Here is a 144,179-nt window from a genome sequence, read left to right on the forward strand (position 1 = left end):
TTTCTAGATAAATATGGTAAAATTTTAATTTTTTGCATTTTTGACCCTCAGTTTCGCAAATTTACCAAAAATCTTAACATTTATGGGAAATCTTATTTTTGCACAATCAAACCAATCTTCATGCAACGAACAAAGTTCCATTGAATAAAACTACAAAGGTAAGTTCATCATCAATCCAAAAAACTCGTAATAACAACACCACAATGAAATAAAGTGTACGAAAACTACACTGTACTTCTCCTTTAATGAGTAAGAATTACGTAAGTACAAATGTTAAGCCATATAACATATTATACATCCGATAAATATATAAAACACAAACAGTTCTTAGAAAATAAGCAAAAATAAATATCACATTAAATAAATTCAGGCACAAACGAATTTAAGTAATTGTTTTTCTCAATACTGTTCGAACGTACACCTTGGAATAATTGAATAAATTTTATTGTTGATGTCGTTTGTTTGTTTTTTTTTTTAAAACATAAACCGTGGTGGGTCTAGATAAAGGTACAAATAGCAATGGATTTTTTTTTCACCGATGTGCATCACTTAGTCTACGTAGTAAAACCTAATTTAAAACATTCAATACTTTGGAGCTTGGTTACAAAAAAAAAAAAAAAAGAAAAGAAAGAAAACTCACAAGTTTACATACACATAAAATTGACCATAATATTTAGCGTTGTGCTATCAAAGCTTCTATTTTCAAACACGATGTTCTAACATACAGACTAGTTAAACTTTTAATAAACTTATTCGTAAAATACATAACTTATAACGTACTAAAACTCAAACAGATCATAAATAATGATAAAATGAACAGAAAAAAAAGAACGTATAACGAAAACATTTTAAAACAATGCTACCGCAAAATTCATCAAGTTTTTCGCGGAGGTGGCGGAGGAGCTAGAAACGGAGGAGGACTCATGTTATTATAATTTACAGGAGTGAATTTTCGTTCTTTCGCTGGCATATTTTCGTATATTTGTTTCGGAATGTTATCAGGTGGTCTGAAACAATCACAAGATGACATTAATACCGATCTCATCACGAATGAGTTGAGTTTCTGTATGTACAGTTAGTTGAATATGAAACAAACCTGGGGAAAAATACTTCGGTAGGGGATTTCGTATTTTTATCACGAGCCGACGATGGTATATTTATTCCCATCGATGGCAATGATAAAGCTGAACTGGATAAAGTTAAATTAACCGATCGTTCGCCGCAATCGTTCGCTGTACTTAGAGGTGATAATACTTCATTACTGTATCGTATATTCGTATACTCTCTGCCTAACTGTTTACTTTCCTGTAGAATTTAAATGAGCAGTGATTAGAAACATTTTTCAGAAATATGATTAAAAATGATAAATCATTAGATAAACTCACTAGATCAGCTTGCATTCGTTGAGATACTGTTTGAATATATTGTTGAACAGCTAAATACACAAATTGGTATTGGGCTTCGGTCTGCACCATACCGGATCTTTGGCAACGAACCATTTGAATAGTTTTTTGAATATCTATCTCACAATTTAAACCTGAATAGGAAAATAAAAATATTGGATTATTTTAATAAATTTCAATTTCAAACAAACTCGTATTTTATGAATCAGTTTGCCTCATTTCGATATTGGATTTTCAGATTTGGCTTAAAAATAAAATACATGTTATCTGAAAGATATTCAAAAATGCTAGTAAAAATTTTGAAAATTGAAAACTGAAACATTTTGCAAAATCTCGACTCTCAATAAACCTTGAGATCAGAGAAGAGTTGAAAAATAATTTTTAGAAATCAGATAAAATACTTAAAACTGACCAGAAAAAGATTTAAAATCATCAGAAATTCATGCAATAAAATTGAACGATATGTAGTAAAAAAAGCAAAAAGCATCATTGAAACACCTTAAAATCATACAAAAAAATTTAAGAATGACAAAAAATGACGTTAAATAGCAGAAAAAATTCACAAAAATTACATCAAGTGTAACATAAAATAACAAAATTGGCATTAAAATTACTACAAACCAAACAAGGATGACATTTCGGTATAATTGAGAAAAATTGAGGAAAAGTTGTATAAAAAATCGTGATTTTTTTAAATAACATGAAAACAATTGAAAGTGACTGACAGTTTTTGTAAAATTGAAAAATTAGAGCAAAGTATCACAAAAGTACCTGAAAATAGGCTGATGATCCGAGAAAGTTGTTGAAAATTTGCCTTTTTATCAAAAATGTATTGGTAAAAAAAATAGCTGAACTTTTGTAAAATTACATAAAGCAGATGAATAACGTAAGAATCAGCATAAAAACTTATCAAAAATTGACAAAATTCCAGTTACATTGAAAAAAATTTACCAAAATCTACACAAAACAACTTTGAAAAATGTGTACATTTTTTTTTTCAATTTAAATCGACAAAAAAGAGACCTAAAATTGCAAAATTCAAGCAAAATCAGGCAAAAACTGCTTAAAATAAATCAAAAACTATAATGAAAGTCGTGAAAAAAATTGATTAATATGGAATAAAGTTAAAAACTATATTAAATACCATGAAAAAATTTGTAAATGAAAACCGAAAGAGAAATAACAGAAAATCGCCAAGAATTGATAAAACTTGGGCAAAATTGTGCAAACATTCACAAAGCATTGAAAAAATAATTCCAAAAATTTGAATCTAAAATTTTGTATAAAGTAAGCTTCAAAAAACTAGTCAAATTTTTTCAAAAAAATTGCAGAAAAGGCATAAGTGAAAAACATTGGAAATTGCCCAAAAGAGATTTAAATTTTTTAGAAAATTTAGCGAAAGTTGCAAAAAAAACATTGATAAAAGTTCATAAAATATCATAGAAATTAGAAATGATTGAAAATTACTAAAATTTTGCGCAAAACTGCAAAATTCTAGCAATATTATGCAAAAAAGACGTAAAAAAGACATCAAAAAAGTTGCAAAAAATAACGAAAAATTGATCAAAATGAAATCAAAATGCAATAAATTTTAAAATTGAAAAGTTGAGCGAAAACTGCAAAAAAAAAACCATTGAAAATTATAAAAATTGCAAAAATTTTTCAAACGACTAAAAGTTGAAGTAAAATTGCAAAATTTCAACAAAATCTCGCTAGAAAATTCCTGAAATAACATCAAAATTGAATAAATTTCGCAAATATTACATAAAAATTAATATTAAAAATTGAGTCAAAGCAAATGATCAAAAATCACAAAAAAATAATGAAAAATTTGAAAAAATTTCGATAAAAATTGGCTAAAAATTGCATGAAACGCCCTCAAAAATTATTCAAAGGACATAAAAAGTTGTGAAAAGGGCATAAAAATCATTGAAAATTACTAAAAATTGATGAAATTTGCATAAAATTGAACAAAAGTTGAACAAAACATCGTTAAAAATTGTTAAAATTGTATAAAAATACTTATGTAATTGACAACCACTAAAAATTTATAAAAAAATCTTGGGAGTTGGAGCACAAAGAATCACTTTGATAGAAATAATTTTCTCTCCAGTTAACATCGTTTTTAAAAACCATTGCAAATATAAACAAAACCGCAATAAGAGATATGATACTCATCCTAGCTAAGGTCGTTTTCAAAAACTATACTTACATTAATTAATATGTAACTAGGTATAATGAGACAAATCATTCTTGACGATCGATCAAAAATTTTTTCGAGCTGACCAGTCTTTTTGTGTTTTTCCAGTCCTCATTTTTGAAAAAAAAAGAGAGCTTCAGGGGGCACCAAATGGTAGAATTTTTTTTTCCAATTAAAAAAATACATTATTCGAACTTGACAATTCGAACTGACAAATTGAAGAAAATCGACACGCCAAAATCATATTTTCATTATTTTTTTTATTTAATTTTTTTTTTTTTAATTGAAGGGGGCTATTGGGGTTTTGATTCCAGCTCAACGCCTTCAAATTAATACATAATCAATTCGCTACCTCATTTTTATTTTTTCAAACTTTCATTAAAATTTTGGGGCACTTTTTGAAATACTCATTGATTTTTATTCAAGTAATTGCACATTCTTCAAAAATTGAGCATTTTGCAAAAAAATTAATCACAACTTTGGAAAGTTTAAATTTTAAAAAAAAATCGAGCTTAGAAAAAACGCAGCTTTTCTCGCTTTTAAGAACAGATACCTAAACTATTCTGAATAAAATCGAGAAATCCAGAATATCGAAATTGAACCAAACTGATAAATAAATGACCCTTCTAGGCTTCTAATAATTTCGTAAGCAGCTTACCGTATTTTTTGATTTGATTAATAATCATATCGATCACAATGAAGGTTCCAGTGCGGCCGATGCCGGCACTACAATGGACTATTATCGGGCCCACTTTATCTATCTCGTCGTGACGTTTATTCACGTCATGCAGAAAATTTAAAACACACCCAGGATCCGATGGAACGCCATGATCGGGCCAAGCCTGTGGAAAAAATGTCGTAATTAATCGCAGTTTCGCATTTTTTTTTTCGTCGTGAATACGAATACAATAAAAATACATCACGATGCATGATTTCATTTTTTTTTTCAGCAAAAATTCAAACATTCCGAATACCTACTTATGAGCCAAAAATATTCTACGGCATTGTTTTAAACAATATGTAATAATATATTTGTACATAGTTTTAAAACCATTGTTCACGACATTTACCTGGAAATGATAATGGAATATTTTTCGTTCTTCGCCATCGCAAGTGATCGTAAACTCGCGTAAGGTGTAATCGGTATTTACAACTTCGGAAATGCTACGTACGGTAACTTTACCATGTTCAGCTGATTCGCCAACTTCAGGCCAATATCGTTCGCATTTCGACTATACATGAAACGAAAATTGATTTTTATCATTAGGTATAAATAACGGTTTATTAAAAAGACACAGAGAGACTGTGTAGTGTGTATTCGTGAACTTCTCAAGTTACCTTTCCTCGTTCTACTTCTTTCGTAGTCATGACTATGATTCTGGAATTCTCTTGCCAAACCATATTCCAAAAATCTTTTCTAGTTGAAGGAAGACAGCCTTGGGTAGCGATATACAGACGTTCTTTGCCTTCTGTACCAGCTTTGATATCTTCTTCTCCCTGGAAAAATTGCCACAGTTGGTAGATTGTCGTTTGATTTAAATTTCATTACATTTATAGTATGTGATGTCTGGGTCATGACGACTGATAGATTAAATATGTACGTACTTTAATTAAATTAGCGTTTATGTAATCTGATCCTGGTTCGTTGGGGTCGGCGTCTTTTAATTTAATTCTCGTGTGATCGACTGAAATGAAAAATATTTATATTAATAAATAAAAGATAACGTTCAACAGAGGTTTTTAACGGAAAATCAATAATAACTAATAAGATTATAACTTTTTTTTCGAGTTGAAGGTAAAAAATGCTGACAATTGACATATGTAGGTAGGTATATTCAGAGTGTTCGGGAAATTTTTCCAGGTTTTTAATATAAAATTTTTTTCAAAAATATGTGAAAAAATGCTAGAAAATGTCAAAATTTAATAAAATTTTGAAATTAGGTACATCGAAACGCAGAAAAACTTCATTTTTTCTTATACAGGGTGTCCAACAAAGTCCCCAAAACAAAAAAAAAATGTTGCAAAACATTCATAACACCTTATCAAAATTTCTGCGGAATCTAGAACATGGTGTTTTTCAAATTTACACCCTTCATTCGTTCAACCCCACTAAAAAAATGCAGTCTCAACATTTGGAAGCCCTCTCTTCTGATCTGCTTTCGACATTTCGAAGTATTTTTCAAAATATTTATCCCCCCCTTCGTTCACAAAATGTATATTTGACATACATCTTTACATTAAAAAAAACAAAAAACAAGTTGTCTCATGAGCAGGACAAAAGCAAGACTTTCAGCAGAATATTTGTTCAAATTGCTCAAGCTTTTCAGTCAAGATGAGCTGACAAATGAAAAAAAAACTATCAAATTTCTAAAAAAAAAAAAAAAAAAAAAAAATGAATGAAAAATTTTAAATTATTGTTTGGAAGTAAAAAAGCAGAACTTTCGGTGGAACATTTTTCCAAACTGCTCAATTTTTCAAGGAGATGGGGGTGGGACGGCTCGAAATTTTTTTCAGACCAAAAAATACTTTTTGAGAACTAAAAAATGAAAAAGATGAGGATTTCAAAGTTTCGAAGAAAATGAAGGGAACATTTTCGCAGTTTGATTTAAAAATGGAAAAAAGCAAGACAGGCAATTCTGATAAAAACAACAACAGTTTAAAAGCAGGATTTTCAGCAGAATGCATTTTTCCAAAAATGTCAAGTCTGTTTAACGAGTTTATTCACATTTGAGCCAATTTTGAGAGTGACACCTCAAAAGTGGCTTTTTGATCAGCTTTTTTCAAAATTAAAAAATCCAAAAAATCAAAAGTTTCCCGTTTGTGTGGAAATTTTTGAAATTCACGCGAATCGCTGTATTTTGTACAATACTAACCCCCCAAATCAAAATTTTACAATTTCCAGCCATTCTGGAGCCTCCAGCGCGATTTTGCAATTTCTCCAGAATCTTGAATTTGCTCCAGAAGGCGTGAATATGCAGTTGGGCAGCTAAAAATCGAGTTGTGTATTATACTCGACCTGTTTAACGAGTTTATCTACATTTGAGCCGATTTTGAGAGTGACACCTCAAGAGTGGTTTTTTGACCAGCTTTTTTCAGAATTAAAAATCCAAAAACTCAAAAGATAACCATTTGTGAGGAAATTTTTGAAATTTGTGCGAATCGCTGAATTTCTTCAAGCACTAACCCCCGGAGCGCAAATTCTACCATTTCCAGCCGTTTTGGAGCGAGAGTGACACCTCAAAAAACCACTCTTGAGGTGTCACTCTCAAAATCGGCTCAAATGTGGATAAACTCGTTAAACAGGTCGAGTAATGAGTATAATACACAATTCGATTTTTAGCTGCCCAACTTCATATTCACGCCTTCTGGAGCAAATTCAGAATTCTGGAGAAATAGAAAATCGCGCTGGAGGCTCCAGAATGGCTGGAAATTGTAAAATTTTGATTTGGGGGGTTAGTAACGGACAAAATACAGCGATTCGCGCAAATTTCGAAAATTTCCTCACAAACTGTCATCTTTTGATTTTTTAATTTTGAAAAAGCTGGTCAAGAAACCACTCTTGAGGTGTCACTCCCAAAATCGGCTCAAATGTAGATAAACTCGTTAAACAGGTCGAGTAATGAGTATAATACACAATTCGATTTTTAGCTTCCCAACTGCATATTCACGCCTTCTGGAGCAAATTCAAAATTCTGGAGAAATTGAAAAATCGCGCTGGAGGCTCCAGAATGGCTGGAAATTGTAAAATTTGGATTTGGGTAATTAATATCAGTTTTAGGACTTATTTTGACCATTTTTACTAATCAAGTACGTACTTTTAAAAAAAAGCATAAATTGCCAAAAACAGTCAATTTTGAATTTTCAAAAATTCTCCAAAAATCGAAAAATGAACTTGGGCAGCTAAAAAATTGGTTTTAGGGATTTTAGACTATGCTCTTTCCAAAAATCGCGGTCCCGTTCAAATCGGAGTGTGACACCTCAAGAGGTTGCCTTGAGACCAAAAAAAAAAAAAAAAAAAAAAAAAAAACAGTTTGAATGCAGGATTTTCAACAGAACGCATTTTTCAAAAATTTCATTGTCTGAGGAGAGTTGAAAAATTTGAAAAAAAAATCGAAATTGACAAAAATGAATGGACAATTTTGAATTCAAATATTGCAAAAGAAATGGAAAAAAATCATTACTTTTTCGCAATTTTGGCAAAAAGCAAGACAAGCAGAACTGTCAAGACACCTTGATTCATGATTCACAAACTTTTCTTTGGGGAAAAAATTTGCTTCATGAACACATTCTTATTTCTATAGAATAACTTGAAATGGCACACTGCGATATTGTGGCCTTGAAAACCCAAAACCAAAATCTTTTTGGGCAAAATTTCATTTTTGGATTCTTTTTTGTTTTCAACAATTTTTAAAAATAATAGGATAAATAATTTCAAATTCCTGGATAGAAATTGAAAATTTACTGGAGGTATAAAAACTGTCCAAAAGTGTGTTATTTCAAATTTTTCAAGTTGAGAAGGTCGAATACAATAATTTTAATCATTCATTCTCATCAATTTTTTTTTCTTTCCAAAAATCCATTTCCAAGTTGAATCAGTTATCATCTTCAATTCTCATTTTTTTGATCTATTTTTGAAATGTTCGACCATTTTTACATATTTTCAAATTTAAAAATTATTGCACATAAAAATAATAAAAGAATAAAAATTGATAAAAATAGGCAGTACTTGGAACGAAATTTTTGAAGATATGTGTATCAAGGCAATTTTTTTAAATCAGATTTTCAAAAATAAAAAAAATAAATAAAAATAAAATGATCAACTGATTAACTTGAAACGAATTATTTTTTCAAGTCACAGAATGAATTTTCAACTTGAAAAATATTTTCAAAAAAAAAAAATATCAACAAATTCAAAAAATTTTAAAAATAAACGAAAAAATACTCACAAGGTAAAATATTCTTATATCTGTTCTTATTCCTATTTTCAGGTTTTTGACCCTCTTTGCGGGCATATAAATGCTTGCTTTCTTGCTCTTGCAACGTCTCGAATTCTTCCCAAAATCCAGCCTTTCCGGACGTCTGACCACCATTATCTTTCTGCAGATAACAAAAACAAAAAAAAAATTATGAAAATTTCCATCAACACTATTCAAATCACATCAGAGAAACGTAAACATACCGCATGCAAATAAAACGCGGTACACCTTTTAATATAATTATACATAACGATATACGTTACAGTAGGTAATACGAGTCGATGAGATACGCGAAACCTTTTTCATACATTTCAGATATACGTTTAAACCATTCGAATAAATCATTCGAAAAAAATACACGCAGACCGAACACACAGAAGACGAATAATAAAAAAGAAATTCAAATCAGAGGTACGTATAAATGGTTTACATACATCGGTGGATGGCAAAACGCATTAAAGAAAATCCATTTCGATATTAATTAAGTACCTCTGACTGAGAGAACGGTAACGACGCGTTAATGAAAAGTAAAACGCGAACAAATCAAAGGAAAAAACTAACATAAAAAATAGGTATAAAGGAAACCAGGTACATAATATAATGAAAATCTTCTTGAGATAATTCTCATGATATTAAACAGTGTTTTAAAGTTCAAACTGTGATAATTTTCAATCAGAGGTAACGTTTTGGACCATTTCCAAATCAATTTCAGACAGAGAGGCTGATTTCAGCATCTTAAACACGGAGGCCATGTTTTTCACAGGTTTTACCTAATTTCAGGCAATTTTCAACCAATTTCACAGAAACGTATCAAACAAGAGGTGGTATCTAGCGGTAATTTGAATCAGGGCTTTTTATACCGACCTTGTCAACTATTTCCAGAAGTGTTTCGATTCAAAATCGAATTTTTTACCAACAAATAAATTCCATTATCGAGCTCGAAAGACCATTAATTTAAAAACGAGATGTTTCGACTCACTTGTAATTGTTTAACTCGAAAGTCGATACCGAAAGCATTAATTCTGGTAGCGTGGAAAGGTTGCTTCAGATGAACCACTGTTCCGCTCGTCTCGACCATTGGATTCTGTCTGTAATATTCGATTAATTCGGTTAAACTGTCGAATTTTTCGCCTCCTCCGACGTCGTATTTATTATCCTGAAAAAAAAACGAGAATAAAAATTAATCACTCGAAGTATAACTTTTCGATATTACGAATGACAAAACTTACTAAGGAGCGTATTTTCACATGGGTAACTCTATCATCAGTGCGGACGGACAACACAAAATCACCCGGTTTACTCTGCGATTCTCGTACTAAGAAACTACCATTTTTACCCTTTTCTAAAATCAATTTTTCTGCTTCTTTACCAGATAAATGACCGTGAAACCATCTACGTCAAACAAGAAGAAAAAAAGAAAAAAATAATTATTATAAGCTCGTTAATAATAAACGATAATTTTTTCATAAGAATACATATAGGTAGGTATTCTAAGTAGGCATAACTAGTTACACCTATAATGACGCGAGTTGAACAAATCGTAGTTTATTTCAATGTACCTATCCATTTCTATAAATCAACTCTATCACAATATAATCTTTTCTTTGAGGAATTTTTATAGCTTATAACGTAAGAATACAAATCTGCCGATAAAATGAACCAGCATTGTTCCAAAATACCCAAAGCATCGTTAATTAATCGACGTTTAAATTACAGAATAGTAAACATGTATCGTCGAATCGAGTACTACGACGAAAAAAAAAAAATACCAAAATAAACCTTCCTAACGAGTTGACGACCTTCCTTCCCTCGAGACTTAAATAGAAAAATTAATTAGCTAGGAATAAATGAAAAAAAAAATCGAAATTCGCGTAAACGACTAACTCGAACAAAGATACATACGAAAACAATAATATATGTCGTATAATAGAATAATTTAACGTGTTTTTGAAAAATGTAATAACGTACGTATAATTGTGTGTACATGTCGTATTCATCTACCTATCCCCGTAACGATTCGTGAAATATTAAAGAGACATATATGACGGAAAAAATACACGTATTTTTCATCGTACCGAGTTAAGGTAGGTAGAGGTACGTTCGCGTCATTCGTATGGGATGGTTAGAACTTACCTACATGGGTTAGAAGAGAGACCAGATGGACGAATAAAGCTAAAGTTTTGATGAAAATTCAAGGTTAATTAATATAATGATCGTTATTAAATATAGAAAAATTTTTGGACATGGTTGCTAACGAAATGAAATGAAAAAAATAACCACTTAGCATGCGATATCAATCGGAGAGATTTTAATTTGGAATTTTACAATAGGTAGTCGGGTAATTTTTACGCACGTATTTGTAGCATAGGTACGTAAATATGAAGGTATTTGACTGACTGAATAATGATTCGAATAATGAATGAATTAATAAGTCAAACAAAATAATGTTAATGGTGTTTTGAAAAAGACAAGTGTACGTACAAAATTGCGTACGGTGTTGAAATTTTGGGAGTGAGATACTTGAATGAAAAAAAATTTGAACAGTGGTTCCCTTGAACGAAAAAGCTCTTTGAATTACGGTTGTGTTTGCGAAATTAAACAAGAAATTTAATCGAATCACTCCTGATGAAATTTTTTCATGATATCAATAAGAAATCACAAATATAGAACGACCAGCAAGAAACTAGGCAATTTTTATTCCTGGGTATTCAAATTCTTCTTTTCAACAAAAAAATTGATGCTTTTTCCTTGCAGAGGAGGCTTTACCTCCATTTATTCAGTATTTTGAGACTTTACCTCCATTTTTTTCAGTATTTTGATCATTAACTCATTTTTGGGCGTTTAGATTTGATTTTGGTGCTATAAACCGTTATCATTCAGAATGAGATTTGGAACCACTAAAAACTTACATTTCAACACCGATAAAACATTTTTTAAGCTTTTGGACCTCAGATTCTCCTTCTACCCCCCTCTCAGTCTTTTCTTCGGGGGAACTTGATTTTTGTTCTAGAGTCATACCTACGATTATCAGAACGAGAATCAACATCTCATTTCGATACCTATATTGCAGTTTTTAATATTTTGGGTTTCAAGGCTCCAGGACGACTCAATTTCAGGACTCTTAATCAATTTTTCTTCCCCCCCCCCCCCCCCAAAAAAAAAAAATCAACTTCGGTAACCAGCAAATTCCGAAAATGTACCAAAAAACTTACAAAACGTGAGCAAAATAACTTAAAAACAAAAAAAATTTACAAAAAAAAAATATTTTCAACTGAATTTAATTAAACAAAAAATACGAAACAAAAACATTTCGATTAAAATTTAGTAAAATAATGAAACTCGATCAAAACTTTAGCAAGATTATTTCGACGATTATTAGTGCAACAAAGTGATCTCTTGTTGTAATTTTTTTTTTTCAAAAAAGTTTGGACCATTATAAATTTTTTGGCAAAAAAGCGAGGATTTTTACCAATTTTGGCAAAACAGCGAGAATTTTTGGCGATTTCTGGAAAAAATGAGATTTTTGGGCGACTTTTGACCAAAAGCAGCACTTTCTTGCAATTTTTGAGGAAAAAACAGGACTTCCTTGATAAATTTCTTGTGAAAAAAAAATAAAAAAAAAGGAGACGTTTATGTAGTTTTTATCATAAAAGTGATTTTTTGCCCAAAAAACGATAATTTTTCGCAGGAAGCGAGATAGTACGGCATATGAGAATTGAAATATCTGTAGCACCCCCTCCCTTCCATCGATGATCCTCAGAGACACATTTTTTCTTAAAGTGAACATCCTAAGGAAAATTTTAAAGTAAACTTGCCAAAAAAAGAGGACATTACCAACAAAACGGCGGCTATTTTGATTAAAAAATCAGCCGAAATCGCAAAGATTTTTCAAAATTTTAGGAGCTGAAAATCTTTTTTAGATTTTTGGTGAATTTTTGAAAATCAAATTTGGGTCAAAAATGAGAAAAAAAATCAAAATTTCACCAAACTGACCTAGCAACCTGAAATTTGAAATACATCCTGTTTTCTATCTGCAAAATCCATTAGAAACAGTTTTGAACCATTTCGAGCAGTTCTGGAGCCACCAACAGATTTTCGAAACTTGAAATTTCCACAAAATTTTACCAAAAGGTGGTGGAAACCAAAATTTACTCTGCATTCTAATTTCAACACATTCCTGGGCTGAGTCGATTTCAGGTGGTTTCAAGTCGTTTTGAAGCCTCCAGCTCTTTTTTGGAAATTCCTGGAGCCTCCAGCAGATTTTTGAAACTCGAAATTTCCACAAAATTTTACCAAATAATTTTGGAAAATCGAAATTTACTCTGTACTCTAATTTCAACACGCTTTTAGGTCGATTGCAGGTAGTTTCAAGTCATTTTGAAGCCTCCAGCGTTTTTTTTTAAATTCCTGGAGTCTCCAACAGATTTTCGAAACTTGAAATTTCTACAAAATTTTGCCAAAATGATGTTGGAGAGCCGAAATTTACTTCGCACTTTAAATTTAACACGCTATTAATTCGACTGCCATGTGATTTCAAGTCTTCCTGGAGCCTCCAGCCTTTTTTTTGAAAATTCCTAAAGCCTCCAGCAGATTTTTGAAACTTGAAATTTTCACAAAATTTTACCAAATTAAACAAAAATGACGAGGTACATAAATTTTTAATAGGTATAAAATTACCAGTCTTTATTCAAAAATAAACAATTTTTTTGTAACTTTTTCGAAAAATTTCTGCATTTTTTCAAAACTTTTTTGCTCATTTTTTCCTCAATTTTAATTGAATTTGTACTTTTTTTTCTGCTTTCATTTGAAATCAGCGCCTTCAAAAGCCAATAATTCGATACCCATGTGCTATGCTTTAAATTCTTCAAAATTTTAAGCTCAATAAGCTCTGCTTGAGACGAAAAAGGAGCTTAGTTTTTATTTTGGAATTAAACAGATGTCTAAATCGGAATCAGTGTCTTCGAAAACCTATAAATCAATCATAATATGTAGGTATATCTAACTTCTTTGATGGTTTGAAATTTTTTCAATTTTTGTCTCCTTTTTATTTTTGAAGAAATTCGAAAAACAGGGTGTTCAACAAAACTACCAGACAAAACAAAAAATCATAAGTTTTTCACGGCCTATTTTCACATTGAATCCTCCCCTCCCCTCCCCTCCAAAAAAAATTTAACAACTTGAAACAGCGAGAAATTTTTTAAAAATTTGTGGGCAAGTAGGTATTTTAGTTTTTTTTATTTTTTTGAACAAATTTTTGATTTTTTCATTTTATTTTTATTTTATGGGCTTTTAAAATTTTTTTCAAAAGTGTTTCGAGCAAAATTCATGACTTTTTCATGACCGTTAGACACCCTGAAAAAATGTACTCGATTTTCTCATGTTTCCCCTTTGTTTTAGTTCATCTTTTTCTCACACCATCATTCGCAATCTGCTCCTACAACGTAATAATACCCACTTGAACGAATCTCAACCCATAAATAATTACCTCATTCGATACATATTTCAATCGCCATCCTCTGTCAATTCATCAAAAACCATTGTTATGCTAACTATCATTTTTTTTTAGCCCACCACACAAGGAAGTCAAAACAAACGAAAAGAATTACATACAAAACAAGTGTAGTTGTATAGTACACACGTCTATGGGTACTTTTCAGTCATCTATATCACTTGCTGCATACTTAATATAGAAAAATACCCTCGGGTCGAAACAAATAAACACATTACTTACTCGTACAACAAACAAGCAAACTCCTATAGAACGTATACAGTATAGATGAAATATATCATACAACAGAGCCCGATCAGACAGTATTGAAGTTGAACCCACACATACGTACATATACAAATAGGTAGGTTTAAAATAAGGTTCAATTTAAAATATCATTGTAGTATAACGAAATAGCACACAGTGTATGAGTAAGTACTGTATATTTTTCAAGACGCCTAAATCGATTTAAATCATCACAACATGATCGACTTCGAGTAGATATAGGACCATATAGGTAGAGGTACATAAGAAATCAAGATATTCGAGGCATTAAGTAGGTAGATTGGTATAGGTAGTTAGGTACACGACACGACGACGACTATAGAGATTGGTGTAAGTATAGAAGCCCTTCGCAACGAGATACCAAAAACAGACTATAGATATGTACGGTCAATGCTTTGAATAAAATTTCGAAACATCACGATTCGTTAAATAGCAAAATAAACGTGTAGATTGCCATAGTCAGCTCAGCTCTCTATAAGGTTTAACAAAATTCCACCAACTTCCTCGTGATCTAATAATACCATATACACATAAGAACACCTCGTTCTATACTCGTATACTATTGGTACCTAATACCATTTAACTTGAGGCTACACAGCCATGTTGAACTTATAGAAAACACTTGTTGCCCTTATAACAATTTGTATGACTCGTACAAGGTACTTTACCTATCGAAAAAAAAACAATTATTAGAATATTGTTTTAAGTACGAATGTGTTCGTCGTTGACGAAATTTCCTTCCTGCAAAAAAAAAAAAATATACGATAGAGACGTGGCTAGGTGACAAACTGGCACAGGCATAAGACATTTTGGTATCGTGAAGAAGAAAAAAAAATACAATGACGACACCAATTTACACACACGAGGTTTGATTTCGTCACTTCCTCAGCCAAATGTTAATACTACTAACGAGCCCAAGTCACTTTTGCTTTCAACATCCTACGTGTTCGCATTCTTGTTCGACAACTCTTCGTGTGTCTTCTATGTACATAGTCTTCTAGATGGGTAAAAAATTTAATGAAAAATTCCATACGTCTTCGATACTTGGAGATACACACGATAATAGATTTTTTTTCCAACAAATCATTCACTAAAATCCATAGTACCGATTCTCGAGTACACACCTACTATTTTCACGCATCATTCAAGGCTACAGACGATAAATATTCTTCACGAAGGTTGTACTACAGCATCTTTTTACGCCATTTTCATCTTCGCGACTTGTTATTATCAGTGTAGGAAAAAATCATCAGAATGATAGAGGAGATGAGAGGACACATGAGGTATGAATTGGTGGAAATCAAGCCAATAGTTGTAGGTAATTACACCGGCCCAGGAAATAGACCAACACTCACACCTACCTATACTCGTACCACTCAATACATATGCAAGTCCCAATATATGTATTTTTTGTGTAAATCATCAATACAATAGAAATTATCGAATCGTGACTTCCTTACGGTTTGTCAAGGATTATTGGTCGACAAGTTACCAAAACAATGCTAACAAAACATACTTTAGGACACCTTGGTGAATTTTTTCAAATTATTTACACGTATCGCGTTTCAAATTCTACACACACACGTTCGAATTCCGTCTATCAATTATAAGAGAATAGGTATTTATTTTTTACACTTTTCTAAAATATCTACTTAACAAGCACTTGTTACTTCATATATGTATAGCTCTAGGTGACTTACATCACGTACCTATGTGCACATTTATCCAGATGAAAAACCTCCTGGACGAAAAAATTATCGCATTTGGGTAAAAATTTACCACCGAAGAAACTCGACAGTGAATTTTTTTTCATAAAATTTCGAGCGAAAAAAAAACGACTAACAGCAACGTACGAAATGGCCGGTTTTTAGAAAAAGCTACGATGCACTTTGAACAGCAGCGAAGAAAAATTCTCAACTGAGCGAATAAGGTTCAAGGTGAATATACCACAGAGAGAATATCGATTCGATGAAGTAAGTATTTGAGTAAACATTTTCGCAGACCAAACACGGAACAGATTTTGCGCTATGATAATTTTCCTACTTATATGTACGTTTTAAGGTTCGCAGTTTGCGGCCAGATGATTGGTCAATTTTGTGCACAATTACCGGCGCAGCGTATAGGTCTAGGACTCTAGGTACCTACCTACAATTTTAAATTTTAAAACGTGAAGCTACTTTTATGGTTTACATAGTACATGCGTGATGAAGGAAGTTATTTACTCGAATATGGGTTTATTTCGATCAATTTTCTTCACGAAATGATTGATGAGGAAGTCATTAGAGGAAAAAAGGTTGAAATGTTGCCCATTTTGTGAAACTGATGGGAAAACAGTGATTGAATAAACTCGTGCTTGACATTAAATTCGAAGAGCTGCGAAAATAAAAAATACCTACTTGAAAGATGTTTGGGAAATGAAGCTTTCAAGCTATAATTTTTTCATTTTTCGAATCTACGTAATATTGGACAAAAAAAAATCTTCATTCCAAAATTGCCAATTTTTTCATACAAAATTGATTTAAAGAGGGGGTTCTCCAAAACCCTACATCGTTCCTTCAATATTTTTACAGGTAGGCAAGATGGTCGAACTTTTTTATTTGTTTTTTTTTACACCAAATTTTTAAACAAATCGTGCAGATGAATCAATCATGAGACCCTGTTCATCGAATATCGAGTGTATTAGGATGTATTAAAATCGTAATTCAAAAGAAGTTTTATAAGGAGGAAGGGGGGAGTAAAAAAATACGAAATCATCATCATCATAAAAGAAAACCGTTTTCAAAGATGATTTCTGAGCATTATAGAGACCTTTCATTGTCGAAAATATATTTTAAAAATTTCAAAGGTTGAAAAGTGCTCTTTTAGACCTTTTTTAAAATAAAAAAATCATGACTTGAAAGATCCTCGAGGAAAATTCTCGAATCTCGATTTCATCTCCTCTTCTCTATTAAATTTCTAAATTTTATACTCGACCAGAGGACCGTCTGGAGGTAGGTACTTCCTATCCAACATAAGATTTCGGCATTGCTTGAACCCAAAAGTCTGATTTGAGGAGAATAAAAGATAGAAATATTATGAAAAAAATGAAAAAAAATACACTTGATATCAAGTTTTAAATACCTATCAAAAATTAAATCCATAGATTATTATTAAAAAAAAAAAAAACAAAAACAAGATTACAATATTTTTTACCAAAAAATTGGAAACATTTTTCCGATTAAAAAAAGGTGAATAATTTAAGTGGCAAGATGAAAGAAAAAAAAAAGAAAAAGCAATTAGGTAATTTAGTAATGTAAAAAACTCAACAAAATTCAAAACAGTGGTTTCTGCATCAAAGGCTCCTTTGAAAGGAAAATTTTAAATCACGAATACATACTTTTTTCCAGGATCTGACAAAATTTCAAAATTTCAAAATCAGAACTTTAGAAGTACTTTTTGCTGCACTTTTTTGATGCTTTATAACTTTTTTTTGGTGGGAGGTAAGGAGGGGGGGAGATATCAACAAACTTTGAACTTGGCCAACTTTTTGTAACACATTTCTCAAAATGCTTCATGACTTATTTTTTTTTTGGGGGGGGGGGGGGGGGTGTCAACATTTTACATGTCATTTTTTCGATTTTCCAATGTCTTTGCACAACCCAAGATTTTTACGGAAGAGGCGGGGAACGGAGGGGACGAAAAAATCTATTTGACCATTTTAATTTTTTAAATACTGGCAGGGCGTTTTGCAAACACTTCAGAGTTTTTTTTAGAGAAGGAGGAGGAGGAGGCGAGGAGTCAACATTTTACAAGTCAATTTTTTCATTTTTCGATTTTCCAACGTCTTTGGACATTTTATCCTTTTTTTGTAGGGGAGGGGGGGAGGTGAATGACGTTGACAAGACTATTACCATTCCAAATATTTCAATACTTGTTTTTTTCTAAATTTTCAACTTTTTATTCTGAATGTTTTTGATGAAATTTTCATCACTGACGCACATTTTGGACATACTTCTAGCCAAAAAATAATATATCTGTGTCAGAAAATTGAAAAAACAGCATCAATATTTTGCTGAAATTTCGTAAATTTTATAAAAGCACGAATAAAATTAATAATAATATCAAAAATAAAAGTTCTGAAAAAATTAAGCAATAATGTGCTAAAAATCAAAAACGAAAAGGAAGTCGTAAAAACACGAAAAAATTATAATGTAAGTATTTCGAATGGAAAAATTATTGAACAGGTATTATAATTCAGAAATCATTGAAAATCCCAAAAAACAACATATGTATCACTTGATAAATTGATGTTCCATTCTGCACTCAGTGCCTTTTCTATACATTTTTTTGGAGAAGAGAGGAGATGAGCGGAGAGGAGAGGGGTACGCTCACATACAGCCGAAAGTCACGAATTCGTTCTTTTTTTTACCCTGTACCTCTCTTCTTCCACAATATAAAAAACCTTCAATCAAGTTGCAATGAGTTGTTTTAACTTTTTTTTAATTCGGAGGAGGGTTTTAGAAGAACTCGAAGGCATTTAAATAGACAAGCCCAACTTTCAAAACCTCCAACACTACTTCAATTTTAAAATCATATTTGGGTTAGAAATGATTAAAAACGACTTCCAGGCCTCTGAAAGTAGGTCATAAGAGGCTCAGAAAACTTCAAAAATCTACACTCGGTGGTCCCAAAAAATTTTTGTACTTACAGTTCATTAAAATTCTTCATCTTTTTTTACTTTCCTGGGGAATGAAAGATTATTTTTGTTAATTTTAAGTCTAAACATGACTCAAAAAGAAAAAAAAACATGAAGAATACGTAGGTATTGTATAGACAATAACCTTTTAATTGAATTTCGAAGGCACCGATTTCGCCCTTCATAAGAATTGGAGGTCTGAAATTTTCAGCAGGTCCATTTTAGCTCAATTGATAACCATTGAAACTTTTGATTTTCAAACTTGAAAAAAAAAAAAACTGAAAAACTAATCAACATGTTTTAGAGAAAAATCAGGGTAATTTTTTTCCTTTTTTACAGATTTTATCACTTTTTTGTCAGTTAAAATTCATTTGTTCTCATTTTTTAATCATTTTCGTTAAATTTTCATTTTTCAATTGGACGAACTTTTCTCGTGTCTCGTAGTTCCTTCATTAAAAAAAAATGACGAAGCTTACTACAATTTTTTGCAAAAATTGAAACAAAAAATTGGTTGGATTTTAGATTTAAATTCAAATTTTTCAAAACTAAAAATTCGGAAAATTTTGAGGATTTTTCAACCAAATTAAAGTAAAAGGTTCAAATTCCAAATATTTTTAAAAATTAGATCTCGAATACGATGACTGATGACAGTGATGACACTTTATTTGTCCGTGATATCGACACGAATAACTCCATGACAGGGAAAAAAGGGGAGGTAAGCAGATGTGAGGGGGAGGGGGGTTAAAACTACAAAAGTTCATCTGAAACGTCTCATCTGTAAAAAAAACCACATTTTCCATCTTATAAAAATTTTCTCGTATAATTTTTTATTGCAGAAATTGCTAGGTAGATAACCTTTGAATTTGTACATATGAAACTCGATAAAAAAAAAATATACTGCTATTAAAAATTTCGTTCGAATTACGCCATCGGCGCAGCCTTTGTAATAAAACACATTTTGCCGCATCGTTATTGGAACAATGTGGCAATCCGAGGAAAAAATCAAACGAGTTTTCCATCGTTAACGAGCATTTTTTTTTCTCATTGTGAATCCTGAATCGCGACGAGTACGCGGTTATATTTGATATTCATGAAATGGGGAAAAAATTATCTCAATAGAGGCTCGTCAAAGTCGAACTTGTGAATAAAACATCATACGTATGTACATTATATTATACGGGTAGGTACTCGAGTATAGTATAGGTATATACCGAAGCAGTGGTTCGTATCAAGGATTATTTTGCCCCGAAAGCGATACATCATTTTTATGACTCGTTTGAAAAATCTCGCAAGTGTGGCGAATTTCTTCTCTTCATCTCGACAAAAATTACTTATGGGGTTTTTCTTTATAAATTACTTACGAGTTGCGAAACGTGCTTGGTCTGTCAAAAATCACGAATAGGGAACGCTATACGGTCATAAATTACAGTTTCTTTTCTACAATATTCCTTCTGCAACTCACGTATTTGTTCAGTTCTGAGAAAATTAACGTCGAAATATTAATTTTTTTTCCTAATCGGATAATATTTCGGTTTATTATAGAGTTTCCGTGCGTCAGCATCCTTCTATTTTTTTTTTTTACTTTCGGTGGATTTATTTTTAAAATAGAATTTACTTCACGAGACTTAGTAATAAGAGTCACACCTACGCGAGTTCAAAAAGTATTAAACGATAAGAAAAAAAAAAAACTTAAAATTTTTATTTTCGAGATTGCCGATTGGTGAAAATTTAAAGAATGGAACGTAATACGTTTAGCTTTTCCTATTATGCTTATAATGTATTTTTGTGTCTTTATCTTTTTTCCTCACGTAGCTATATAGAAAATATTCATTTTCTGGTTTACGACGGACTCGACGTTTACGTTTATTTATTAAGTAATTTTACATCGTCCTTGAAAGTTTCATTTGTATAGATAAATTTCTTTCTTACTTGGTTGAATTTTTCATTTTTGAAAGAAAATTTTATTATGTTATTTTACGGATTTTAATGTTTTTCTTGATTTTTTTCAGTTTTAAAATATTTGGCACGGTTTTCAAAACCCAAATTGGATTTGAAATACTGATAATTTTGCAGAGAAAAGTAACCACTCGTATATTTATAGCGAATTCGAGTTATCAGCATTATGGGACAACATCAAAACTTATGACCAAAATGTAACTATTACCCTGTTATCAGTTTTAAAAATTCATATCGCAGGAAATTACCTCATTTTCAACATTTTTAATGGTCATTTTTTCCGCTATTAGATAAGAAATAAGTACGTTATTTATGGATTGTTTTCCTCGAATTTTCATTTCGAAAAGCACAGTAAAACGGAATGAGAGAGGGAATGGCCAAAGAGTGAAAATTGTTTACTGACAAAGAAACCAAGTTGAAATGTTCGTTTTACAGTTAGATTTAAACCAACTTCGGATTTTTGGAAATTACGTCCCCGCCCCCCTCCAACCAATGACCAAGTTTCAGTGGCCCAAATCAATTTTTCAATTTAATCAATTTTTAAAAGATGTCAATTTTCAAAATTTATAAAAAAATCTTGAAATTCCTTTTCGAATCAATTTCAAAATAAAATTCTGCTCAGAATTTTAGTATTTCCAAAGGCATTCGGTGGGAAAGTTGGGCAAACATGAACATTTCTCAAAGTTTGAAAAAAAAACATCTTTTTGGATGTTGAGTAAATTTTATGAACCACTAACATCTGAATTGAATTCTACTCTCACCAGTCACCAATCCAGTTTCATAAAATGAAGATTTCGAACATTTTTTGACCAGGGGTCTTGAAAATTTTTCCACCTAATGTCCAGTAATTTTAAAATTTCAAGATTTTTTTGATCTTGAGTCACAAGATTTTTTGATCCCAGAATTTTCCTCCTCAAATTGTTTTGATCTTAAGGCCTTGAGGTTCTTCAATTCCAATATTTCAATGCCTCAGATTTCAACATTTTTCCATCCAATGTCCAGTAATTTTAAAATTTCAAAAATTTTTTGATCTTGAGTCACAAGATTTTTTGATCCCAGAATTTTCCTCCTCAAATTGTTTTGATCTTAAGGCCTTGAGGTTCTTCAATTCCAATATTTCAATGCCTCAGATTTCAACATTTTTCCATCCAATGTCCAGTAATTTTAAAATTTCAAAAATTTTTTGATCTTGAGTCACAAGATTTTTTGATCACAGAATCCCCCCTTGTTTTGATCTTAAAGCCTTGGGGTTCTTCAATTACAATATTTCAATGCCTCAGATTTCAAAATTTTTCCATCCAATGTCCAGAAATTTTAAGATTTTAAGATTTTTTTGATCTTGAGCCACAAGATTTTTTGATTTCACAATTTTTCTCTTCAAATTTTTTGATCTTGAGGCCCGGAGATTTTTCACTGTATTAGATTTCAAAATTTTATGTTTTTTTGCAAGTCTCAAGAATTTGAGGTTTCTTTCAATCTTAAGCTTTCAAGATGTTTCGATATCAAAGTTTTTGGCTCAAGATTTTATTGTATCAGGATTTCAAGATTTTCATGCCTCAAAATTTCCAAGTTTTTTTGACCCCGAGATTCAAAATTGCATTATTTTAAGGATTTTCCTTAAAATTGTCTGATGTTACGAACAATTTTCTATTTTGAGCTTTCAAAATTTTTGATCTCGAATTTTTCTATAAAATAGATTTGCCTGTCTCTCAAGATTTCAAGATTTTTCTCTAGAGATATTTTCTACTTTGAGCTTTTGATATTTTTGATCTCAAAATTGTTTCTTAATATAGGTTTGTCTGTCATATTGTTAGAAGATTTCTCGATCTTTAAATTGTTTTCTTGAAATTTTTTGGATTTCAGATTTGACAATCTCAAGATTTTAAAATTTCAAGATATTTCTTCGATCATAAGCTTCCAAAATTTTTTGATCCCAGAATTTTTGTCTGAAGAGTGAAGATTTTTGATCTCAAGATTTTTTTATCTTGAAATTCAACTGTCTAAAGATTTTAAGATTTTCAAGTCCCAAGATTTCTAGATTTTTTCGACCTCCAATCATCAGAATTTCGTTATCTTGAGATGTTTTCCTTAAAATTGTTCTTCTTAAAATATTTTCTATTTGAGCTTTCAAGATTTTTGACCTCAGAATTTTTCTTTTGAATAGATTTTTCTGTATCAAGGTTTCAAGATATTTTTTCGATCTCACGCTTTCAAAATTTTTTGATCTTAGAGCTTTTTGATCTCAAGATTTTTTCATCTTTAAATTTTACTGTCTCAAGATTTCTAAATTTTTTTGACCTCCTGCAATTTTCAGAATTTCACCATCTTGAGATTTTTTTCCCTCAAAATTGTTCCTCTTGAAATATTTTCCATTTGAGATTTAAAGGTTTTTGATTTCAGAATTTTTCTTTTAAACAGATTTGTCAGTCTCAAGGTTTCAATATATTTGATCTCGAGATTCTAAGATTTCAAGATATTTTTTCGATCTTACGTTTTCAAGATTTTTCGATCTTGGAGTTTTTTGATTTCAAGATTTTCGGATCCCAAGATTTTTGATTTCAAGATTTTGAGATTTTCGTGTCCCGAGATTTCCACATTTTTTCGACCTCAAACTTTCATTATTTTTTTTATCTTGATATTTTTTCCTCAAAACTGTTTAATCCAAGATTATTTTTTCAAAAACTTCTATTTTGAGCGTCTTTTGATTTCAAGACCTCTTTTTAATTTTCCCAAAATTTCATGATTTTTCTCTTCTTTAGAGCAACTGAAAAGTGGGGAGGTTAAATCCCTACAAATTTTGAAAATTAATACCCCTTGAAAATTTTTGAACATTTTAGAACAGCGCCATATTTCTAGCTCAGAAAGCAAAAAATACATGAAAATCGCCCCTCAGAAAATAATGTTGACCCAATTTTCTAAGTCTTGAAATAAAAACTAGCTTTCACACTGAGCTCAAAACCCAAATCCTTGTCCTTGAAATCCAAAAAAAAAAGAAAAGAAAAGATTTCCCTTCAAAGAAACCTACGATAAAGTCAATGTAATTGAGCATCTTGAATCCTTCATCATAGATGAAAATCCTCATTACAGGACACGAAGTGCTTTCTTTTCTCACAATATTCTACCAAGTACCCACCAATTGCTCCGCGAGGGCACAGGTTGTTGTCGCTAGAGGTAGTCTCTAGGTAGTAGCTCGGATCATCAAGAGGAGCCAGTCCCCCAGGACAGATGAGAAGGCGAAGACAACACCAGGGGTATTCTGCGCGTCCACGTCGTGCGGAGTGGTAACATGTTGCTGTTCGATGGACTCGGAATCGATAAACATGGCTAAAGCAGAATTCTCCAGTTGGTGGAACGACGGGGAGGAGTGGCAAGTCGAAGGCCAAGCCTCTACATAAATCCGGATTACAAACAAGAATGCATAAGAGCTGCAGAACACCAACAACTCACTCGTTCCAGCCCCAGGGAAGCGCAAGAGCTTCAGAGTGAGTAGGCGAATACCAGCGCCTAAAAACTGGCAAATTCGGCTAAGGGAGTAAACCCCAACAGAAAATCATGGTGGAAGGCAACGGGAAACCAACACCATTATATTTCCCTAGAATTATATGGACATCAATTTAGCAATGGCCCTAAGTCTCCGTCAGGCTGATCCTCATCCACCAAGGCAGCCGGATAGGGTGCTAAGAATACGCGGAGTTAAAACAAGGCGGAACAACATCAACGTCGCAACCTGGAATGTACGAACTTTGTATAAAATTGGACAACTTGCTAGTGTAATTAAAGAAGCCAGGAGATTGCAAATCGACGTGTTAGGAGTAAGTGAGACCCGATGGACTGGAAACGGTAGATACCGGGTAGATGAGAATTATGAAATGATCTTCGCTGGGAAAGACACACACGAACAAGGTGTGGGTATATTAATACATACCAGAATCAGCGATAAAATCAGTGCCATAATTCCAAAATCAGAGAGGATACTACTCGTGAGATTGGAGGTCAAGCCAAAACCAATGGTGATAATTCAAGTTTATGCGCCAACAGCGGAAAGCAGTACAGCAGAAATCAACAACTTCTACAACGACCTAGAAGAAGTGATGAGATGCTCGAAAAACAATGATGTTGTGTTTTTGATGGGAGACTTCAATGCCAAAGTTGGGAAGGATCATGGCAGCCAAGTTGCAGGGAGATACACACTTGGAGAGCAGAATGAAAGAGGTGAAATGCTCGTAGAGTTTGCTGAAAGACACGATCTAGTAATATGCAATACCTGGTTCAAGCAGCATGAAAGAAGATTATACACTTGGGTCAGTCCTGGAGATCGAGTCAGAAACCAGATAGACTATATACTTGTAAAAAGAAGATTCAGGAACACAGTGAAGAACTGTCACACATATCCTGGTGCTGACTGCAACTCTGACCACAAACTACTGGCTGCAAAATGCCAGCTAGTCTTGAAGAGCCAGAAGAAGAGCAAAGAACGATACCAACAACTTGACATTGCAAAAATCAAATCAAAAGAAGTTCAAAAGAAATTCCAAGAAGAACTGGAAAAGCAAAAGGAAGACAGGTTGGAAGAAGAACAAGGTATCGAGGAAAAGTGGCAAACATGGAAGCGAAAGGTTAAAACAGCAGCAGAAAAGTCTATTCCATTCAAAGGAAGAAGAAAACACAAACCATGGATGACTCAAGAGATACTGGATCTGATGGAAGAACGAAGACAAGCAAACAGACCAAGTAATGAATACACAGTGATAAATAATCAGATCATGGGAATGTGCAGAATGGCCAAAAACAAGTGGTATGAGGAGAAGTGTCAAGAAATAGAAGATCTGGAGAAAAGGCACAACTCTAGAGAAATGCATACCAAAGTGAAGCAGATGATGGCCACCCACAAGAAAAGGAGAAGTGGAATAGCATATATGCGAGGAAAAGACGGAAAGTACTGTGTTACCAATCAAGAAACTGAAGAGGTCTGGATCAGCTATATACAAGAACTGTATGGAGATGATACACGTCCGGCTCAATTTGCAGTTTCATCCACAGAAGAGGCACCACAAATTGAAATGTGGGAGCTGAGGAATGCTGTGAAGCGAGCCAGAAACCACAAAGCAGTGGGAGAAGATCTCATACCAGCAGACTTGATCAAACATTTAACACCAGAGTATGAAAAGGAGCTGCTGAAGATAATAAACAAAATATACGATGAAGGCACTCTGCCTAAGGACTTCAAAGCAGTAAATTTTGTACCAATACCAAAAAAGAACAACTCGCAAAAATGCTCTGAATATAGAACCATCGCACTGATGAGCCACGCACTGAAGCTACTACTCTCCATCATAAATGCCAGAATTGAAAAGAAGATAGATGAAAATCTAAGTGAAACACAATATGGCTTTGTAGCAAAAAAAGGGACGAGAGATGCAATTGCCCTGCTGAAAGTGATCATTCAAAGAGCACTGAATGCAAATAGGGAAATCATTGCTTGCTTCGTCGATTATGAAAAAGCATTTGATCGTGTCAACCATGAGAAGATGTTGGAGATCCTGGAAAAATACAATATCGATAACAAAGACCTGCAAATAATCAAGAACCTGTACTGGGAGCAAAGCGCTAACATCAAGATTGGAACTGAGTACTCGGAGAACGGATGTGGAATAAAGAGAGGTGTGAGGCAAGGATGCCCCCTCTCACCCAGGTTGTTCAACGTGTACGCAGAAGAAATAATGAGAGAAGCGCGAATCGAACGAATGGGATTCAAGATCAATGGCAAGAGAATAAATGAAATAAGTTATGCAGACGACAAAGTGATCCTTGCTGAGACAGAGGCGCAGATGCAGAAAATGATCAACCAAATCAACAGTGCTGGATTAAAATATGGAATGAAAATAAATGCAGGCAAGACCAAGGTGATGAGATTTACGAAAGGAGATGATAAAGAGGTCAAAATCAACATCCGATCACAAGAAATTGAAAATGTAAAGCAATTCAGGTACCTTGGAGCACTGATAAACAACGATGCTAGAGATCATAAAGAAATCAAATCACGGATTGGAATGGCAAAGACTGCTTTCAACAACCTTGCCAATGTGCTGGGAAATCGAACGATGAGTATTGATCTGAGGAAGAGAATTATGCGATGCTACGTATGGACCGTTCTGAAGTATTCCTGCGAAACATGGACCATGAGTGCAGAATGGGAGAAGAAAGTATCCGCTTTTGAGATGTGGTGCTATCGAAGGCTACTACGGATCTCATGGAAGGACTTCGTTACCAACAAGGAAGTACTAGCAAGAATAGGAGAGGAGCGGAAAGTCGTAGTTGAAGACATCAAAAACAGAAAGCTAAAGTATTTAGCTCATAAAATACGAGAAAACGGTATTTTCATGCTAGCGGTACAGGGGAAAATCCAAGGAAGATCGACGAGAGGGAGGAAACGATCGGAACTGTTAACAACAAACTCACCGGCCAACTCCCCCTGCAAGACCCTGAAAGAAACAATTAGATACGCTAGATACCGGCTAATATAGATGGACATATACGCTATCTCCTGTAAAGGAGCGCGACTACGACGACGACCCACCAATTATTCATCTCTACCTCTATCAATAATAGCAATTTTTTGACAGTTCCAAGTCTCAATCCATACTTAAAAGATGTACCTAAATACTTATTCTATTTCTTTTACCATTAAACACAACGTTTTATCCAGCCTATTAACACAGCCAATGCCCCAAATCAGCACCGCAACAGCCAGCCATCCAGCTATATACTCGTAACTCTGCGCTCGCTGGAACAATTCGTGCGAAAATGATCCACGCATCAGAAATTTTCAAATCTTATCACGCTCTAATCTCTTAACAATCTCTTCGTGTCAACTGAACTGCGTCAAAGCGTAATGAAAAAACATCGCCGATGATTTTTCGCCAAACGACTTCCGCTGTCTGTTTCCTACTTTAGCATCCATCCAAAAAGTCCGCACTTATCTTTGCGATGGAACATAATACTTATAAAGGTAAAGCCGAGCCAAAGTACCAAGACCTACGTTATCTTAACGAGTTCTCTGCTGAATTATCAACCAAGAGGAAAACAAATCCGGTAAATTTATTCGTAACGGTACGGTTAATCGTTGCACGAGCCCTACATCTTATGCATAAAGAGAAGTATATACCTATACCTTACAGTCTCAGTGACCGATATTTTATTTATCATTATTGTATATGTACTTCAAAACGAATATGTAGGCGGTGCCGCATCCAGTCAATTTTGCTTTCGAAATTGAATGATAACATAAGTTGACACCGATTAAGATTTCATTTTCAATTTTTCTTTTTCGTTCTCTTGTTTCTCTTTCGCTGCGACGACGATGATGGTGCTCCAAATTTACAGGGAAAAGAAATAATACGAGTATCATACGATGATGTACTTAAGGTGTCCCATATCAGCACTTAGCAATCCGACATTCTTTTTAAATATTTATCACGTTTAAAATCCAATTTTACGCTTTCCAATAAAACATCATCGTCGTATCGTAACTGCATTGATATTTCAATAATGCCGCGTATGTCATGTCACCTCTTCATCGCGAAAATATTCAAGAATTTTCTTCCTCTTGTTACCTTCTTCTTCAGTGAGTAGGTACTTCGTTGCAGAAAAATCATATTAAAACAGGAAGTACGATGAGAACACAGATGACATAGAATGCGTCAAAAAAATACACCAACCGAATACCAAACTCGACATAACTTGGGAGTACTCGAGGAGGGTCAATTAGCATCGAGCATTATAAATACGAGGTCCAAAAGTTACAATTTTCGTGATTCGAGGTATCTGGATTCAACATGCATGACCAAGACCAATGACCACTAATAACGATTGCTGTGATATGCCCCCTCTTTTGAATCTCTTTCCCTCCTTTCAAGAGATTTGAAGATATAGAATTCACGAAATCGAATTGCAGGGACAAGGAATTGAGCAGATCTGTTTAAATTTCGATTCTGGTCAATATTTGAAATTTTCAACAAAAAATAATAAATGAAAAAAAAAAAAAAAAAACAGAAAAATTTGATATAATTATTAAAATGAAAAAATTGGAGTATTTTTCAGATTCTAAGAAAATAATTTCAGATATTAAAAAAAAAACAAAAAAAATACATAAAAAATCAAAAAATTACAGGAAAAAAAATATAAAAAAATTATTGCATATTTGACAAAATAATTATCATCATTTTGAAACACCAGAATTTGAGTTTATTTCTATAATTGTACAAAAAAAAAAAAAAAAAATGAAAAAACCTGCCAAAAATTTTTTAAAAAACTTGAAAAAGAATAGAAAAATTCCACAAAAATTTTTTAAAAAATCTAAAAAAAAGTGCCAATAAAACGACTATTTAATGCTTTGATTTTCAAACACAACAAACAGTACGACGACATGATTTTGAAAAAAAAAACAACTCTACCTATTTACAACGAACCACTTCCAAATTAGTGACTGTCACAGACAACTTTTTGTAAGTACTCGTAACTTTCCATTACGAAACTATAAAATTGTGTTTTTTTTTTCATCGTCGTCGTAACATAACATTATTCGTAACTCGTTACATTTTATTTTTTCGCTTCATCCAATCTATCCTATAAAGCTGCAAGAAAAATAAATACCCCAAAAATATGCGAAAAATACGAAAAAAATTAATTAAAAAATACCTGAAAAATCGGAAAAAAGTCCTGAGCCCGATCTATGGTACCTAGAGAGCTGATTTTTTTTTTAATCGACAGCTTAACGTCTCTAGAATATAGGAAAAATACGCGGGGGCAAAAATTTTGTAATTAAAGGGCCCAAATTTTGAGTTTAAATGGGTTGTTTTTGCCGTTTTTTCGATTATTCTCAAATATATCAAGAACGAAAAAGGCTAGAAGGGTGGTTAATACCTCATTTTAAAGAGCATTACATCCTGAACATTTCCCTCGATTACATTACCCCTCTGGGGTTTTTAGTTTTTGAGCTATTTTGAATTCAAATTTCGAATTTCAGTTACACAATTTTGAATTAAATTATCTCGAAAACTAAAAACGCTAGATGGGTACTGTCAACGAGGGAAATGTTCGAAATTTCATGCTCTGTAAAATGGTGAAAACAGATTAGAAAAAAGTTGCTCAGATCGTGCAATTTTGATCGTTTTTTATGGAATCTTGAAACAAAAAACCGTTAAGACGATGCGTGTACTTATACACCCACACAAGCATACACACAACCACCACAATGCATCGCGATTTTCGTTGTTATTCCAGACAGGATCACGCGACATGCGCGCGCATACAAACCTCCCACTCCTCCAACAACGGAATTCTTACAATACGAGAAGATTTATGCAAATCGATCAAGCTTGAAATTGTCAATAGAAACAGTTATTATAATATTTATAATATTGCTATTTCCTAATGTTATAATGTAAATCCATTTATCTTTGGTGCTTTGCTTTCGTGTCTATCATCTATCATTTTAATCAAAGTTTTAATCGAAGCATCAGTACTTATGTACTTATGTACCAAATTATGTATTATTGACATACCTACCCTTAAACGGTGCAAAATCCAAAATTGCTTAGAATGCCATAAAAGACGTTCAAAAATTTAAAAAAAAAAAACGAGTTAAAATATCAAAATTTATGAAAATGACTTGAAAATGAAAATGAAGAAATATTGTAAAAATTTTAAGTAGGTACCAAAAATTTCAAAAATGGTTGCTTGAAAATTCATCAAAAGTATTGGAGGTTGAAAAAAATTGTTCAAAGTGCTGAAAGTCATTGAAAGTGGTATGAAAATGAATGAAATGAAATGATTCATCCAAAATGATGTTTCAAATCCTAAAAATTGTTTACAATATCACGAAAACGGCTGAAAATTTTATTGCGAAAAATTACATAAAATCAAATAGAATGTACCAAAAATTGTGTTGAAAATTCAGAAATTCTTTTAAAACATTAATTATTGGAAAGTGATGATTTTGTATTCACTGGCTGTATTTTACAAACAGTTGGTTGGTAGGTTGCTTTCGTTCACGCTGTTGTCCCATTCCAAAATAACCAAAAGTCTTTTTGTTTTTTTCAAATGAGCGATTATTTTTGACATTGCAACTATGTATCAACGTGATAGAATTTTGAATGAAGTGCACATTATGTATAGTTTTTAAGGAAAGGTACTTGGGATCAAACCTCTTCTGAGAGTGAGCGAAGGGGGGTTTGGGGGCGCAGCCCCCAAGAGCGAGTTCCGAGGGCGAAGCCCGAGGAACGAGTATGGGGGTTGGGCCGCGAAGCGGCCAGGGGGCGTAGCCCCCTAGTAGTCTATACCTACTATACTCGTATAGACTTCGTCATTAATGCGTTCATTCATAAAAACAACAACAAAACCGAATAAGGTTAGAACAAGTTCTACCATATTTTATTTTCAACACATAGTTGTCCACGGTGAAAAAAAAAATCACCAATACCATCCAACTTGACAGCTGCTAGTATTTTTATTAGGAAATGAAGGGTTTACCAAAATTCGACGGAAATTGTAGGTTTAGTAGGAAGGTGAATTTGATACGTCGTTTTGATCAAATTAGTCGTTAAAATAAGATCTGCGTAGATCAAATCACATGCATGAGAATTGTTTAACGATGCGTGAACAAATTCAGGTTCAAGGAGATATACGAGTACGTGTGTTATTTCCTTTCTGAAATGTGTTAGACAATGAATTTTTCTTCGAGATGAAAATTACGAGAGCAAGCAGGTTATCCGGGAAAAAATTCGCTATAAATAACTATACTCAAGTTAGGTATATCAAGTTCATTCATCAAGTCATTAATTGTTGATTTGTTTTTTTAGCTAAAATGTTGAACGAAAGATGAAAATAAGTTATCAGATTGGAATATAGAGGAATGAAAAAAAAAGTTATAATTATTCAAAGTGAAAAAAACAACGATTGATCAATTTTTACCACATCGTCGTGACGTTTTTTACTTTTTCGAATTACATAATCAATTTACACCTTAGTTATAGCAGGGTGTCCACTCATTTCTGGAAATGAATTTCCCTAACTTTTCCAGGTTTTCCAGACCAATTTTTCCATTTTTCTCAATTTTCTAGGCTCACTCCATACTTTAATTAAAGAAGTTTTTTTTTGGGGGGGGGGCAATTTTTTTTCATAAGCTTCTCTTCGAACTGGATACTTCTTCGGATACAAAAAAACAGCTCAACTTTGATTATTAACTTTTCTAATTAAAAATAAATAAAACATGCATCAAGTTTGGCCAATTGATAAAATACATACGTATTCATATAGGTAACTTATGATTTTTTTTTTTTTTTTTTTTTTGAATGCAAAGAGTGTTCATTTTTTTATTTTTTAAATTTTAATATTGAAATGGATGTTTTTTTGAAGGAAGTTTACTCTTGAAAAAGAAAAGAGAACAGGTTCGAGCGAAGCGAGGGCGGAAGCTTCTGAGAATTTGAGTTTCGAGAGGCATAAAAACGAGGTTTTTTTATGTGAGGAGGAGTAGCTTTCTTTTGACTTTTAAAATTTTAGAATATTTGAATTATGTTTTTTTTTTTTTTTGAAGGAAGTTGATTTTGAAAAAGAAAACAGAACAGGCCCAAGCGAGGGTGAAAGCTCTTGTAAATTTGTATGTATTTTGAGATGCTTAAAAACAATGTTTTCTTCGTGAGGAGTTCATTTTTTGGCATAAAAACTTGATTTTTATAATCTAGACATTTTCATGTTGCCTCTGAAAAAGAAAAGAAAACAAGCCCGAGCGAAGCGAGGGCAAAAGCTTTTGAAAATTTGCGTTTCGAGAAGTAAAAAACAATGTTTTCCTCACATCACAGGTCCTTATTCAAAATTTTCAATTGATCGTTTTTTCAAAATTCCAGGGATTTTGCGTGAAAATTACGAAATTCCCTGACTTCTCCCTGACTTTTCCAGACCGACCAAATTCCCTGACTTTTCCAGGTTTTCCAGGTTTTCCAGACCTGTGGACACCCTGTATAGGTACACCATACGCACGTGAACAGGTAATAGACGCCAGTTGAAAGCACATACCTACATGAATACAAATTTGCAAATACAAAGTGATGTGATTGAAGAGCGATACCGAGAAAAAAAATCATAAAAATCAGGTTTTAGCAGTTTTTTTAGAAAACTGATTCATACAGAAAAAAAAGAATGAACGAATATAAAATGAAACACCGTAGGAAGTAATCTAGAAGATCGCTGAAAAGATATAACTTTTTTTTGGCAATAATCACAATTTTTGGAGCCGAGATCGATAATTTCGGAGAAAACGTGCCCACCGGATTATTCTCAGCATGAACAGTTCTCAATTTCGAAAAGTGAAACATCCTTTTTAGGAGGAATTTTGTTAATTCTGAAAGAAGGGAGGTAGATATAATAGATAAAAAAAAAGGGCTTAGATAATGTAGATTTTATAGCTTCGAAGAATAGAATCATCAGAGAAGCAAAAAGTCCATTAGAAATAAATTTTCGAGGAAATGATAGAGCATAAATGAATTTTCTTCTTTCCAGGAATTACTAAGAAATTTTTAATTGTGCAATTCAAATCTTGCAAATTAGTTTTCAAGAAAAAATTACCATGAAGTATGAAAAAAAATTTTATATTGATTGGTCAACATTTAATTATGTACTTTCCAAACACGTTTTTATTCCATAAAAAATACCTACAATTTAAAAAAAATAAGCATCATTTTGGAAATTTCATCATCGTAATTTTGTGCTTTTTGAAGCCAAAAATTACACATAAATTCAAACAGAAAATTAAATTTTAATGGTGTTGGGAGGGGGAGGGGGAGTGAAGAAGAAAGATGAGGTTTGAGCTATATACAGTGGGAAGGAGAGGGTGGAATCGAAAAAGAACCCCAAAAATCATTCAAAATGTTTTTCAAAGGTGCATCCAATAAAATGCATTTTCAAAAAAGTAAAATTTTCAAGATTTTTTTGAAAGTTCATCCCTAAAAAACTACTTCCCTTTGAAATTTGAGTTTTTTCTCTCATTTTTCACTTCAAGGAATGAATTAGAAACAACAATAATTTTCTTTATGAATTCTGAGAGAAAACGCAGACTTTTTTGAGCTAAACGCAGGATTTTTTCAATATCATCTCATCAATTCTTTAACGTGTAAGTACTTTCAGCAGCAATAAATCCTATTTACAGGGTGTCCACTCATTTCTGGAAATAATTTTCCCTGATATTATTTCTAGACCAATTTTTTCATTTTTCCAGACCTTTTTTTTTCAAAATAAAAACACCGTTTTTTAAAAATTACCCCTCCTTTGCATTGAAAAAAATCACGTTTTTCAATATGTTCGGTTCCAAGCCCGAACTAAACGAAATTACCCGAGCAATGCGAGAAAAATTTTTTCCAAAATAAATGTACAATAGAACACTATTAGAATCATTAAAAGATTCCCTGACTTTTCCAGGTTTTCTAGGATTTCCAGAAGTGTGGACACCCTGTCCTAAAATTTCTATAAATGTAGACAAATTTCGATTACTACAGCTGGAGTTTTTAAATTTTATTTTTTATGAATCATAAAATGAAACAATTAATTTTTTTCAAGTGTTAAATGAAAAGTGATCTTTTGATCCAGTTGCAGAATTTTTCTCTAAAATTGTTTTATTTTTCAGCTCCTTTTACAAATTAATTTTTTATGAATTCAAAAAATGAAAATGCTTCTTGAGCCAAACTCAATTTTTTTCAATTGCAGAACTTTTTCAGCAATTTTGGCGGCAAATTTTCAAATTTTCATTATATTTAGCTTTAGAAACTATAGTCTGATTTCTCTTCAATTTTTTCACCAAAATTAATGCATCAGGAAAAAAAAACATTTTTTAAATGAATTTTGAAAAAGAAAATGCAGACCTTCGAGCAAAATCCCAACTTTTCAGATACTCGGACTATTCTATTATCAGTCCAATTTCATTATTAATTGACCGAACTTATTCTGCAATTGACACTAAAAGTACAAATTTCCACGATACTTCACTTTTCTTCACTTTTTTACTTCAAATGATGAATCAGGAAATACGAGTAAAACATAAATTTTTCATAAATTTTGAAACAAAAAATACAGACCTTTCAAAGCAACCAAAACTTGTCAAATTTCATTTCCAGCTCAATTTTATCAATTGCAGATCTCATTTCAGAATTTTTGGCGCCAAATATTAAAAATTCCGCAATTTTAAATTTCGAGTACTGCAACTTGATTTTTTTATTTATTTTTCACCATGTTATTGGGTATACAAGAACCAAGAAATCTATTCTTTTCGAATTCACAGAAATGAAGCATTTTGTGAGCCAAATACAGGACTTTTCTTCAGTCTTTATTCTATTTTTAGCTCTGTTTTTCCAAATACCGAACTTTTCCAGCACAAGACCTACGATAACCCGGCCTCTGCTAACAAAATCTATATCAGAAGCCATTAAGATCAAAAATACCTTCTACAAAATAATAGGGCAACACAAGCTCAAATCACACATAAACATTCTATGAAATCACGCAACATAAATCATCAACACGCGAGTTTCAATACTCCAACGATCACTTACGTAACTGCATTATCATCACTATCAACAATGCAAAAAACCGTAAAAACGAATCATCTCGTATTTGTAAGAAATATATAGAAGAAATTGGCCAAATAAAGAGGAAGAAATGTCGACCACAATTGAAGGATATAGTGAATCACAATCGCAATACCTTTAGGATTAACAATACCTAATAATGAGTCAATTTTAATCTCCCAAATACTCATCCGATTTCGATACCCAAAATATTCCGAATCTCAGCCCCGAAATCACCTACACACGCAATCGAGTAAAAAAATATACACTATACGAACCTCAATCGCCTTTTTTTGAAAAAATTGTAATACATTTCGCAGTATTTTTTCAGCACGATGATTCCATCCAGTTCTACCATGAGTTAAGACTCCAGTATCAATCACACCACCAAGAATAAAAACAACAACAAAGTCGAAGGCGCGAACACTCGAACGAACACTTCGAGGGATGAAATTTTTAGTCAAAAAAAGGTTCGATCACATTGAATGAAAAATTGTACACAAATTCGCGTATCGGGCTGACCAGCGCGTAAAAATGCAGAGCAGAGCACAGAACACGCACACGCGGGATAGTTGAAAATCGTGCACGATATCACACGATAAACTAAAGTCGAACCGGTAACCACAAACAACGTAGGGCAAACCACTATCAAATGGAATGCAGAAGTCGACTTCGACTTCGCGTATACGTATAGAGAACGCGATACCCCAGCGTGTTGCCCACCGTGACCAAGAATGGCCTTCCCGTCTACTTTCCGTCCGGTGCCGAAGCCGTGTACGCGACGACTATACGCTGATCACACACCGCAGCTCAGAGCTCAGCAGCCGAGCTCTTCAAGATACGTATACGAGGACATTATGAAAACGACGATTGTTGTGGTCATCATTTACCTGGCTGGTGTAACATCCACGGATGCCAGATGCAATGCAATGATACTCTTTGCATTTCATTTTCGTCCCAGTCCCAGTCCCAGCACCTCTCGGCTCGGCCAAATCCAATCAATTTTCACACGCGTACCTCTCTCCTCCACTCTATCTGTCTCCAGTTTATACACAGCTAGGTGCAGTGTATCTATCTCTATCCACCGGTACCATCATCTACTTCCCGTGTTCTGCGCAAATTCCACTTTCGCATGTTGCACATTCATCTTCATATAGGCGCACCTACGCCCGTGTGTATTCTTCTTCCTCCATCCAACTTCCAAGAGTAATACCTCGTGCATCTTGTTCAAAATTTTTAAATGGTTTCCGTAGCTGCGTATATGTACAATTTGTAATTTGTATACAGGTTCGCCTATGTAATGTACTGTAGATATATACTTATTTCATAAAACGCGCTCATGACGTCAACAAATATGATCTCAGAAAGGCTATGTCGGACATTTGTGAAATCAACCGTAAGTACATGGGCGGTGATGACGTCTCTTTTACTCAGAATGTCCTATCTTCATAGAGTAAATGAGGTTTCCGAAATACAAGGGATGAAATGCGAAAATCTTCGAATTGGAAATTCTGTAATTTGAAAGGACTGTTCCCTCATGAGAGAATTGAAACGAATTTGCGAGAAGAAAGGGACAGATGATGGAAAACTGAACAGTAATCGAGAGAGCATCCAGAAGAATTGAATTCCCGATAAATTTGACGAACTTTGCTAAATCTCATTCGAAACAATAAACTTCAATCAGTCAACCTTATGAAACATATTGAAAAGAACATATCAAAAAGTCTTCGTAACCGAATTTTCAGAAGGTGAAAGTTACATATCAGACGAAATTTGAAAAAATCATTGAAAAGGCTGTAGAATGTTCGGAAAATGTGAAAAATGGAATTCAGGAGTCAATACTGGATAAGGATCGAGTTTTTCGCTGATTTTTAATTGAAAAAAAAACGAAATTTTCAACTTTTTGGAACGTTAAACGTTTACTAGTTCAATCTTTTTTGGAAGTCAGAAGTGATCTGAGGGATACAATTGAAGCATACGTTTCCAAAACGCACTAAGTCCAAAAAAATATTGATAAGAAATTCATGGTACTTAGTACAATTTGGAAACGAAGAAATGGCCCAAATTAGCTGATTTTTTGATATGCTGTAGCCAAGACCCTTGGGCACAACATATCAAAAAATCAGCCATTTTGGGCCGCAACTTTATGCTAGATGATGGCCTTGCAATCTCAGAATCTTTGAAAATGGACTTAGTACGTTTTGGAAACGTATGCTTCAATTTCAATATTTCTCTACCCCGAAGGCCGAAATCATCAATTCATCATAATGCAACAAATGAAAATTTCCTCAGTTTTTTTTTGGAAAATAAAAACCTCAAAAAACCGGTATGAAAGTTTACAAAATGGAAAACATTATCTAAAAATTACAAGTTGAATTATGAATGATAAAAAAAACGCACATTTTGAAAAATTGAAAAAATAAAAAATTTATTTCATTTTTTTTTGGGGGGGGGGGGAGGAATATTTTTTAAAAATCGAAAAACTCTTTAAAAATCACCTTCAAAGTTCTTAATTACGCAATACAGGAAATTTTTAAAAAAAACAAAAAAAAACTTGAAAGAAGGAGAGTGCGAACAGTTTTAATACAATTTTAAAACAACATGTAATTACAAACACCAAAAAAAAAAATCAAAGTCACGCAAAATATGCCGAAATTTTAGGTAAAATTCATTGTTTCCAAAACACAGGAGTTCCAGAAAAAATTCAACATTTTCAGCACAAATAAAACTTGGAACTTGAGCTTCAACCTCCGCCCCCCCCCAATTCTTTATTCTTCAAAATATTTATTTTTATGGGGTGGAGGATGAGGTGAATAGTGGAGCAATATTTTTAAATATCGAAAAACTCTATCAAAATCACCTTCAAAATTCTCAATCGTGCAACAGGAAATTTAAAAAAAAATCAAAATATTGAAAAGAAGGAAAGTACGAACAGTTTTAATACAATTTTGAAACAAATCAAAGTTTTGCAAAATACGTCGAAATTTTAGCTAAAATTCATTGTTTTCAAAACACAGGAATTCCAAAAAAGCAACATTTTCAGTACAATGAAAAACTTGAAACTTGAGCTTCACATCCCCCCCACCCAAAAATGTATTATTCTTCAAAATGTTTTTTAAAATTTTTTTCAACTTTTCATTATTTTTAGAAAACAGAACTTGTATTGCATGCGAGCATTACCCAAAACATAATCTCAAAATTCGAATACTTTCCTATTTTGATAGAAATTTCAAAATGAGCTTACAGCTCGTACCGATTTATAATACAGTGGAGTCTCGATAACTCGAAGCTGAAGGGAGAAGGAGTTGACTTCGAGTTATCGGAGTTCGAGTTATAGAGGTTAATTTTTGGTATACCTACTTCGAGTTAGCGAAGTTTTGAATTAGATGAGTGTTTTTTTTACCAGAATGAAATGGAAACACGTATTATACCTATGTATGAGTATAGTATGGGACGAGATTGTACAATAGGTACCATTGAAGATAACGGATTTGTGAATGTGAGAGAGTTTTGTATCAATGAGATTCGAATTTACAGGTGTTTTCAACTAGAAATTCGAGTTATAGAGGCAAAACGTTGGCAACGTTCAACTTACAGAGGCTTTTACTTGTCTTTTTCAAAAATTTTACTTCGAGTTATCGGAGTTTTTGGACTTTTTACTTCGAGGTAAAGAAGTTAATTTTACATTGAGTCTTATGGAGAGTTGAAGGGAAACAGACTTTGCTTCGAGTTATCGGTGTTTTCGAGTTAACGGAGTTTGAGTTATCGAGACTCCACTGTAATTAAGGAGGTACCTATCCCAAGGGACAGCAAATTTTTTGAATTCGATAAAGCTGATATAAGTTGAATGATCATTCAAAAATACATTAGGTACCAATCAAAATTTCAGGTGCTAAAGCGTTTTGTGATTTTTGATGAATTTTTAAGACTCTTTGGGCCAAAAAATGTGGGGAAAAAATCAAATTTTCGTCAAATTGACTTAGAAAGCTGAAGTTTGATATGTACTCTGTTGTTGACCCCCCCCACCCTCATTCTTCCTCCATCAACTGACAACTGTTTCAAACCGTTTTGAGCTGGCAATTCTGGAGCCTCCAAAAGATATTTGAAAGTGGAAAATGTTCACAAAATTTTATCCAATGAAGTTGGAAAGCTAGAATTCACTTCAAATACTCCAATTTCAACATTCTAAGTGACCCGGAGATGGTGTTGAGCCGTTCTAGAACCTCCAGAAATTTTTTTGAAATTTCTGTTTTCGAAAAAAAAAACAACGCAAATCTGTTCAATAAGAAAATCACGAAAAATGACAGCTGAAGTGATGAAAAATAAAAGGAGTTTCAAGAAAAATGCCCCAAAAAAAAGGATTTCGAAAAATGAAAAGTTTTCAGTTCTGGTCGAAGAACAACTTCTGAAATTTTTCATTGCGCTGAAAATGTTGAAAATTTTTTGGAGCATTTCCCAAATTTACGAAATAGCTGTTTGACTATATTTATAATTCGAATCTTAGAAATTGAAATTATATATGTAGTTTCTCCTCACATTTTGAGGATTTCAGGAAAAGGAGGGGATGGTATGATTGCTGTATTTAGCCGTCAAACATCTTTTTCAGCAGAGCTTTTGCTTATGTAATTTTTTTTTAAATTCTGGAATTCTAAAAAAAAGAAGTTCCTCATTTTTCCAAAAACTTTTGAGTGAATTTCTTTATGTATAGCACTTTGGCGATGCGGTTCTTAATAAAAATACTTAAATTTCCTTTGTCTTCAATGGTCAATGGATCTATGTTTAAATTTTTTCAAAAATTCATCTGAATTGAAAATGATTGATAACTCGATTTGAGTTTTATTTGTATATTTTTTTGACAAATCCGTTTCATCGATCAGAATTTTCTCAAAATCACATGATTCACAAGAAGTATCTTTAAATCTGAAATCACGAGATCACGATAAGGTTTTCTTCCCATAAAAACTAAGCAGACTTCCACACGAATAAATGGAAAAAGCTCGTCGAAAAATTTCACTTCAGAACTTCAGATTTTCGGCAGACAAAATTTCATCTTATTTATGTAGGTACTTGACGAATGTTTAAAAATTCAGCTACACATTACGAACGCTGGAATAAGTTTTTCCTCGAAGGGAAAAACCTCTTAATTCGCGGATATATTTTTAGCTAATAGCTAATTAATGCCATTTTTCAAGCATAAGAAAAATAAACGTTCTTTCCTTATTCGTATAATTATGCACTTTGTTTAAACCGAATAAGAACTCAATTACCGAAACAATTGGCTGTAAATAATATCCACATAGAATCGCGAAATTACTTTAAAAAGATACTCTTTTCACGAAATTCATCGTTGATTATTTTATTTCAGGATGATTCAAATTTTCTCAAGAATTATTTGACAATTACATACTTAGAATGTCCCAAAATTACAACGAATTTGCTTAGATAGCATAAGACTTAATCATCGTCATTATCAAATACCAGCAATTGGAATTCAACACTAATTTCATGTATAGTATGAAATATTATCAAGTCCAAAAACCTCAAAATTGAAGGAAGTAGGAGGGAAAGATCTGAAAAAAAATTTAATCATGATTTTTATCACACACGTTATGATATTTTAATGAGACTATCATTTCGAAAAAATTCAAAAATTATGGCAAATTTTTTGCTAATAGCATCGAGTGTCTTTCTATTATTGAAATTTGTTTAGGATGATTTTGCTGAAATTTCACATATTCATACATTGTGTATAATATGTTGCCTAATTTAAAATGTACAAAATTATGAAAAACTCAGCACAATATGTAATTTTCAAGACCACTAAAAAACAAAAGCGAAAAAAATATAATTTGACCCAGTTACATATTTTCCAAACATACAAAACACAACAGACAATAATGTCTCAATTCATAATCTTCCATCGAGAAAACACTACAATAAAATTAAATTAATGGCATCTTCTTCGAAGAATGACATCTCGATACCACTTCGGTATAGACATTCAAAGAGCACCTATATTAATACTCTTATTTTCTCTTTTATTCGCTTTTTATCTCGTAAGCAAAACGTTTACACGAAAATTACAAATTAGTCACGGCAATTTTTAACACATATCAAAAGTGATATCGGAATCAATTAGGAATATGATTAACGAACTCTGTTGTAAAAATTTACACTTTAATAAATCAATATGACGGATAAATTTTTTGTAAAATATTACTTCCATTAGCTGAAATGAAATGAAATAAAATGAAACCAAGCCTCTCGACAACGATAAACGTGACACGTGCGATCTGCGATCTTTTGGAAAATCAGATTAAAATCTAGCGTAGGTATAAAAATTTCTCTTCATTTTCTTTTCTTTCATTTTTACATATAAATTGATCGGCGTTTGTAACACGATGAGTCGTTTTCTTTTCCCCTTCTCTTTTTCAATCAGAGTCGAATGATTTTTTTTTTGGAAAACTCTTTCGAAGACCGTGAAATGACGACAAAAAATACATAAGTTACTTGGAAATCTATATTTTATCGATACACCCAATATGTAAATAAACTAACAGGTAGGTACTATAGATACATGTATTTACATCAGGTGCTCGATGACGTCATACTAATACGTTCATACAGTGTAAAAATGATTCTACAAGGGCTTCCAGGAACCACATATAAAGTACCTGTCGCATAAACTGGCAGAATATCCGCCGGAATTTGGAATCGCAACATATACGAGGTGTACGAGAGTACGAGTAGGAATACCTACGATATTCGGTCATAGATGACCTTTTGCTTTTCGCTGTACTTTCAATGCCATCAATTACGTGCTTAACCAATTGATTAAATATATTAAACACGGGCACGTGAGGTAGACTAAGTACACATACACATAACACTCGCATTAATATGAAACGTAATCGATGATTTATTACACTAGGTGATTTGATATTTTTTTCTTTGCAAGAGAGGTATTCCAACTGGTAGAAAAATTTTTGAACTGGACACAGCTAGATCGAAAGGGCATGCAAAAATATACCACCAGCCAAAATTTGGTCAAGTGGGTCACTAACAAGCACCAACCTGGAGCATTCGCGCTAAAATTAATTTAGACCGATTCTAGGGCGTTTTTTTGGAAAACTGGAATTTCTAAAATTCTGCTGGAGCCTCCAAAACGGTTCAGAACCACTTTCAGTCGACTCAGCACGCTGCAATTAGGGTACAGTGTGAATTTTAGCTTTATATCATCGTTTTGTGAAATTTAATGGAAATTTCGAATTCCAAAAATTTGCTGGAGGCTCCAGAAATGCTCAAAATGGCTGGAAAGCGTTTCCAATCGATTCGGCTGGTCTTCATGAAGGTATACACCAAATTTCAGCTTTCTAAGTTAATTTGATAAAATTTTGATTTTTTCCCATTTTTAGCCCTTTGATTTTCAAAAATTCACCAAAGGTCGGAAAATGCACTTGAGCTAATGAAATTTTGGCTGATGGTATATATTTGCATGCCCTTTCGATCTAGCCAGTTGGGATACCTCTCTTGTTAAGTTGTTAGACCATAAGATGATCTTTGCCAGAGATAATATCGAATATTGGCCTGTGTCAATGACATTTTGCATCGCGTCACAATCCGAATAGACTACAAGATGCACCGATTTTGTTTTACATGAATAAACAAGGGTAATTACACGTGCTGTTATATACCAGTACATCTCCACAGTTGAATGATCCATAACTTAAAAAGGTTGAAGGACTTGATCAATCCGTAAGAATTGTCTTCAAGAATGTGACCTGATTAGTTTTGTAACGTTATCTGAGGTCAAAATATAACTCGCCGCGTTCTCTATGCTACGTAAGATACTACGATAGATACAAAGTTACCTATACCAGCCTATTACCTTAGCTACAGATACCATGTGCCTCTATTTTATACCAGTAGATATATCGAGTAAGAGGAATATAATGCAGTTATGTAATTGTCGACGGACGCCGGTCGTTTCGTAAAGATATCATTACACGGTACCAATTAGTATTTAAATGCGAGTACAAAAGCATATAAGAATGAAAATTATTACACCGAGCTGAAATTAGCATCGTTTTAGAGCGCTGCCCTGATCGAAATCGTGCACCGAGCATCGAAATTCTATAAGGACGAAATGTGGTCGGTGCAGAGCCCGGTACGTTCCCTTTATACGACTACATCGGTTATAGTTAATACTAGGTTTCGACTCCGTTTACGTCTGGTATATCTTTCTATGCATTTATGGATAGAGTTGAGTGTACGAGGGAAGATGTAGAATTTAATCGTCATCGTAAGGAATATCAAATAAAAAGAATGTAGGTACTCCAAAATCCCTATTAACAATGAGATGATCGTTTTACTCGGTGTGTTTTAAAAACTGATGAATAAGGAAGAGGAAGATCAACGTCTCAATGTTCGGAAGAAATTCAATGTGAGATTCAAAAATTGGGTTATTTTTAAAACGAAAAAAATCACAATGTTATCTCATGAAATGAAGGCCAATTTCATCACATTTTATGAATATTTTTCGTGATCTTCAATCATTTAAATGTACATTAGTAAATGTTGGACACCATTTATGAAGCTTTCAAAAACTTGGAAAAAACTGATCAATTCCCAACATTGGGTTCTGTAAACTTGTGGTAACTTTCAGTAAATGAGTAATTTTTGAAAAATCGGTAACTTTTTGGTAAATTACAGGTAATTTTTTGGTAAATTATGGGTAATTTTTCAGCAAATTACAGGTAATTTTTTGATAAATAACAAGTAATTTTTTGTAAATTGAAGAAGTTTTTTGGTAAATTACAGGTAATTTTTGGTAAATTACGGGTAGTTTTTTGGTAAATTACAGGTAATTTTTTGGTAAATTACAGGTAATTTTTGGGTAAATTACAGGTAATTTTTTGGTAATTTACTGGTAATTTTTTGGTAAATTACTGGTAATTTTTTGGTAAATTAGGGTAGTTTTTTGGTAAATTACGGGTAGTTTTTTGGTAAATTACAGGTAGTTTTTTGGTAAATTACAAGTAATTTTTTGGTAAATTACAAGTAATTTTTTAGCAAATTGCAGTTTTTTATCTGGTAAATTGCAGGTAAATTTTTGGTAAACTACAGGTACTTTTTTGGTATATTACGGGTAATTTTTTGGTAAATTACGGGTAGTTTTTGGTAAATTACGGGTGTTTTTTTGGTAAATTACAGGTAATTTTTTGGTAAATTACAAGTAATTTTTTAGCAAATTACAGTTTTTCATCTGGTAAATTGCAGGTAAATTTTTGGTAATTTACTGGTAATTTTTTGGGAAATTACAAGTTTTTTTTCAAGATCAATTACAAGTAATTTTTTGTAAATTAAAGAAGTTTTTTTTGGTAAATTACAGGTAATTTTTGGTAAATCATAGGTAATTTTTCAGCAAATTACAGTTTTTAGTCAGGTATAAATTGCAGGTAATTTTTTGGTAAATAACAAGTAATTTTTCAGTAAATTACAAGTTTTTTTTTCAAGATAAATTACAAGTAATTTTTTGTTAATTAAAGAAATTTTTTGGTAAATTACAGGTAGTTTTTTGGTAAATTACAAGTAATTTTTTAGCAAATTACAGTTTTTTATCTGGTTATTTACTGGTAATTTTTTGGTAAATTGCAGGTAATTTTTTAGCAAATTACAGTTTTTTATTTGGTATGTGAATTGCAGGTAATTTTTTGGTAATTTACAAGTAAGTAGTTATTTGGTAAATAACAAACAATTTTTGGTAAATTAGAGGAAATTTTTTTGGTAAATTACAGGTAATATCTTCATAAATTTCAGGTAATTGTTGGGAAAATTAAAACTGTTTGACATAACGCTAAAAGTACTTCAAGTCAAAATGATGAAAATTTTGTATAATTTGCAAAAAGTTGGAAATATTGAAGTAAAAATTTCCATAAAGCATTAAAAAAATGAAAAATAAAGTATATACTCGTATTATTATGTATCTAACAATTTGTAAACAAATAATCTTCAAGATACCAAAAAATAACCACACAATTTCTTCAAATCACGAGAAAATGGGTAAATTCAACTGACAAATGTTTGAAGCTCTGAAATTTGAGGATATAATTCCATAAAATAAACATATTATTATAACCCATCAAACCAAAAAAATAGAAAAATACAAAAATGTATCAAAACTTATGAAAAATGTTGTAAAATTTCCTTCAAGAGTTGATGGAATAATTGAAGTGAAAATTTATACTATAATTAATAAATATTGCACACGAATTGGCAAGCTTTTAAAATAAGTTGCAAAAAATTTCTGAAAATGATTGAAGCTTGACAAAAAAAATGCCAAACTTTTATTTAAAAACAAAAAAAAATTCGATAAAATAAAATACAAAATTGTGTAAAGTGACGCTAAAATCTTCAAAATTTGCGAAAAAATGATTCAATTTTCACAAAAAAATATCGCTAAAACTGATAAAAAATATAAACAGCAGCTTGATAAAATTTTGAAAAAAATTGTTAAAAAGTCAAAAAGTGGTGAAATAGGTAATTCCAAAGTTGACAAAAAATGGTCATAATTTAAAAAAAAAACAGCAGGAATATCATTGAATAAAATGGGAAAATTTTGATAAATTTACAAAAAATTGACCAAATCTACTTGGAAAATCATTCAAAACGTAGCAAAAATTGATCAAAATGTTGACAAAATTTTTGAAAATTAACAGAAGTTTAGAAAAATTGACGTAAGAGTCATTGAAAGTGATTTCTAAATTGGCATTAAAATGTGTAAAACTTGAGAAAATTTCATTAAAATTGCATAAAATTATGTAAAATGATCTATTCACGAAAAAATTAGTTTGATTTTTATGAACATAATGTACAAAAAATGAATTTGTGTTCATGAAAAATTAATACGAGATATCTATCAATTTTTTCTATCCAATGCTAGAGAGAAATTTTCAATTCAAATGCTTTTCTCTTGAAGAACTTGATTTTTTTTTCAAAACAACCTCGTGTGGTGGCGATTTCTCAAAACAAACTTTAATTTCAATCCAAGGTACAGGGTTGTAAAATGACTCAAAATATTCAATCTCGGAAGAGTCAATTCATCAGACGATTACTCAATAAAACAAAACCACACTCATTGTGTACTTTAGGCTTCGATCAGCACAGTAGAAAAAACTCGACGAGTTTCAAACATGGTCATAGGGCATAAGGACAAAGCATGAATCATTTAAAATATTCTTAATGACGCTATTGTATATAGCCATAGCCGGTGAAATGCCTCGATGATACGATGATAGGTTTATGTACAGATTATATTAGGCTTACGATGGAAAAAAAAATGTTCGGAGCCAATGTCATTTCACCCCGAAACGTTCCAAGACAAATATATGCCTATTGATATGCCTTAAGCCTATACAGAGATACAGTAAAGTGCTAAACAGCGTGACTAAACAATCGTCGACCGGTATTTTTATAGACTATAGAATTACAATTGGTTTTTGATACGAGTTGTTAAAAAGTTCGAATGACTTTACAAAACTATTATAAACCTTCATTCGAGTACATTAACGTATTCAATTTTTAAAACTAAAAATTTCGATGAAAACAAATTTAATCTTTATTTATACTTCAAATTATTATTCAAGCAACTGAAATTCTGTTTCAATCGAACATAGATAAAAATATACTTATAAGTAGGTACATTTGAAGTTCAACAAACTCATAATCGCATCCCTTAAACTCATTACTTATTCGTGCGAAGCCTCGAAAGTTCATTCGTAACAAAACCCGCCTATCGTCGTAGCTCCTATTCCTAGTATTTCAAGCTCAAGGATGACGAATCCATTGAAAAACGTCCAACACGCGTATCAAAAATGCCCATCTGAATTTTTATTCGAAATTTTCTACCATATATTCGTGAATCGCCCTTGATATTTTTTTTTCTTTTTCAAACAAGTAACATTGATTCGTCTTTCAGGCTTCGAAAAACCTTGAGACAGGACAAAGACGACGACGCGGTTTATGGATTCGCTCGTATTTATTTTCTTAATTTTTTTTCCATTATCGTATATGTGTATTGAGATAAACGTACTAGTGTACGTGTGCGTGTAAGTGTCTCATTATGAAAAATTACAACGACCGGTGCGGCGTACGCGCGAACAGCGTGACAAAATGTCAACAATATCGCGGCTAAAACGTCGATTTGAAACGGACAACGAATCCGATGATGACCATTAAATCCGACGACCGACGATGTAGGTATGTTTTTCTAAAGCATAGAACTGCGGCGCAAAATTTTTAAGACTTGGTGAATCTGACGATTGTTTTCGATCGCATTAACACTCCTTTGGTAATACTCACACCTTCGAAGTTAAACGAGTGTATTTATGTAGGTATTTAGAATGGTATAGATAAATTTAATACATTCGGTGACGTAAATGCGCATCGCTGACTAAGAACAACTAACCCATCAATGTAGACGACTCGAGTAGCTACATTTGTAAGTCGTGGGATTACTAAATTTATAGATTTTTTTTCTAAAGACGCAGTCGTCGTTGATTTATACGTAGGAGAGACTTGAGGTTCAGTACGGACCAAAATTTCAGGATGTTTTGATTTTTGTCGATTTTTTTCAGGTATTGACTCAAATTAAAGATACTGGAGAGCGGTTGGAATGAGCCAGAGTGCAAAAATAATACCATATTCGTGTTCAGCAGCTTTGAGAACATACTATTCGATATGCCACAATGTTTTTTCAAAATTTTCAGGTTTTGACCTCAATAAATGAGGTGGTGGGGGGCATAGAAGAAGTCAGATCGAAAACATAAGGTCATATTCGTGTTCAGCACCTTCAAAAACATACCATTCGATATGTCACAACAATTTTTCAAAATTTTCAGGTTTTGGTGCAAATAGCATGGGACGTTGGAGGGATCGGATCGAAAAAATAAGGCCATATTCGTGTTCAGCGCCCTCAAAAACATACTATTCGACATGTCACAACAATTTTTCAAAATTTTCAGGTTTTGACCTCAGTAAATGAGGTGGTGGGAGGCATAGAAGAAGTCAGATCGAAAAAATAAGACCATATTCAGGTTCAGCGCCCTCAAAAACATACCATTCGATATCTCACAACGATTTTTCAAAATTTTCAGGTTTTGACCTCAATAAATGGGTCGGTGGGGGGCATAGAAGAAGTCAGATCAAAAAAATAAGGTTATATTCGTGTTCAGCACCCTCAAAAACATACTATTCGATATGTCACACCAATTTTTCAAAATTTTCAGGTTTTGGTCCAAATAGCATGGGGCGCGGGGCGCGGCATTGGAGGGGTCAGATCGAGAAAATAACGTCATTTTCGTCTCCATCAGTTTCAAAAACATATTATTCGACATATCGCACGACTGATAATTTTTTCAAAGCTGTTTCTTAAAATAGGAGGGGGGATTGAGGGCTTGTTACGCATATTTTGGAATCAATTTTTGAAGTTGAACATTCAGAAAAAAACTAATTTTCAATTTCTTGAATTTTACAACATACCTATATTTAAAATCTACATTCAATGACCTTACAAAAAGTTCTGAACTTGAACCCAGAAAATTGCTCGCAAACAGAAATACGTAGTTCACAATCAAAGCACCTTCCTCTCTCCAATCCTCACTTGCTTCCTCTATTCTCTGCTAATGCCAGAAAAACTCAGCCAACCCTACCAAATGGACAATAAATGACCAAATAATAAATTTCATTTGACTTTATAAAGCCTCTTTTCTTCATGTATGTACCATAATCAGGCGATAAGTTGAACAAATGCCTTCCAGCCCTACCCTCCTTATGGTCGTTTAAATTCTTAAAATACGACTAGAAATGAGCCAAGAGCAGAGTTATAAGCGCGGAGAACATACTCGACACTGGTACTCGTATGTATCTTCGAACGATGCGACTTATTCACGATGCTATTTTTATTGATTCAACATTCCGCAACATCTCCGCACCTACAACAACGATCACCTTAAATCCTCATAAGTCACCGTGGATTTCGCAGAAATTCTTGTAATCTACATGATACCTACTACATACAACGAACTGGACATTTTTTTTCTTTTGCTTTTTAACCTTTAATATGGTATAAAATAAACAATTCTATCAGGTATTTCTCCAGACACACCCCCACGTTTTCGACGGTCTACGTCAACCGTGACCTTTATTGGGTTTTATTTCCGGTCCATCTCTGGAGTTTAACAAGAGACGATGTGGGGAAAGAGAAAGAGAGAAGAGAGAGAGATGATACGGAGAATTGCAAAAAGTAGACTTGTATAGTATAAATATACGATCGTACATATGTTTTACATATAAATCTATTCGGTCATATTTATTTCACAATTGAAAATATGTACATAACTGATGTCACGATCGGATATGGTGTTTGGATTTGGATGGTGTGGTGTGCGGTGGGACCAATGAATCACATAGTACTCGTAATATGAGGATGTGGTATGAGTATGACCAATTCTAATTCTAATCTACCATACATAATGATTAATGAGCACATATGTGTACTAATATGGATATGTGTTTGCAATATGTACAAATATGTAAATTCACGAAAAAATAACTTTAGATTGGTGGATCTGTCACCAAGAAGTCAACAGATAAGAAAATATGAATCTGCTATGTTTTGGTAGCTTTTGGTGAATCTGTCACCGAAAAGTCACCAAGATTCCCTAAAAATCAGAAAGATTCACCGAAAGTCACCAAGTTCAGAATCGATTAAAAATGATTACAGCTTGGTGAATCTGTCACCGAGATTAACCAAACGTCACCAAAATTCACCGAAAGTCACCAGACAGTCAAATATGAATTTTCTAGGTTTTGGTGACTTTTTGGTGACAGATCCTCCAAAACTCACCAGAATTCACCAAAAGTCACCAAGATCAAAATCGATTACAAATGATCATCTGCTTGGTGAATCTGTCACCAAGAAGTCACCAGATAAGAAAATATGAATCTGCTATGTTTAGGTGACTTTTTAGTGACAGATTCGCCAAAAGTCACCAAGATTCACCAAAAGTCACCAAGATTCACTAAAAGTCACCAAGATCAAAATCGATCACAAATTATCACTGCTAGTCACCAGATAGGCAAATATGAATTTTCCATGTTTTGGTGACTTCTTGGTGACAGATCCATCAAATTCACCAGGATTCACCAAAAGTCACCAAGTTCAAAATCGATCAAAAATTATCATTGTTAGGTGAATCTGTCACCAAGAAGTCACCAGATAGGCAAATATGAAATTTTTATATTATGGTGACTTTCTGGTGACACATTCACCAAAACTCACCGTGATTCACCAAAAGTCACCAAGTTCAAAATCGATCAAAAATTATCATTGCTAGGTGAATCTCTCACTAAGAAGTCACCAGATAGGCAAATATGAAATTTCTATATTTTGGTGACTTTCTGGTGACAAATTCACCAAAACTCACCATGAGTCACTAAAAGCCACAACAATCAAAATCGATCACAAATCATCACTGTTTGGTGAATCTGCCACCAAGAAGTCACCAGATGAATTTGCTATGTTTTGTTGAATTTTTGGTGACAGATTCTCCAAAACTCGCCAGAATTCACCAAAAGTCACCAAGATCACCGAAAGTCATCGAGATTCACCGAAAGTCATCAATATCAAAATCGATCACAAATGATCACTGCTTAGTGAATCTGTCATAAAGAAGTCATCAGATATGCAAATATGAATTTTCCATTCTTTTCGAATGTTTCAACGAAGGGTAGAGGTGGAAGAGGGGTGAAAATTAATTTAAATCTTTATCTTCTACTCGTATTTTCAAAGAAAACTAAACTAAAAATTTCAAAAAAAAATAAATAAATAAAATTTCAACATTTTTATGGTTCATACTTAATTTTGTCGAAAAAAAAATACCCAACAGTTGTAACCACAAAAGTTCAAAAAAGTAGCCAAAAAGTAACCAAAAAAGTTACAAGACGTCAGCAAAACATTTTAATGTAAGAAAAAAAAATTAGCTAATGAAACAAGATTTGGTAATTTCTGACAAAAAAGTCAGGAGAAACTAGCAAGATTTTGGCAATTTTTCCAAAAAATGGGAGCTTTTTTGGGTCATTTTTGGAAATTGTTGGTAAAAAAACAAGACTTTAAAAATAATTTTTTGGAAAAAAATCGTGGACTTTTTTTTTGGAAAAAAACGATAATTTTCAGTAAGTACCTACGAGTAATTTTTGGCAAAAAAAAAAACAGACTTGGCAATTTTTGACAAGAATTAACACTTATTCATTTTCTTAATATTATTAACGTTTTTAATTTTTTTCTTGAACAAGTAAGACCAAAATTTGGAAAAATTCAATTTTTAAATTAAAAAAAAAAAAAAAATTAGGTAACTTTATTACTTGACCAAAATTTTGAAAAATTAACCAAAATTTACTTTTAGCAACTTAAAGCAGGACTTTTCATAATCTCAGTAGAAAAAACTTTTTTTTTTACATTTTGAACACAGAATGATTTGTATTTGTAATTTTTGTAAAAAAGGATTCTGTTTGATGTCGTTTTTCGAAAAATCAAGACAAAATCAGAATAGTAAAAAAAATAAACAAAGACGACAAAAGTGAGCAAAAATAGGATAATTAAATTAAAGCTGTTGAACATTGTTTCAGAAGCATATAGGCTCATTTTCATACTTTTTCCTCCATTTATACAATTTTAATTGAGCTGTTTTAGAAAACTCAAACCTCTGTAGGATTTAAAATTTTTCAAATTGGCAACTGAAAATTTTATGAGTTATCCTACCAATCTCATGCGGGTGGGGGGGGGGAGAATTTATTCAAATCTAAGAATTTGTGATTTCTTTCAAAACTGCCTATAATTCAACGACTTTAAACTTGAAACTGATTAAATGTGAGCTTTTTAAAATGACGTTAGAAAGCAGATTCAAAATCAGCAAATGAAATTTGAAAACTAAAATTTAAAGTTGAAAGTTCAACTTTCCAAAATCGGAAATAAAAGTTTAAAGCTATCATTTAAAAATTTCAAAAATACCAATTACAGTGTTAGGGTTCCTTTTACCTCTTTTTTTTTTTTTTTTTTTTGCAAGAGACCAGAAACCAACTTTTTTTGAGACAACTGAGTTCAAATAATATGTATATCCATATTATATTTTTTGGGTTCAAAGTCTTTAACTTTTCAATGACTTACTATAGATCCTCAATTTTAAACAAAATTTCAAAAATTATGAAAAAATGGTGGGACATGTTGAAGAATATTCACCGGGGGGGGGGGGGGGTTAATAGCTCCTCCTTTGAAAAATGGAAGCTTCTGGTGGGACACTGACACTGAGTCATAGACTGGACCATCGAAAAGGATTCTAAAAAAAAAATTTGGGCGAATTCAAAGGGCTCTACTTGATGTGAAATTAGCCAAATGGAAAAAATTTTCGTATAACAAAAATATCACGAATTTTCGTTTTATTTTCTGTGAAAAGCGTAAGTAAGGAGAAAAATGTTACGCTATCGCCACAGGTGATAGGTAGGTGTAGGTGCAAAGAATATTCACCGGGGGGGGGGTTAATAGCTCCTCCTTTGAAAAATGGAAGCTTCTGGTGGGACACTGACACTGAGTCATAGACTGGACCATCGAAAAGGATTCTAAAAAAAAAATTTGGGCGAATTCAAAGGGCTCTACTTGATGTGAAATTAGCCAAATGGAAAAAATTTTCGTATAACAAAAATATCACGAATTTTCGTTTTATTTTCTGTGAAAAGCGTAAGTAAGGAGAAAAATGTTACGCTATCGCCACAGGTGATAGGTAGGTGTAGGTGCATGAGACAACATTTTTTTTCGAACATATGCTCTATTCGTGAGATGAAAAACGTCATCTCGTATACGAGAAGATATATATGAATAGAAGAATTTCGCACTGCACGTGCTTAAGGTCACCGTACGTGTCAGAACGATGCAAATTTCACGTTTGTTTTGTATATGTGCTCGAGTAGGCGTTGCCAATGGTTTCGGTCAGTCATCTTTTCGTATGGATATACACTATACAGATTATTCAGATGTAGAAAAAATTTCATTCAAAGCAAAGGTTGACGAATGATGAACTATGCAGTTTATATGAGTTGTTGTATTCGTTTCGTATCTCATAAAATACTGGGAGGTATGATTGATGAGTGTCGTTTGAGAAAAATACTTCTACCTATAATAGACCTGCCTACCAAATACATCTCTTTAATACCTATCAAATTCCTATAGGTATGTTTCAGCCTAGGTTCAGACCCCTCGAGGGGAATACTACGGTAAAATTTTACATCATTTGTACGAGTTTTGACGTTTGTATATAACAAATTAATCGCTATAGTGGTACGCAGCGTCCGCATTCGCGACTTTGGTATTGTTTTATATAGTGAAAACGGTCATCGTCCTGAAATTTTCTCATCGTTGTTTTTGAAATCGTTGTTATCTGGTTTTCGCTCGAATGCTCGAATTATTCTTACTCGTTGAACGAGCTAAAATTAATAACTCGTTAGCGACTAGGCAGCCGGGGCCGAATCGTAATTCGAATCGGACGTTAACGTGGAAAATTATACGCGAAATGACGACTGTCGAGCTTCCAAATCATTGTCAAGATCAGCCATGAGGTCAGCACTTTATAGTACCTAGACCTATCTACCCTACCACCATCGAATCGTATGCTCGACGTATCTCTATCTATACACAGAATACATTTCGGTCTCCGGTGACTCGAAACTTGACCTTTTTTTACCTTCCTTTGCGACCGCAATACACGTCTCGTCGCGCGAAAACACTTCACGAGTAATTTAATCGAATAATTACTTTTTTTTTATTTTTAACACGCGGGTTTTTTACAATGCTGAAATTCAGAGTACATGGTGGTATATGGGTAACGGTTATACTTGTGGAGTAGTAGGTAATTAAACGAACAATTTCCAAATAATTAATATTCGCTAGCGTAGGATGGTCCATTGAATGTTTTCAAATACTCGTGTAATAATCAACAAACGAATAACCAGTCGAGAAAAACTTTCGCTTTTTATGTAATCGATACAAAATATACCGATTGTCGTACCAGTAAACTTTAATGATATCGGAATCGGAAGCAATAAATTTATTAACCGTTACTCGTTATTGTTTTACGTATCTACTCAGTCCACGGGTCTCGAGTCTCGTGTCGTTTACACAAAGTATTGCCTATATGTTGTATTATAACCTAGCTTCAGCTTTAAGGGAACGAGAGACAGAAAATGCCCGCAAGTTTCTCCTCGTAAATGTAAGAAAAAGTTTTCAAATTTGTATTCAGGGGATTCGATGAAAAAAGGGTCATGGGGCGATTGACATGAGGACTGTAGAATGAAATTTATTAGGAAAAATAAAGTTTAAAAAGGGAAAAAAAGGGAATAAAGCCATCAAAAAATCATTTCAATTCAATTTTTGAAAAATTTCCCACTTCAGAGCACGTTCCCAGAAGATTTTTTTTTTTAAAAAAAAGGGCCTTTTCAAGAGACCCAAAGCCACAAGTCCCAGTCCAAATCTCCAGCACACAAATCACTCTCGCCCGAGTAAATTCAGCAAACAACACAGGTAATAATTTTTTTACGTGTTAGGAAGAAAAAAAAATAATAATAAAATCGCCAGGTAACCTTGAAATGTAAATACCTGTTCTCGGAACTTGCGGAGGCGCGCGCGCGGCTCGCGTCGTAATTCATTGTTTAAAATACTACGCAGCGTTTCGTTTCGATGTGTATTTATAAAATGTCACCGCAACCCTTCCGCTCCCTCAACCTCAGAGGGCGACGCGACGGATCACGTATATATCTCTGTACTTTTCACATCAACATCGGGCTAAAATTTCAGCTGACACTTACCTCTCGGTGGTCGGATCGCCGCAATTTAGTGGAAATTTCAGTTCGATTATTTCGCCATTTTTCTCCCTCAGTTGTCCTTGGTTTTCCATGTAATATTGGACCAGCTCCGACAACGTGGCGAATTTTTCCCCTCCAAAGAGATCGTAAAATTCACCCGAATTCTGTATTCTGATATGTGTAACTGCGCCATTTCTCCTGTAAATAAAAATCAGCCATTATTGCCATGATGATGATGATGTCATCTTTGTTTTTTATTTACTTCGAAAGTACGAGTAGGTTTTTTTTCAGCAAATTGCGATGCTATAAGCGGCTGAAGTGGATGTGGAATTACGCCATCGGATGAGATTTGTTGCTCTTTCTAAACACTGCAGCCAAAACTCATTCGTACATAAAGTGCCTCGAGAAAGAATGAATGAATCACATATCAACAACTTTGCATGATTGTAGCGATTTCCTCGAACTAGGTATACCGCAGTACTTCAATAAAAATAAAAATTTCTTAGATTTTCGCCCGCCACGTTTTAACTTTTCCAGCGAATACATTTTTTTTCCAGAAACTGTTGAATAAAGTAATAAAATGTTTACGAAAAAAAGGCATCCCATTAAAACATTACTTACGTCGTCATTAAAAGATAAATCAATTCAATCAAGATAGAGGCCCACATCACCTATTTATGCAAAATTTGATGCGGTGCCAGATTTCAGATGACCAATGTCTTAAAAGAAGAATTCGATAGAAATAGACCAGCTGATGATAAGATATTGATAGATTATAAATTCGAGTTTATATTCATAATCAGAAAAGGGTTATTGGGGGGGGGGGATTTCATTCTTAGAAATATTCGAAAATCTTACAAGACACAATTAAGCTAAAATGTAAAATATGTACTTGAGAAAAGTTGAGCATATTTTGAAGTTTTAATCATGTTCATAGTTTCCAAAAATACGTAGGTATGTAGTATTTAACACCAATTTTCATAATTTTTTGAAATTGACGTGCTAAAGGTGCACAAAGGAATCGTATTCAAAAAATAAGTCTACATTTGTCCCCAACGCCCTTGAAATTCGAACAATCATTTAAAATGTTTTGGTTATTCGATAAATTTTGACTGAAAAATTGGTTGGCAAGAGTGTGGGGGTGTCAGAGGACTAAGATCGAAAAAATTTGCCGAATTATTCGAATTAAAATGTTCAATCTTACCTTCAATTTTTTCAAAATTTTGATTAAAAGAATAGGAGGGGGGCTTGTAATCTTCGGAGGGATTGACCGTTGAAATCCTATCTTGAAAATATAAGTACATAGTTGGTTGTAAAAAAAAGTAAAGAGGGATTTTCACTGCAATTTTTTGAAATTTTCAATAGGTAATAAAATCTTTCAAATTTATTCTTTTTACCTCAAAAGTTCAATTTTGTTCTATTTAAATTTCAATTACCATTTTTGAGTTTCCCATTCACTTTTTAAAAAAATTTCAAATAGATTTGCTCCGAGTCCAGACAGTCTTCAGATACATATAATGAGCAATTAAAATTCGACAATTTCGTAAAAAAATCGCAAATAATTTTCAAAAAATGAAGTTTTGTCGACAAATTTTGGTATTGGGAATATTTATCAAAATACCAATTGATTTAAATTTGCGGTTGTCGAATTTTGAAAAAAAAAAATAGAAAAACTCCAAGAATAAAAATGGACGAATTTTCAATCCAGGATATTTTTTCAGATATGAAGACTTAAGGAAAAGGATTGAAGCCTCCTTGAGTGCCCCTTAACTAATATTTCATGAAATTTTACAATTTGGGGTGGGAAGGGCGCAACGTCAAAATTCCAAGTCAGACTTTTTTGGGTCAAAATTCTTTTACTTTCAAAGAGAACGAGAAAAAACGAAAACAAAAAATGAAAATTTTGAAAGAATACAAGATTTGAAAAAAATGAAAGTTTGATAGAAAAATGAGGAAAATACAAAAAATTTCTTTGAAATTGTTACCGAAAAAACCTGAATTTTTTGAACTAATGAAACAGGAAGAAGTAGTTTCTTTTTTTCTTGGGCGGGGGGAGCTTCTTTTAAGAATTTTTTTTTTGGAACTTCAACTTTGGTTATCTTAGATGAGAAATTTGTACATATTTCAAAAAAAAGAAAATACAAGTTTTTTGAAAAAATAAAAATGAAGTTGTAGAGCATACTTTTATGCCTGGAATTTTTAAATTTATGAAGAGTGCGATTTATTATTTTTTTTGGGGGGGCTGGGCTGGGAGAGGGCTTTGTTTTTTGAGATATTCCCAGCAAAATATGTAATTTGTAAATTTTTTCATCATGAAAACTGATTTTTGAAAAAAAGAAAGGGTCCTACAAAAATTAAGAGATACAAAATTGTAGACCCTTTAGTTTTCCATTGGAAGACTTTAACTGGTTTCTCACAAAAAAACCTCTTGAAGTGTCCCCTCCTAGATTTGAACTAGCCTGCGATTTTTGGAAAGAGCCCGAGGGTCTGAAATCCCCATAATCAAAATTTCAGCTGCCGAAATTCATTTTTTGATTGCTGAAGAATTTTTGAAAATTCAAAATTTAACCATTTTCGGCGATTTAATTTTTAAAAAAAAACTGTTTATATACATACCTGCTCATTAAAAATTTAGAAAATTAATTTATAATTTTTAAATCAACAGGTAATCAACTCCCCGAATCAAATTCCACATTTTTGGAGTATTCTGGAGCCTCCAGCGCAATTTTCGATTTTTCCAGAATTTTTGAATTTTTCTAGAAGGCGTGGAAATTGATTTTTGCAGCTAAAAATCGAGTCGTAGCCTATATTCTCGATCTGTTGAATGAATTTATCCACATTGAGCAGATTTCCAGGCAGATACCTCAAGTGTGTTTTTTGAAGGGAAAAAATTCCAAAAATTGAAAATGTTTTGTTCGTTTTAAGGAAATGTACCTAGGTACTTTGTCATCTTTTTTTATTAAATTTTTTTTATTCGAACGCAATTATTTTTATTCAATGTTAATTCCGCGTCCTATGAAATATTATCGGCGGGTTTTCAACCTTAAAAATTTTGTTCATTTTTATCGATCAATTTGGATCAATGAACTCGTGTGGACTTTTTTGCTTATTTATTATGCTCACAACTGCGATCATGTAAAAGTCAATAAAGTTATTATTGCATGTCTTTAAAAAAATTAAATAGTTGAAAAACGATTAAAATTTGTATCAGTTGGTAAGTAAATTTTTGACATTTTTACCAATGAATGAATCTTGTCTGAAACCAACCCCCCCTTCCCAAAATCACATTTCGCCATTTAGAGTCCTTCTGAAATCCTCTAACTCGATTTTCGACTTCCCCAGAATTTCTAAATTTGCCCAAGAGGGGCGAAACTCAATGTGAGCTGATAAAAATCGAGTTTTGGTTCATTCCCAACGTGTTCAACGAATTTATCTACATTTGAGCTGATTTCCAGGTAGACGCTGGAGTGTGTTTTTCGAGGAAAATTAGGAACCTTGACTTAAAGCTCTGAAGAAATCGAAAAACACGCTGAAGTTTCCAGAATGGCTCGAAATGGTGAAATTCGATTCGGGAAAATAATTACTTGAATTATCAATTTCAGGACTAATTTTCATCATTTTTACTGAATCAATACGTCATCTTTTAAAGCATAAGTCACCGAAAATAGTCAATTTTTGGGTTTTAAGGAATACCCAAAATCGAAAAATAAATTTAGGGGGCTGAAATTTTGGTTATGATGGTTCTAGACCATGCTTTTTCCAAAACTTGCGGTCTCGTTCAAATCGAAGACAAGCACCTTGAAGAGCCTTTCTTTTTATTTAGATATTTTGAACTGAAGTGAGAAATTTTAATTAAAAATAAGCCACCCTGTATACTTATTTTTTTCGAAAATTTACAAAAATGAAAATCTAATGCATTAAATTTTAGTATTCAACGAAATTCAGCTCACGTTTCACACCTGCCAGCTTTCAAACAACAAACACACGCCTTTTAATCAAAATAAAATCACATCCAAATTTTTTTGGCGTACCTACACTCTTAATCAATCTAACTCGCCAACACAAAAACTCCGTACAAAACAGAATTATCAACCATAGCTAATTTTCGAATATTTACGAACAAGAGTTAAAACTGATAATAATCTTACGACAATATTATTCAACCATCACCCTTGTAAGTATTTCAAATTCCAATTACTGTCAATAGACGTAACTCATATCGAACTCCGAGATCGACAATTTTGTCTGATTTAAGCATCAGCAAACGAAGAGAACACATCTCATCAACGGGTTAAGGATAACATCTATAGAATTACTTTATTTAGATCTATCCATCACATACATAGGCTTTCTGATATCAAACCTACGGAGCCTATTTACTATATGGCACCTTTCAAGGTAACCTTTACTACTCGTATATATGCGCATTATTAAACTCGATGTTGGTGTTTCCAAATCAAAATGTCCAAACTTACCTCACGGAAAGCGTAAAGTCGCCTGGACTGTTGAGAGAAGGTCTGGCTAGAAAAGATCCGTCGAAGCCTTGCTCCATCAGCATCTCTTCCGCCCCTAATCCGGAGATATTCGGATGAAACCATCTATAACAATAGGAAAAAAAATGAAAGAATTTAGAATCGTGTAAGTACATTATAATGAGAAGAATATGCGTGGTACAGTTGGCACGATTCCAATCGAGATTTTCTCTAAGAGTACACTATTATACTTCCTCAGTACCACAGTGCGTTTACTTTCGCTATTATTTAACATTTCTCAGAGTACATAGGTATAGGTATCCGTAGCTCTACAATTCGAAAAAAGAACCTAAACAACGATATTTTTCCTTACAAGGTAAACAGCAACCATTTTGAAGACAATCTTAAGCTAACATCGATACATAAAAATCGTTAATGTATCTCTCAAATACAAATACTATACAACTGGCTAGAACACAAGGTGATCCTCGCTGTCTTTATATAGTAATCCGTCCGCGAACGGAACATTCTCTCCATACCGGATTTATTTAAACGCTTCCGACATATCATCTATACGAGACATCACGGTCGCAAATGAAGAAAAAAAAACCCTATACTCTCGCGTGTGTATTTCATAACACAACACAAGAGAAAGAGACAATATTCTTTAGTAGCTAGCTATACTTATGGTTCTCTAGAGCTTGTGTACACACAATACGAGTAATTAATCGATTTAAGATAGCGTACATAGGTAGAGGTACCTACTTTTTATAAGCTAAAACACGAGTTAGTAGAAATCCGTTGTTCTTTTTTTTTTCATTTTGTTCACTTAATAGGGGGCGTGTTCAAGGATGCCGACATAAATACATCATTAAATATCGAACGCAGATAGAAATTAGAGTAATTTATGGTCGTCGTCATAAATCACATTGTTCTCATTTGCACAATCGCGTTAATCGAGAACAAAATGTATAAGTTTGGATGGCGACGAGACTCCCATTCCATCCCATATTCTATGTACGAGATACTGCGGCGAGTCGAGATCTTCGATTTTTCCACCACGATTTAGGTGCCATAGAATGGAACTATATAGTCGGTATATTTAGAACGTCCCGACTTAATTAGCGGGTACGATATAGTTAATTAGTCCAGAGAAGTAAATGGGTGAACAAAAATGTCCTCGAACGGATGAATTTGCCAAAAAGGAGACACTCTAATCAAATATGCTGTAGGTAATGGGCTTTTAATGGAATCGTTTCCCAAGATGAAAAAATTTGGCTGATTTCCTTCATCTCTCTTCACCTACTGCACTCAAGGCGAGAAAAAATTCATGCTCTCAATCAGAAAAAAAAATAGTGAAAACCTTCGGATTTATATAAGTAACTTGTAACTTGCTGGAAACATTTTTTTTTATTGATTTGTTTAACATCACATACGACACCTAGTTTAAATCATTAAGTGACCTGACAATCTCATGACATATTAATCACAACGTGATAATGATCGTTTCATAACTCTTTCCCTGTTTAGAAATACTCGTACGAGTAGAAAGGATCTCAATGCTGTGAGAAAATATAGATCCAACTTGTGAATAAGTATGGCATTTTTTCTCAGCTTTTTATGAAGAAAATTCCAACAGCATGAAAATCATCGAAAGGATAACAAAAAATTGCAAAAAATCCCATACAGGCTTAGGTACGTTTTTGGATTTCAAAACGATAAAAATCGACATTGAAAATTTTGAAAAATCAATTAATTTTATGCTTGATAATTTCTGTCTATAATTTGTTTCACATAAAATCTGCTATCTTCAATAAATCACCTTCCATAAATTTCTTTAATACAGCAATCAGGTCTCTAAAAGACGGCGCCTAAAATTTGACATCTGTCAATAAATTACACTCGATAATCCGCATCTCTTCATCTTTTCCCAAATACTTGAGTCAAACTATCATTAAATCATCAGACGAGACGATAGCAATCATTAATAGGTCTCAATCAAAATCATGAGATTCTAGAAAAAAGTCATAAAAAATTGGATGATACATTTTATATTATGTATTATTTTTTCCAATGGGTACTCAAATGTCCAATTACAATATACTTTAATTTAATGATTCACTAGAATTTCTTTGTTCCCTCCGCCTCCCCCCTGTTATAATAAATCTCTAGCTCAAACATACTTATATCCATCGTATGGTTTAAAAAGTCGTGATTCATCAAAAAATTATAAACTGCGACCAAATTTTTTCAACATTGAACGATAATAAGTTTTCCCTTATAATAAACCTTTTCAAAATATTGAACACAGGGTGTTACAAAGGTAATTGATCTCTTTGCAACCAGTTAGTATAAGCAGCCCATGTCGAGCACATGTATGTATGTACATTTGCCTACCTTTTTGAATAAAGGGACTAACTTATGAGCATATCATATTTTTTTTATTTATTTATTTATTTTTAAAAAATAATTTTGCTCGTTAATTTACGAAATAATTGATACCTTTTACAGAGGGTCTAACAAAATTTCGAAATAAAAAAGCAGGAGTTTTATAGCAGGTCATTTTTTAAACTCTTGGGATTTTTTAACAAGGAGGAAGGGGCGAACGAGGCAAAATTTATAGTCAAATTTTTAGATTTTTGAATGTCTTCAAACGTCTTAAGATTTTTTAAAAATTTTATTATTCAAATTTTTGATTTTCATTTTCACTTTCAAGGTCCTACTTTTTTCAACATAACAAATTCTTAAAAAATGTAAAAAAAAATTAATGGAAAATTTGAACGACATTGGAAAAAAATTTACCAATTTTTCGAAATAAAACGACGAGTTTTAAATAGTAAGAGATAAAATAACAATTTTGTCATTTGATAGGTATAATTGCCTAATATTCAAATAATGTGCAAACATTTTTTTATTTTTCCTTCAAATCTGATATTTTATAGTTGCGAAAAAGGAAAACAAACGGGCCCTGGCGAAGCGAGGGCCAAAACTTATGAAAATCGGTATTTTGAGAGGCATAAAAAGCGATACTTTTGTGTGGTGAGTTAATCTGGTTATAAAAAATTTATTATTTTGCTTCAAAATTTTAAAATTCAAATGATGATTTTTTTTGGAAAATTCAAAATTGAAAAAAGAAAAGCAAACAGACTAAATTGAAGCGAGAGCAAAAAGCTCTCGAAAATTAGATTAGGAGTGCATAATTTTGCTTCAAAATTTCAAAATTTGAATGATGATTTAAAAAAAAAATTCAAACTTGAAAAAGAAAAGCAAACGAGCTCAAGCGAAAAGATACCAAAAGATTTTAAAAGTTCATGTTTTGAGAATTTAAAAATCGATTCTTTATGCAGAAAAGAGTTTATTTTTTTAATTCAAACTTTGAACATTTCTTGAATCGGAACAATAAGTTTTTAATGTGGAAAAAGAAGAAAAAATAGCCCGAGTGAAACGAGGGCAAAAGTTCTCAAAAATGTGTAATTCAAGTTCTGAAAAAAATAAGCAAATGAGCCCTTTTCAAGAAAAATTTTTTCAAAATTCCAAAAAAAAGAGAAATTAATTGAAAATTTGAAGTCTGATTGAAAAAAAGCAGGACTTTTTGATGAAAAATGATGAAAAGCAGCAGCAGGACAACTGCAGGACTTGCAGACTGTCAAGACACCCTGTAATGAGGAGAAACAAAGGGGCTAATAACAATTATTATTATACTGGTAGATTTTAGAAAATTTTAGTGGGAAGCAATTTTTTTGAATATTTTCCAGAATTTGAACTGCCATAATGCAACTTGTGTGTAGCTTTAGTCACAATTTGGAGGTGGGGAAGGGGAGTAAGCAATACTTGAAAAACAAAAACAAAAATCAACATTTGTCAAAATTCTGTGCGTTTTAAAATGACATCAAAAACATCTTTAAAGGCAAAGAAATCATTTCAAATGACTAAAAACAGATGAATTTTTAGAAATATTTTATTTCAAGATATGGAAATTTTGCATGAGGCATGTGGATAAAAATCTATAAAAATCATCACAAACGGTCAGGATTTTATCAAAATTTACATGAAATGTCAAAAAACACGTTAAAATGATGTAAAAGCTTTTTAAAAACTACCAAAAACTGAAAATATTTCATCAAAATGTGGAAAAATTCACAAATATTTCAAGTAGAACATCGTTAAAACAAGTTAAAAGGCACTAAAATACTTACAAAACATTAAAATTATTAAAAATTACCCCCCCCCCCCCTCCCTCAAAAAATATGAAACTTTGAAAGAATTCAGCAAAATTTGCAAAAAAAAAAAAAAAAACACAAAAAACATTGTGAAAACATGTTAAAAAGTGACATTAAAACACTGAAAAAATGACTCAAGTTGTTGAATTATAAAAAATCTGATGAGAAGCCAAATTTTGCAACATTTGCGTAAAATATCGTAAAAATGTAAAAAATTATTAAACAGTGATGACTGATGATAATTTTTAACAAGTTTTATGATTTTTTTATACCAGAAAATGATGAAACCTCATCAAAATATGGCAAAATCCAAAAAAAATTAACTCAACTCGTTAAAAATTAATTAAATTTAGCCAAATTTTACAAAATTTGTCTCTTGAAATGCCACAGCAGGTCCTTTTTTTTAAAGCAAATTATTTCACGAAACTATGAACTGAAATTGCAATTTCTCAGCAATTAAGAATTTCAAAAAAAAATTAGTCCTGTCATTCCACTTCATCAATTTTCATATTTTATCAAATTTTCATTAAAAATTGGTTGTAATGTGTCAGCCAAGAGAGCAATCGTGCACAAAAAGATAATTCATTTTCTCAGACCGAGACTAATGAGCTATACCTCTCACTAAAAATAAAACCTTCTGAAATCATCAAGAAAAATGGTAAAAACGATCGAGTTCTGAACACGTCTCTACGGATATTATGGTTCTTGATCAATACAAGGTTGAAACAATTGCCAAACAAAGCTGATAACTCAGCTCCTTCAAACCAAAAAGTAAGCAAATATCCTTACATGTGCTTGATATGAGTTATCTACTCATAAAATGGAAGGAGGTCAATTACCTGTGGAATACTCGTATATGTATTTTTGGAATTTAGACTTTTGAAAAAAAAAATGATAACAAATTGATAAGCAGTCCTATCTACACAAGGCCACAGTTACAGACGGAACTTCAGGATGGTATCACAACCAGCTCCCCCTTTCTGACACCCCTCCCCCCGCCTCCAGCCAACTCATTTTGATCCAATTTTCGACCACAAATTTAGGCCTTAACCTTAATAGGTACTTGCTAATTAAAAAATCCACAACAAACTCACCTTTTCAACTGATATGGCTTCTTGGTAACCAATCCTTCGATTTTGGGTATCGGCAAAGTATCCGATACCTCCCCTCTTAAGCTGATCTGATCCACGTCTCAAACTGTACTGGAACGGTTTGAGTGAAGTGATCTTAGGCCTATTTATTTCGCATAGAGAAGGCCAATCAACCTTGTCACGTTTTTCTCATCTGGGTATTTTTCTGAAACCTGCGAACAATACGCAAACATTTATTTTCTAAAACAATGATCGATGCAATATTTTATACAAATACATAAACAATAATTTACATCTCGCGGTAAGAGCAGGGAGAGGAAAAAAAGCGCAACGTCCTCTATGCCAACATTTACAGACTACGTCACTCTCGTCATATAAGCATAAACAACCAGTTCATGAGTCAAAATTTCATTCAAATTACGCCTCCGCACGTTTAATATAAATACGTACAACAGCAACGTGAAAAAATTCTAATCTTCCTTTTCGTTTTTCAACTATAAACCAGTTCTAACAAATAATCAAGGTTAACGCGTTACCAAATTATTTTAATGCAGCATGGTTTGGTTAATTCAAGCGAGACAATGACCTATGAATTCGCCGGCAAATTTTAGCCACTGATTAAAACTCAATTAACGGTCGTTAAAGTGAGACGAATGACACCCATCAGCCATCGAAAGAATCCACTGCATATACCGGAAACGGGATACCGCAGTACTTATATATTTTTGTCAAAAGGATATATTTCTTATTCCGATCGTGTTATGTGTCTAAAACGAGCATCATGATGGCCGAAAAATTCGATTATTAGAATTTTAAATAAATATTTTCAACGTTACCGCGTATTATACCAGTATTTATTAACGCTTCCTCTAAATTGCTTACATACTCCGAATTACAATTAAAAATATACGAGCTATCCGAAAATGGAATCAGAGTTGATTAAATTAAATCCTGGTTCACGTTTTTTTCTCTTTTTTTAGCTACATCACTTCATATTTGAGTAGGAGTATCTGCAGACTGAAAACAAGGCTTCGAAAACGTTTGAAAAATTTTCAACATTTTCAAAAGAATTCCACTCGAATGCAACTTCAATACACGAAGCAATTCAGCTTCTCGTACGCTATAGTACGTATGTAGTACTTACTTACTACATGTTTGTAGTATAGGTAGGTATATGTACTTTGAAAAAGAGCAAATTTCTATTTCACTGATGAGAGTAGGTAGGTAGGTAGTCGTCTTTTTAAACGAAATATTAAATTACAAGCGAGACTACGTTTTACCACGTAGACTCTTGAATGATAGCTCCGCCATTATTTTCGTGTTGGTGGAAACAAAAAAATATTTACATTAAAGCGAGCTCCATTAAAAAAGTTTCTCATCAACTTTTTTTTTCCACTTGTGAAAAAGCTCGAGTTTATAGAGCGGTATTGTTAGTTTTCTCTTTTCTTTTTACGCCGAGTCGAGCCTTTATTTAGGTATACTTACGAAGATACTGCCGACAGGATTTTTGAAAACTAAAATGAAAAGTGAAAATTTTAATAACCAGAGAGTAATTTTTTTTGCCGGCGTGTTCATCGATAAAATTAATATTTCTTGACGAGCGACTTGGAAAAAAATTTAAATTAATATCTAAAGTTCGTTAAACTGTCCGCCATTTTATACGATGATTTTTTTGCCTTTATGAAATACGTAATTTCTTGAACACTCTTCGGGCTCTGTTTTACCCTTTTACAGTGAATTTTTGACATTTACGTGACTCGAAATTCTAACATTATGATCCTTTACTGAGATGGTCAATTTTATTTGTAGAACTAGAAAAAAAGTATTTTGAGATATAATTGGGCGTATTGCTCTGTCTCGATTTGACTGCGAGACTCAAAAATATTAGAATTATGAGATAGGATCGAGGATTAGGGTTCAAGAGCCATGTTTTTTATTCACCTAAAATACCTACTAGAGGTCTGCGCCGACGGAAAAACAGCGGCGGCGGCGTAATGGGTAAAATTGGTCGGCGGCGGCGGCGTGAATCGGCGCGCCGGCGTGGCCCACTACGCCGATGAAACAAGCCTCAAAGCATGCTGAAAAATGAAAACACTGAATTTTCTTCATTTATTGTTATGTGAGCACTAAAAAGTGAATTTTTTTGAGGATAAGAAATCTTCTTCTGAAAACATTGATTTCTAATTTTTCTACAAAATACAAAAAAGTGACTAAAATCAATGAAAAGGACTAAAATTGAAGTGAAAAAAGCCTAACGCCGACTCACGCCGCCGGAAAATCGTCGGCGGCGGCGGCCAGCGGCGCGCCATCTTGAATTCTTTTCGGCGGCGGCGAGTCAGTCCCTCAGAAATTCATCGGCGGCGGCGGCGTGGGTCGGCGGCGCAGACCTCTAATACCTACTTTATTTCTCAGACTCTCCAAGAAAACGAAGCTCAGAACAAATTTCGCTTTTCGTCTCCCTTTCTCCACTATTCAGTATTAAGTATTCATATCATCAACGATAGATTATTATGTAATTTTGGAAACACCTATTCATTTATTTAAAAATTTCTGTCGACTTCATATGTAGTTTGCGAAGTAAATTTCAGCTTGATAACTCCATTTGATAAAATGTTGAGGGAATTTCAAGTTTCAAAAATCTGGTGGAGACTCCAGTAATTTTCAAAAATGTCGCTGGAGGCTCCAAAATGACTTGAACCAACCTGAAGTCGTCTCAGAGGGTGTTAAAATTGGAGTGCAGAATAAATTTCGGCCTTCCATCCTCGTTTGATGAAATGTTGGAGAAATTTCAAGTTTCAAAAATCTACTGAAGGCTCCAGTAATTTTCAAAAAGTCGCTGGAGGCTCCAAAATGACTTGAACCCACCTGAAGTCGTCTTCAGAGGGTGTTAAAATTGGAGTGAAGAATAAATTTCGGGTTTCCATTCCCGTTTGATGAAATTTGAAATTTCAAAAATCTACTGGAGGCTCCAGTAATTTTCAAAAAGTCGCTGGAGGCTCCAAAATGACTTGAACCCACCTGAAGTCGTCTTTAGAGGGTGTTAAAATTGGAGTGCAGAGAAAATTTCGGCTTTCCATCCCCGTTTAATGAAATTTTGGGAAAATTTCAAGTATCAAAAATCCACTGGAGGCTCCAAAATGACTTGAAACCACCTGAAGTCGTCTTCAGAGGGTGTTAAAATTGGAGTGCAGAGTAAATTTCGGCTTTCCATCCCCGTTTGATGAAATTTTGGGGAAATTTCAAGTATCAAAAATTTACTGGAGGCTCCAGTAATTATCAAAAAGTCGCTGGAGGCTCCAAAACGACTTAAAATCTACCTACAGTCGACTTCGTAGAGTATTGAAATTAGTTTGCAGAATGAATTTCGGCTTTCTAACTCCATTTGATGAAATTTTGTGGGAATTTCGAGTTTCCAAAATCTATTGGAGGCTCCAGAACTGCTCAAAATGGTTTGAAACAGCTTCCAATCGATTTGGCAGGTCGAAAATAAGGTATATGCAAAATTTCCGCTTTCTTGGTCAATTTGGTAAAATTTTGATTTTTTCTCTCATTTTTGGCCTACCTACATTTTGATTTTCAAAAATTCACCAAAAATCGAAAAAGGCACTTTAGCATTTGAAATTTTGACAAGTGATAAATTTTTGCCTGATCTTTCGATCTACTTGTGTACGGTTTAAAAAATTTCGTGCAAGTTCTACGTTGGAACCCAAAAGCTGCGATTTCGGCTGACCTGTCAATCAAAATGGCCGCCATTTTGTAAGTAGGGCCACTTTTTTTTTTAGGACAAGAGCTAGAAATATTCCTTAGGACTCCCCCTATAAGAAAAAACTTGTTTCCGAGGATCAACGGTGGGGAGGAGGTGCAATAGATCCTTATGCGGGCACCCTGACTATACGTCCTGAAACTCGTAATAAATTGCACAAAGTTTTGAACGACCCCCCTCCCATCCCGAATTCACTTCTGGGGTCAGATGTGTTTAGAAGACTGAAATTTCATATTATCTATGCAGAAAAATCGTTCAACAGCAAAATACAAGATATTGTGTGATAGGAACTTTTTGAAATGTCTGCAGAACTTGTTAGCTCAGTTTTTTCAAGTTTCATTTCACGCCCCCCCCCCCCAAGGAGAAAAAAGTCACTCTAATGATTTTAAAGTATTTTTCTTATTTCTTTTTTTCTCATTTTCAGAAGAGGGAAATCTTTTTTAAAATTGTAAGTTACAGCTCGCTAAATTTCAAATTTAACTTTTTATACCTAGTATTTTCAATACGATTTTTTTTTTAGTTTGCTCTAAACAATAAATAAGGGAAACATGAACTTTCAATAAAAAAAATGCAGGGTTTTCAAGTTCAATGAAGGGTTTTTAAGCAATTTTTTCCATTTTTAGCACGTTTTGTCAAATTTAGGAGATTTTCATCAAGTTCCTGCGGACTTATACAGGGCACTTTGTTCAACAATTTCTTCAATTTCAATACATATCATTCTATCTTTTTTTTCACAAATTTTTTTTCATCAATTGATTTATATTTTATAGGGTGGTCACAAGAAAAGTTTCAAGAAAAAATTAGGTCAAATGTAATAAGTACCTACATATTTCAAAATTCAAATAGGATAATTTCAAACAATTTTAATTTTTCCGAGGTGTGGGGGGGGGGTAGAAAACAGCAGGTCAAGAACAAGACTTCAAACAGGACATTTTACAAAATATTTCCAATTTTTCAGGGGGGGGGGAGGAAATTCTGTTGGCCAAAATTTTTCAATTGAGAAGATTGAGCATCATTTTTTGGCAGTTTTGACAAGGAAGCAAAACAGAAATAGGATGGCAATAAACACAAGCAAACAGTGGGACAAAAGCACATGGTAGGTATGTAAAGGAAAACACTACTTTTTTCAACCCAATTTTCATTTTTCAGAAAGCTTTCCACCCGATCCCTTCCCTCTCTCACACACAAAAAAATTAACAAAGTCAAATTTTTCACATGAAAATTTTCAAAAAAATTGAAATTAGAAAATAATTTTTATGTACCTATACAAAATATTTTTCAATTTTATCAAAAATCTTTTTTTTTTCAATGATTTGAAGGTTTTTGTTAGAGTGAAATCTTTCACGAAATGATTTACTCGTAGTTCGTGCATGATGCTTTTACTAGCCCAGATAAATTGTTTAGAATTTTAAATTTTCATTTCAACTAGCTTAAAATTTACAATTAAATAAAGTAGGTATAAGTTGGAGGTGCTTCAATTAAAAAAAAATTATAGTCTCACGATGTTGGAGCTTGAATTTATTTTCTAAGCTAAGACGCTCACATGGAAGGTTTTTTTTATAAAAAGGGAAATTTGTGAACCGAATATTTAAAAAAAGATCAAACACTGTTTCTAAATAGATAATTTCCAATTCCCAGCACAGCTTTCGAACATTCGTCTGAATTCAAGCCGAAGCGTGATTTTTTAATCAACTTCATATATGACGCATGCAACATTATATGTACTAGGTACTAGAGTTGAATTGACCCACAAAAGAATTTGAAATGAAAATCTTACGAACAAATAAGCGAATATTATACTCCTACCTTCGAATGAATCAACGAGCAATGCAATTTATAAAATACTCGGCACTCAAAATATACTAAAAACAAATTTAAAATCACATGAAAAAATTCAACTTATTTGTAAAATTTGTATGAAACACGGAATCACAATTTGATAAGGTACCTTAATCGACACAATTGTGATAAAATTTTTTTCCAAACATCGTTCAAGCGAGCATAAAAAAACTGACGGACATTTCAACCATATTTTATCCCCGATAATATTTTTCCACATTTGTACGCGTGACGATTATACTTTAAAATGAGTAGATACTCGGTGAGTATATTAAAAATCATCGAGTGCGCGTCATTTCGAATGATAAATCCTTATACTTTGACGAAGCTGGAATAACCTTGCACAAAAATAAACTTTTTCGTCAAATAAATATCTCTGTGAAGTATTTCAATAATGTAAGCAATGCTCTTATAAATAGGTAGAAGGTAGAACGATAAAAAGAGAAGAAAAACCTGAGTGTCGTATAAACTTAAATGCACCGAATGCTCGCAAGTATTCCAACACATTATTCCATTCGTATTAAACATAGGTATTCAAATTACCAGTACAGTAATAATAACAATAACGAATGTTCGCAGCATTTTACCTCGATGGATGATAAGTAATAATAAATCCGCAATACGAGTAAATCGCAAAAAACCACCTACAATGTATCACGCGATTTAATCAAATCAACGTACTAATTAATACGAGTAGGCAAATGTAATGATATAACGCTATCACTAACTTTATCAAGCAGACGGTAGCGATAGTTATTAACCGACTTGTAATTTAAATCAAATTGACAGAAAAGAGTTTTTTAACCGGTTTATCTGTTCAGAGAGCCCACGCGTAACTAGCCTCGAGCATTTTAATAAATGAATGGGCTCTTCTTATAACATCAATTTAGAGGAACATGTGCTCGCTGCTCGAAGCTTGGAATGATTTTTAGTTACAATATCGATAATAATAAAGCAAATTTTAAAATATTCGTACCTATGATATTTGCATAAAGTGAAATCTCTCCGTTTTTTTACGCCATTATTAAATTTAATTACTCGTTAGCAAAACTCAAACTCGTGCGAAATTAAAATAGAATATGACATCATTGCGATATACTACGTAGACAGGTATTTACTTCCCACAATGACCCCAATTTAACCCTTCACAAGCCTTGAAGGAAACCGCAGACATGAGATAGATTTTGGAATTTTTGCATGTACGTTCTTATAATTTACAGAGAGTCGAAGTGATTGAGATATTCTGTTCTTTTTAGTAAAAATATGAAGTCAAAATCTTCAGAAACCGGATCCACAATTCCTCTAATATTGAAAACTGTTAAAAAGGCGCGAAAATCTGCTCTGTTGAAAGTGAAAAAGAGGGACGATGAGAAGCAGAGTAGAAATTCTCAAAAGATATACTTATCTGAAGTTCCAGCAAAATGAGCACATTAAATTTTAGCATCCTGGGTGGCTCATTAGTCATTAAAATACGACTCTCAGCTCAAGCAATGCTTCAAAATGGAAACCCATTGAAAATGGCGGGAAAATCTAATTTTTTTTAAATATGACAAGAGTGGGAAGGGGTTGAAAAGCAGAAAATGTACGAAGATAAGGTATACTCGTACCTAACTCGTACCTCAAGTTCCTAGAAATGCATTCCGAATTTTAAAGCTCTGAATAAATTTTGTGAAGACTTTAGTTACCAAGATTCAGAGTTAAAAACCGTTGAAAAATGAAGGCTTGAAAAGTCAAAATCCTCCAGAGGCAAATCTAGGACACTCCTCAGATGTACATGCCGAATTTCAGCCTCTTAGATCAATTTGAAGAAGCTCCAGCGATGACACAAAATCAAAAACCATTTAAAAAAGGCGCAAAAGTTTACTTTTTAGTAGCTGAAAAGGGGTAGGGAGGGAATGGGAAGTCAAAACTACTAAAATGCACGTCTAGATATCCTCCGGCTGTACTTGTCAAATTTCAACCTCTTACGTTTATTTGGAGGAAGTACATATCAAAGATTTAGTCAGGCATATGTTTAAAAAGACCTTTTTTTGTTCCAAAATTTACAAACAATGTTCCTGGATTTTTGACAAACTTGCTTACAAGGTTCTGTTTTTTTGCGATTTGCTTTGGTCAAAAAAAAAAAAAAAAAAGTCAATTGTCAAACAGTTCTTGCCAAGATTGTCCAACAAATTTTGTTTTTGCCAAATTTGTCAAAAAAAAATCCTTTTATTTGTCAAAAAATTCTTTTTTTTTGTCAAAATAGTCAGAGAGCCAATATTTGGCGAGTTGACAAAAAGTGTCAATTTTTGAGGAGAAAATGTCAAAAAGCGTCAATTTTTGGCAAAATGTCAAGAACTGACCATTTTTGACATAATTGTCAAAAAAGACCATTTTTTCCCAAAATTGTCAAAAAAATACCATTTTTGATAAAATTGTCAAAAAGTTGTGTTTTTGCCAAATTTGTCAAAAAATTCTGTTTTTGCTCCAAGATAGTCAGAGAAAGTCAATTTCTGGAGTGTTGACAAAAAGTGCCAATTTTTGAGAAAAATGTCAAAAAAAACGTCAATCACCATTTTTGGTATAGGTAAGTACTTAGTTGTCAAAAAGAACCATTTTTGCCAAAATTGTCAAAAAGTTGTGTTTTTGTCAAAATTGTCCCATAAATTCCATAAATTTTGTTTTTGCTCCAAGATTGTCATGGAAAGTCAATTATTGAAGTGTTGACAAAAAGTGCCAATTCTTGAAAAAAAATGTCAAAAAACGTCAATTTTCGGCAAAATAGTCAAAAAGTGACTATTTTTGGGGCAATCGTCAAAAAAATACCTTTTTTTCCAAAATTGCCAAAAAGTCGTGTTTTTGTCAAGATTGCCCCAAAAATCCTGTTTTTGTCAAAATTGTCAGAGAAAGTCCATTTTTGGAAAGCTGATGTAAAGTATCAATATGCATATGTAGAAAAACATGTCAAAAAGCGTCAATTTCTGGCAAATTAGTTAAGAATTCACAATTCTTGACACAATTGTCAAAAAGTCCATTTTTTCCAAAATTGTCAAAAAGTGTTCATTTTTGGTAAAATTGTCAAATAATCTTCTTTTTGTCAAGATTGTCCCAAAAATTCTGTTTTTGCCAAAATTGTCAGAGAAAGTCCATCTTTGGCAAGCTGACGTAAAATGTCAATAAATTAGGAAAAAAAATGTCAAAAAGCGTCAATTTCTGGCAAATTAGTCAAGAACTGATCATTTTTGGAACAATTGTCAAAAAAAGACCATTTTTTCTAAAATTGTCTAAAAGACGTGTTAATTTTTTGTAAAATTGTCAAAAAGACACATTTTTGCCAAAATTGTCAAAAACTTGCGTTTTTGTCAAAACTGTCCCAAAAATTCTGTTTTTGCCCCAAGATTGTCAGAGAAAGTCAATTTTTGAAATGTTGACAAAAAGTGCCAATTTTCGAGAAAAATGTCAGAAAAAACGTCAAATTTTGGCAAAATAGTCAAGAAGTGACCATTTTTGGCACAATTGTCAAAAAAGGACCATTTTTTCCAAAATTTTCCAAAAGTGTTCATTTTTGGTAAAATTGTCAAAAACTTGTGTTTTTGTCAAAACTGTCCCAAAAATTCTGTTTTTGCCCCAAGATTGTCAGAGAATGTCAATTTTTGAGATGTTGACAAAAAGTGCCAATTTTCGAGAAAAATGTCAGAAAAAACGTCAAATTTGGCAAAATAGTCAAGAAGTGACCATTTTTGGCACAATTGTCAAAAAAAGACATTTTTTTTCAAAATTGTCAAAAAGTCGTGTTTTTGTCAAGATTGTCCCAAAATTCTGTGTTTGCCCCAAGATTGTCAAAGAAAGTCAATTTTTGAGGTGTTGACAAAAAGTGCCAATTCTTGAGGAAAATGTCAGAAAAACATCAATTTTTGGCACAATTGTCATCTCAAGAATTGACTATTTTTGTCAAAATTGCCAACAAGTGTCTTTTTTGGTAAAATTGTCATGAAGGCCCGCTTGGCCGAAATTGTCAAACAGTCTTGTTCTTGCCAAGATTGTCCAAAAAATTCTATTTCTGACCCAAACTTTCTCAAAGGCTGTCAATTTTTGGTGAGTAGACGAAAAGTATGTTTTTTTTTGGTCAAAATTCTCTGGAAGTAGTTTATTGATAAAACAGTCAAATGGTCGTGATTTTTGCGGAAATTGCCAAGAAATTAGCTAGTGCTTTTTTTGCCAAAACGTCCAAAAACCATTGATTTTTGTCGTATCTGTCCAGAGTTCTCTTTTTATTTCAAAGTTCGCCAATTTCATCAATCCGTTTTGAAGGGGGGGGGGGGACTTATCATGATGATGAATTAAAAGGCTAGGCTATCACTCCTTAGCATTTTAACATTGACCACGAAGAATCGAAAAAAAAACTAAAAATTTTCCTATTTTTTCAGGGCTGGACTTTCGTCTGACCCTTTCTATAAGATAATAGTGAAATGAGATCAGACTCAAAAACAAAACCTGAGTTAAACTGGTAAAGGATTCCAATTAATAACAGTATTAGTGAAAATAAATCTTTCATATTCATTCACTTCTGTGAAGTTTTAACTCAATTCATATCATTCTATCTCCAGTTGAAAAATTTGCTTGAAATGAAGATCCTCAAGTTGACGATTCAACTAATTCGTCTCATTGTTTCCTCGCACCAACTCACCCAGAGAAGTGGGTATTATTTTGCACTTACAAAAGGAAAAAAACAACAATCATTACGTTGAAATACGCCCAAAATATATTTAAAAAATTTTACAAATGCATATCTAGTTGTACAAATGTCATGTCTCAAAAAGGAAAAAATAAGTTCGAGGCAGCGAAAAAAATGAAAGGTGGTTTTACAATCTTGACCATACAACCAGGTGAAAAAACTTCGTAATGTGAAACAGAAAACTACTTATTTTGAAAAAATTTACCTTAGGACTAGAAATTTCACTTGTAAACATAATACAACTTTTATTAATAGCCTAATCCGTAAAGTAGAAACGTAACACTGGCTTAAAAACTAAAACCTTGATGGTCATAAATAGTAGGTACTATAAACTTCTTCATATTTTTAATAAATAAAAATGTATCAATTCCAATTCCGGTGTGTTTTGAATACATAACCAATTGTCAGGATTTTCGTACAGTATCACACGTCGTTACGATGATATTCCTTGCCAAGTACACATTGAGGTTGAACAAAGAAGTCACAAGTAGAACATAAGTAATAGAAGAAAAAAGACCTAAAAATATTAAGTAAATATAACAGAAACAGCACCTCACACAATATAAAAAATTACTCCATGCAATAACTATATACGATTTTTAAATAGAATTTCAATTACGAAAAAACTTTACATTTCAAAATAATAATGGTCGAATTTAAATATAATAATACATTCAATAGGTACTTTATTGAGCAAATTGTATGGTATTGGGTGAGAGAAAAAAAATTGTACAAATATTAATCAATATAAAAGGGGAATGTATCGAAAACAGTGATCATTGTAATTGCAAATAATAAGAAAAATAAGTCTACCACCCGGCAAAATGGTTTACCAGTAATTTAGGGGACAAATCCATGAGGTCACTATACATATCGACAATCAAACAGGAACTACAACACAAAACTTAAACGTATAAAATCATAAAAAATAAAAGTGAGAAGCGAATTAGTAGTGTAAAAAAAAGAAGATTCAAGAAAAATATAAATTTAAACTCTCGATCACGTATGTCCATTCGAAGGCGCAACTTTTTCGGCGATAAAGATCGCATCACCGTTTTCTTTTTTCCTTTCTCGTTGCGCCGAGATGAAATTTTTCAAATTACTCGACGCTGATACCACCGGTTTCTTAACTTGGGTGGTTTTCTTAGCGGGTTTTTTAACGTTCCCATTGGCTACGTCGACGGTATCGATGGATTGTTCTACGTAATTGGCTTGTTTCAATTTTTCTAATTGTTCGAAAGTTTTTTCCACTTCGTTTACTTGGATATAAATAGTTTCCCAAAATCCGCGTATATCGTCCAGCATTACAGGTTTACCGATGGTTTTCTGCTGAGCGTCGCTTAAAAATCCTCGGAACTGTTTAAACTTACTGTTCCTTAATAATTGTGTTTTGCCAATAACCGAGTGTATTTTCTGTACAATGTCTTCACTGATATTCTTCCCATTTTCGTCAATTTCACGGCTCCACGTATCGCATAAGTTTAATAAACGGTTACTAGTGTCGTCAACTTTTTTCCCATAACTTTCAATGTCTTCGGTGGTCATTTTTACTTGGATCTTCTTACTGAAATGCCAAAACGAAAACACGCCGTGTTAAAATTCCTGTTCAACTTTTCTATCTCATAATTGACTTATTTACTTAATCTTCCGATAGGGAGATCAAGACAATGTTTACCGGCTGAAAAAGCAACTTCAACTTAAACCACTGTTCAGCACAACTATACAATATGTAGTATATTACCTATCTTAACACATATAACGATTATCACAAAAACATAAACAGAATGTACAAGGCACTTAGAAAATGAGACATTTACTATCACAGGAATGAAAATGTTGACACTTGGGCGATTTCTGCCAGCGATAACCGACGGCAATCTGACAGAAACACGTACAATTTATCAACGAATCGGTAACAGACGATCGCAAATAAATGAAACTTCCAAAGAACCGTAATCGAAATACTTTCATCAGCTCGAAACACCATACCGATCTGATCGTTTAATCGAAAACGATATTGTAATTAATAGACCGAGAAATGTTCGCCACCCACATACTTTCCATACTCTCTCAATTAATACGAAATTTATGTTAATACAAACGAAAAATGTAATTCGAATACAAACCTTTGTCCAGAGCAGAAATTATCATCAGTTGACTGAACGCTTCGCAAAAGTATCGAACAAATGCTTCAGCATACGTTAAACGCGCTACAATTCGTCACAAAGCAGAAATTTTAACGAAAATTTTCTAATTTAAAATTTATAATTTCACAGCATAACCAATAACGGCACAATATTTCTTTTTATCCATTTCCACACTCACACAAACACACAATTGATCACAAATTTGTCATTGCCCAACAAAATACAATTCATGTTACAAAATACGGTTTTTCAGGCATTCGCTACGTTGCCAAGTTGATGGACGTTGAAAAAAACACGTGGAAACACACGCAACATTCAACATGTACAAATGTTGACATTGTTGACGCTACCACCAACCAGTGACGTCATCTTCAACTGTATCTTTTTCCGGGTAACTTTGAGTTTGGACGAATTTATGTTTCTGCGATTTTTTTTCATTCGTTAATTGCTTCAATCGACGCTGTAAGTCTCGATTTTTTTGTCGTAAATCTATTATCTTGTTTTTGGCTGAATTATTTTGACTTCGTACTTTCGCATAGGCTATTTTAAAACAGCATAGAACTTTGTAGCAACGTTTGTATTTGGCGTCCAGTTCTTCGTAATTGGATAGCAGTTCTGAATATTTCGATTTGGAAATGTTCGTGTCACCTGAAACGCATTGTTAGATGAGATTATTCTTCAATACGATACGTATTTGATATATCTTATGAAATACTCCACATACAGGTCGAAATTTCATCGGGTGAATTAACTGGACTAGCTGTCGGAGAAATATCACTACAATCTATGGCTATTGCTGTGCTAACTGATGCATCTGCGCTTGTCCTTGCCGCTTCGTTGGATTTTGCAGCTTCGATTGAAGCAGGTTTTGATGAGGGCAGCAACGCTTGTGCTACATTTTTTGGATCTGCAGAGGTAAAAAATTAGTAACATTATGACATCCGTACGACAAATTTTAATAGTATGGAAAGAATTGATAATGATTGAGATGAACGTACCACTTTGATGAACAACTTTGGGTTTGGGCGTAGCATTACTCAAGTTGAGATTCGATTCGTTTCCTGATACGAGAGTAAAGATGACGTTAATTTTAGAGCAAAACAATCATATAAGCGAGAGAATCATAAAACAATACCTTTGGTTGGGGTAGTGGTAGAGTTTAGAGTAACGTTCTGTGCAGTCGTGAATCCTAATTCATTTTGCATTATCTCCCCAGAAGAAAGTGATTCAGCCCACTGGAAAGCTTCTTCGACAAGTTTTTTGCGTCTCTAAAATATAAAAAATATCACGACCACTCCAAAACAAATTATCGACTGAACGACTGGAAAAAATTATTGGTATCTTACTGCAAGCTGTTCTCCTTCCGTCGGTTCTCTATCTCTTCGTTTTCGCACTTTTCTTTGAATTTCTGGCGGTAAATTTTTATGAGGAACTGCATCAGGTAGAAGTCTTTTTTTATCATCACCCAAGCCTAATAATTCAGCGCGCAAATCTCTCTGATAATCTTCAGGTATGAAGTGATCCGAACAAACAGTACCTGATGAACATTGAAATAATGAGAAAGAATACTCAAACGTCTGATTCTTTAAGAAGAATATTTACATTTCACACCTGTATCTGGATTAAATCGTTCTTTCCGGCCACATTTCCTCACCCATTCTCGTCTCATATCCGGATCTTTGGGAAACCTGGCAAAATAACATTTAAGAAATGCGATTTCGAGTCATTCGAATTGAACCGGTGTTAAATGAAAAATTGCTCAGTAACCTGTGGAACTTGAGTTCCGGACGTATCATCGTCTTCGTTCTACCCGTATTTTTGCACGAAGCCACACTACAGCATGATCCTGATCCTTTTGATTTTTTATTCTGTACCTGTAAAGATGGAAAACAAACGTGAAAATGATAACACAACTTTTCATTTGGATATCGAAACTTTGCTCGTAGCGGTACCGAATTGTATTTGGAACTATAAGTGATGAGTTGATGATGTTCTTACCACAGTTTTTTCTTCATTTTCGCTCTCCATCGTGTAACCCGGGAAAATAGATTTAAAATTAATTTAAATTTCCAGAACTATTTCACTGCAAAGACGTTTCAAAGCTCGATCCTATCAGCTTACAGCTGTTTGCTGTGTTGATTCTGAGAGCCATGTTGTCAAATCGAACACTTCGAATTCAAAATACGTACAACGAACTTTCACCAATGTGTCAACAAGTCAATAACCGGTTCATCCCACCTACGCAAACACGACGTTTGGGCGAATTGAATGTTGATTTTGATAAGGAAAAGTGTGACTGATAACAAATGGGAAAATTTTGAAATTTTGAAGAGAATTTTATTAAAATTTACACCTTTTTATGTTCAAGAGATTAGATTTTGAAGTACTTAAAATTAATTATACTATTGTGATAAGCAATGAATCCCATTAGAGTTATTTCTGATTCGTAGAATTGCTTAGAAATGAAAAGGAAGATGGATTTCAATCAAGAAGAAGATGACTTCAATCGAAGTTTAAGTAAGTTTGTAAACCATTTTAATTGTCGAAGAATATTTCTGTTTAACCCTGGTTTTGGTATTTTAGGTACTGCTCTCAACTACATCGAAAAACGTAATAAAGAAGACCACGTAGTTCTAGTTGATGGCGGTGAAAAATTAGCCGAAAAAGTTGAACCCGGTTATCTGGTGAAGTTAGCCGAAGAAATTGAAAAGGTATCCATCAATACCATTGAATATCTTATAAACTGTTGATGTTATAATCATACGATACAATGCGTTGTATTTGTGTTTACAGGCGAACGATTTTGTTTTCCATAATGCTTGCGGAAAATTGAAAGTTATTGAGGAACAAATGAATTTCTTGAAGAGACAAGCTTGTAAAGTTCTGGCAGAAACAAAAATTAATGCCAAGCTCCACTCATTGCCGTGTAATTTTTCTAAAAAGACCGGTCAAATTTATACTGTTTACGAGAAACCATCAGGAGAATGTTACCTTTCGATGTTATCACCTCGGGTAATGATTGTAAAAATCTTGTCCATTTTCGCAATTCGCATAAAAGCATGAATATTAATATTGTTTGTTTAAAGGAATGGGGTGCGAATTGTCCGCATAATTTCATCGGATCTTACAAATTGAATGCTGGAATGTCTTGGAATCCCGTTGATGAATATTCTGCTAACGGAGCTTTACAGAAATGGATTTCTCCAGATGAGAGTAATGCAATGATGATAGAATGATTCAGAATATTCTTCTCGTATATTGATTGTGTTTTATAATCTGAATGCGTAATCTGTATATCGATGCATAATGTTTTCTTTGTTTTGAAGTAATTTTTGTATGTTGTAAAATAATGTAATATATTTTTTGTGAATTCCTGTGAAATGCATTAGGATTTTGAATTTGATTGTGCGAAATGCGAATTTAATTTCGAATGAAAATGAATGTAGGATTATGAGCTCAATTTTGTGAAATTCGGTAGGTATCTCAGCTCAAACCACTCTGGGGTTCAAATAGTCAAATTGCACTTCATACAGTATCGCTTTTATTTGAAAGATGCAACTGCAAGACCACTGATTTCGATTTTCAATTTTCATTTTCACGTTGAGAACTACGACGAGATTGATTACATGTCTGATGAACATAATTTCGGATACGGATTGACAAGTTTGTATGATAGAGGGACTCAGGGAGTAGTAAACCTGGACTAATTGTCATCAAAACAACATAATTTCGGATACGGATTGACAAGTTTGTATGATAGAGGGACTCAGGGAGTAGTAAACCTGGACTAATTGTCATCAAAACAACATTAAAAAAGCTCTCAAAGTTTATAAATCGCACTCGAAAAAATTTTCTTCGAAAAAAAAATAAAAACAAAAAAAGTTGCATTAAATCCAATACGCAATTTGGGTCATTCAAAGTTCAAGTTGTCCACTTATTGTTTTCGAAAAAATGTTGAAATTTCTCGGAATTCACACAACGTGATTTGAGACTGCGAGTGATATCAATCTTCAAAAGGTGATAATCAAATGAGAAATGTGAACGTTAAAAGGTAAATTAAATGTCAATCATAGTTTTTGAAAAATACTTCATTAATCGTAAGTTTCATACGTCATGTTCTTGATCTTTGATATCAACTTTTCTTCAGTGCATTATGTCGTTTTCAAAAACAGTATCATCTATCGCGCAGAGCATTCGCTCAAGCTGAGTTAAATTCTCTGGATATTGCATAATGTAAACTGGTACATTTTTTGCCCCTAACTTGACTATAAATATCAAGAAAAATGGAATTTGATAACGAGAACAGCATAATGGATGAAAATTACTACGCTTGTCTCAATATATCCAAAGATGTAAGTCCAGCTTACTTTACTTTCTCAACTCAGATTTTTTCATTCAACATGTATTAATTTTCTCTTAAAGGCCTCTCAAGACGAAATCAATGCAGCTTATCGTCGGCTGAGTCGAATGTATCATCCGGATAAACATGTAGATGCTGATCTAAAGAAGAAAGCTGATTTACTGTTTAGTAAAATTAAAAAAGCTTACGAAGGTAATGTTATTTTATTTCCAATTTCGTTGTTTCTTAATCATAATGGTAAATTGATTTCTTGCAGTTCTGAGTGATCCTCATCAAAGAGCTATTTATGATACGGTTGGAGTGAAAGGACTGAATACCGATGGTTGGGAGATCGTTCAAAGAACAAAAACTCCCCAAGAAATTAGAGAAGAATATGAAAGACTCGAAAGGTAAATAATTTATTACAGTAGTTGAAAATACGTGTTTCAATTGTCATTAATATTACTATTCCGGTTTAGGGAACGTATAGAAAGAAGGTTGCAACAACGCACCAATCCACGAGGAAATGTTACTGTCAGTATCAACGCTACAGATTTATTCACCGCTTATGACGCTGATGATGATTATTTGTAGGTTGAATTAATTAAGTTTTTATTTTTTCCGGCGCCATTTAGCCAACTAATGTTTGTAATTTTTGCAGGGATAAGTCGTTTTTTCCCGCCTTAGAAATCTCAGGTATGTCAATATCTCAGTCAATCGAAGCTCCTTTGACGTTAAGAGATACGTTGACTTTAAGCGGGAATTTATCCACTCGAAATGGCAACGGTAATTGCGAAATAATACTATCTTTATTTAGAAGTAATATTTAAAGAGACCGAAAACTTATTTTTATGTCGAATTTCAGGCGCCGGCTCTTTCTTGGTTGCATGTAAACGTCTATTAACTACGAACGGCTGGATAGAAGGTGAATTATTGGCCGGAAATGGCCCAGTAGCTTCGATTAAATTATTTCGTACCATTACCAAAACTATTTTTGGAAATTTCGCTACTCAGCTCAAAATGACTGCCAATGGAATCAAATTAGGATTTGTATCATGTAGGTGAAAATTTGATTTAGGTGCTGTTTTTCCTGAACGTGGTGAAATGAATTCATTATGTATTTGTTTTCAGCTTTAGGAATGCCCCTAGATGCCCATACTCAAGGATATCTTACTTGGAATATAGGTTTTGCTTCTTCTATGACTACGATGTTAGTACGCGATACAGAAACATCTTATTCTGCAGCTGTGTTCAGCTTAGGCTTATCTAGTTCATTTGTATCTATGAATCACGTATGGAAAATCAATAAAGCCGATTTACGATTGCGAGTGTATGGAAAGTAAGTTGGATATACGATTTGTAATGGATAACTACTTTCAAAATAAGGTAATTGAAATTACATTTTACCTCATCATTGCAGGGTAGGAACTGCGAATACAGTAGTCGAATGTAGCGTAGATAAAAAAGTTTCCGAACAGAGTTCCTTAGGTGCTGCTGTTTCTGTTGGCATACCCAGTGGTGTTGTACTTAAAATTAAGTACGTACTTTCTCATACTTGTCGATCAGAGTCATGTCAGATATTTATATCGATTTTTTTTTTCATTTTATCAGGATTATTCGTGCACATCACAATTACTTCTTTCCTATTCATTTGTGCGAAGAACCCAGTTTGATTCCTACAGTTTATGCAGTCGTTACTCCCATTATTGTTTGGTTTGCTGTGAAAAAATTAATCGTTGATCCTTTCGTTAGAGAGCAAAAGGAGAAACATATTGAAAGGCAAAGAGAAATTAATAAGAACAAGTGAGAAATTGTTTTTTAAATAGACTACTCTTCATAGTATATATTTTTAATGCTAATTACTTTGGAAAATTGTGTTTTCAGAATGGAAGAAAAAAGAAGAGAAGCGAACGCTGCTATTGAATTAATGAAAGCTGCTTATGAAAGAATTCGTCGCGAAGAAGAAAATCGTAATGGTTTGATAATACTGAACGCTTTGTATGGAAAAGAGGCTGATATTTTAGCTAGAAATGATCCTCCCGGAGATCAAGAAAGAGAAATAATTGATGTCGTTATTCCGCTGCAATGTCTTGTGAAAAATTCTCAACTTACTCTTCACGATACTTCAAAAGTAAATAATTCTTTTTCAATGCTGTTGCTTCTTCTGCTCGTGCAAACACTTCATTCTTTAATGTTGATATTATTATTTCACAGAGCCAGTTGTCCGGCTTTTTCGACCCTTGCGTAGGAGAAGATAAAGTATTATATATTCAATATTTATATCATTCTCATCTCTTCGAAACTACAATTAAAGATAGAGAAGGAATAAGAATACCAAAACAATGTAAGTTCAAGATCATCGCATAATTTTCCTACAATATGACGTAATAATTCTGTACCTTGTATCATTACTTATATGAAAATATTCAATATTGAAGCTTCTGATAGAAATTTAATGATTTTGTGTTTTGTATTTGTATGTTTCAGCACATCGAGTAAACGTTACTTGACCTTAGAGAAGAAATTTCTAGTAGTGATATTACCAATATTACGGTTTTCTGTTCAACATTGTTTTGTAATAAATAGTTCATTATTTAATAAATTGTTGTAGAAATCGATGATTTTTGTTTACTTCGAATTTAGAAATAATGAAATCACAGAGAAAACTGTTTGGAAAAAAAATTATAATTACAAATTTTCTACATCTTGACTTACATATTAAAACGTTTAACAAACACGTACAATAACATCAATGATTAGTATGACATAACAACAGGAATTATTCTTTCAGTAATTCTGTATTTTCTTGCTCCTTTAGCGCCATAATTCTTTTATATTCGGGTAAGTCTTCGATGGTAAGTTGTTTAGGAAAGAAAAGGATTTCGGCAGATCTAACTACAATCATTGCACTGCCGATCAATCCTACAGCCCAGCATGCTCGAACTCCGTTTACATGTATCCGGTCGTATATTTTAGTGATGGTACTTCGTTTCACCATTTTCGGTACCGAAAAATTGTAACGATCGCGGTCTAAATTTGTTAAATATAAACGAAATTATATGCAAAATTACAGCACAAATTTAACAAATTTGACAGAATAAATTCGATTGTGATAAGAAAATTTCGGATTCGCGTGCGCGATTCTGGAAGCATGTGTCAAGATTTCTGCAACCTTTTGAAGTAGAGTTTTTTGAAGAATGATTTTTTTGATACATTTCCTGAGTTTAGAAAATACTTCAGATTTAATTGAATAATTTCAAACGTTTACATTTCAATAATATTATTAATTTAATTTTTTATGCGCAAGTATTTATAAAAAAATCTGAATATAAAATGCAATATTTTAGAAAAATTGGTAGTAATTGAAATAAGCTTACGTCTGTTTACATTTTCACTGTGACTGATAATAAGTTGCAAAATTTCATGAAAATTTTCTTCATTTTCACTTTTGCTAAACTTTTTGCTCAAGTTTTTAAAGATTTCTGCGTTACATTCTAACAATTTTTTGAAATATCGTTCGAAAGACTGGCCAGTACCAACATCATACATGAGTCGCTGTCATTCCTTTCTCAAGACTTCTTTTGCCAAAGGTTTGTGTGATGAAGAACAATCGTAGTAACTCAAAGAATCATTTTAGAAAAAGAGAACCACCGAAACCATCTCAACAACGAGCGGATGTTTATGTCAACAACAAATCGAATTTCAAGGTATTGACTACCAATGTTCACATTTTCCTATAATTTTAAATACCTTGTAATACTAATTATCTTCCATGTTGTAGTGCAATTTAGAAAAAGTCGAGAAACTTTGGCTCGCTGGTGAAAACGCAATTGTTGTACGAGCTCTTGGAGCAGCTATCCCTCGAGCCATAAATTTATGCTTACAGTTCCAAAAGAATCATCATAACGTTTTAGATTTAGATGTTTCTACATCCACTGTGCATTTAGCTGGTAAGTATCATCTTGACATGTGTCTTTCGTCAGTTTCGTCTGTATATTTCACTCGTGTTTTAATCCCAACTTACTTCACAGATGATCTAGAACCATTGGACGATGATCAAGATTACAAAGTAGCAACTAGATCGAACTCGTCGATTACAATAAAAATTAAACGAAAAGAAGATCTCAGAGCGAACGCAGAATCATCTCATTAATTCAAAATGATGTTCACGATCGAAGAGTTCTCACAATGGTTGGGACTAACGCAATTCGAAATATTGATCCAAACCATTTGTTTATTAGTGTTCACCGGACTATTAACTTATCATATTGATTTCATGAACGGTGACGTAACGTCCAACATTTGGTGGATATTTGCACCTTTATTCGCTGCTAACGTAATTAACGCTTATTTCTGCGTTATTGTTTTTATTCGCACTTGTCTCGAGAGAACATTTAAATCGGCTATTTTTCGCGCCCTCTGGTCGTCGACGGTTATCGGTATCCTAATGTTGTTCGAATACATGCTATGCCAGAAACTAATTGGAGGAAATTCGTTGGATACATCTGAAGTAGTTTCACCCATCTTACTGTTATTACAATTACTCGCCGTTCGAGCCTGCCAAATACAATAAAAGGTGAGTTGAAAAAATCTCAAAAAAAGTATTACCTATACGTAGAGTATCTAGCACATAAAAGTACCTACACTATTGAAAAACGGCTAAAAAATATATATATAAAACAATTTTATACCCGTAATTTTTCTTGACTGCTTTCTCTCTTGTATAGAGAGAAAAAAGATTAAATTCATGATGCAGTGGCTGTCAAAAATAGACAGGTATTACGTTTATGTCTTTTCATAAAATCCTTTTATTAGTTGCTTAGCAACGCTAGGCTGAATTGTGAAAGCATTCGCATCCCGTCCTTTAATTTTAGCACAGGATCGACGTATTATTCGACATTCAATTACTGAAAATTACCCGTCGATCTCTGTCCAGATTTTATCCAGGTGATATTACACGCGTCAATTGAATGTTTAATTTAATACCCGAATGCCTTTTTTCTTTCTTTCTTTCTTTTTTCGTCTTCGAAATATGATTTCTTTTATAGGTATCGGATCGAATGAATGTAACTTTTATTTGAGATATTTTTTTATTATATTTTTCCGGCGAGAATCGCGATAAAAAATTAAGCGATTGGTTGACAGATAGATATTCGAGTTTGACTTTGAAATTATTGTACTTCCAGTTCCGTATATTTCGATGATTTTTTTCCCGTTTTTTCGACAACTTTGAATGGTTACAGAATTGGCAGATATGATTACTTTTTTTTTCTACCGATTGAACTACAATTATTTATCAAAATCAGTGATTTTCATTTCTACGAGTTCCTGTTCTTTGTTTTTTTATTATGTTCGGCTTTTACAGTACAAAATTTAAAGTTCTGTGGATGTTAAATCAACTATTGAGAAAAATTAACAAAGAATTTTGATAAAATTTTTCGAAGCCGAAGTCCACATTTTGTCTGTTTTTTGAATGAATTTTTGAGTCTTTCGTTTGCATAGAGCAATATGAGTGAGAAAAGAGAAAACTAGACCTTATCTTATGGAAGTTGTGAACTAACTTATTCGAAAATTCGCGAAGAGAATCAAATCACGTCCTACTCCACTCACCCAGCTAAAAACTTTCTTTTGAAAAAAAACTGGTTTTCTATGTTTTACAGTTTTTATGATGACGATTTTGAGATGTCAATAACATGCTCCTTTTGTGATCCAAATGTTTGTTAGATCGAAGTCAGTTGAAAATTGAACTCCTGAGGGGGAATGAAATTGAAAAAAAATCAATGAATGTTAAAATACCTTTTTCAGATACGTACATCGATTCAAAATCTGAACTTGAAAGTACCCCCAAGCAGGATCAGTGAGAAAAGGAACGAAAAGGGTGTACTTGTTGCGCCTCCTCATTCCTTTTTATGAGAGCCCAATTGTGCTGACGCGTTCAGAGGAGCCTCTGAACTGCTCATTGAGGATGCATCGAACTAAATTTCAGTCATTTTCATTTAGTAAACTCGAAATTTCGTTCAATGGAGCATTGGTTCATCGTGTTTCAAAAAAAAAAAAAAAAAAATGTTGAAAAGGTCTTTGGAGGGTAAGATGAGTGAATCGATCTTTGTGAAATTTTTCAATTTTTTTTGCGACCTCCAATTGATCCGAAATTTTAAATATTAAAAATTTGAATTAGATAATTACAAAAAAATAAATTTTTGGACAGTTCAACTCGCTGATTATAAATTCTAGATTTATGGATGGACCTTTTGAGTGAGAAAGTGATTTTTTGAAATTCAATTTTCTGACCAATTAAGGAGGAATTTCAATCGGCATAACAATTTTTGCACTGAAAAAAGTCAAGTTGAAAAAGCGTTAAAAAAAATACATCATTAGCCAAAATTTCAGACATTTGAGCGCATTTTTTGATTTTTGGTGAATTTAAAAAAAGAATTCGATTGAAATTGCGAAAAAAATTAAAATTTCTCTAATTGATCTAGCAAGAGCTGAAATTTGGTATGTGTTCTATTTTTGACCTCTTGAATCGATTGAAAATGATTTTAAACCATTTGGAACAATTCTGGAGCCTCCAATCGATTTTTGAAAATTGAAATTTTCACAAAATTTTACCCTGTGATGTTTGAAAACTAAAATAATTTGCAGGGTGTCCACATGCCTGGAAAATCCGGAAATTTAGTCGGTGTGGAAAAGTCAGGGAATTTCGTAATTTTCACGCAAAATCCCTGGAATTTTGAAAAAAAAACGTTCAATTGCGAATTTTGGATAAGGACCTGTGGTGAAAGGAAAACATTATTTTTTACTTATCAAAACACAAATTTTCTAAAACTTTTGCCCTCGGTTTGCTCAGGCTTGTTTTCTTTTCTACAACAAATCAAGATTTATAGCTAAAAAATGAACTTCTCACGAAAAAACATCGTTTTTATGTATCTCGAAGTACAAATTTACAAGAACTTTCATCCTCCCTTGGGCTTGTATGTTTTCTTTTTAAAAATCGACTTCCTTCAAAAAAAACATCATTCAAATTCTAAAATTTTAAAAGCCAAAAAAACTACTCGTCCTCACATAAAAATACCTCGTTTTTATTCTTTTCAAAATACAAATTTTTTGAAGCTTTCGCCCTCGCTTCGCTTGGGCTAATTTGTTTCTCTTTTTAAAATAAACAATTTCACATTTTGAGGCCTCCAAACATCTGAAAAAGAAAAGAACATTTTTTTAAAGTCATATGAATAATATATCAATCGGCCAAACTTGATGCATGTTTTATTTATTTATTTATTTATTTTTAATTACATAGAAAAGTTAATAATCAAAGTTTGACTGTTTTTTATATTCCAAGAAGTATCCAGTTCAAAGAGAACCTCATGAAAAAAATTACCCCCCCCCCACTTCTTCTTTAATTAAAGTACATATGAGGTAAGCATAGAAAATTGAAAAAAAAATTGCCTGGAAAACCTGGAAAAGTCAGGGAAAATCGTTTCCAGAAATGAGAGTGGACACCCTGTTTTGTATTTATACCCTAATTTCAACGTGCTGAATCGACTAAAGGTGTTTTCAAGACGTTCTGGAGCCTCCAGCCATATTTTGGAAATGTCAGATTCTCAAAAAGTGTCATAAAAGTTGTGCATATCTACTTTAGAACCTCGTTAGTGACCTACTTGAACGATGACTTACCAATTTTTTATGATTGATTTTTTCCTCTTGTTAGAACCTTTGGTTTATCATTCAAAATTTCAATTTTCAAATCCGTAAGCTTAGGTATAAAATAATTGCTGAAATATTTTTGAAAAAACAATGTTTGTTTGAACAGTTCTGTTTTTATGATACTTTTTGAAAATCTGGAATTTTCAAAATATGGCTGGAGCCTCCAGTACAGCTTGAAACCGTCTCCAATCGACTTCGAAATTGAAGTATAATGTAATGTTTAGCTTTTCAATTTCATTGGGTGAAAATTTTGTAGAAATATCAACTTTAAAAATCTGCTGGAGAAGCTCCAGAATTCCTCAAAATGGTTCAAAACCATTTCCAATCGATTTGAGGGGTCAAAATTAGGCTACAGGACAAATTTCAGCTTTCTAGATTAATTTGGTGAGATTGTGATTTTTTTGTATCTATTTTTAGCCCAAACTACTCGTATTTTATTCTTAAAAATTTACCAAAAATGAAAAAATGCTCTTGAATACTTGAAATTTAGACTGATGATTTATTTTTGCATGCTCTTTCTCTTTCAATTCAGCTTTGTCCTTTTCAAAAATTTTCTGCAAATTCAGTTACCTACTCCCTTGTGAGCAGATTTCTTATGCAAAATGTCTAATTTTGGGGCAAAAAATTTTTTTCTCAAAATTCAGCTAAATTGTCGCAAAAAAAAGTGCAAATCAGGATAATCTTGTTCACGAAATCCAAATAAATATGCCATTGAAAAAAAACGATCGAATTGGTCCATCCCTAGGTTGAGAAGCACAATCCAAAAAATATATTTTTTTGAACTTTATTGCACTTCCATAACACTCGAAAAATACTGAAAAATTGTGTGTAGGTGGGAAATGTGTTTGGAAATACTCGAAAAATGAGAAATTTTTGTTAACCCACAATTGAGAGGTGTGGAGGTCATTTACAAAATTTCAAAACCGGTTTTGGTTGTCAAATGAGCTGAAAAAATGGAAAAACATTGGGGCATTAAAAACTGCTCAAGATGGAGCCAGAAGTGTGAAAATCCTATTCCTGAGGCCACACCTCACTGGAGGATGATGAGATTTTTTGATGATGGATTCTAAAATTATCGTTCACAATAAACTACAAATACGAAAAGGCTACAAAAAAAAAAATCAAAAAAATTGGTCAAGCACGATTCTCCTACCTTGCTCTGTTGAATAATACTGAAAAAACTTGTGTAATTTTCTTCTCGAAAAAGATCGTTGGTAGCTCTTCTGATTTTTAAGATGAGCCATTACCGAAAGGACATTTTCTTTGTTCATCACAAGTCGTATCATTGCTTCTCCTACCCCTTCAATTTCTCATTCATGCCTTTGACAGTCGACTTTGAACAAATTGTAATAAAACTGCATCTAAAGTAGTATACAACAACCCACATCGTTGTTTAAAAAAACAATCAAACTACTGCATTTTTCTACCCACCTTCGTTCAAACGCGCAATATAAAAACCAGGATATTTCTCTTCCATCGTATCGTCGCCCTGTAAAATTGCACGAATTCAACGAGTAATTCGTCTACAATGAATTTGAAAAGACCCCGGTGTAATTAGTAGATTGTATACCGAAACGTCTCGTCTGCTGTATTTATTATCAAAATCGTGGCGAACAACAACTCGGTGGGAAACCGCCGCATATTAATCATGCCCATTAAAATAGACGAAACGAGCCTTTGAAAAGAGGCCTCTAACGCTGAATAAGCAAAAGAAGAGAAACCACTATCGCAAAACCAGAATCAACGGTTATTCGTACTTCGAGTTAATGAACCATCTAAGCTGAAAGCCAAACTGGTGGCGGTCATGATGGATGTATAAATATTGCAAAGTTCCAGACTCGACAAACCATTTATCTATTTGACGTTATAATATCAAATAGATTTGATAACCGCTTCGCCTCCTGCGGGCTATCGCGTATGTAAATTTAAATTAAAACTTTCGCCATCGACCAAAGTCTCTTTAGATCGTATATGAAACTTCTCACTGGTGTTTATTTTTCGGAGGCCAATTTCGAAATAAAAATATAACTCATTTTATAATTCATTTCAACGTGTAGACTTTATTAGGTATATTTTTTTGCCTCTTTTTTTAATTTAAAAACTTGGAAATTTGGTCGGAAATTTATACAATAATTAAACCAACTATGAGGGCTCGATGAAGGGTGGGGGCAGGGGGCAGGGTCAGAGGTAAAATACTGTCGTCGAAGTATACAGCAAAGTTTTCCACTAGCCGTTGGCGGCGTCGCCGAGCATAAAGTTTGCTCGTCGTTTTGCACGATGGAATTAGAATTGAGCATAGCGAAATGATGCTCGACTGGTTGCTAATTCATACACATAGCCCCCTGGCCCCTGTTGTTGCCTCTGGCCCCTCGCCGCTCCGCGCCGCGTCCAAGAGCCTTGGCGCTGGTTTCCAAGGAAACGCATTTTGAGCGGAGCTTTTAGCGCATCAACTGTTGATTCTGCTCCCGGGGTTTTAGCATTATCGTTGATATTTAGTCGAATTTGGCGGTTTGTATGATCCGCAGAGTTTCATCCTCGTACACGCGTTCACCCAGGGTGTCGTCGTCGTCGATGAAAATTTTCTCGTCGTATTTTTTATTCGCGTGTTGAACTTCGCAACGTGTTAATTTACTAAATACCCCTTAGTACTTTTTTGAAGAAAAAAATTCTCGCCAACGTTTTTTTCCCCCCAGGGAATACTTACTGGTGTGTGATGTTTTCCTGAGAAAGTTTCTTACATTTTGGCGACTTTTTTTTACATGGATGTTACCAAGAAAAATGGTAAGTTGACGATCAAAACTTATTATAGGCGTCGAAAATGTTTTAATTAGCGTACCTCGATTGAAATGTTTTCACTTTAGTTACCGAAGAAAAGTTTTAATTTACAAGAGAATTTTTAATTCGATTTTCACACCGAGATGTCGTTATTATAAAACGACGTGGTTAATTTATGCAAATGAGAGGCGATTTTTTTTTAAGCTCGGTGTTTTTTTTCAAATTGGATATTTTTTTTGGTATTTGACGTTCACTTTTTCCTCATCTCGAGGGATTAGTAATGTGAGTTTTTTTCCGTTTACCATATGACTTTTTTTATTATTATTTTTTTTTTTCGTCAAATATTCGTATATATTTTTAGAAAATTAAAACGTCGTATTTTTATCGCGAAAATAATTTAACGAGTGTTGATGGAGATGAATTCTCTGTCTGTTTTTTAATCACTCGAACTGGACGCAATTAAATTCATATTTTATATCGCGACGAAAAAATACAACGTTGAAAAAATACTCTCACGTCGTCGGGGAAAAATACACGGTTTATTTTTGTAATGTTTTCAAATACTTGGCTTTTGTATCGGAGGCTTTTTAATATTATCATAAAGTTAAATCTACACAATTAAGCCGGTATTATTTACCATTATAGCTCCTTAATTTATACGAATAATCCGCTAATTAAAATTGTTCGGATACTCGAACCCTCATTTTATTATTTCGAAAGATGAGGAAAATTTTTCCAACAAGTTTTAAGCTTTGTCGTAAATGAAATGGATTCTCGATTATACCCTTTTATACATCGGGTGTTTCGTAATGAATAACTCTCCGTCGACTCGGTGAGTAGGCGAATAATCCTAAATAAGTAAATGTATTTTTTTTCCTAATCTTGAAACTATTATAAACTGAAAATTTTCCTTGGAAAAATTTTGATCTAATTTCTCATTATTTTTTGTCCTAAAATTTAAATTAATGATAGATTTGGTGTTCGTGTCGTTGGAATTTTAAATCATCGTTTAATTTAGCTTTTCGATAAGATGGATAATCCGATTAGCCAATACAAATATTATTATGATTGTTTCTTCAGATGGCGTGAAAATTAATTTGAGTAGCTAAAAATCGAGTTGTGGGCTTTTCTCGATTTATTAAACGAGTTTATCCCAATTTGGCTCGATTTAAGGAAAAACATTCAAATAATCAGAAATGTTCCGTTCTCTAGGAAATTTTGGAAATTTGCACGAATTGCTTTGTCTCGTCTAAAACCAACCCCCCTCATTCGAATTTCGTCATTTCGAGTCATTCTGGAGCCTCCTGCGTGATTTTCGATTCCTCTAGAATTTTAAGATTTCTCCAGAAAACGTGGAAATCAATTTGAGCTGCTAAAAATCGAGTTTTGACGAATTCTAGAGCCATTCAATGAGTTTATTCACGTTTGGCACAATTTCCAGGCGAATAACTCAAGTGTGTTTTTTTGTTTAGGGGATATTCTAAATGATAGCTGGAGAATGCTGGTCAAAAAACACCCTCCAGGTGTCCGGCTGGAAATCAGCTCAAATTAGGATAAACACTTTGAACACATTGAAAATGTGAAAATGAGTCAGAACTCGACTTTTAGCTGTCCAAATTGATATCCATACTTTTGGAGTATTCGAAAATCATGCTGGAGCCTCCAGAATGACCAAAAATGATGAAATTCAGTTCGAGGGAGTCCATATCAGTTTTAGGACTAATTTTCATCATTTTTACTAAAATATATTTTTTTGAAAAAAGCATACTTAAATCTCCGATAATAGTCAGTTTTGAATTTTCAAAAATTCGCCAAAAATTGAAAAATTAATTTGATGAGTTGAAGTTTTGGTTATGAGGGTTCCAGACAACGCTCTTTCCAAAAATCGCACCCCGTTCACATCGGAGTATCCCAACTGACAGAAATATTTTTCAACCAATCACAGCTGAATCGAAAGAGCATACAAAAATACACTTCCAGTCAAAATTTTGGAGACTGAAGTGAATTTTTTGATTTTTGATGAATTTTGAAAATTAAAATTTTGGTTAAAAATGCGATAAAATTAAAATTTTACCAAATTAAACCATCAATCGGAAATTTGGAATATGCTTCCCTACTTTTAACCTGACAAATCGATTGGTAACAGTTTTGAACCGTTCCGAGCAGTTCTAGAGCCTCCATCAGCAGATGTTTAAAATTTGTTTTCCACAAAATTTTACCAAATAAAGATACGAGGCCGACATTCACTCTCCACTCTTATTTCAACATGTTATCGAATCGACTGCAGGTGCTTTCAAGTCGTTTTTCGAGCTTTCAGCGACTTTTTGGAAATTCCTGGAGCCTCCAGCAGATTTTTGAAACTTGAAATTTCTAAAAAATTTTACCAATTGAAATTGGTATTTAATTGCAAAAATTCAGTCAAATGTGCTTTGGCGAAGTTAAAAAAATCAAACTTGGGTAAAATGTGGCAAAAAATTGAAATTTTATGAACTAGAATGCTGGAATTTTTTATAAATCGTCACTTTCAACCCCTCGAGTCATTCTGGAGATTCTGAGGCACATTTTATATTCATCCAAATTTCAACTTTGTAGCTTAATTGGGTCAATTTTTGTAATAATTGCAATTTCCATAAATTTTCTGAATGCTCCAGAACTGCTCAATATGACTTGAAATCGCTTCCATCAATTTGAGTTGTTAAAAATAGGACACGTGGTAAATTTTGGCGTTCTGTAGATTACTTGGACTTGATCTCAAATTTTTTCACGTGTCAAAATAAAATGTTTTAAAAAAATGAATGAATCGCGTTTCAAGCAGTTCTGGAGCCTCCAGCGGATTTTTGAAAGTTGAAATTTCTAGAAAATTTTATTCAATGAAGTTAGAGAGTTGAAATTCGCTTTTTGCCTAATTTCAATATGCTGAGTGGATTAGAAGTGGTTTTTTTAAGCTGTACTGGAGTCTTCGGCCATATTTTGGAAATTCCAGTTTTCAAAAAAACGCCCAAAAACGGTTTCAATCCAGCAAAAACCTATTTTAGAAAAATTGCAAGTAGGTAGGTAATTTGACTTGGACAATTTTTATGGCACTTTTTCAATTTCTGGAACTTTCAAGTATGACTGGAGACTCCAGAATGGCATTGAAACCATCTTAAATCGACTCAGTATATCGAAGTTGGAGTACATATAATGTAAATTAAAAATTTTCATCTTCATTGGGTACAATTTTGTGGATATCTCAACTTCAAAAAATCTGCTGGAGGCTCCAGAACTTCTCAAAACGGTTCAAAACAGTTTCCAATCGATTCAAAGGGTCGAAAATAAGATCCGTACCAAATTTCAGCGTTCTAGGCCACTTTGTTAAAATTTTGATTTTTCCCCATTTTTGGCCCAAAAATTCTCAAAAATTCTCCAAAAATCGACAAATGCACTTGATCACCTGAAATTTTGGCTAGTGCTGTTATTTTGTACCCTATTTCGATTCAAAAATTGTTCTAAGTTTTGGTATACCTTCCTTATAAAAATTCAAACTTCACATCTTGAATCCATTATTTATTCATTTTTTTCAAAATTTATTCAAGTCTGACGTATGATGAGTTACTTGCCAATTTGAACAAGGATCATTCGTTACGAAACACCCTGTATAACGGGAATTCAAAAGACGTTAATTTTTTCTCATACTTGGAAACAGTTACCACGTAAAATAAGTAAACCATAAGTCACGATCAAGCTGGTGGAATTTTACCAAGTTTTTGAAACTTTCGCCGCTGCATTTGATAGTGTTGAAAATTGCGTTGTATATCCTTAAGGCATTTGGCGCGCTATAAACTAAAATTCAGCTTAAATTAAAACGAATGTACGTTTTACGAGTATAGTTATTGTTGAAAAATGAGTCTTTTCCTGTCCCTCACCCCCCCCCCTTCTTCATCACCGTAATCTGTTTCTGTTTCATTTCTCGAATGAAAAATACCGACATTTCGTTCACTATAGGTATTCCGCAGGTGAAAAATTATACCCGCGTAAAGATTAAACGCGTGTAACGAGATACAGCTACCTTTTGTGTGCGGAAAAGGGTCGAGAAAAGCAAAACGCAGGTGGACAATAATTACAGCTCGAGAATTTCGGCGAAATTCAAATCTCGCGAGGATTGCGTAAAACTTCTTGATCTACAAAACGAGAGAGAATAATTTGCGCGATATTATAATATTGCGGGTTCTTGAACTTTGACAAAGAACGCGAACGGTGCAGCTCCTTTTGCATAATATTTGCTCCTCGCGACTTAACAACTGGGAATTTGAATCGTATCGACGCGACGGGGTGAGCTTTTAACTACGCCCCTGAAAATGGGGAGCGAAAAATTACACGCTACGATAAACGACGAGCTATTAAAATATGATAATATATTCGCCGAATCCATCTTCTCCTCGAGCTCGAAATAACGCCTGAAGGATGGATGGGTATTTTGTATAGTTTGGGGATGTTCAAGTATAGTACGTAGATGAGGAAAGAGGGCAATGCCGGTAGTGGAAGTTTTGGTTCACGGTATACTACTACTACTTACTATGCTTAATGTCTACGCTATTTATTTCACTCTGGTTATGGTTCAGCCGAAAAGAACAGATGAGTTTGTTTGGCTAGAAAGATATCCGGTAATTTAATTTCCCTCTTGATGGGGGTTGATGGATAATATTTCGTTGCGTGTTGCTAATGAGAAGTTGGCTTATCGTCAAGTTATTTGACTGGAAGTGATTCGTTTCTACCAAGTTGTGACCTTTTTTCCTGTTTTTTTTTCGATGTGGTTTTTTTTACATGGGGAAGGAGAGGAGTCTCAAACGACAAATTTTTTTGGATTGGGTAAAGAAAAATTGAAAGAACATTCAAAAATATACCATTAAGCCAAATTCCAGGTGCTGGATTCAAATTTTTAAAAATTCAAATTTGGATTTTTCCCTTGAAAAAAATCAGAATGGGATCGAATTGAGATGGAAATCTGAGATGTGGTCGGTATCTTATTTTTAACCTTCCAAATCGATTGATGGTGGTTGGAACTAGGAGCCTCCAGAGAATTTTTCGATCTTCGAATTTCAAAAAACTTGCCATAAAAGGACGTTTTTTCCAAAAGAAATTCAACCTCGGATTTACCCCCCCCCCTCCTCTTGTGATCATTTTGGTCGATTTAGACTTCAATTTAAAAATACATTTTTTCCGATTCAATCTAACATTTTTTCAGCGATTTTTTTCTACCTTTAGCACCGATTTGGGCTACTTCTGAACGTATCTAAAGCTCTGCAGATTTTTGAAGTTTTTAGTTCTTTGGAAAAAAATGATGTATTAGAATTGTGAATTTTATACGACCGAAACATTGTTTAAAAATGTGCCCCAAATTAACCTGAAAAGTCACAAGGACGGTCAGCTTTGACATTTTGGCGGCTGAATTTCATTTCGATATTTCTTATAAACATTTATAGTACATTATAGAAGATCCAAAAAAAAACCACTCGAAACCACCATCAGTTGATTCGGAGAGGTTGAAAGTAGGGCCTTTGTCTATGGAAAATGAAGTTTGAAGCACATTTGAATTTTTTAAAAACTGACAAATACTGAAAAATGAAATTCAGTCTCTATAATTTACAATGGTGGTGTACTTTTGGATGCTTCTTCAACTTCTTTTCAACATGAATTTTGAAATAGATGAATACCCAGGTCTCACTGGAATGAATAAAAGGCAAATTAGTAGAGTCTCAATAAATTGTACAAAAAAAAATACTCCTTGAGGTAGATTTAAGTCTAATTTTCAAAATAAAGCAAACTTCGTAGGCACAAAAGCATTTGCGATTTAAATTAATCTTCGAGTTGGTAGCTGAGCTGTTGTCCGAGGAGAGGGGGAGGGGACTCAGGTGCGTGGGGAAAGTTATGGAAAGGGTGTGATTATGAAACATTTTTTTCTGTTACTATTTTTTTTGAGAAATAATTAAAATCTGAAAATTTTTGTTTCAAAAACGTTTGATCTATTTTGAAAATTCAAACAAAATGTGTCTATACTATTTTTGACTTGGAGGTTTATTCCTCAAATTTAAGGAGAAAGTAAGTTTGTCCTAAGATAAAACGTTCACAAAAAAAACGAATTTCTATAATAGCTGAAATTGTAGCTCAGATATCAAAGAAAAATTTTAACTCGAAAGGGTTTTTTCTTATTTTAATGAGTGGAGTGGGATGGGGGAGGGGGGTTGGAAGGGGGATTTGGGGAAATGTCCGGCAACCCTACCTTTTGCTTGAGTTGTCAAAGTGTCGTTTTGTGCCAAAAATTGCAAGAAATCTCATTTTTCGTTAAAATTGTCAGAAGTTTTGTTTCTTGCAAAAAATTGCTAAATGTCGTTTTTTTTGCAAGAAATTCTAAAAACTCAATTTTTTCTCCTAAAATTATCCAAAAGTCTCAATTTTTGCCAAAAAATGCCAAAAAATCTCGCTTTCTTGCGAAAAAGTTGCAAAATTTTTACAGAAATTACGAGTACCGAAGTGTAATTTTTTTGCCAATAATTTATCAAAAAGTTCATGCTTTTTGCTTGAATTGTCAAAGTCTATTGCTTTTCGCCAAAAATTAACAAAAATTCTTATCTTTTGGCAAAATTGACAAAAATTTGACTTCTTTATACCAAAAATTACTCTCTTTTACCAAAGCAGAAGGTTGTTAAAAACTCTCGCTTTTTCCATATGTAATTTTTTTTGCCAGTGATTGCTTAACAGTCCTATTTTTTGCTAAAATTCTCGAAGTCTTGTTTTTGGCGAATATTCTTGCTTTATAACAAAACTGCTAAAAAGTCTCCCATTATTTCATCAAGAATTGCCCTAAAAATTTCAGTTTTGCCAGAATTGCCATAAAGTATTACTTTGTTGTCTGTAATTCAAAAAAAATCCTGCTTTTTGTTAAAAATCTCAAATTCTTGCATTTTTTTCGCCAAAAATCATCAAAAATTTCGTTTTTTCAAAAAAAAATTGACTAAAATTTTCACTTCTTAAAAAAATGGCTAAAGATTGCCGTTTTTTTGAGGGAAATTTCAGAGAAGCCCAATTTTTTAAATTGCGAAAAGGTGTAATTTTTTGTCAATAACTTGCCAAAGAGCCCTGCTTTTTGCTTCAGTTTTCAGTCTCGATTTTTCAAAAAATTGACAAAAACTCTCGCTGTTTAAAAAAATTGCTTAAAATAATTTAGGTACTCTTTAAAAAAAAATTCCAAAAAGTCTTCACTTTTTTTTCAAAAATTTCCCGAAGTTTTCCTTCTTTAGCAATGGCTAAAAAAACGTCGTTTTTTTTGCAAAAAATTGTCTTTTTTGTCGAATGTTGCTATTAAATCTTACGTTTTTTGTCCAAAAATTGCGAAATAGTTCAACTTTTAAAAATTAAAAACTAGAACATTTCAAATTAATTTTTTGAGGTTTTTTGATTACTAAAGATAATTATGTGTTTTTTTTTTTTTTGGAAAAAATTGAGTACGATCCTTGCATTGGTTGAATTAGCACTCTCCAATTTGTAGATACGAAATATTGGCAGCGAGATTGAAAAATATGATGCATGCCCCAATATGTACCTCCCGCAACCACAATTTAAGGTAAGTAATCAGATTCATTTCTGGACTTATGGCGAATTTTTGAAAATTCAAAAAATACAAAAAAAACACTGTTGCCTGTTGAATGGCGATTTTCCTACTTTTTCATGTGTACGTATGTGTGCCCATATTTTTTTCTTTCAAAAAAAAAATGAACAAGATGCTGCCTCCCTCCCTGCCTCCCTCCCTCCACTTCGAAGACTACCAGTTTTAGGTCATTCTGGAGCCTCTAACAGGTTTTTAATTTTATTCAGATATTTTAAATTGCTCTGGAAGGGTCAAAAATGTTTATTAGATATCCTTCGGACCATTTTACACGATTTTTTCGAAATTCCAGGAGTGTCAGTTCAAAAGTGAATTTTTTCTCTTGACATCAATTTGTAAATTAGGCATGCAGAAGAATTTTTAAAAAAAATTAAATTCTTAAAATTGGCACACCATGAGCGATTTTTTTCTATTGAGATATCGTGCGGTGTATTTACATTTTCGCCCCATTTAATTCAAAAAAATTCGCCAAACATCCAAAAATGAGTTTTACAACTTGAAAATGTTGATGGAAATAAGAGGAAGGGGTTTCAAATTAGCTTTTGATTCGGCTTGGTTTCGTTCAAATCCGCGGTAACCAGCTCAAAACGTTCTCTTGTGAGAATTGTCTTTGCTAAAGCAACCATGTCATAGTCAAAGGTCTTGTATTTCCACCATCTGGCATTCTATATGTATAGTACTTACCATGTTTCGAAAAATAAAAATGTTTTTAAAAAAATCAATATTAGCCAAGGTGTATGGAAGTATCATACAACACGACGATGTGAACTAAAGCGAGTTAAAGTGACTATTATTCTATTCTTATTCGCGAAATTTAAAAATATACGAAAACTTCGATATAATAGAACGAAACTGTAATAACTTTTTACGTGTACCTACGTTCACGAGGAAGGAAGGATAGAGCGATTTCATTTCTACGGAATTCTCGTTGGCATTTTTGCGTTCAAATTCCATCAAAAGCGCGCGTTTGACGGAAGAATTCTTCTAAGTATAGTCCTTTTAACTCGTCTAATTTTACTTTTGAATAAAATACTCATCACAGGTAGAGGTAGCCTACTTTTGAAACTCGATCGCTTATCGACTTTGATGAAATGGAATTCAGTCGTTTTTGAGAAAACGTTGTATAGTATTGAAGTGTCATCATGAAAACCATTATAATAAAAATGTCTTATACTCGTATAGCTGTAGCTAGTGTACGAGAAGCGTCATGTATCGTACTCCATAATTTATGACGCGATCTCGAATTTGATACCTACTTCATTTCTTGTACACTACACGTCTCGTGTTGTCGTGGTATTTATACCTCAGTTTACACGCTATGGTTACCTGAATTAATTATTCTGCTTGATTCATCCATCTCTCGTCGTCGGTTCTCTTCTTACTCTTTATTAAACAACTGTTGCGAAAAACTCGCGAGTATCTTACATTTTATTGAAACTGAAAAATAATACAATCATTACGTTGATCCGGTTAGATTACGAATACAAGTTTGTTCCATTATTAGAAGTGCGAATGAAAAAACAAATCCTTTATACTTCATTGCTTTTAATTCGATATGTTTCTTATATCTACTTAAGGCCATCGGGGGTTTTTATTTATTGGATAAAAGGTTGTAAAAAAAAGCTACCAAATCAACCATAATGGCGGAGATGTTTTCAAAATGTATTAGAAAGTATTTTCTCGCAGGCTATCGACTTTGACGTTCGTATAAAAAGCTATACCTGCTGCGCGTTTTTTTTTCTTACCAGTTGAAATTTTCAAAATAAGGAAGACCTTTTTTTCCCTCGCATTGCGGATTTTACCATTTCTCGTCGTCGCGAATTCTTCTTATATACTAAAATAAAAGATGATATCTCGGGTCGTTTCGCGAGATGAAAGCTGTATGATATAAAGGCAGCTTTTACTCGTACCTAGCACAGTGGCACGTATTATCGGAAAATATTATCTGAGAAAATTCCCTACTTATATAATACATACGAAGGAACGTTGAAAGGTAAAACCAGAAGCAGGAAAAAAATTCCGACAACTCGAGTTGCCGTTTCGAAGCGATAAACTTGCTAAAATAAGGGTATAAAATTTAATTTTTATAGTTAATCACGAACTGGTGTTAGCTACGAATACGAACAGGATAACACCACTATCGTAAAATTTTATCGTTTAAAGCGACTATTAAAAATTAAAGCGTTATTTTTTATTTTATTCTCGCCAAGCTTTATTCGACACGTAAGTTCGTATGTTAAGTACCTATTGGTTTTTTCTTCTCTCTAAAAAAAAAAAATACACCTGTATTGGTATTTCATTCGCCGCCGGAGGAAAAAGGTGGGAAATCAAACGAGAGGATTTTATCGGGTTTAAAAAATTCATTTTTTTGTACCTTATGTATTATTGTAAAGGTACCTATCTATAGTATAAATATAATATAAAATTGACGCTCTGTAGTTTTCAATGTATTTTATATGTATACGATATCGAAAAAGATATTGAAAAAAAAAAAGGAACTATATTAACATTATTTTTTGTAGGTGTACCAACAACGTTCGAATATTGGAACGGATCGTCATCCACTTTATTCCTCAGTAATGGTAATAGCAATAGCTCGTGGATCGGAATTGACTTCCAGTGGTTGATCCCTTTGGAAAGTATACATTCGAAATTAAAATGGGTTTTTTCATTTCACGCCTACTTCTTCGGTTGTACATTTTTTATCCTAGCATTTTATACATTTTCTTCCATTTTAAATATACGGTAAGATACGTATTGTAATTTGTATTCGTTTTTTTTTTCATTATTACCTCGCTCTTTTGCTTGCTCGCTTCTTTCACGTACATATATATTGTATTTTTTTTTTTTTTTGGGTGAATTTTCTCTTTTTCTCGTCGTATAGTACTCTGTGTACAAGTGTCAGAAAGAAAGAGTAGGTACATGCTGGCGTTTGGCCATTACCTACTCGTACATTTAGAGCGACGTGTCATTGAAGTGGTAAAAGGAGTTTTTGCGAAACCTTTTTTTTTTTTTTTTCATGATGTCGGCAGCACATTTATGCCATTTTCAGCCATGTCTGTGATATACTGTAGATTTTTCGTGTGTACGTATCGTATGCATGTACCTGTGTTATTAAGTTCGTTTTTCTGCTACCTTGAGCAGATTTCTGTGACGCTCGACGAGAACGAAATTTTATTAAATTTGGAAATAATGTCTTTACTAGCTCGCAGGAAGGTTATATTGTTCTGGTGGGAATTGTTCTAGTGTAAAATTGCCATGTATGTTTAGGTTTTCTGTAGAGAGGAAGAATGGGAAAGGGCCAGGGGAGGTTTTGGAATTGGGATTGCCAAAAATAAGCCTCTCAGTTTGAAACATTGAGTAGGTCTAGGTATTATCAATTTGAGCGTTTTCATTTCGCGATTTTCAAATCTTTTAAAAATTTTCGACTGACGAAGCCATATTGAAAGGGCTTGCAAAAATTCATCACCAGCTCAAATTTCAGGTATGTAATAAAGTGCATTTCTCGATTTTTTGCGAATTTTTGAAAATTATAGGGTCAAAAGTATGGAAATACAATATTTTGTCAAATTGACTTAGAAAGTTGTAATTTGGCGAACACCCTATTTTTCGACCTCCTCTCCCCTCCCTCCCACTCGAATCAATTGGGAACGGTTTCAAACAGTTTGGAGCTGGTCTAGAGCCTTAGACAGATTTTTGAAAATGAAATTTTCTAAAAAGTTTACGAAATGAAGTTGAAAAGCTGAAGTTTACCTGATACCTTAATTTCACCATGCTTGAGTTGATTGTGAGTGGTTTCAAGCGGTACTGGAGCTTCCAGCCATATTTTGGAAATTCCAAAATGTCCGAATCAACTGAGCCACATTCACGGATCACGAAGCGAATTTTTCTTAAATTTATGTCTTCCAGTTCAGAATCGTGTATTTTTCAAATTTTCGAGTATGAAATCGCTGGAGAAAAATACTACATAATTGTTTCGAGCAGATTTTTGCGTGATAAAGTTGAAGTTGAATTTGAAAGATTTTGTGTTTTTTTTTTAACAGGAAGTCCCAAAGTATAGTTGGAGGCTCCAGAACGGTTTAAAATCACCCCCATTTGACTCAACATGTTTAGATTAGGGCATAAAAGTAAATTTTACCTTCCCAACTTCATTCGGTAAAATTTTGTTGAAATTTCAACTTTTGAAAATCTGCTAGATTCGAGGCGACAGATTTTGCCGAAACTGTTCGAATCAGTTTCCGATTAATTTGGGAGGGTCGAAAATAGGGTAAATGTCAAATTTAACCTTTCTGGACCAATTTTGTGAAATTTTGATTTTTTTTGTTCTCAAGTATTTTTGACATAAATTTAATAAATTCGCTAAAAAATCGAGAAATCCACTTAAGCTCCTGAAATTTTGCTTGGTGATGTTTTTTTGGCATAGTATTTTGATTTAGCTGTGTCCATTTTAAAAGTTTTAATTTCGGTTGGGACACCCCCCCCCCCCTCGTTGGAATACCTATAATGTTCCAGATTCAAATGTGGTGTTCAGTTATTAAGTCTTGATTTGAGCTTAAGGTTCAAATTATTCAATTCATCCAAAATTCTCAATTCAAATCGTGTCAGAATTTCAAAATCCTTTCCTCAGTCTTTTGTCTGAATGTTAAATTAAGCTCGATTTGCAAAATTGGAGAATTTTTAATGAAGATTAGTGATAATAAGTAATTGAAACTTTGGCCAATTTATAGATTTGTAATTTGATCAATTTTTCAAAGAATTTTTAAAAAGTCAGTGACCTGAGAGTTTCTGAGAGGTCCGAACTCTTCACAAAAAAGATATCTAAATACTGTATAAGTATCTGAATTGAGTGACTTTGAATTAGTGAAAATCAGAATGTTATGCCATAATTTTTATTATCTACACATAATTATGTATTTTCAAACTTTTTTCCAAAATTTAATAAATGGAGAAGCACCCATGAATGTAGTGACGAGATTCGAACTCAGTGCTCTCGAAAACTTTATCAACAAAGTGTTACACGTCACGATCATTTTTTTCAGTTTTTTGATATTTTGACCATGTTTAAAGGTTGTAGTGGGAGGCTAAAACCGATCGGATCTATAAAAAATGAGTTAAAATTGGAACTCGATGTCCTCAAATTGGTAGCAATCAATGTGCATGTTTTATTTTTCATTAAAAAAAAAAAATTGTTCAAAATTGACTCCGTAAAGGGAGGGGTAAATGATTGAAAAAATTTCAAATTATCAAAACAATGTGATAAGGTTGTCAAAATAATTGGGTTTTCTAGATAAATACGACTAATTCTGGTTCTGGAATCAATTTTGACCCGAAAAATCAAACCTGAATCCTCCGGACTCCAGATAGGTTGGAGGGGGGGGGGGGTTGTACCCCAAAATAAATTTTAATTTTGAATCAAATGAATTTCAGAATCAGAATTAATGCCGTCGAAATCAGTACTTCGATATTCATAGTTGTATTTTTTTTTTTTTTTTTTTGAAATTTAACACCCAAATCCACTCTCTAGAGGGCTCTATTTTAACTTTGGAGTCAAACTGATTTCAGAATCAGTTTCAGCGTCCTAAAAAACGTACACCTTGATACCCACATTACTTTTTTCGATAATTCGATTTTTTTCATATTTTCTCCTTACGCTTTAAGAGGCCAAAATTTTGAAAACACCTAGTGAAAAAATTCATAATAATATGAAGCAAGTCCCAAAAAACACGCTTAAATACTCGAAGGTATGGTGTTGAAGATTTTTTTTCCTCTAGAGGTTTGCAATTTTAAGTGATGATGAGGCTATTTCTTTTCAAATTTCAATCTTATGCCTTGCCTCTCCCAACCACTACAACCAGGGTGTTGAAGGATTCCATTTTGAAGATAAGTTGGTTGAAAAAGGATTTTAAAAAAATCCTCGCTGTTATTTTTCGATTGGTTACTTACTTGTGAATAAAAACTTCCAAATTTTGTACTCATCTCGAAAGGTGAATCTTCAGTCTACGTTCTTAACAATCCTGCAAAAAGATTTGTTCCAAGTTTAATCAATCCCGAGATATGAACCATCAAAGATCGGTAATTCACAAGAAATCTAAAATGCGTGAAAATTACGAAGCTCATACTTCTCCCCTCCCCTCCTCGAAGAAGTCAAGATTTTACAAGATCATCTGAGATAACTTGTAAAAAAATATTCTGCGAAATAATTAACTAGGTATAGGATCTGATTTCATTGTGGTTTGAGTTGAGTTGAATTTGAATAAGAATGCTTTATCACAAAATACGTTTACGGCGAACTGGTTAGGCAATTTTATTAACATATTCAAATCCATTTCATTGCATGTGTATTTTGAAGGCGGGGAAGTTGGCAAAAATATGTCTCGATCCACCGTGACTCTTTCACCTTTACTCGACATAAAATCAAACTAGTTTTTTTTTTTTTTTTTTTTTTTTTAAATCAAACTAGTTAGGTGACGTACTTACCTAAGTATTCAAAAAAAAAAAAAAAAAAAAAAAATTGAGAAAAAGTAATTTTTTTTGGTTTAGACGCTTTTCTACTGGAGGTTCTTCGACTCGACCTCTCAAAAAATCACTTTTATTTTTCCTCGTACCTTTATGGTGGGGGGGGGGAGGAACTCAGAGGAGGGGGTTTCATATTTCATATTGCCAGTTTCTGGAACCACTCAAATTTAAGATCCTGTATTTCCTGAATAATTATATTTAGCCTACGTTTGTTTGCTCCATTGGAAAAAAACTTTGAAGGCAATTCAAAATCTTTCTAAAAATTTTTGAAAGTTTAAAGTTGAGCTTTTTCATGAAAAACTAAATTTTCAACCTGAAAAAATTAAGTACCTCTTCCACAAAAAAAAAAATAGGAAAAAATCTGAAACAAATTGATTTACAATTAGTCGTGTAATATATTGTTTGACATGTTTTTTGTATCATCAAGTTCGAATTTTGATGTATTTTCAGGATACAATCATCCAAGAAACGTGAAAAATGGAGTGAAATGTTATTTGTGATGTTTTTGTCGCTATAGACCTAGAATTTCAACTTATTTTCGGGATCTACAGCCTCCAGCCTTCCTCTCCTTCCAGAGAATCTTTGGCTGATCCCCTCCCAGCTCAGGAATTTCGACAGATATTTTGAAAAATTGAAAAAAATCAAGTACTTACACTGTCATTCTCATTAGGTATCTACGTAGGTATGGAGTACAAATCTAATTCGCCTTCTCAAACAACTGTTGCAATTTTTCAAAAAATAATTATTTTCAATAATTATAAGAAAATGGCATCATTTTCTTTGAAACAGTTTTGTATTTCATTAGGACTTTTAATACTATTTTTATCAATTCTCCTCGATTTTTTTTACCTTTTTTCAATTTTTTTCATCTCTGTTTCAAAAAGTACTTACTTATTTGATTTTTAAAAAATTCTATTTCTACTTCAATACCTATCAAAATTTCATCATTTTATCTAATGATGTACTTAGTCTTTAAAATACTCGCATTGGCAATTTTTTTTCATTTTTTTTGGTAAGTAGATGTACCCTATATTTTTTAAAAAAATTGGCAATCCACTAGGGCCATTTTCTAAATATTCAACATCAACCAAGAGTTATTTGACAATTCAACTCTCGTTATATCAAACAGTTCGAACTTTTTTTTTGGAAATCCTGATTAAAACATCTCCTGAGTACTGTCCCTCCATTCGGTCGAATTTCATGTCAAACAAATTATGTATCTACAATCTACGTACATCAAGTAGGTATCTATTGAAAGGTCAAAATGATCGTTAACGTTATTAGGTTAAAAACGTTCACAGAACCCGAAAAACAAATCATTCTTCAAATAAAATCCGTCATCGAAATATCACAGGTTTTAACAAACGTACGTATATCTGCTCCAAAAAGATGCCAAAGTCCCCGATGTAAACCTGCCCCTGCCCATACCTGAAAACTCCCCATGCATAATCAACACGTCTCGCGAAATACTATTTCATCGTATTAAGAGGTTTTTACCACGTCTAAAATCTTCGAAAAAAGTACATACATATACTCGTAATCTGCGAAGCTCAAAAATTCGGGATTTACTCCTCGTAGAATCAAAAACTACGTTACATGTAACTATACGTACACATACGTTTTTCAACGTCGAGTAAGGAGAGCTTTCTTTTCAACTAATCCTAATGCCTTTTTCAGCGTCTTCATAAGTGTCACGAAAAGCTTCATCGCTTATTGAAAACTACAACCACATACATACATATAAAGGCAGGTAGGGCATATACACGAACGTATAGTACATATAATGGTGAGAAAATTCGGCTGAAAAAGCATCTTAGGTTAGCTCGGATCTCGGTGAGCTGCGATGTTTTTCTTTCATTTTCTTAACGAAACCGCGAATGGTTTTTGTTCGGTATATGTAAAAACAAACAAGAGAACCGAAAATTACGCTCTATAAGTTTTCGTTTACATTCAAATACCTACAATGTAGTGAGAGAAAGGGGGCAGACACACGCACACACGTGTAATTTTCTTTAAACTAGAGGTACGAACTTGGAAGGACGTGCGTCGTCGAGTCGAGTATACTATATCTCGTAAGATCGCGGGATCGGGCCAAGGGTAGCAGGGTTAATTAAACGCTACGATTACAAGTTTTACACGATAAAGTTCACACCATGGTGGTCGGCTCTCTGTGCTCGTACACGCGATATACTCGTATCGTATTTAAGTTGGCGCGCGCTCGCTCGCTCGTGTCGAACGAGTAGGCTCGCCGAAGAACAGGGTGTGCTATAAAAACATCATCGAGTATAGCGAAGAATAATAGGGTTAGCTTTAAAACGCCCCATGTATACGCTTTGTCAATTAGTTAGACGACGAAAATTTTCATCGATACGCGAGCTTTACGAATTTACGATAACGAGAGAGAAACTGTCAGACAGGAGGGGTATAGGTATACCTAACCTACCTATACCTATAGCTAAATTTATCGAGGAAACGGCGGTCGGTTTGGTCGCGTCGTCGTGTGAAATAATTTATAACGAAACGCCAGCCATCCAGCGTTCGCTAGCAAATAGAGAGGTAGCTCTCTCTAATACTCTGTCTTTATGGAAAAATGACTCGCTGAAAATATGGCCCAGGTCGAATTACGAATAACGACCGTTTTCCATTAAAATTCGACGTCGTTTTTGAATGACATGCTAGTCGAGAGTTGGCTTGTTGTCAATTGCGACGATGACACTGGCAGCCCCTTTAGCATTTTTAGCTCCTGTAATGCTAGGCGTGCTTCGTGCTCCGTGCTGCTGGCGAGTACTTTAGAATGTAGACGATAATGTACCTACGTTGTACGACTATATGTATCGGTGGCCCAAGCGGAGAATTTTCACCCATTTGCCAATCCTATACTATATACGCCGGTTTATTGAACCAATTTATTATTTTATCGCTTGTCATTGCGGTTTAGTTGCGGCTTTTCACGTAAATGTACTATATCTAGGCTGATATATGCGTAGGCATTTGATATGTGTACTGGGTGTTCAGTAAGAGGTGCCCGATGATTTGTTTGGTGATATCGTAGTTCGAATGAAATGAGTGTGAATTTGTTTACCTGCCTTGGAAGTTGAAGGGGTCGAAGTTACCATGTTGTTCTGCAACGATACATAAAGGGTACCCCCCGATAAGATAGGCAAAATGCCCTTAACCTCAGATTTCGATGAAACTCACAGGGTATGTTTAGTACCCCCAAAAAATAATTTTGGGCCCATGGCCCGCTCCCCACCCCACCCCCCTCAGCCAGGGGGGCCAAAAAACGCGTTTTTCAGGGGAAAAATTCTGTATCAGCGCGTAATTAAGATAAATTGATTCTGTAAACGAATATAGTTAGAGGATACATGGGCGTACCTCCCTGAATTTTTTCAGAATTTTTCATCACACGGGGAGAGAAGGGGGGACAAAAGAAAACTTTAAATCGACATTACTCCGGAACGAAAAAACATACCAAAACGATTTTTTCGTCAAATATGTATCTTTAGGTCTACTTTCTATAGAAGTCATCACCCGGCCATTTGGAGTGGTGGGTCAAGCTCAAAAGTTCAAAAAACTCTCAAAAAACCACGTTTTTTGCGTTTTTCTCCAAAAATATGGACAAATGGCGGAAATCTAAGAGAATCAAGTTGTTCAGCGTGAAATTTTACCTCAGAATTGTGTAATTGAAAATTCATTTACACAGCATGATCGTAAAACTACATGCGCAGAAGTATTTGTGCTTACATCAAGATAGCTGAAAGGGTATTCCTGGGTAAAATAGGTGAAATGTCCCTGTCCTCGGATTTCTGAAATTTTGATGAAACATAGTTGGGTACCATTAAAAAAAATGTCGGAGGCAAAAAATCCCCCCCCCCCACCTCCCCTTGCTCATAATAGCGAAAAAAGGGCCTTTTTCGGGGAGAAAAAATCCATGCTTCAACGAGTTTTGACAAAAAATTCTGTATTCACTCAAAATACTTGAAGGAGATATGATTCTAGCAACTTGAATTTTCTTCAAAAATTGTGGGCCCCCCAGGGGAGATATATTGAAAAAAGAAAATTTGAAACCGCCGTATCTCCGAACCTAATTTAAGTACATGAAATTTTTTTTTCAAAAATGTATCTGCATGAGCACTATAATTGGTATTTTTTTTTCAAATTTTCCCTCGAGGTAGACCATCTTCAAAAACTCAAAAAACACTCAAAATTGTGTTTTTTTGTCACAGCACCACCAAAAAAAGCGATCCATAATTTTGGATGCTGGCCTCCAAAAACAATAAGAAAACCAACTAACTTCTTTAAGGCTATTCTAATTTTTTGATGAAAAATGGTCAACTTTGGGCGGGGATTGTGCCAAAGCTATAGAACGGATTTTTCTAGGGTTTGCTTTCAAAAGCGAGGGTATGTCGAGATATTTTTGATTCAGGACATTTGATGGCTATAATAGGGAATTGGATGGAGGTACTTTAGACGCTCACATCCCTGTTGTAAAAGCAAAATTAGAAAATATGGCTACATACCCTCGATTTCATAGATGAATCAGTATTGGTGAAAAAAAATTGGAAGAATTTTGAAAATTCACGGAGAAATCCCCGTCTGAAGTTTAGATGGGAGCGGGTCGCGGGACATAAGCACGACTAAATTCGTTCAATCGATTACATGCAGTCTTACGAACGAATGATGAAAATAACGAACAAATCGGTTTCATATTTCGACCGGTTGTCAAATTAGAATGCTCTCCGCAGAGTATACCCTTAAACTCCAATTTTTTGGCCATAGGCACCCCCTCTTCAAATTTTAGGGCGAAAGTAGACAGACAATATGGGTATCGTTATCATATGAACCGAACTCGCTGAACATGAATATGAAGTTTGATTTGCAGTTGGACCCTCCCAACGACCACATTGGGGAGAGGGGTTGCCCAAAAATTAGAGTTTTTGTGAAAAATGCTTCATTATAGCACTATTTACGCCATGCAACTTCTTAATCAAGGTTTTCTTGAATTACAAGTAGCCTACTTTTCAAGTACATGGTATCTAACTCGAAACTATCAGAAAGGTTTCTTTTTGGTGTCGATGATTAAATTTTTACGTGAGTTACCAAGTACATTGAAAACATAGGTATTACCTACCTACGTACTATGTAGTATATTGGGTAAATCACCAAAAAAAGAAAAAAAAACTGGATTTTTACCAATTTTAGCAAAAACTGTCATTTTGAGTTGAAAGTTGTACAGAAAAATGCTGGCTCCAGAAGTGCCCCTAAAGGGAAAACATGTGCCCTTAAAGTGGGAGTATTTTCGAAAAAACACGGTTTTTTCACTGTAGCCCCTGTACTAGGGTGAGTCAGGTTGCATTTTTTTTGAAATGTTGAAGTCTTACCCGCTCAAAATGTTCATTTTTGGTTCAAATGGAACCCCTTAAATTTTTGTTGAAAAATATTAATATTTAGTGGTGGCGCAAACGTGTTGAATGTTGAGGATACGAGCGCGCGCAAGCACAATACTTCCCACAATGGCGCCGTGGGAAACGCAACGAAGCTTGACGGGGTTCATTCGGCGCAACTATAACGAGAGTGGCATCCCCACTACAACTCATCAAGTGATTCCAATCTTTCTTGGATTTTTAAATCAACCACAACAAAGTATTGATTATGATTTTTCGGCTTTAGAATTCATTTGAACCCAAATTGTGGAATTCAGAAATCAAAACATTCCATTTTCACTAATTAACAGCTTTGAAATGAATAATAGTTATAAAACATAAACTGAAAGTGATGAATATTATAAAACAGTCATCTTTCAATGTAAATTCATCCTTTATCTACATTACACACATTTTTTCCTACAGTTGCTGAGTAGAATAGAATATTACAGCCTCAAATTCATACTTTTTTTTTTACTTTTAAAATTTTTCGTATTTTCACCTTGAATCAGCTTTGTAATTGAAAAATTGTTATTGAATCTCCATTAATAACATCATAAGAACCCCACCAAGGACTAGACTTACTTATCATGCATCGTAGAGGGGGTAACGTTTTGTAAGACTGCTTCAATCCAGCGAGGGAACGCAACGCTACATTCCCCGGCGCGCAACCGTGGGAAGTTTTCGCTCGACGCGCTCCTAACTTCTCAACATTCAACTCATCTGCACCACCAGTAAATATTATTTTTTTTTGCTGAAATTTTATATGATGTCTTTTTAGACATAAATGAACGTTTTAAGCGGGTAAGACTTCGAAAAAATGGAAAAAAAATTTTTCTCATGTAAAGCTGACTCACCCTAGGGGCCAATTTGTTTTGAGAAAAATGACGATCGACCCAGTCCTAAATGAATATATGTGACGCAACGCGACAAAATCGACCTTCGGGCCGAAAAAATCATTTTTCACTTTTTGACGGATTTTTGGTACTCGGACATTCAAAAATCATTTAAAACCACCCAGAAGTTCCTATGATTTGCATAGCTCCATATACAGGGTAATCCAGTCAGAAGTGAGCTCATTTTTTGGATTTTTTTGATTTTTTTTTGATTTTTTCATTATTTTAACTTTTAAATCGATCTGGAGGCGAAACAAAGCGTTCTACGAGAAAAATACATCGAGCAAAGTTGTAGAGAATTAAATTTCCAAAAACCTATAAGAGGTTTATTTTTCTCAAAAATGCATAGTTTTTCCGTTTTTCTCAAAAAACAAAAACCTCATGATGATTACCATAAAATTTCTGTTTTTTGAGAAAAACGGAAAAACTATGCATTTTTGAGAAAAATAAACCTCTTATAGGTTTTTGGAAATTTAATTCTCTACAACTTTGCTCGATGTATTTTTCTCGTAGAACGCTTTGTTTCGCCTCCAGATTGATTTCAAAATTGAAATAATGAACAAAATTTGAAAAAATTTGAAAAAATGAGCGCAATTACGACTGAGCCTTCTGTTTCAATGTAAATAACCATTTTACCCAATGATGTTCACACAAAACAGACAAGAAACGTTATCCAAGACTATGTTTAGCTCAGTTTAGGCGGAGAACGTGATTAGAACGCAAGCGCTTCCGCTAAATGAGCAGAACTGGACTGAAAACTTTAACCCCCCGTAACTCAAAAACTTGTTTTCGGCTCGAAGGTCGATTTTGTCGCGTTGCGTCACATATCTTAGATTCTGCGTCCATTCTATGCTATGTATTATTTTAAATTGTTTTTGTCAATTTTGAAAAATCAACAAAAATTTAGGAATTTTTGCCAATCTTTATCAGTTTTTTGAAACCTAAAATATTGTCATCACTGCGTTCCAAAATATTTCCTCAGTTTCAGAAATATATTATCTTTCAATATTTTTTCGTCATTATAGCGAAACTTTTGCGAAGAAAATATTTTCAAAACACCAACTACTAATACCCCCTCTCCAAAAAAAAAAAAAGATTTACTTTTCAATTTTCTCAGTAAAACCCCAAAAGTGGCCTTGGATTTTGATGGCAATAGCATGGATTGGCGCAGAATCTCAAATACCTATGTAGGTACTTTTATTATACTGTCTCGTCCATATATTTTGAGTGAATACAGATTTTTTTGTCAAAACTCGTTGAAGCATGGATTTTTTCTCCCCGAAAAAGGCCCTTTTTTCGCTATTATGAGCAAGGGGAGGTGGGGGGGGGATTTTTTGCCTCCGACATTTTTTTTAATGGTACCCAACTATGTTTCATCAAAATTTCAGAAATCCGAGGACAGGGACATTTCACCTATTTTACCCAGGAATACCCTTTCAGCTATCTTGATGTAAGCACAAATACTTCTGCGCATGTAGTTTTACGATCATGCTGTGTAAATGAATTTTCAATTACACAATTCTGAGGTAAAATTTCACGCTGAACAACTTGATTCTCTTAGATTTCCGCCATTTGTCCATATTTTTGGAGAAAAACGCAAAAAACGTGGTTTTTTGAGAGTTTTTTGAACTTTTGAGCTTGACCCACCACTCCAAATGGCCGGGTGATGACTTCTATAGAAAGTAGACCTAAAGATACATATTTGACGAAAAAATCGTTTTGGTATGTTTTTTCGTTCCGGAGTAATGTCGATTTAAAGTTTTCTTTTGTCCCCCCTTCTCTCCCCGTGTGATGAAAAATTCTGAAAAAATTCAGGGAGGTACGCCCATGTATCCTCTAACTATATTCGTTTACAGAATCAATTTATCTTAATTACGCGCTGATACAGAATTTTTCCCCTGAAAAACGCGTTTTTTGGCCCCCCTGGCTGAGGGGGGTGGGGTGGGGAGCGGGCCATGGGCCCAAAATTATTTTTTGGGGGTACTAAACATACCCTGTGAGTTTCATCGAAATCTGAGGTTAAGGGCATTTTGCCTATCTTATCGGGGGGGACCCTTTTAAATAAGTTTGGTTTGATTGTCCATTGTCTAAGGTTTCAGAACTTGAAAGGAGAAAAAAGGTCCTTCTCAATTTTAGTTGAACTTCAAAATTAAAGGAGCTAGACCCACATGGCCTGGCAAGAATTTCTCCACAGATGCTGAAATTTAAATCCAATACGATGCATAATCCGATAAAATATTGGAATTTTACAATAGCATCTGATATGGTCAAATTTTTGAAAAAAATTAATATGTTGTGGTAGGTTAAACGAAGCATCTGAAAATCATTTTTCAAAAATTTTGTTCAAGATTTCTTGTGGGTAAAGATAGTTTTAGAGTAATGAATTGGAATACTGGAGGGGAAACGGATGTGGTTTATGAAGCCCTCGAATTTATGTTGAGATACAAATTTTAAAAAAGTAGAAAGGCCAGTCTCAAGTATTCGGTTTTTGGGGCATTGTTCAAAAGCAGCTTACAAATTGAGGTCCGATGCTTTTACTTAAAGGGTTATAGAAATGTGTATCACATGGGTGTCTACTGAGATGGAGTGAAAAAAACATATCCTGAATTTTGGGTAAAATTGGTGAGGAATGTAAAAACAATCTTTTCATTTATCGTCTATATTACATAAATTGAAGTAGACAATTCTATGTGATCCCATCACGCCGCGAATCTACTGAATTATTTTTTTTTTGAAATTTTATCACACAAAAGAGCTCATTGAGGAAAAAGTTTATCACCAAAAAAAAGTTGGAAAATTTCCACCCAAATTTAATAAAAATTTGAAATACTTAAAATATTTTTTTTATAAACTAGGACAAATTTTTGAGGAACTTGAGCAGTAATGCGAATTGTCCAGAATTTTCTGGTTTTTAGTTTCCGTTTTCATTTTGGTTACATTCATTTCTATAAAAAATTACTCAACTTTTTCATTTTTTTTTTTCATTTCATTATTTTTTTCTCATTTTATTTATAATTTTTTTCCTTTATCGTTTGAAATTTATTTTACAATTTTTTCTTTTTTTGGTTCTTTTTTTAGTCTACACTTTTCCATTTATTTATAGTCAACTCATTTTTATTAGGTAAATTTTTATTCTTCATTTTATTTTTTGGGAGGTGGTAAAATTGACTTTTCACCAATGATTTCAAATCGCTCCAGAATCGAAAAATCAACTTTGGGACTTAAAAATTTAGTTCTAGGGCTAAGATTTGAGTGCCATGCGCTCTGAAATAGCCGAATTTCAGCTCAATCAGGGTTGATGGGTTCTAAAGGTTCAAGCAAGTCTGACTAGATCTTATCAAACCGGTCTGATTTAATCTAATTTTATTAAATCAGATCTGATCCGATCACATTCTTCTAGCTAGATATGTTACGTATGATATCAGTTCTGATAAGCAGGGTTTGATCGGATTCAATCTCACTTTTTTCTGGGTAGGTATGATTTTACCCGTTTCAATAAGCGCAAGTCTGATTGGATCTGATCGAATTTAATTAGTTCTAAATTTTTTCTTCTAGATGTAGATGCTTAATTTCTTCTAATCTGATTATCTCAGGTTTTTTATTTTCCTGTGAAATCGGATATACCTAGGTATGTTTTTGGGCGTCACGCCGGCGCCGATTCGCGCTGACTTTTGAAAACTCGGGGTGTCTAACGTTATGAAAGTCATGAAAAAATCATGATTTTTGCTTGAAACACCCTTGAAAATGTTTTTAAATACCCATAAAATGAAAAAAAATGAAATAAAAAAATGAAAAATTTGTTTAAAAAATCTGAAAAATAAAAAAAAACTAAAATACTTACCTAATTTTTGATCCTGTAAAAAATGGCAACCCTAACTCCGTTCGATTTCCTCGCAGTTTCAAGTTATTTATTTATTTTTTTAAAGAGGGGGGAAGTATTTTCATGCGGTAAAAATGTGAAAAATAGGTTGCGAAAAAGTCATGAAAAAGACATGATTTTTTTGTCTGAGAGTTTTGTTTGATACCCTGAAACGAAAAAAATTGTTCAATTCGTCATAGTGTCTGACTTTTGAAAGTTTGGGGGAAAATGTGATTAATTATTCTTTTGAAAAACAAAAAGGACCAATTTCTGGCATTTTGATATCATTTTATATTTTTTGACATTTTAAATTTCTAATATTACATACATACATCAGACTTTTAAAAACTCAAAAAAATAAAATAAAATAAATTTATGATGTTTAGAGCGTTCTAATTTTACAATATCTGACAAACTTAGAAAAAATGCATTCAATTCCAAACATTATGCTTGACATTTGAAAACTTGAAGTGGACATATTCCTAAGAGGCTCAACAGATAGACAGACCGACCTTGAGAGGGCGGACAGGCGGACAGAGGACCTTCGGAAGCCAGAAGGACGGGTGAATGACCTTATGGGGCCAGACAGACCACCTTGTATGCCCAGACAGATAGGTCAGTGACCTCCAGAGGCTAGACAGAGGGGTCAATGGCCTTGAGCCATCCCCACTTCTTTTAAGGAAGAAAAACCCGAAAATAGGGGTAAAATGAGGGGTTTTCCACCTTAATTCCGCCTTAAATGGGGTGGGAATGACCTAGGAAGCTGAAATTTGTATATGTTGATCACAATGGGAGTACTGACCAATGATATGATTTTGGACCATTTTCATTCATTTGGGACCATATTATGGCCCTCCAAAAAAATGACCTTACCGTAATTTTCGAATTTGACCCTCCCCCACCCTAGGGGTCGACTTTAGGTCCCAAAATAATCTCATTCCCCAAGTTTGACTTTATTTGATCGATTAGAACAGGCTTCAAGTCCCAAAATCATGAAATGTAAACTTATTGAAATCACATCACTTTGAGGGGATTTAGCACCCCCTTTAGGGCTAGGGAGTTGGTTAATAGCTCATTTGATAGGTATTTGAGGAGAGATTAAATAGTCAGTGCTTATTTTACTCAAAAGTAATTTTTTGACAAAAAACGGATTTTGGGGGGCTTTGATCCACTGTGGGGGGATTAGCTCTAGGGGTAGGGGTGGGGGCTTTTAGTATGTTGTTCACTACACCATCCTAGACAGTATTCGCAAAAAAAACCTTTGATCCCAATTATGTCCGGGTTCACTCATTTTTTCCCGCTATTTGACTGGGCTATGAGAGACCGTTTACAGGCAGGTAGACGACCTTGGGAAGCCAGACAAACGGGTCAATGACCTTAAGAGGCCAGACATAAAGACAGAAGACGACCTACAGAAGCCAGATAGGTCGGTCAATGACCTTAGCCCTAATCAGATCAAATTTTTATTACATTTGACCGGAGCCGGGCGTCTGGTTGTTAAGATCTCAGCATAAGGCTCAGGCTTCTTCTGGATTAGGCTAAAGGCGTGGTCCGGAGGATCATTTCTGATCAAGCATTAAGTTAACTTGACCTTAAAACTTTTATGATTTAAAACTTTCCTTGGAGGGAAGACTTTACACCCATTTTGATCTTTCAAGGGAACCTCTTGAGGTGTCACCCTCCGATTTGAACGAGACCGCGATTTCGGGGAAAGAGTATGGTCTAAAACCTCCGAAACCAAATTTTCAGCTGCCTAAATTCATTTTTCGATTTTTGACGAACGTTTGAGAATTCAAAATTTAATATTTTTGGCGATTTTGCTTTTTTAAAAAAAAGTACGTTCTTGATCAGTAAAAATGATAAAACTAAGTCCTAAAACTGATATTAATTCCCCAAATCCAAACTTCACCATTTCCAGTCATTCTGGAGCCTCCAGCGCGATTTTTCAATTTCTCCAGAATTTTGAATATACTCCAGAAGGCGTGAAAATGAAGTTGGGCAGCTAAAAATCGAGTTGTGTGTTATACTCGACCTAATTAACGAGTTTATTCACATTTGAGCTGATTTTGGGAGTGACACTTCAGACTAGTTTTTTCCATGATAAAAATATCCAAAAAACCAAAAGTTTCCCGTTTGCGAGGAAATTTTGGAAAACTTGATCCAATCAGACCAGATCAGATCCAGTTTTGTTCCTCTGAGAAGTCTTATTTTAGAATTCAATTTAAAATTTTGATTAGTCAATAAGTTCCTTCAAGTTTAAAATTGCGTCAAAATTGAAAAAAACTTTCATTATGCTCCTTTTCAAGGTTCTACAAAAGAAATCCAGTGCATTTAAACCAATATACATAATTTAAGTAATTTTGCAACTTTGAAGAATCCACTTCAAACTAGCCCTGTAACTTTACCTCTCCAGATTCAAATCCTGAGAACTCAATTAACTTTCAAAGTAGTGTGGGTTGCTATCTCACCAAACGAATTACTCGACACGCATTACGGAACACCCAGTACATTATCACTGCCATCAACGCATCAGCCGTTCTCGATAAGCCTGTCGTATTCACGTTAATTTTATCATTTCAGATCTCAAATTTCTAGAAAACGTTTTATGTCCGGAATAAATACTTTTTTATGTATATTTGGCCTTTCTCGAGCTGCGTCATTGTTTATTGATCCATATGGAAGTTTGAAGGTAAGTTCTTACCACACGTACTGAGGTCGATGTGGTTTTTAAATCTATATACCTATCTAAATGTATGTCCAAAAGTATATGACACGACGTCTACATCGTCGTCGTCGTCGTCGTCGCCGCCGTCATCACCACCCTTCATTCACCAATCCGACGATATAATAGAAACTTCATCCGTGTAACTTTTTTCTCTCTCTCTTTCTTTCTTCCCCTATACGCATGTAGCTTAAAGCGTATATGAAATATATATCGTAACGGCGAGTATAAGTTGTGTACTTTTTCCTAAACACAGCGTGAGACATTGGGGAATAGAAAGAGAAAAAAAATCAACTTTGTCAATTTATTTGAACTGATAGGCTCGATAATACAATACTCGATACGTCTACGTTTCATCTTCTGTTTGAAAAAGTACAGTCTTTATAGAATTTCATAAATGAGCTTTCTACTTTAAACTTTATATATACCTATAAGAAATACCATTTGGGTGTAGGTAGGTACTTTCGTATATACTACACGACAACCGTGTATTGACAATTTCCAACTTATATTTGCTCAAGTTTTCGTTTTTTTTTTCTTTTCTACAATTTCGGTGAAATTCATTACTTTATCTACTTATGAAAATCGAATAACAAACAAATACAGGAGCGATTCGTTTTACGTTCTACCTCGTTCTTCGGTACATAGTAAGTTGGAGGTGGGTGGGTTTTTTATTTGTTTTCAAAAAACGATAAGTTTTGCCAGCTTTGTCGCGAAATGTTCAAATTTGACGTTTAGGCCAATGAAACGACGCCATTAAGTTGATTAGTTTTTCTTTTGAAATTACGAAAATGTTTCGTCGGCGTTGTAAAAATTATTGAAATGATGAGAGTAACTTTTTTCTTCTGTAAAGTTCGTTAGTTTCTCTTTGTGAGATGATTAAAAAGCAGAAAAAAAATGTCCAGAAGCGTATTAATTAGCTCCGAATAAGTCAAAGGTTGATGTTGAAGTTGATGAAAAATCTGCTAGGTACTTTGAAAAAAATCTTACAAGTTTTCTACTGTAAGAAAAATATTTTTTCAAATGATATATTTGAGCGGAGGGGAGATGGTTGATTGTAACGAAATTTCAGCCTCTATTCTACCATTTACCCCCTCTAATTTTTATACCCACCTATGCAACCTTGAAAATTAAAAATTTATAAACGAGAGTAGGTATTTCAATTCTTCTTTTTTTATTTCGTTTCAAAATTATGTAATTTGAAACGAAATCCGAAACTTATTCGCTTTCGTATTGCTATTAAGAAACAAATTTTGGGCTCGAAAGTAGCCCTATGGGAAAATGTTAAAGGAGCTCGATGTACCAAGGCGCAATTTACAAACAATCCATTAATTTCGTAATAAGGCTGCGCAAATAGCATTCTACTGATACCCGAGAGTTTAATAAATGTACCCATTTCGGTGAGAATAAAATGGTAAACCGCGCTAACGCCAGATTGTGGAATTATGGTCGTAAAACAAACTTAAGGTATGAATTTTAGCTCGGAGGAGATGGTACAAGGTGAAATTAATTTTTCCAAAATGAAAACGTATATCTCTAGCTGTGTACTTTTTGGCGCGAGTAAAAACGTGCAAAAATTCGTACAATTTTTGTCAGTGAATAAAAGCCACTAATTATAATTTTGCTTTCTATCTTTAAAATTCATACGTAATAATGAATGGATTCGAAATTGCGATGAATTCTTTGAAATTGTAATTTTCAAACGTCGAGTAGAGAGGTATACGACGAATGGGTTGAAAAATTAATGAATTCGTTGCTCAATGTACTAGGTATATAGGTAGAGAGGTACGAGTATATTTCCCGCGCAGAGATGTTCAAAGGATATAATAATACCAGTTGAAGCGAACGAACGCGAATTACGTGGATTTTTCTAGTCATTTTTTCAATTAAAAGAATTGCCTTTGAGAGATGTTTGTTATTGTTTTTTTTTTCATTTTGAAGTGGATTTGGTTGTTTATTCGAGTAGAATTATCGTAGATTATGAACGAGTTTGAAAAGCAGAATTTTACTGGATAATATTTTTATTCGTTAGCAGTGTAATATGGGTAGAGCCGGTAGAGGTACTTACTATTTTAGTTCTGGAGATGGGAAATTTTTTATAACGGTGCATTTGAAACTTTGAAATGATTATGGAGGTAGGAGAAAGGGAAAGGGAACATTAAACATTTTTTACAGCAGTATTATGCAATTCTGAAAGGTATCACGTGAACATAAATATGTTCAAAAATTTATGAAAAATTTCAAGCTTTCGCAATATTTTTCATTTAGTAAAATTTCAATTTATATATGAAAATCTCATTCCTTTTTAACTGTAATTTTAATTGGCGGATGTGTTTTTTTTCGAATTTAAAAATGCACTATGAAGTAAAAATAATTACACAATTGAAGAGTGATATTCCAAAAGTCGCTTTGTCCATTTTTGTCAAAGTTGGGTTTTCAGCGGTACCTGGTAGATGACGTATTAACTCACATTCCTACATCATCAACCTACCAAAATGAGGTGTTAAAGTCACCTAAATAGCCAATTCACTAAAAATTAAAAAAAAAATAATGTTCCAAAACGCGCTTTGTCCATTTTTATTGAAATTTTTTTCAGCAGTATTTAGTGGATGAAGTGTATACCTACACTCCTACATCATAAATCCACCCAAATAAAGAACTAAACTCGCCTAAAAATCCAATTTACTCGTTTAAAGGGAAACTGTTTTTCCTCTCTCCTGAAAAGTTGTGAAAATGGACAAAGCGAGTTTTGGAATATCACTCTTCAATTGCAGAATGTTGGAAAAATCTCTTCAAATGGGGAAAATTTTCAAAAAACATTCGAAAATTGTCCAAAAATATTTCAAAAATTAGTCAAAAATTCTTTAAAAATTTCAGAAACTTCCTCAAAATCATCCTGAAAAAAATCCTTGAAAATGGAAATAATTTTTGAAAAATTCAAAGTACCTACTTAACTGAATTTAAAGCCAAAAAAAATACTTCACGCATGTTTAAAAGTTGATGATTTTTTTTATAAATTTTAAAATTAAATGGTAAATAAGTTCATAAATTTGAAAATTTTCAAAAAATCGTACAAAGCTTCATTTTAGATTGAAAATATGATCCAAAATTGTTCTAAAAATTGATCTAAAATTCTTTCGGAATCAAGCATTTCAGCAGTTTTTGTTAAAAATTAGATATTATCCCAAAATCGAGGCGCGAATCGAGTTGAAATCCATTGGAGGGAGGGGGGGTGATACAAAGAATTTTCATTCCCGGCTTTAGATTTCCACCAAAGCGAATTTAATTTTGTTAGAAATTGTCCATTTTTTTTTGCCTAAAATTGAGTCGAGAATTTTTTTTTCAAAAAGTGTTTTTTATGAAGTTTTCTGGGCCAATTTAGAATTGCTGAGCACGAAGGTCGAAATTCTGGGTGGATTCGTAGTTCTCAAGAAAGTTGGAATTTTTCTGGAAGAATCAACTTGTTTTGAAGGGTAATCTAATATTTTTGTGAAGAAATCGTGTTTTTTCGGAACAAAATGAAAATTTTTAATGACTTAGTGACCCTTAGGAAAAACTGACGCCGGATCTTGACTTGGCGACCTCGAATCAGTCGGAAATCACCTAAAGTGAAAAAAATTAGCTACTTCTGACCGGATCAGCAAGTTACAAACGTTCATTGGATGAGTAACAGAGCTGTTAATAAAATTGCATAACCAGTTTGCCGTAAATACGATGTGCATATTTTGGCACGGTGAATTTAATTCCGACGTCTGATTTGAAATTGCCTCTTTTTAGGCCCAAAATTGGGCTAAAAAAATGTTGAAGTGCGGAAATGTGCATTTTTATGACGAATTCTGACTAATTCGAGGTTGCTGGGAACGAAAATGGCGTCCAAATTACGTCTCGCTGGATAGTTTCGGCGACCTCATTTTACTCAATTCTTTACAAACAAAAATTAAATTTTTTAAAATTTTACCTCCACTTTTTAAAGAAAAAGAAATGAATTAATTTTTTTCCTACTGATGACGTTTCCTGCTAATTATTATGGTTACAAACCCCTGCTTTTGGCTGAAACTGTCAAAGTCTCGTTTTTTGTCAAAAATAGCAAAAAGTCTCTGCTATTACCAGAATTGCCAAAAAGTGTTGTTTCTTGTCAAAAATTCCCAAAAATTGTTGCTAGTTTGCAAAAAATTTCAAATATGTCTCACTTTTTTTCAGGAATTGTCCTGAAAGTCTCACTTTATTGCCAAACACTGCCAAAAGTTTTGTGTGTGTGTTTTTTTTTTTTAAAACTAAATACGTCAAAGTCTCGCTTTTTGGCAAATCTTTCAGAAAAAGTCACTCCAAAAGTTGCTTTTCAAAGTCTTGATTTTTTTCAAAATTCTTTTTAAAAAAAAAAGCTTTAATTTTCACTTTTACCCATGTCCAAAATTTCCAAAAAAAGACCAAAAAGTCTTGTTAGTCTCGCTTTTCTGCCAACATTTTCCAAAAAAGTCGCAAGAAAGTCTCACTTTTTCAACAATAATAGCAAAAAAAAAGGACTTGCTAAAAAATTCTTGCTAAATTCCTAATCATTGCCAAAAATTTCCAAAACGTCTCAACTTTTTGCCAAAAATGACTAAAAAAATGTGTTCTTTGAAAACATTCCAAGAATGTCAATTTTTTCCCAAAAAAAGTTCTGCTTTTTGCTAAAACTGTCAAAATCTCTCTTTTTTTGCCGAAAATTGCGTAGGTAGCCAAAAATTGCCTAAGCGTCTTTTTTTTACCCTTTTCCAAATAAAATATTCCGGCTTTTTTTGTGATTTTTTTTCAGCATTAAAATGTTTTGCTCAAGTCTTGTAACTTTCTTGGTTACGTTCTTGAACTTTTTTCGTTACAAAATTTACTTTTATTTTTAGAAAAAATTGAGTACCTAGCTACCTACTAGCCCTGAAAGTGGCCAATTTGAAAATTCAACTTTCACAGGTTGAAATTCTTATTCTAAAAAAAAATCCAAAACCATCCAACTTTTGTCCTCGTAATCAACTCTTTGAATTTTGAAGGTTATCTGGAGCCTCCAGCAAAGGTTCATTTTTTTCCAGCATACCTACCTAACTATTAAAATCGCCCCAGAAGACATTGAAATTTGATAAAATAATATAATTACACGTATGAAAGGTATGACGAATAAAGCAAGTTGGCATAAAATAAGTACTTACCCCAGCTCACCTACACAGTACCGAAAAGTACCTTACACACGACGAATATAATAAATTAACAAAGAGTACACGAATACGTGACGAAATTCGTTATATTTGAGTTTAATCACACAGAAATACACGTCAATAATCGATAATTATTCATAAAATGCACCACGAACTCGTGCGAAATAGGGAAAATATTGTACAAATTTGGAGGGATCACTTAAATACACTAATTAATTCTACGAAATAACTTTTAACTTGGACCCGGAGGACACAAAGACTAAAAGGCACATTAACTTGGCGATTCGCGGACAACCGTTGATGAACTGCGAATTGGTCCAGTCGCAAAAGATGCTGCTAAACCTCTTTCGCGACTGTACCAATCAGTGTTACCCGAAATAGAAGGGTTAAATACTCTAATATTACGAGTTTCCGGACATAGGCATAAGTCTCAGTCTAACATATGCCCCAGCGTGAGTTTACTTAGCGGTCGGTGAACCAGCTGAGCAAATCACGGTAGAACAAAGGCTCGACTATGCCTTACCGGTAACTCGTCCATAGTGGACAGCCAATTGTCCGCTACGGACCTATCAGCTGCCCCCCATGGTTTCTCGGGTGAGAACAAAAGGAGCAGAGTAAACTCAATAAAATTTCAATCCCACGAGCGTGGTAGGTATCCAGGTAGTCGAAACTGCGAACCACTGGATCACCAAACGACGGACGAGGTTCAATGAACCCAGTATGAATGTAGTTCAAAAACCTTTCTATCTACCAGCTAAAACAAATCCAAACATACGACGAATACTGAACTGGTACCTTTTTTGATTTCAGCAAATACCTCCCAACGGATCGAAACATGACCAAAACGCAAGTTCTTAAAGATATCTACGATACGTAGTCAAGACGAAGAATTGCCAAGCTAAATCGTGTACGAAAGGTAGGAAATTTGTTGAACTATTGCATATTATTATGTCGGTGGAAATATTGTCAGCAAATTATTCTATTTCATCTTATATTCGTATATTTGAAATTAATTCAATATTCTATTTCTTTGTTATGTTCTAGATACGTATACAGCTGATAACTTGAGAAGAATATTTGCATCGAGTTCGTGGTTATATATAAATATTGTTAAGTAATATCACTTAAAGCTGGATTGTGAACTGTTTAAAATTCAATAAAAATTAGTCTATCTTGAACTGTCTTTTATTTTAGGTATGGCACATTCATTCATTATTGGTTTACATATAGGATACACAAAGCTATTGTCGAGTACAATTAATAACAAAAAAGAAAAAATTCAAAAACTACATAACAGAGAAAAAATCAGTTCACATATAACATAAAGCGTAACGTATATACAGGGTATCGAATAGTTGGTCATTAAGACCAAAGAAGCGTAACAACTAACGTACAAAATTCGTAATTAAATGATAAAAACATGCCAAAATCGTTCGACACCCAAAAAAAAAAAAAAAAATTTGATTATGGAGATAAGCGAGTAAGTACTCTTATAACGATAAAGATAATCTATAATTCGTACTGAATAATTCGAGAAAGCTCTGTAGAATACTTAAAAAAAAAAAAAAAAAAATGGAAAAGAAAAAATTCAGTCTTAACAATTAGGAACGCTTAACTAAGAGTAGTTTAATGAGTATCTCGATATAAAAATATGAAATCGGTACGATTATTTAACATAATTTGAGATCTTCGAAATACATTAATGTTTTACTCAAATAAACAACATGTAACCGTATTTTTCCAATTCTAGGTGGTATATCGCGAGTAACGAACATTAGAATAATTTAATTTACGAATTTTTATCTTTAGCTAAATGAGCAGAATTGGAAAAGTAATTACTCACAGCGTTACTCCATAACGGTATCGTCGTCATTACGGTTGTCATCGCTATGCATACTCGCGTCGGAATTGAGTAATTCTTCTTCGGTGCGCGATGGCTGGCGAATGATCTCGTTATCTGGGATGCTGTGGTCCGTAGGGATTGGTGAGGTCGATGATATTTGCTCAGGGACCGATGCAGCGTTAGATGTTGATGCAGTGTCGGCCGGCAGTGGCGATACTATTGCGACGGAGACGTATTTGGAAAATGGTACGGTGCCAGCTGATGACTTCCGTTTAGGTTTCGTCGGAGTTGGTGGCTTTTCTTCCTTAGCTTTTCCGGTTTCTTCTGTTTGTGCATCGCTATCGGATTGTTGCGGGTCAATAATAACAGGTGAATTGCAGGGTGCTTTCCCACCGGAATTCTCGGTATCGTATACTGCGAAGTCGGATGAGTCGGAGTGTTCTGACCTGGAGTCATAATCACCGGACGCGTTATTATCAAATACCGCATCTGGCGAGTCGAGAGATTGGTCGCGCGCGTATATGAATTGATGACACATCCATTTAGCGAATTTAGAATAGTCTTGGCGGTCGTGGTAGGGTCCATTTTCATCGCATTTGGTTTGTTCCGGTAGAAATTTGTATGGTTCGATTATAAAATACTTTCCGCCGAACACCTGCTGCCAGTTTACCCTGATCGTCGAGTCAATTTCCGCGTACTGCACATCGGTTTGATTTTCATAGCGCATAGATTTTACTGCGTAAAGTTCGGTTACTCCTTTTTTCTTTAGAATTCGAATCAGTTGTGAAAATTTGTCTTGGTACACCGATGCTGGCATTCCCATAAAACCGTCGAAAGTACCAATAGCAATCATGACGCGACGGGGTAGGTTGAAAAAACCGTTGAGAGTTTTTACGAGATCGACGATTGAAAGTTCGCGTCCGTATAATCCCTCGTGCAGGTATGGCCGAATTTTACGGTGTTCCAGGATAAAATCCATAAGTCCATATATGAATCCGTCTCCAATAAGCAAGACGTCTTTGGCGGCAATCGCGGTTCTGATTACGTCTTGGGAAACGAACGTACCGAGCGTGGTGAAGTATTTTGCATATGCGTTCAACGGGTAGAATGGTTTTAGTACCGAAGACGTAATCCCGAACTTTTTAAAGAATCGTTTGTGATTCTTGCCTTGGTTTTCAATGGTCGATTTTTTCGCGTAAAAAACCTTCTTCGGATATTCAATATCGGGTTTTTGAATAGGCGTTGCGTTTTCCGGTGGCGATGATTTGCGAGCCGGTGGTGTTGGTCGCGCCGGTGTCGAGTTTTTTGCGTGGTTCGTAGCATTACGTCGATTGGATACCTGCGTATGAATAGGTGTTTTTCCGGTACTGACTGGGCGGCCATCGTTATGGTAGGTTTTTCTCTGATAGTCGTTCGGTGATTGCTTTTGCGTGGCATATTGACTCGCATCTCGACCGGTATTCTGTTTTTTGGCGTCGATGTTTGGCTGCGCGATGGCGATCGAGAACGGTGATTGGACGATGACGCTGGGTGCGATTGTTTCAATCGATCCTGAGCCGAATAGCGTTCGGATGACTGTAAGGCGCGCGTGGTTTCGTTGTTGAGTAACCGATCAATTGTCGCATCGCGCGACTGGAGTAACCCAACGTAGCCTTGCACCTTGCGTTCGTATTCCAACGTCGATGCTTCGTATTTCGCGAGCTGGTTTCTCGCCGTTTGAAGATCAGCGCGTAGCTCCTGAGCGGATAAACCATCATCGTACGGTAGTGATGCGGTGAGTACATGTAGCGCGTTTACTTGGTGCTCGGATACCTGTCGATGACAGGAGTCGTTTGGGCAGTGGATAAATTTCCCTTTTTGATCGACAAAGTTGGATTTGCGAAACAGCGAGTCGATGCAAAAGCGGTGGAATAGATGATAGCACCATGTCGTGACTACTTTCTTTTCTCGGTGTTCGGCCGTCGGTGTTTGTTTAAATAACGGGGTGTAGCATACGTTACACAATGGCAGCACAATATCGTCGATAATGTTGAGTACATCGTGGCGATCCATCTCGGGTATTTATGAATACACGGTACCAAGGGGTAAATCGAAAAAATAAAATATATTATTTACGGTAGTAGGTGATAACGGTCGCGCACTTATTCACTCACGTACGAAATTAGTACTATGTTTTACCTGCGGTAAAATTGAAAAATTTGCCCGTTGGAACGATACCGAGGATTGTAAATAAAACGAATACGGTGTAACGTGTGGCACTTACGACATACGCACAATAGTTTAAAGCGCGGACGTAACCAATCGGTCATTTGAGTTTTGTATATCGAGAAAAAATACACGCGGGATTGTTACAATCGCGACACTTGAATATGATATTTACACGTTCAACTTTCATTTATATCATATTCTTCTCAATTAAATCTTTGAGAATCGAGATTATTACTTTCATAAGTTCGCACACATAACACAATATCTCCGCCACTTCAGGATTCATAACGTATATACCGTACAAATGAACTGATAACGAGAGCACTTATCTAAGACGAAGCAAAACAACTAATAATGGTCGATGCGAAAACTTGGTGGTGAGTTGAATTGGATTTAGTCAAAATTGCCCCACTCCTGCGTTTGTATGGTCTTTGTTTCTTATCAGCTAGCCTGTCGGTATGCTGAAAAATTTCGTAGAAAAGGAAAGACGAAGCTGGCACATTATGCGCATAAAATTAAGCGACCAGTCTGCTGGTCTTTTTGAAATCTGACGCTGAGTGACTGTTTTATTGCTTTTTAGGCTTCTTTTATTTTACTCGTAGCGAGTTTTTGTCCCTTTGGACAAAGGTGGTTGGTCTTTTTTCATCGTTAAAACTTAACCTTGAATTTCTTTTTGTTTCTCAGGCATATTTTAACTGCCTTTGAAACGTTCTGCGACGTAGAAGTGTCGTATTTTACGAGTCGTAGACGAGTCTCAGCTTGCTTTTAATTACCGAAGCGATTTTTATTATTATTATTTTTTTTTTTTTGTTCAAGCTTTGAAACCGTTTCGGTTTTTGTTCGGCTCGTAAAAATATCCCTTGAAGGGTCCATTTTCAAGGTGACGAGTAAAATCGAGCGCGCAACTGACTTACAGATGGTGGTGCACTGGGTTTTTGTCAAAAGAATCAATAATTATATGACTGTCTTTTGAAGAAACACTTGTACGTGTACGATTACTATTCGGACTTGAAAATACCACAAAACATACCCAACCATATGCTGTTGAATTATTTATGATTGCTCGATCTATTTGAAAACTGTGGGGGGTTTCAGTTCGAAATCAATGTGACGTAAATTTTGTTGGTAAGTTTATTGAGCAGCATGTGCGTTGGGCGGAATGACCGATGACTCGGTCAAATACACTGCAGATGTCGATATGATTACTGCGAATTTTGACGTAGAGATATCGAAATATCACAAGATATGAAATAAGTATTAAAGAAAAAATCACTTACCTGGCTGATTTTCAGCTGTACGGTAATCTTCGTTTGCTATTTGTACGAGCCTGGCGCTGGTTTTCTGCATTCGCCTATCTAATTGGTTACCAATAAATTTTCTTATTTTCTAGTCATTTTATGTTGTTTTTATTTATTTAAGCTTACCTGACTCGATTTTGAGTATGTTGATTTTAATTGTTTTAGTTACCATTTCTAGTCGAAAATTTTAGTATTGTTTATCTTTTTGGTTTTATTTTTACCTAAATTTGCATGTGTGCTTGCCTACCTAGTACTTACCAATCTAGGTAGGTTAAGTTTAGTACTTACCCGTCTACCTAGTACTTACCATTCTAGGTAGGTAGGGTGTTTGTTAAGTCTTACTTACTTGTGGAAGATTGTTATTTATACCGTATATAGTAAAATAAGTACACGAAACATGTTTCAAGCGTAGAAGAACGGTTTATTCTGATTGGTTTAACATCATACGGTCGTATTATTAGGTTACATTATGTAATCTAAAATTAAAGTTAGCTTTAAAATCTACGTTTTTAGGGTACTATTGGTCGCAAAAAGACGACGAGCTATTGAAAATTTGTACATTGTTTTAATCCACTTCCATTGGTATCACGAAATCAAGTGGATTTACCTCAAAATCGCCGGGGTTGAACCGAAACTTACGTAGCATATCGTTGATGGTTTCTACCGGTACCATCGTATCACTCCATCCATTTTGGAGGCGGCGGGCAACGAGACGGCGGTTCGATTCATCGTACAGATCGTGGAGTTCCATGGTTAATCGTAGTCTGGCGTTTGCACGTAGGAGAGCTTTTGCCGGTTGGTGAAAGTGCCTTGTGCAAAATTGATCGAATTCGTCATCTCGGAACGAGCGCTGGTGTTTGCGGCCAAGGGCTGTGCATTGAATGCGAATGAGGCGATGATTCGAACTGGACAACGTACCGATGACGGAAAAATGGACCGGTAGATGGCCAAAACGAAGATGATCGGGTCGGAAATCCATTATTACGATGCATAAATTTGAAAAAATTGAAAAGTTTGAACGCTCAGCGTACACGCATTCGAAACTTATCCCGATTATAGGATCACTCGCGTCTTTATTTGCGATATTCTTCTTTGAGTACACGAAAATTTAGTATTAGAACGACGGTTCGGCGTAATACCCGGTATGGATTATTTCGATACGAAAAGTGTACGTTAACAGTACGAGTTATATAAGGTCATCTCGGAGATGAGATGATGTGAAAAACACCACGAGTCGAGTACACGTATTTTACATGGAAAAGCGACTGTTTGTAGTGGATTATTCGAACGTGCGAGTTCAAGATGTTCTTGAGTAATTCGACAGGTAGAAAATTCGTATCGAATTATCGTATTTAAAATTTGAAACTAAACGCACGAAGGTAAAATCGAACGCAATTTTGGAATAGCTCGGTTGTGAGTATTTATCGCCTTCCCTTTTGTGGTAAAAAGACGCAAGTCAAAGAGTCGAAGCAATTTGCAAATCGATACGGATTAATCGTGGTAGTCAGTTTATCCTGTGAGAAAAAAGGGAGATCGCGGTTGTGCGTAGTAATACGTACGATATTTGTATGTATAAAACAAACCAGGAAAGAGATAAATTTTTTCAAATTGATCTTAAGCGAGGTTCAGTATTATGAAGTGTAAAATTTTGCAGCAATGACTGATTAGTCTTTTTAAATACCGTTTTCAGTATCAATGTAATACGATCGTGTATTTCGCTGTTCGGTATCGATGTGTTATTCGTTACAAAGGTTGGGTATCTATGTGTGAAACTAAGTACGATAGTAACCTTACGCAACGTATATTCGCCATATAGAAATACAATAGTATATAACAAGTACATAATTAGTCACAAATTATATTACATCCACAGGGTACTTAAATATTAAATAACGAAAGAAAATGGTAATAAATCGTTACAAACGATAAGTATTCATACTCAAGGATTCACGATATATCACGAATAACGAAAAAGAAACAAAATTTAATTATGGAAAAAATAACAGTTAGGATAACTAAATCACTGAAATAATGTTACAAACATTTGCTCGATGCGAGCCAAATTTGCATAGGAGTACGTACTCCGTACAAACCGTCGAGGTTTTTAGTAATTAATTTTATTTACGTCGCACGTTGGAAATCTTGTGGTCGATAACCAAACCTCTCCAGCGTATCGTTGATAGTTGAATTGCGAACCAAAATTTGATATGCTTGTTTATCGATGTGAAGTACCATTAATCGGTGTTTATTCCAATATAAGTCGTGGAGCTCGACACGAAATGCTGTTTTAGGAGAGTAGGTAAAGTCTGTGATTGGATTTAGCTGCAAAAATTCGCGTACCCAGGACTCATACTCAAAGCGTGGGAATGTGCGTCGACGTACGCGGCGGCGGTGCGTCAATTGGACTTTCACCGCATCTTCATAGCCATCTGTGTCTTTACCTGGACCGTTAAATCGAAATGAAAGAGTTGTATGCCCAAGACGAAGGTATGGTGGGCGTTGGTTATAATTGCGAGGTACTCGAAACTCAGGATTCATGATCTCTGGAACACAGAACGCGTAATTTTGCGATTTGCTGATACTTTCGCACCGGAACGGTGATAACACACAAAGGCAGGGCGAAACACGCACAAATCACCGGTAATACGCACTATCTAGTCCTTTATGGGTATTTTAACGAGAAAAGAATGACATACGATGCGTAGAGTTCGACGGTTGTAGGTGGTATGAATATTTGGCGAAAGAGACTTAGTCTGATACCTGAAAAATACCGTCCGTTATCGCATGATTCTGATAGGTTGATAGTACGTGTATCTCTTGATTGTACTCGCACTCGTTCAATGAGTTTGTCGTTATTCTTCTCCATTATTTGTGTGTATTTTAGGATTTTATTCTTATCTCGGCGATGCTGATAGATACGAGTGCGTTGTGATGAATGATACGTAGGTAGGTACCTATTTTCGGTAAATTTGTAGGTAGGTTCGTTTTTCTATATTTCTTCCATTTGTCTTGTACTACATATTAATGTGTTGATGTACGTATTTACACACTGCCATTAATTGGACTCATCGTACTTAAGTACTCGCTTCGAGAAATTTTTGTTCAAATAATGAAAGAAATGGTAGATTGATAACATGATATTATATTCAATAGAATAGGAACACATAAAAAATTAGAAATATATCAAAAAGTTACACAAAATGAAATTAATTATAATATCAGGAAACAGAAAAAAAAAAAAAATGGGTTGGTAACAAGGGAAGTAACTAGATAGGTCTATTGTTATGTATTTTTCGGGTTTGAATTTTTATTACGAATCGTATTTGTATTCGGTGTGAAGTATATGAACAGGGTTGTAGAAATTTTTACGGTAGCATAATAATAAAAATGGAGTAGAAAATTGATTAATTATTGGCTATCTTAATTTGAGCAAAAACTTATAGCTAAATTCACGAACGAATAATTGGCCGGTAAATGGCATACTTAGAGTTTATACTTATTTCGATAGAAACATTGAAAAGTTTTGAGGATTAATACTAATCATAACGTATTTACATGAAAGTTATATTAAAGCTTAGTCGATAGTATCTACGAGTCTGGAATTCGGAAATGAGTCACGATTCGTCATTTCAATTTCTCCATTGCAGGGTCGTAGGGTCAAAATCAAAGGCTAATAAAGTTTCATTGAAGATTGCCGTTTGAATAGGTACTTGAAAACTATTACCGTCAAAATGGAGTACCGTCAATTGATGCTGGTTCGTAATTACCGGATGTATTTCGATGCGTAGGGTTTTCTTCGGCGAGTACGTGAAGTCTTTTATTGGGTTTAATCGTAAGAATAATCGCACCCAGTTGTTAAAATCGCCTTGTGTATAGTTGATTGTTTTGGTTCGATGTTGAAAAAGTAACTGGACTTTTACCGAATCCATATTTCCTTCTTTATCTTTACAAACTCCTTGTAGTTTAAAGGTGATCGTTTGGTGACCAAGCTGCAAGTATGGTGGACGTTGATTAAAGCGGCGAGGTACGAGTAATAGCTGGTTCATTATGTCGGTTGTTTGTCCAATAAATTATCACTTTTTTATAATTCGAAACGAATAATTGTCACCGTATCGGTGTATATTCTCGTAATGTACGAATAATTACATTAAATGTCACTAAAAAGTTTTGGATAGTTGAACGCACCGCACCTTAACCCTTTTCGGGTACTCACTTGTTAAATTGGACTGTTCACTACGATATCATAGGATGTTATGAATTCGCAATCGAGTGTCGATCATCTTCGGGTGCAAAGAAAGGAGAATATAAAAAACAACAACAAAAAAAAAAAAAAATAACAACACAGCCAGTGCTGTTTATCGGACGTTGGCGATTGGTTGAGCTCGGGTATGAGCAGCGTTGCTAAATTCCTGGAAACGGATGATCGAGAGAGTTTTTGTCTCGTATGCGAGTGTGTGTGTGTAAGTGAGGGTGTATGTAAATAAACCGCTGTTTTCACTGTCGATGGCATGTTTTCTTCTTCGTAGCCCATCGAATCAGTTTTTGTAATTTATTCTTTTTTTCGAGTTTAGGTGTTGCAGTGATTGAAGTATTACTTGTCGTAATTATTCTCTGGGATTGAGTGTTTTCCTCATTACCAGTATTTGATTCAGTAATTACACTCGAGTTTTCATTTTGTTGATGAATGGATGTTTTAGCAGTGTCACTGACGTCATCGTTATCATATTCGGTACTAATATCGCTATCCTTACCATAATAATTTCGATAAAAAACTGCTTCGAAATCACGACCGTGAATTGAATTTACTTCAATGGCCTTCTGTTTTGATGCTGGGCTTTGCCCCATACGTAACAAAGTCGCCGCTAGGCGTTCAGAACGTCTGGTTTTCTTTGCATTTTGCTCGTCTCGAGCTATCGACGAAGTGGAGGGTATAGGGTTTTTGACTTCCTTTGGAATGGTAGGGTTTTCAGCATCCTTGGGTTTCTTCTTCTTTTTCTTCTCCTTATCCCGCGTCAGGTCAATGATTTCGGGTGTTTGCTCGGGTAAATTTGGTGAGCTGTCTAGTTTGGTTTTATGTTGTAAAATTTTATCACGTTTTTGTGCACGAAAAATTTTACGTTGTTCGCGAGCAATTTCTTGCAATTTAACGAGTACTGATCTGGCAGCTGCTTTGGTATTCTCATCCTGTATGTTAGAACGCGGTACGCGTATTTTCTGAATTTTTTCTACCGTTTGGAGTTCGTCTTCGTCAGACGTAATCTCGTTATCTTCGATGAGGTGTGTGTTTAAAAATTCAGAAATTTTTTCTTTGAATGAGCGTTTATCGAGCCATGAACGTAGGCAGGGGTCATTTTCCAATTCAGCAAGTTCAGCCTTCTTTAAAAATAAAGTCAACTGTCGAACATTTGCTATTCTGTTCGTTTGAGAATTATCAGTTGGCTCGATTAAGTACGAATTTGTACCAGTACGTTTCAAAATTTTGAACGGTCCAATACGTTTCTGATATAATTTGGCCGCGGTCATTTTATCTGAACTAGATAATTTATGATTTGTCAGCAAAACCATGTCACCTTCTTTCAACGTATCGGGATCTTTGTGTTCTTTATTGAATTTGTACTCTTCTTCAATGCGTTTCAATCTGCGTCGCTCTCGAATATACGTTTCAATTATTTGTCGATCCGACATTTTTTCAACTTGGAATTTTGCTAATTCCAGCGTGTACACGGCCTTTTTGGCCAAATGGTCGGCGATTATATTCGTATATTCGTACTTGCGGGCGTATACGTGATGGAATTCAACATTGTCGAATGCTTTTCTTAATTCCAAAATTCGTTCGAATAACGTACGATGATGGACAGGTTTTTTACGCGCATTGAGCCATTTGTTCTTTAGCCAGTTGTGTACAGTATGGTTTAACGCTTTAACTACGTAATTTGAATCGGAGAAAATTTTCACTTTCTTGATATCGTTAAATTTGAGAATTTCCAGCGCCTGGATAATTGCTGTCAGTTCTGCAAAATTATTCGATAATTGGAATTCGTCGGTAGGTATTATCCTATCTGATACGTTTCGTATAGAATCTGGTGCAAAACAGATGCCAATACCTGCAATAGCATCTGAATCTCCGTTTTTGGAGCAAGCACCGTCCGCAGTTACGCGCGCGTAATTATCCATGTCCAGAATTAAGTCCTTGTTAGGGTCTAACTTTTCGGAAAAGCTGTCGGCGAGTGTAACGGATGGAGCTTTTACTTTACTCAAATTTTCACGTAATTCGAGCAATTTAAATTGAAAATCAAATTTCTTTCTTCGGTGAGGCATCCCTGTGTTAATATCGTCTCGCCTGTCCCATGCCTCGTTGGGGGTAAAGCCGAAGGAGGTAGGGGTATTATTAATTTCGATCTGAATTTGTTGAATAAAATATTGCCATCCTGTATGAGGTTGATGAGGGTTGTGAATTTTATTCAATTTCACACGTAGTTTGTCGCCAATTACTCGCATAGTTCGCTCTACCGAAGAGGATTGCGGGTTGTATGCGTTAGTATGAGCGACTTTTATATCGTTATGTTCGAGTAATTTATACCAGGATTCACTTATGAATTGCGAACCATTATCGGTAATTACTTTTTTGACATTTATTTCGCTACGTTCGATGTCAGCCAACACCGTTTTCATAGCGTTACAAACGTCCATTTGTCGAATATGGTGCATCGTTCGCAACCATACACGCCCAGTAAAAATGTCTTTTACTACAAGTAGGTATTTTGGATATCCCGTAATGGCGGGAATAGGACCATAAATGTCAACTGACAAAACGTCTCCTATTGCATAAGCTTCGATTTGCCCATATTCTAACACTTTATGGTTCGTGTAGTTTTTGTTAACCTTACACACGATACATGTGTTGCAGATTTCTCTAATGTAATGCATGGAGTTAGGGTGATAGTACATTCTACGAAATACCATTTCTAGCTTAGCCGCTCCTAGGTGGCCATATGCGTGATGCAAATAGTCGACCGTATCGTAAAAGAGCGAATCAGGTAGGTATGGTACGAAAGAGCCATTTTCTAAACGCTTCATTAGCATAGGTTTTTTAATTGGTTTCATCGCTACAATGTCTTCACCATCCATTTCCATTGGTTCAGCTCGTTCTTCGAATACTTGTGTATCGTGTATTGCGAATTTCTTCGCACGGCGCATTTTTATTTCAATTTCCTTTTTCTCATCGTCATTATAATGAGTAGTTAGGATTTTAAAAAGCGCTGCGCAAGTATCATCGCCGTGTTGGTATTTAGGAATGTCATTGAGCTTGCTATATAGCAAGGAAATATTTTCTTCGACAAAATATACTTCATATGGTGGAATTTCGGTGGAAAAATTTTTAATTTCGAGCTCTTTAGCTTTTACATCGTATAAACGTTTATTTGATTTATCCATCGACCATTCGAGATCGAAACAATTAAGCCAAGTTATCCAACTCGCAGCTTTGCGATGAGATTGAGCCATATCGCGATATTTATTAACAATTGCCATTAAATTCTTACGTACGTGTATTTTTCGACCAATAACCCACATCTGAACTTTTTTCAAAACTTGAACGAGAGCCATTATTTCGCGATCGAACAACGTAAATTTCTTTTGATGTGGCTCGAATAAAATGGATATAAATAAACAGATTTGTTTTTCCTTTGTATCTTTATCTTTGTAGAATAGTACCGCATTCATGGCATCTTCGGATACACTTGTGTCGAGGTATAGGTCGCCTTCTTGTGGTGGTGGTTTTAATTTGAATTCTTTGCAGTATTCTGCTTTTAATAATTCAAAAGCTTTCGCCTGTTCGGCTCCCCAAGTGACCTTATCGGAGTTACCTTTGGTAAGGTCGTAGATGGGTCGTAGAATCTGCATATAATTCGGTATGAAATTTCGATAAAGACCAGTTAGGCCAACTAAGGTAAGTATTTCCTTAACCGTTTTAAGTTCGAACTTTCCTTTCTTCATGTGTTTTTGAACAAATTCCAAAAACTTCGTTATTTTCTCGTTTTGCTTCGCGACTTCGTCTTTTGAAATTATAAAGCCAAGGTGCTCGGCGTATTCGCGAAAAAATTGAGTTTTATTCGGATTTAACTTAAGTCCAGCTTTTCGAATTGCTTCAAAAACTTTCTTTAATCGATCCAAAGTTTCTCGGAATGTAGCGCCCGAGACCTTCACGTCGTCGACGAATTTCGTGACTCCTTTCATATCAGGTAGTACCTGATTAATCATATGCACGAATTCGCCACTCGATATTTTCAGACCGTAGGGCAACCTGCAAAATTCGTAGACTTGCCCACATACCTGAAAAGCGGTAAATTCCCGCGATGCTTCGTCTAAAACGAGCTGCCAAAAACCGGCAGTAAAATCCAAAGTACAAAAAAGTTCATCGCCCTTATTCTCGAAAATTATCCACTCGACAGGATTTGGTTCGGTAAGTACTTGTTGAAGTTTTTTATTGAGTTCGTTGGCATCTAGGCACAAACGTATATCGCCATTTTTCTTTATTACCGGTGCCATGGTATTTATATATTTAGATCTAGACGGTCGTATAATCCCTTCGCGTAACATTTTAGCTATCGTTCGTCGTAAAGCCTCCATGATTTTTTGCGATGGGCGGAATTTCTCTCCTCGCCATGGTCCCAGTTTGGGATCGACGTCGAACTTAAAATTTACCTTTTCACCGATATAGCGTCCAGGGGAATTGCTGAATATGTCGCAATATTCTTCGACCTCTTTGAACGCATTTTCAGCCGTTTCGGCTGTAATTCGACCTTTGATTACCAAATTATTTAGATCATTTTTCATGTTCTTTTTGTACAATTCTTGCGCTAAAATTTGTTCATTCGCGAACTCTTGGTCAAAGTACCCAGTTTGTCGATGTAAATGATGAATCATTTCGTGTCGATAATTAGGGTCTTCTTCGATATGATAGACAGACAAAGCATCCCTATATTCGTCTTCACGTAGGTAGGGTATTTTAAACGGTACCCCGTTGCGAGGTTTGCAGTTAGCATAATCGTGCCCCTTTTCGAGCTTAGGTTCAATACCTAAGTATCGCATCGATACTCTACCTAATATACACGATTTAGCAGGTGTATCTAGTATGAAGAATGGCGCATAGATTAAGTGTGTACCTATACGCATACATATCTCGACGATATGAGTCATTGTTTTGACTATAGAATTATCTGCCATTTTTAGCATCACTGGTCGTCGTAATTGTATGTATTTAATCCATTGTGGATGCTGGCGTGTGATGTATTCGACTACTGGTTTCGAGATGACATTAGGTAGAGCACCGCTATCTAATTGAATAGCAAGTGGTTGTAACCCTATCATTACGGGTATTACGCATATTGGGTCTACGGTGGAATGATCGATAAATTGATCTTTTGTCATTGGTTGCATTTGAGCTTCATTCGTAGGTGGATCTTTCTTTGTGTGCGCGTAGTCAATCGAGTCTACGTAATTTACACCTAAAACTTTAGGCCCAGGTATCGTAGTTGGTTCCGTGGAGTTTGTTGTCTCCTCGTCAGATTCATCATCTGACATCGTTACGTCACCATTAGTACCTTTTATGTGTACACGTTTTTTAATTTGAATATTTTCCATATTTACCGGTTTTGATAATTGACCAGATTTTGCCGGTGGATCGTAGATTATTTTCACAAACAGTGAACTGCCGTCAGGGGAAACCATACGACGCGTATATTCACCTGTTACTTGATCACATTCGATTTTTTGCGATAAAATCTGGACCAATTTGCGCATCATTAAGTTGCTGATAGGAATTTTCTCGTCCATCGGGTTTTCATGTAGTTTTAGATTCGTAGCAAACAGTTTCTTCAGCGGTCCTTTACTTTCTTCTCGATATAATGGTTTGTTAGCATTTTGATTATCGAGCGTGATTTTTTCATACTTATTAAGCGCTGAAGTCATCATTTCTAGTAGGTAAGAATAGGCCGACATTTCCGGGTAATACCTATCAAATTCTTTCGAGTAATAGAATTTGTCGAGGCGAGGTATTATGTTGTTTTTATCGTCGACCGCAGGTCGGGTGAAAACTACACCTGTGTCAGATGTAACGACTTCTTGCTTTAAGAATTCGTATGCTGGCTGGCACCAAAATGTGATACGTTTGTCATCGAGTAGTCGAATAAACATATCGCGGTATGCAATGTACCTATTCAAGCTTACAGGCTTGTCGGTACGTTTACGTGGTTTTACTAAAGGCATTAGTAAAAAGATGTGGTCGACTTTTTTCGTGTCGAGTAAGAGATTAATGATGTTATCGATTTGGCGTGCGACGACCGCGTATGGTTTTTTAGAAAAATTTAGCTCCATCTGACCCATTGATAATACCACTTTTGTTCCTGGGTGTATTCGAATAGGTTCTATACGTTTGTATAGTTCTTCTAAACTTAATTGATCGCGCAGATGTTCGTCCATTATCACTTTGTGTGAAATCGATCCTCGTTTAAGGTAATGAACTAAACTGTCTCCAAGCCAGGTATATTCGTCGAATATCGCACTGGGGGGTGAGACATTACTAGGTGACTCCCCCGCAGTCCCTAGCTTCGTTGGTTTCCCGCGGGCGTAGCGGCGGGTGGCGGGGTATTCGTAGAATTATTCGCCGCGTTCGGTGTGTTTGTTTGACTCGTTGATGGTTGGGTGGTGGACGCGGTAGCGGGGGGATTGTTTACATGCGAATCCACGTGTGTTGCGGTAGGTTGGGGAAATTGTAACGTAGCGTATTGAACTTGTAACGCATCATTTTGTTCTTGTGTTGATTCAGGTAATTCACTTATCGTAGCCGGTTGGCTATTTTGATTCGTCGCTAATTGTTGGTAATAGTTATATAGGTATTGACAGTATTCGTCGTAATATGGGCTGGTTGCATCGATGTTTAGATTATTATCTTCGTAGTATTGACCCGATGTTGGTACCTGAAAATTTTGAACGAACTGAGTCGACCCGTCAGGGCCCATCGTTACAAATTGTGCAGGCATGATTGCCGGCGGTGGGGGTGGCAATGCTATGACTGCTGGAGGAGTAGATACGTTTTGCGTATTATTATTATTATTGTTATTGTTAGCCGCGTAATTATTCCGATTAGGGTGGTTCTGAAATCGAAAATTTGGCTGCAATCGTGCGTTTTGCGGGAATCTAGGTCTCTGTCCCTGTTGCTGATTTCCATTGTTTCCTTGGACGGATTGTCCTATAGCTTGGGGGGTTGGAAACATCGGTGGTTGTAGTCCAGGGGGTGGCATTAGCATTGGTAATAATGGTCTTGTATGAACCAAGTTCGGTTGCATCCAGCGTGGTACTGGTCCTTGCATGAATATGTGTCGTTGCATTTGCCATTCTGGAAATGGTTTGGGTTTCGCTTGCATCGGTACGATACGTACACGTCGATGTTTCGCGAAATCGACTTTAATGCCAGCCAATTCACGTAGTTTTGCAATGAATTGCTCCAACGTTTGGTTTTGATCTTGTACCATCATTTGATAGGCGGGTGGTAGTTTTACCGAAATTGCGCGAATGATGTATTGCGTGCCACGACGATCAGTGTGGCTCAATGCAATTGTAAACCGAATTAGTTGACCGATTAAATCTTGTAGACTTGTCGCACAGTCGTAATTATTACACGCCATTTCAAGTCTATCTTGAGCCCGTTCGTTCCAATAAAATTGGAGGAAACTCTTCTTCGTATTTTCATACGAATCATTTGGGCAGAGAGTAGTCATCCACGCTTCGCGGTCATACGTAGTTACTACCGTTGTAAATACGTGTGCTTTATGCGCATCGGGCGCATTAGTTGCATCAGTGAAATGCTCAAAACGTTGTATGAAATCGTGAGGAAATAAACGGTTTTGTTCAGAGAATATGATGTTTGAAGCCTTAAGTAACATAACATCGATCTTATTTGGTTGACGGCTACCTCCTGGCGCATTCGGTGCGTTGTTGACTCTTTGTTCGAGTGTATTGACCTTTTGCGCGAGGTGTTCAGTGGTTTGCGTTTCTTCCGCGAGTACTTGCACGTGCTCAGCTAATTGGCCACGAATACCACGTACATCAGTTTCTAGTGTATCGATGTCTCTTTCATGATCATCCGTTTTTCTTCTCAGTGATCGAAACCGATTTTCGTTTCGGGTGGCATGTTCGTCTTGCCGTGCCTTGATCGTTCGGATTTCATCATTGTTCGATTCGGCTCTACGCTGAGCTTTTCCTGCAATTTGTAATGCATTAGCTGCCATGTTATTGGCTTGTTGTGCTGATGCATCGATGTCGTTGATTTTATCCTTCATCACTTCTTGGTTTTTTAGGGTTTTCCTAAAATGGCCATCAATGTACCGCCAGGTATATTTCAATCTTTCGGTAATATGGTCGACTTCTACCTCGCCGGGTGGCATTGTGGGAGGGTCCATTAACTCTTCCTCACTTACAGGTAGATCGCTTCCATCGTCGGTGAACGGATCGTCCAATTCGTGAAGCGTACTTAAGTTTATTATCGAAGGTGCGGCGGTTACCTTTTTCTTGCTCTTGGTTGGCGGCTTCGAGCTACTAGGCGGTGGCCGTTGCAAATCCTTTTCATTTAGGCTACGCCGCGGCTGGTTTCTCAAACGATCTTTTAGGGTCGACATGTCGTTAAATTCCAAAGAATTTACTTGACAAACGATTTTACGACTTTTTTAATTGCTCTAAACGAGCTACTGTAAGAAAAAATAAGGGGTTTGAATGGAATGTGCCGGCAAACTCCACTCGGTTCGCGAATGCGCGTTTTTACGACTTGTTCAAGGGCAAGTTTACCTCGTAGCAACCGCGAAGGGTTGGCAATCAAGCGTGACGAGGTGAATCGAGTTCAAACGAGCGGTTTCCCGCGCTTTTTAAAACTCGACGATTCGCGCCTTAAAATACACTAAATTCACGCGAATTTCCGGGATTTGCCCTGAAATACACGTAGATAACAAATGCAAAGTATTATAAAAAGCGCTTCGCGGATATATATTTAAAAATTAATCACTTTAACAGGCGCAAATTCCGTGATGGAAAGCACTTGAACTTTTTGCATGCAAGAAAAATTCTCGTCAGGCGCCAATGATAAAATAATATAATTACACGTATGAAAGGTATGACGAATAAAGCAAGTTGGCATAAAATAAGTACTTACCCCAGCTCACCTACACAGTACCGAAAAGTACCTTACACACGACGAATATAATAAATTAACAAAGAGTACACGAATACGTGACGAAATTCGTTATATTTGAGTTTAATCACACAGAAATACACGTCAATAATCGATAATTATTCATAAAATGCACCACGAACTCGTGCGAAATAGGGAAAATATTGTACAAATTTGGAGGGATCACTTAAATACACTAATTAATTCTACGAAATAACTTTTAACTTGGACCCGGAGGACACAAAGACTAAAAGGCACATTAACTTGGCGATTCGCGGACAACCGTTGATGAACTGCGAATTGGTCCAGTCGCAAAAGATGCTGCTAAACCTCTTTCGCGACTGTACCAATCAGTGTTACCCGAAATAGAAGGGTTAAATACTCTAATATTACGAGTTTCCGGACATAGGCATAAGTCTCAGTCTAACAAATTAATTTTCGTATTACTGGAGTTTCAGATTGGCTCAGAATTAGTTTCCATCTATGAGGATGGCGGTGGGAGGGTTACCTTCGGTATAGAAACTGATTTCCAAATTTTCATCTTTCTCCTCTCACATTTATCACAGCTGACGACCTCAAATCTATCTTCACCCAAATCACACTTGAGAAATGGCAAAACTTTTGGTCCCTCCAAACCTCAAACAAGCTCTTTCAACATAAAAAATCAGTCCATCCTTGGAAAAACCTCTCCCACTTAAACAGACTTGAAGAAGTCATACTCACACGAGTGAGAATTGGACACCTTTACCAAAAAGCATCAAAGCCCTCATGCCAATTTTGCTCATCTGAACCCCTCTCTA

General features: G+C 34.2%; 5 protein-coding genes and 1 long non-coding RNA gene across 14 annotated transcripts; 4 read left to right on the forward strand and 2 right to left on the reverse strand.

Annotated features, from left to right (window-relative positions):
- Positions 1 to 225: 225 nt before the first annotated feature.
- Positions 226 to 77,925, reverse strand: LOC135845323 (tyrosine-protein phosphatase non-receptor type 11-like). Of its 6 annotated transcripts, none has more exons than XM_065363808.1 (14): positions 77,729 to 77,925; positions 65,290 to 65,498; positions 59,979 to 60,101; positions 55,507 to 55,701; positions 9,809 to 9,971; positions 9,559 to 9,735; positions 8,550 to 8,700; positions 5,209 to 5,288; positions 4,942 to 5,100; positions 4,674 to 4,835; positions 4,262 to 4,445; positions 1,386 to 1,537; positions 1,097 to 1,305; positions 226 to 1,007 (listed from the first exon to the last, which is right to left on the reverse strand). In XM_065363808.1, the coding sequence occupies exons 3-14, from the start codon at positions 60,059 to 60,061 to the stop codon at positions 875 to 877; spliced, it is 1,848 nt and encodes a 615-aa protein (XP_065219880.1). In that variant the 5' UTR covers positions 60,062 to 60,101; positions 65,290 to 65,498; positions 77,729 to 77,925; the 3' UTR covers positions 226 to 874. The 6 variants fall into 6 exon arrangements, with proteins under 6 accessions (XP_065219880.1, XP_065219881.1, XP_065219882.1 ...); XM_065363809.1 differs by lacking the exon at positions 77,729 to 77,925 and adding an exon at positions 71,476 to 71,570; XM_065363810.1 differs by lacking the exon at positions 77,729 to 77,925 and adding an exon at positions 70,856 to 70,874.
- LOC135845326 (uncharacterized) lies at positions 77,849 to 79,901 on the reverse strand. Of its 2 annotated transcripts, none has more exons than XM_065363818.1 (8): positions 79,748 to 79,901; positions 79,517 to 79,623; positions 79,361 to 79,437; positions 79,096 to 79,286; positions 78,885 to 79,017; positions 78,748 to 78,810; positions 78,474 to 78,656; positions 77,849 to 78,397 (listed from the first exon to the last, which is right to left on the reverse strand). In XM_065363818.1, exons 1-8 carry the CDS (start codon positions 79,775 to 79,777, stop codon positions 78,096 to 78,098), a joined length of 1,086 nt encoding a protein of 361 aa, XP_065219890.1. In that variant the 5' UTR covers positions 79,778 to 79,901; the 3' UTR covers positions 77,849 to 78,095. The 2 variants fall into 2 exon arrangements, with proteins under 2 accessions (XP_065219890.1, XP_065219889.1); XM_065363817.1 differs by having other exon boundaries at positions 79,352 to 79,437.
- Positions 79,902 to 80,032: 131 nt separating this feature from the next.
- On the forward strand, positions 80,033 to 81,130 carry LOC135845329 (uncharacterized protein C1orf50 homolog). The gene is made up of 4 exons (XM_065363821.1): positions 80,033 to 80,266; positions 80,333 to 80,460; positions 80,543 to 80,761; positions 80,836 to 81,130. The coding sequence occupies exons 1-4, from the start codon at positions 80,212 to 80,214 to the stop codon at positions 80,983 to 80,985; spliced, it is 552 nt and encodes a 183-aa protein (XP_065219893.1). The 5' UTR covers positions 80,033 to 80,211; the 3' UTR covers positions 80,986 to 81,130.
- A 518-nt stretch (positions 81,131 to 81,648) lies between these two features.
- LOC135845325 (dnaJ homolog subfamily C member 11) lies at positions 81,649 to 84,706 on the forward strand. 2 transcript variants are annotated; one of them, XM_065363815.1, is made up of 13 exons: positions 81,649 to 81,800; positions 81,897 to 82,101; positions 82,172 to 82,301; positions 82,366 to 82,498; positions 82,568 to 82,678; positions 82,750 to 82,874; positions 82,954 to 83,145; positions 83,220 to 83,427; positions 83,509 to 83,625; positions 83,700 to 83,891; positions 83,973 to 84,219; positions 84,303 to 84,432; positions 84,576 to 84,706. In XM_065363815.1, exons 2-13 carry the CDS (start codon positions 82,033 to 82,035, stop codon positions 84,596 to 84,598), a joined length of 1,677 nt encoding a protein of 558 aa, XP_065219887.1. In that variant the 5' UTR covers positions 81,649 to 81,800; positions 81,897 to 82,032; the 3' UTR covers positions 84,599 to 84,706. The 2 variants fall into 2 exon arrangements, with proteins under 2 accessions (XP_065219887.1, XP_065219886.1); XM_065363814.1 differs by having other exon boundaries at positions 81,734 to 82,101.
- A 788-nt stretch (positions 84,707 to 85,494) lies between these two features.
- Positions 85,495 to 102,871, forward strand: LOC135845330 (transmembrane protein 203). Of its 2 annotated transcripts, none has more exons than XM_065363823.1 (3): positions 85,495 to 85,795; positions 85,870 to 86,038; positions 86,120 to 86,389. In XM_065363823.1, the coding sequence occupies exons 1-3, from the start codon at positions 85,688 to 85,690 to the stop codon at positions 86,239 to 86,241; spliced, it is 399 nt and encodes a 132-aa protein (XP_065219895.1). In that variant the 5' UTR covers positions 85,495 to 85,687; the 3' UTR covers positions 86,242 to 86,389. The 2 variants fall into 2 exon arrangements, with proteins under 2 accessions (XP_065219895.1, XP_065219894.1); XM_065363822.1 differs by lacking the exon at positions 85,495 to 85,795 and adding an exon at positions 102,732 to 102,871 and having other exon boundaries at positions 85,898 to 86,038; positions 86,120 to 86,664.
- A 19,821-nt stretch (positions 102,872 to 122,692) lies between these two features.
- On the forward strand, positions 122,693 to 125,989 carry LOC135845334 (uncharacterized). The gene is made up of 2 exons (XR_010558726.1): positions 122,693 to 125,727; positions 125,856 to 125,989. It is a non-coding gene; the product is annotated as an uncharacterized LOC135845334 (long non-coding RNA).
- The last annotated feature ends 18,190 nt before the right edge of the window (positions 125,990 to 144,179 follow it).

The sequence above is a fragment of the Planococcus citri genome, chromosome 4 (genome assembly GCF_950023065.1).
Source record: "Planococcus citri chromosome 4, ihPlaCitr1.1, whole genome shotgun sequence".
Classification (NCBI taxonomy): domain Eukaryota; kingdom Metazoa; phylum Arthropoda; class Insecta; order Hemiptera; family Pseudococcidae; genus Planococcus; species Planococcus citri.

Excerpts from the sequence above, each read along its gene's own strand:
- LOC135845323 (XM_065363808.1), bottom strand. The coding sequence starts at position 60,061 with ATGCTGATGGAGCAAGGCTTCGACGGATCTTTTCTAGCCAGACCTTCT. Across the intron at positions 55,702-59,978 it reads GACTTTACGCTTTCCGTGAG|GAGAAATGGCGCAGTTACAC; the intron begins GTAAGTTTGGAC and ends TTTTATTTACAG. Across the intron at positions 9,736-9,808 it reads ATGTGAAAATACGCTCCTTA|GATAATAAATACGACGTCGG; the intron begins GTAAGTTTTGTC and ends TTTTTTTTTCAG.
- LOC135845326 (XM_065363817.1), bottom strand. The coding sequence starts at position 79,777 with ATGGAGAGCGAAAATGAAGAAAAAACTGTG. Across the intron at positions 79,287-79,351 it reads TCCAGATACAGGTGTGAAAT|GTACTGTTTGTTCGGATCAC; the intron begins GTAAATATTCTT and ends AATGTTCATCAG. Across the intron at positions 78,398-78,473 it reads ACCCGATGAAATTTCGACCT|GTGACACGAACATTTCCAAA; the intron begins GTATGTGGAGTA and ends AATGCGTTTCAG.
- LOC135845329 (XM_065363821.1), top strand. The coding sequence starts at position 80,212 with ATGAAAAGGAAGATGGATTTCAATCAAGAAGAAGATGACTTCAATCGA. Across the intron at positions 80,267-80,332 it reads TGACTTCAATCGAAGTTTAA|GTACTGCTCTCAACTACATC; the intron begins GTAAGTTTGTAA and ends TTGGTATTTTAG. Across the intron at positions 80,461-80,542 it reads TAGCCGAAGAAATTGAAAAG|GCGAACGATTTTGTTTTCCA; the intron begins GTATCCATCAAT and ends TTGTGTTTACAG.
- LOC135845325 (XM_065363815.1), top strand. The coding sequence starts at position 82,033 with ATGGAATTTGATAACGAGAACAGCATAATGGATGAAAATTACTACGCT. Across the intron at positions 82,102-82,171 it reads GTCTCAATATATCCAAAGAT|GCCTCTCAAGACGAAATCAA; the intron begins GTAAGTCCAGCT and ends TTTCTCTTAAAG. Across the intron at positions 83,146-83,219 it reads CAAATTAGGATTTGTATCAT|CTTTAGGAATGCCCCTAGAT; the intron begins GTAGGTGAAAAT and ends ATTTGTTTTCAG.
- LOC135845330 (XM_065363822.1), top strand. The coding sequence starts at position 86,248 with ATGATGTTCACGATCGAAGAGTTCTCACAATGGTTGGGACTAACGCAA.